Source organism: Lacerta agilis, chromosome 2 (genome assembly GCF_009819535.1).
Source record: "Lacerta agilis isolate rLacAgi1 chromosome 2, rLacAgi1.pri, whole genome shotgun sequence".
NCBI classification, from domain to species: Eukaryota; Metazoa; Chordata; class Lepidosauria; order Squamata; family Lacertidae; genus Lacerta; species Lacerta agilis.
The window spans coordinates 101,119,209-101,260,108 of record NC_046313.1 but is presented as its reverse complement, the minus strand read 5'-3'; the positions used below and the strand labels follow the sequence as shown (position 1 = coordinate 101,260,108).

At 48.6% G+C, this 140,900-nt stretch overlaps 3 protein-coding genes across 16 annotated transcripts; all 3 read left to right on the top strand.

Annotated features, from left to right (window-relative positions):
- The first annotated feature begins 431 nt into the window (after window positions 1–431).
- Window positions 432–51,960, top strand: LAMB2 (laminin subunit beta 2). The gene is made up of 33 exons (XM_033141388.1): window positions 432–651; window positions 7,931–8,100; window positions 9,374–9,509; window positions 12,463–12,536; window positions 14,398–14,586; window positions 15,665–15,728; window positions 18,139–18,341; window positions 20,279–20,399; window positions 21,725–21,913; window positions 23,052–23,231; window positions 25,196–25,308; window positions 25,405–25,484; window positions 26,494–26,629; window positions 27,144–27,302; window positions 28,101–28,228; window positions 29,323–29,443; window positions 29,545–29,737; window positions 31,151–31,294; window positions 32,532–32,763; window positions 32,959–33,122; window positions 33,387–33,611; window positions 34,484–34,701; window positions 35,467–35,563; window positions 37,654–38,026; window positions 39,158–39,342; window positions 40,943–41,184; window positions 42,250–42,453; window positions 42,699–42,843; window positions 43,482–43,689; window positions 45,491–45,632; window positions 46,709–46,885; window positions 48,946–49,105; window positions 51,353–51,960. Exons 1-33 carry the CDS (start codon window positions 624–626, stop codon window positions 51,487–51,489), a joined length of 5,337 nt encoding a protein of 1,778 aa, XP_032997279.1. The 5' UTR covers window positions 432–623; the 3' UTR covers window positions 51,490–51,960.
- A 4,918-nt stretch (window positions 51,961–56,878) lies between these two features.
- Window positions 56,879–99,251, top strand: USP19 (ubiquitin specific peptidase 19). Of its 12 annotated transcripts, none has more exons than XM_033141376.1 (27): window positions 56,879–56,903; window positions 62,253–62,529; window positions 68,112–68,168; window positions 69,708–69,836; window positions 71,542–71,675; window positions 73,178–73,552; window positions 76,134–76,386; window positions 77,680–77,836; window positions 77,973–78,044; window positions 78,759–78,892; window positions 79,328–79,542; window positions 81,058–81,256; window positions 81,373–81,506; window positions 82,627–82,785; window positions 82,923–83,033; window positions 83,398–83,508; window positions 83,923–84,024; window positions 85,655–85,795; window positions 85,967–86,085; window positions 86,216–86,353; window positions 86,537–86,943; window positions 87,486–87,596; window positions 88,825–89,041; window positions 89,665–89,817; window positions 90,565–90,728; window positions 92,535–92,719; window positions 94,579–96,249. In XM_033141376.1, the coding sequence occupies exons 2-27, from the start codon at window positions 62,388–62,390 to the stop codon at window positions 94,795–94,797; spliced, it is 4,338 nt and encodes a 1,445-aa protein (XP_032997267.1). In that variant the 5' UTR covers window positions 56,879–56,903; window positions 62,253–62,387; the 3' UTR covers window positions 94,798–96,249. The 12 variants fall into 12 exon arrangements, with proteins under 12 accessions (XP_032997267.1, XP_032997275.1, XP_032997271.1 ...); XM_033141384.1 differs by lacking the exons at window positions 56,879–56,903; window positions 94,579–96,249 and adding exons at window positions 57,071–57,139; window positions 98,135–99,251; XM_033141380.1 differs by lacking the exon at window positions 56,879–56,903 and adding an exon at window positions 57,071–57,139 and having other exon boundaries at window positions 78,759–78,874; window positions 79,334–79,542.
- A 4,765-nt stretch (window positions 99,252–104,016) lies between these two features.
- LOC117041973 (sodium- and chloride-dependent creatine transporter 1-like) lies at window positions 104,017–130,844 on the top strand. 3 transcript variants are annotated; one of them, XM_033141373.1, is made up of 14 exons: window positions 104,017–104,355; window positions 108,705–108,953; window positions 112,870–113,001; window positions 116,034–116,295; window positions 117,261–117,393; window positions 119,789–119,923; window positions 120,139–120,242; window positions 123,331–123,455; window positions 124,182–124,294; window positions 124,871–125,008; window positions 125,919–126,021; window positions 126,231–126,331; window positions 128,311–128,481; window positions 130,631–130,843. In XM_033141373.1, the coding sequence occupies exons 1-14, from the start codon at window positions 104,325–104,327 to the stop codon at window positions 130,775–130,777; spliced, it is 1,944 nt and encodes a 647-aa protein (XP_032997264.1). In that variant the 5' UTR covers window positions 104,017–104,324; the 3' UTR covers window positions 130,778–130,843. The 3 variants fall into 3 exon arrangements, with proteins under 3 accessions (XP_032997264.1, XP_032997265.1, XP_032997263.1); XM_033141374.1 differs by lacking the exon at window positions 104,017–104,355 and adding an exon at window positions 106,514–106,538 and having other exon boundaries at window positions 130,631–130,844; XM_033141372.1 differs by lacking the exon at window positions 104,017–104,355 and adding an exon at window positions 107,398–107,449 and having other exon boundaries at window positions 130,631–130,844.
- Window positions 130,845–140,900: the final 10,056 nt, after the last annotated feature.

Here is a 140,900-nt window from a genome sequence, read left to right as displayed (position 1 = left end):
ATAGAGAGGACAGGATTCTAAACAAATAAATCCTTGCATGTTAAGGCTTTAGTTTTGTTTAATTTGCTGCAAGACCTGGCACTGAACCTCAGCTAAAAATGCACACCCACCCACCTCCTAAATAAACACCGGCCACCTCATTTATTTTTATTTTTAAAAGAGAGAAAAGTCCACCCTTTCTGGATGTGCATATGTTTCTGGCTGCCTGCTGGCTTTACGCAGCAGCACCAGATCCCGGCGGAATCCGCCCCGCGCTTTCCCTCTGGCCTTTTCGCTGCTAACTTTTTCCAACTAAGTTTAGCTTTTGGATCAAGCCGAGGAGCAGCGCGAGCCGACTTATTTTTTCTTTCTTTCTTTTCCTAAGGGGAGGACGGGGGCGAGGAGGCCGGGTTTTCTCGGGACGGAGGCGCCGGGGCTCGGGTTAGGAAAGGCGCAGAGGCTTCCCGCGGAGAGGAGGCGGTGGCGGAGGCGGGAACGACCTGCATTGGAAAGGGGTCCTCCCCATCCGGAGCGACCCACAGCAGGCCGCCCACGCCGCCGGGGTCCTCTTCACCATCCCTTTGGCTTTGCCTCCAGGTCAGCAGAAGAAGAGCCTCCCGGTGCGCGGCATCCACGGATCTGCGATGAGGCTGTGGGGTTTCCTGCTCGCAGGTGAGTCTCCGCCAAGGATCGGGGTCGCGGCACCTGCCTGTCAAAATCCTGCCAGGATGGCCAGGAAGGAGGGAGGCAGAGAATAGGGAGCCTCATGCTGAAATGAGGGAGAACTTCACTTTTGAAATTGTTGTATGTGTGTGTGAGTGTCTACTAACATAGTGACTTTTAAAATTATTTTTTAATCGACGAGGGCTTGAGGGCTTCTTAAATCTTTTCTAGGGACTGGATCTCAAGACCACTGCCTCTGTGCCACCCTTGCCCTTCCCTCAGGGCAGGGGGGGGCTTCTTAACAGCCCAAGCCAGAGAAATCTCCTTTTCTTCTCACACAAAAGTCCTGATGGTTGTCCTCGGTACGGCCGCTCATCCTGGTGGGGCACTGCCAGGCTTCTTCTTGGCCTGATGTAGCTCTGGAGGGGTGAATGCCCTGTTTGAGGGTTGGGAGGGTTGGGAGACTCCCCAAAGGACAGGCTTCAAGGTGGTATAAATAGCATCTGGTGGTCTTCTTCGCAGGGCGTATATTCTAAACTCCTACTTTCTACTTGAGGCATACGGTGGTCTAGATTATATTGGCTAAAGTGGGTGCTGATATTGGGGTCCTATCTGCCCCATTCTAGAATGCCTCACTGCTTGAGGGTTGCCAGCAATTGCTGGATGGTAGGCAGAGGCTGAACGGGTGCCGCCCCCCCCCCCAGCAACAGGATGCTATGGTGGAGAAAGCTGCACCTGTTGATTTGCCACTTACCAGCCCTACCTCCGCTTCTCTCAGACAAGCGGCCCAATCCTATGCAAGTCTGCACAGAATAAATAAACTTTCAGAGGTTGCAGAGGAACCCCCTGTGAGCAGCAGCTGCATAGGATTGCACCTTAGATGTGTCTCATACGGAGGCTAAGGATGTGGGTGATGCCTGGATGGTCCTTTTGCTGTCATCGGACACCTGTTTTCGCCTCGTTCACAAGGTCACACCAACATACTCTTGTGCTAAGTAATCGGAAGTCAGTGCCTTCCGTTTGCACGTTTGCACGCTCGAAGATCGCTTATGCAGGTTGAAACCTCCACTTTGCCGACAGGTATGTAATGGAAAAACCTGATTCTGGGTGTGCAACCACAAGACGCCGAGGAGTCGCTAATTGCATCAAGTGTTCTTGAGTGCGTACCCTGAGAGCTGATGTAACAAGTTAAACATTAGTAGAGTAAAGAGCCTAGGCTTCGGCTGGAACCAACCTTATGGGGTCGTGGCAATAAGCAAAGACAAAATTAGAAGGAGTGTAAAAATACGTGTTTGTGTAAGTGAATAATATCTGTGTGTGGAAGAGAGGCATCCCTATGTTTGGCTTTGGCGAAGTGTTTCGGCCTCTGAGAAGTCGCTGCGTCTCCCTTCCCCTTGGTTCTTATCAGCAGCAGGCTGATAATTTAATTCTGGGTTAAGTTGTTTGGGATAATTATTATTGCCCCCCAGATCAGCTTTCACCAGCCTGGTGCCCTCTGGATGTTTTGGAAGACAATGCTGGTGGGACGGACGGACAGTGTCATAGGGACATAATCAAAAACATCTGGAGGGCACCGGGTTGGCAAAAGCGGCCCTCAATTCATTCTTACCATCACTAACTCCCATTTCACTTGGTAGTATAGCTGTGTATTGAAAGAATAGCAGCCACCTTTGGCTCCGTTCTCAGGGCTACTTTGATGCTTGGCACGCTGCAGTCGCCTCATCATTTTAGCAACTAGGGTGGCTGAAGTCTATATATAAGCGATGCCTCTTCCTGCCCTTTCAGGGCGCGCGTAATGAGTTGGGTTGGAATCCTAAACCGTGCTTGCAAACACCAATCTGCCCGCTATTCCAGTTACAGGTGGGTAGCCGTGTTGGTCTGCCATAGTCGAAACAAAATAGAAAATTCTTTCCAGTAGCACCTTAGAGACCAACTGAGTTTGTTCTTGGTATGAGCTTTCGTGTGCATGCACACTTGTTTCAGTGTATCTGAAGAAGTGTGCATGCACACGAAAGCTCATACCAAGAACAAACTCAGTTGGTCTCTAAGGTGCTACTGGAAAGAATTTTCTATTTTGTTCCCGCTATTCCAGTTTGTTCAACTTAAAACAGTGCGGTAGTCTATATGTGGGGTAAGGAATTTTAAACGTGCATCTTCGGTGGCAGCTTTGCATCAACCCCACCTGCTTCGTTTTGTCTCTCCGTGCCCCTTTCCTGCCTCCAGAGTAGGGTGGGTGCCTGGTCTGCCTACTCCCACCTCCCACCCCCCATTCCCACCCAACCTTGGGTTGGGGGAAGCTGCACACCCATCCCCACCAGCTGGAGTCTTTGTCCCTGGCTCCCTTTGAAGCTCTGGCCCCAGGGGATTTGAGGCTCAGAGAGCTGGCATGGAGCCTGGGAGCAGCCTTGCTATGTGAGAAGGCTTGGATGTGCGGGGGGGGGGCCACTAACAGGAAGGACCCACACTTGCCCCACCTCAGCAGCTGTAGAGCGGAGTACCGGGTGCTGCAGTGTTGGGAATGTGCTGGCAAAGGAAGGAATGGTCCTTGAAGTTTTCTTCAGCTGCAGGGCCATCATCTCTCTCCCCCCCCCCGCCCCATGTTTCCCTTGCCAGTTTGCAGTGAAGTGGAGGGGGGGCAGGTTTGTGTGTAAAGGCCGCTTGGCATCCAGAGGGACCCAAACTTATCCGAGCTGCGATCGCAGCTTGGTGCTGTGCCACTGCCTCCCTCTTTTTAGCAGCCTCTGCGATGGACGTGAGCTCTTATAAAGCCATCGTTTCACGGCTTTCGGGCCCCCAGCCCCCACGTTCCTTGGCGCGGGGCCAAGCTGGCCGGACAACAGAGCCAGTCCCTTCCACGGTTATTTCTGGCAGGCCTGCGGCTTCCGCTCCCAGGCCCCATGCAGTTGCTGAGGGCAGAGGAGGCAACCAGAGGCATTTCATGCCCCCCACCCCAGCCGCACCCTTGAAGGGTGAGCAGCAGAAACAGGTGGAAGCGTCTGGTGGTGGGTGTCTGCGGGGTGGAAGCCCGGCTGCATGTGAAAGGAGATGTCTGCACTGGGCTTGGGATTGTTGCACTGTCAAGTCCTGGGTGTGTGGCCAGATCAAAATGGCAAAAAGACCCATCGTACTGGGGTCTCCCCTTTAATCTGAATAGGGTTGGGCAACCTTCATTGTCTTTATGGTGAACTGACTAGATAGGTTGCTGCTATTCCTGCTTTCTCAAGGAGGAATGGAAGCAATAGAGAGAGCAGGATCCGAACCCACGCTTTAACAACTCTGGATGATTACTGAAATATACTCGGAGTCGTGTAGTCATTTCATGCTCTTTATTGCAGCTCGTAGAACAGAAGTTGAATTCCCCCCCCCCCCCAAAAAAACCTCAGGTTTTATATACATCAGGGGTTAGCAACTTTGTGGTGGGCCGGACTATTTTTTGGGTGTGTGTGTGAATGAATTCCTATGCCCCACAAATAACCCAGAGATGCATTTTAAATAAAAGCACACATTCTACTCATGTAAAAACACCAGGCAGGCCCCACAAATAACCCAGAGATGCATTTTAAATAAAAGCACACATTCTACTCATGTAAAAACACCAGGCAGGCCCCACAAATAACCCAGAGATGCATTTTAAATAAAAGGACACATTCTACTCATGTAAAAACCCGTGTGAGGCTACACGTGAGGCATCGGCTTCAACAATCCCCACAAACAGCAACCGGGTTTTCCGCGGATATTGCCATTTGCTTCGATTCAGCAGTAAAATGTGAATTTTCCTGGGGGGGAAGTGCCAGGACAAAACGAACAACGAAAAAAAACAACAACAAAAAACCGTGCTCAGACACAGACTTAGAAATTCCAGACCTGTGCCTAGAGAACATGGAACAAATGTTAAGTGTGGATGAGCCCTAAGTGTGACACAAGAGCTCTGCAAATAGGAATAGCTTTCAAAAGATTTAATAGTCGCCATCTGGACTGGGTGGCTTCAGCTGGAATAACGGGAGTTGGTAGCGCCCATTTGCCCCACAGGGGGGAAAAAATACAGGTACTGGTATGCTTTTATGAATTTCGCATCAAAAGGGGCAGTGATGCAAAAAAGCCGCTATACAGTGGTACCTTGGTTCTCAAACTTAATCCGTCCCGGAAGTCCGTTCCAAAACAAAAGCGTTCCAAAACCAAGGCGCGCTTTCCCATAGAAAGTAATGCAAAATGGATTGATCCGTTCCAGGCTTTTTAAAACAACCCCTAAAACAGCAATTTAACATGAATTTTACTATCTAACGAGACCATTGATCCACAAAATGATAGCAATAAACAATGTACTGCAGTCCCACAATCAATCAATCCATCCGTAGCTGAACTGGGTTCTTCCACACAGTCACAAAAACAAAACAAAAAGAGCCGCAAAAAACAAAAACACAAAATAAATAGCAAAAACAGACAGACCTCAGCGTAACACTCAAAACAGAAGTGTGGCACTCGGATTGGAAGCACAGCACTCAAAACGGAGCACGTTCGGCTTCCAAAAAAAGTTCGCAAACCGGAACACTTACTTCCGGGTTTGCAGTGTTTGGGTATCTAGTTGTTTGAGTACCAAGGCGTTTGAGATCCAAGGTACCGCTGTAATTCAGGATGCTTTACAGACTGCTGCTGTTTTCGGGTGGAATTCAATCACATATCGGCAATTTCAGGTTGCACCGTTATGTTTGACTGGGAGGTCTTGTGAAACAAACCCAATTTCCCCATAGGCTCAGATTTTTTGTGATAAGGAAAGTGGCTGGGAATTGTCGGAAGACACTCGCTTGGCATTGTCTGACCTCCCCATGAACAAATCAGAATGAATGCTCAGTAAGTAGCTGGTGTCTTTCTAATCTCCGTGCAAACAGATCAAGACGACTGCCCAGTAAACAGGTCATCTGGAAGCAACCTTGGTGTGTTGACTCATAAACCGAAGAACAAAAAAATAATATTTTGGTGCCAAAGAAACCCAGATTTTCTGTTCAAAACAAATGATGCAGGGAAGCAACACTATAACAGAGTTGGTTAAATCTGAACAAATGTTCGAGCTTTGCAGCTGGCTAAAGAGTGCGGGATGTGGGTGGTGCAGAGCCTAGGGCTTGCTGATCAGTAGGTCGGCGGTTTGAATCCCCATGACGGGGTGAGCTCCTGTTGCTCGGTCCCAGCTCCTGCCAACCTAGCAGTTTGAAAGCACACCGGTGGAAGTAGATAAATAGGTACTGCTCCGGCGGGAAGGTAAACGGCGTTTCCATGCGCTGCTCTGGTTTGCCAGAACCGGCTTTGTCATGCTGGCCACACGACCCGGAAGCTGTACGCCAGCTCCCTTGGCCAGCAACGCATGATGAGCGCCGCAACCCCTGAGTTGGACACGACTGGACCTAATGGTCAGGGATCCCTTTACCTTTTTAAAGAGTGCAAGTTGTCCCTTTCCCCTCTCTGGATGTAAAAGTTTGTTTTGGGGAGGAAAAGTAAATAGTGATGGTCAGGGTAAGCGGCGGTGTCTGTGAACGGATGTGCATGAAGGGGCTTGACTGGAGGCCAAGTGAAACGAGCAAGAGCCCTGGAATGCACAAGAGTTTGGTGTGTTTGCCAATCACTGCCTTTATATTGTCAAGAAAAAGAAATTAAGACGGTCAAAGCAGCAGATCAAATGGGAACACCCATAAACTGCTCTTAACAGGAAAACCTTTATTGTAAAAAATCGGATATAGTTTTGCATAAACTGTATCCTCAGGAATCTGGAGGGTGGGGGAAAAATCCAGTTCTTAATCAGAGTGCCTTGATGACATCGTTTCATTAAATTTGGGCATTATCCAGCCAAATTAAGCTCTCAGGAGCGCTCCTGATTTCAGTGGCAGTGATGTGGGCTTATTTCTGAGTAAACATGCATAAGACTCGGCTGTATATCTCTCTCCATGAAATTAGTGGGACTTTAAAAGTGCTCACCAGTGAGTGGACTGTGCCCTTTGATTCCAAGCTGTCTGCTTGTTTTCAAAGATATCTCATGATAGCTCGAACCTTGGTTTTTTAAAAGGGGCGAAAGCTGGGATTGTCAATAATCTACATTATATGTCCTCTTCTTATTGGCACCATCTTTCTCTCTGTTATGACCTCAGAGGCTGACGTTATATCTTTCTAAAGTTTGGAAGTCCTATCATAACCCTTTGGGCTGTGGAGTTTCATTGTCTTGCCTTTCTATGGATACTAAATCTTCTGCCACCCAACTGCTGACAGCAGTGTAGCTAGTGGGTCTGATTTGCACTTGAACTCCAGTCAATGCATAAGTACCACAGAGCCTAGGGCTTGCTGATCAGAAGGTCAGCGGTTCGAATCCCCGCGACGGAGTGAGCTCCCATTGCTCGGTCCCTGCTCCTGCCAACCTAGCAGTTCGAAAACACGTCAAAGTGCAAGTAGATAAATAGGTACGACTCTGGCAGGAAGGTAAACGGCGTTTACGTGCGCTGCTCTGGGTCACCAGAAGCGGCTTAGTCATGCTGGCTACGTGACCTGGAAGCTGTACGCCGGCTCCCTCAGCCAGTAATGCAAGATGAGTGCCGCAACCCCAGAGTCGGACATGACTGGACATAATGGTCAGGGGTCCCTTTACCATCCCTCTACCATGCCAAGTTGAAGGAACTCTTCCAGAAGACTTTTTTTTTATTCAGTATTCATCCGGATTTGCTTGCGCAAACTTCACCCTTGGGTTGGACTATGCCTGGTCTTTATTGAGCATTCGTTCTGATTTGTTTACAAGGTGGCTATATCACAAGGGACATTCGTCCAGAGGTCGCCAACGTGGTGCTCTGCAGATGTTGCCGGACTCCAACTCCCATCAGCCCCAGCTATCATGATCAGTGGTCAGGGATCATGGGAGTTGTAGTCTAACAACACCTGTATGTCACCCTGTTGGCTTACGGGCTGTTTGCATGTCTTTCAGTTAACCCTTTAGTCACCCCACACGATCTGAGACAGTTCCTCTCCACTTTCCAAACTGGAAAAAGTCAGGTTTGCTTATTTCTTTAAAGGGGTGGATTTGTTGTACTAGGACGATGGAGTACTTTTATCTATTTAAAGTTTCGGTATGTGCTGGGATCCCACCCTGGCAGTCTGGAATCAGTCAAAAACTCTATTACAAAATCTATTACATTTAAGCATTTAAAAGCGTAATTGCATCCGCCGCCCATATGATGGGCCCAACCTGGTGAACCCAGCCACAGTGTCCCTTGTTCTGTACTCTCTGCTCCTCTCTCTGCCTTCCCTGTCTCCACAGTGCTGGGGGGAGCTCTGTGCCAGGAGCCTGAGCCCGCCCACGGCTGCTCCCAAGGCAGCTGCTACCCAAACACGGGAGACCTGCTGGTTGGACGGGCCGACCGCCTCTTCGCCACCTCCACCTGCGGCCTGCGGCGTCCCCAGACCTACTGCATTGTCAGCCATTTGCAGGTGAGTATTGCAGTGCAGAGGTCGGAATGGGCAAATTGCCTGGTGCTCAGAGGACCTCTAACTCCGAGCCCGAGAGACTCGATAAGGGAAAAAAGCAAACGCTAGAAAACTGAGCGCCCACTGAACTGGCAACTGATGCTTACTTCAGCAAGCAGCAGGTTAGCTTAGGGAGCATAGACCAGGTCTGTTTCTTGCTAGCCTTGGGAGAACTGTGAACAGGAAGACCCCAATTCAACTTTGGGTTGGTCACACCCTCCCTCAGCCTAACTCATCTTGCAGGATGAGGTATCTGAAGAAGTGTGCATCTGAAGAAATGTGCATGCACACGAAAGCTCATAGCAAGCACAAACTTAGTTGGTCTCTAAGGTGCTACTGGAAGGAATTTTTTTATTTTTTATTTTGTTTCATCTTGCAGGAGGCAGGGATAACCACGCATGCCACTCTTGAGTTCCTCAGAGAAAAGACTGGATTATTTTTTAAGTAAATAAATAACTAAAAACAAATACAGTGGTACCTCGAGTTACAAACGCTTCAGGTTACAAACTCCGCTAACCTGGAAGAATTACCTCGAGTTGAGAACTTTGCCCCAGAATGAGAACGGAAATCGTGTGCCGGCGGCGCAGTGGCAGCAAGAGGCCCCATTAGCGAAAGCACGCCTCTAGTTAAGAACAGTTTCAGATTAAGAACGGACCTCCGGAACGAATTAAGTTCGTAACTAGAGGTACCACTGTAACAACCAACTTTTTAAAGAGGGCAGGGTCCAACCCAATGGACTTAAATGATGAGAAAGGGAGTTTTAACTGCACATTAGGAAGACACTATTGACAGCGCCCACTGTTTGATAGTGGAACAAGACTAACTTAGGAACTGCCGGACTCTCCTTCCTTAAGAGGTTATTGATCAGAGTGTGAACGGCTCTTGAGTCAGGTATGCTATAACAGCAGATCTCCTTCGTCACAGGTGGTTGGGCTAGATGGCTTTTGAGGTCCCTTCCTGCTCTTTGATTCTATGGAAGTTTGCGTGCGCACACAAACACGCAGATCATTGGCATCCTGTATCACTAGCTTCTGAGATTTCACCCGGCTCTGCTCACATGTACTCAAAGCTTTTCCTTGCAACCATAATGGCTAAAGAAGAGAGAGAGAGAGAGAGAGAGAGAGATGAAAGTTGAGTTTCTTTGGATGCTGTTTTCTGTACCAAACTCCTCCTTCGCCTGAGGAGTGTGGCGCATGTGGCGCATGCACAGCTCTGCTTATGGGTGTCTCTTTTGCAGGACGAGAAAAAGTGCTTCATGTGCGACTCACGCCGGCCCTATCAGGCCTTGTCCAATCCTAACAGCCACCGCATCGAGAACGTGATCACCGCCTTTGCACTCAACCGCAAGAAGGCCTGGTGGCAGTCGGAGAATGGTAAGGAGTGGGGGGGGGGGTTTTCATCTCTGTGAGGTAGCCACATGATCTGATTCTTACAAAGTGTGTGTTTACTTGCGTACGTGTATATATATATATATTTGCTTACTTGCATAGCAGGTTCTTTCAGCTACTTTTAAAAACCTTTTCGATCTGAGCCACAAGGGCTAAAAACTTGGACTCGGGTCCAAAGGTTCTCTTCCTCCACCAGAAAGCCAGTGTGGTGTAGTGGTTAAGAGCGATAGACTTGTAATCTCGTGAACCGGGTTCGCATCTCCGCTCCTCCACATGCAGCTGCTGGGTGACCTTGGGCTAGTCACACTTCTCTGAAGTCTCTCAGCCCCACTCACCTCACAGAGTGTTTGTTGTGGGGGAGGAAGGGAAAGGAGAAGGTTAGCCGCTTTGAGACTCCTTCGGGTAGTGATAAAGCGGGATATCAAATCCAAACTCTTCTTCTCCTCTGTTGGAAGAAGGGCACCTTTGAGTCCGACGTTTTTTTCAGAAATGAGAAAAAAATTGATTCTTGACATCACGCACGGGACTCCACCATGTTGGAAACAGAAGTCCACAATTTTGGCTGTGAGGGTGTTTCCTATTCCTTCCTCTACATTTGCTCCGTTTCTCATCAAAGTCTGCACATCCCACCCTGTATGGTACATGTGTTTCATGCCAGGGACATTAAATGCCATGTTACATCAGGCAATCCTTCTTTGGAGGGAACTGTGTGTGTGTGTGTGTGTCCCCTTTCCTGCTCTAGGGGTTGTGTGTTGCCCTGTGACAAGCCTTGTCGCCTCACAGCTGGGTGAACTCGCTGTGCCCCGGTTACGTGAGCCTGCAGAGAGTGCTCTTTGTCTGGGACATGGCACGGCTGAGAGAGTGTCCCCAGAGCCCTGTTCCTTTCCTTTCTCTCCTACGCAGAGGAAATGCTGAATCATACCCAACAGAGTCCCTTCTTTCCTGGACCCGGGCCAGGCGGGGGCGGGAGACAACAGAGGAGGGGCCTGCTACTTGCAGGAACTCGGTGCTGCTGGCAGTTGTGGGAGCCTTGGCTCTATCTGGCAGCCGGACCGTTTCTGTCCTGGGTCATCAGCATGGCACCCCCTCCTTAAAATCTGGTACCACCTGCACAAGAATTTCTGCATTAATCTAGAACAGTCTTCAGCAACCTGGTGCTCTCCAGACGTTGTTGGGCTGCAACCACCAGCAGCCCCAAACCAGCGATATATACTTTTTGGCGTGAAGTTGTCACCCGTATCCGTTTCGCATTGGCAAAATCCTTGATATTTGCAGATATTAAGTATAGGCACTCGTCCATGTTTCCACTTGCCCCAGGCCTGGAAAGCATGAATCCGAGCAGATTTGCCCTTGTCCCCGCTGCTCTTTAGTGCTAAATCGGAACAAATGGCAATCCACAAAAAACCTGATTGCAGTTTGTCCCGATTCAGCACTAAACTGTGGGTTTCCCCAGGGGGAAATTGGCAGGCTGAATGGAGGTTTGGGTGATCCACACGTCTCTTAGTGTAAGTCTCTGAGCTTGCAGTGGGCTTGCAAATTCTGTTGCCCTGCTGTGAATCTTCATGCTACATAAATATTATGTAATTAACTATATCACTGTTAGTACAAGGATTCACAGCGGGACAACAGAAGTGGATTTTGAGATCCCTTTGCGAGCGATCAATTCGTGCCTGGAAGGATAAATAACCACCATCTATTATGGGACGGTCTGAGGACCTGACTGCCCTGGTTGTATTTGAACACACTTTACATAGACATCAATTTCTTGTGGAACCTATTTGGAGGGCTTATATCAATGTTTATGTTTAGCTTAAGGTGGGTCTATCGATAGTTATTTCACCCTCAGTGTGAGTTCATGGTGGTACTGTTGTTGTTATTAATAACAGTAATACTCATTCCAGTAGCACCTTCAGATACCAGTCTGAATACCTATCTGAGGAAGTGTGCATGCACACAAAAGCTCATACCAAGAACAAACTTAGTTGGTCTCTAAGGTGCTACTGGAAAGAATTTTTTTTTAAATTTTGTTTTGACTATGGCAGACTCAACATGGCTACCTACCTGTAACTGGTAATATTCATATATTACTTTTTCTTCGGTTTATGTATCATAAATATTCCCCCCTTTGTTAGATTTGCAAATAAAATAATGAGTGAGTGAGTGAGTGAGTGAATGAATGAATAAAGAATCTTGAGTAGGGTGCAGTGTGGGTGGCTGGCCTGGGAGAGGGGGTGTGGTCTGGGGAGAGGCCTGGAGGGCCACATTTTGGCCCTGGGCCTGAGGTTCCCCACCCCTGTCCTGTAGCATTGTGGGCAATTAAAGTGGAGGTTCCCAGAGCTGAGTCCTATTGGATTGGCGAGGCCTGAAGCTGCCACATACTTACACTGGGCCTAACAGGGTGCTGGTTGGACTTCTTGGGTTTCCCCCGTTTTCCTGCATGAGCCAAGCTTTCTCCCTAGACATGCACCCAACACATGCTGCATAGTGAGATCAGCAGCGGTGAGCAAGCTTGCGCCCCGTCGGCTGAGAAACAAGCCCCTGAGAAGCACCTGAGAAACTCCTGAGCACGGTTTGAAAACTGCTTCCTCGTGGAATGGAGTTTTGCTGGGGCCTCTAGCACCGACCCCTCTCCCTATGTGTCTGTCTCTCCATTTATTTATTTTTACAAAATTGTATTAATTTTTCCAATTATTTTTAACAATCTCTATCACATGTAATTAACTAAAAAAGAAAAAAAAGACAGATACAAGATTCCCTTGTACCCTTAGAGCTCCCTCCACCCTTCCATGGTTTCCATATTTAACATTTCTTGCTGCATATTTTATAGCCTCCATTCTACTTAACGTTCATATGCTAAGTCTCTGTTATCTTACAAGTGTCATTTAAGTCCTGTTAAAAGAGCTCAACTGTTTACAGTGGTCTGTGTCTGTCTCTCCAGGTGTGGAGCAGGTGAGCATCCGCCTGGACCTGGAGGCCGAGTTCCACTTCACTCACCTCATCATGACTTTCAAGGTACATCCCTGTTGGGAACAGGTGGGCTTCTTCTCCAGTGGAGGGATCCACGCTTCCTCAAGGACATCAGAAGAACCATGTTGGGTCGGACCAAAGGACCGTGAAGTCCAGCATTGCGTTCTCGCGGAGATGCCGACGAGAAGCCCACAAGCGGGACATGAGAGCTGTAACGCCCTCTTGCCCGTGATCCTCAGCAACCGTAATAGTGCCTCTGATCATGGAGCCATTATAGCGGGTCAGCATCCTGAACATTAGCCATCACCCCCCATGAAGCACGAGATCCTCGGGATGCACAAGTGACCGCCTGTTTCTGTGCTCCTCTGCCATCCTGTTCATTTCCTAACAGGGGGAAGGAGCCGCATAGCTCAGCGGTGGAGCACATCCTTTGCAAGGAAGCAGATGGCATCGTAGGGCTACACCACTCGCCCAATTTCTGTCTGGCTGAGTCTCTGCAGCACATGGGGATGGAGAGCGGGGGACAAGCACAGCAAGGCTGCCTCGGTGCAAACACCCTAGCAGGAGCACTGGACTGTGTTTGCACCACACCAGCCTCGCCACCGCCACATCCCTCCTGGTCTGCTGCAGCAACTTAGCCAGGCGGAGGTCAGGTGAGCGGCAAAGCCCCACCATGCTGCTGGGTTTGCAGGCAGAAGGTCTCAGGTTTAATTCCCGGCCCCTTCAGGTGAAAGGATCGGGTAGAAGGAGATGGAAAAGGTCCTCTGCCTGAGACCTGTAAGAGCTAGTGGTAGTCAGAGTGAGCATCAGCGGGCTAGGTGGATCGCTGCTCTGACTCTATATATTTTTATGTTCACGTCAGAGAACATCTGCTGCCCTTGTTAGGTTCAGGCCAGATACGACATTAGTCATGTGGTTTGTCCTTGCATGGGCAATTAAAAAGAAGCGTATGCACATAGCCAACGTCGGGGTGTGTCTTGCTGGGTCCGTTTGCAGCTGTGGTGTGGGAAGAAGGGTCTTTAACCTTTTCCCCTTGCCGCAGTCCCAGTTGGAATTCCAGCCCCCACCAGCACCACATGGCTGCTGTTTGCAATGGAAAGAGAAGCTGCGGAGGAATGGGGGCAGACTTTTATGTTCAATTATTTCCTATTTCCTGAGAAAATCAGAGGACGTTGTTGTGAAACTTTTTTCCCCCAGCGGAAATGAGTTGTGTTTAAATCAAACGAGGGGATGATTAAACCGGCATCTCCAAGAATATGCTCGTAAACGCTTTGCCGTGTAACAAGTGATTTTTAATTTCGACTTCACACGCAGCTGCGACTTCGTATTGCGTGGGATTATTGCTCTCATTTGTCCTCGCTTAAAAGGTACAGAGTGGTAGCCAACCACTGCGTCCTGTTGGCATGAGGAGGAATGCTTGTGCAATGGGGTCCCTGCTCCTGCCTGCGCCCTCCAAAAATCTGCACCAGGTGGTTGGGGACCCTTCCCTATGCTATTGGAATCCACCCAGTCCCATGGATGGATTCCTTGGAGTTTTTTCAGCAGAGAAGGGATGGCCATCTGTCATTGATGCTTTAGCTGAGTTCCCTGCATTGCATTGCAGGGGGTTAGACTAGATGACTCCGGGGTCCCTTTCCACTTTCTATAATTCTATGAGCCCCAGCCAGCAAGGCCGTTGGTCAGAGATGATGGGAGATGTAGTCCAACCCACAGCATTTGGAGGGCCACAGAGTTCCCAGCCTTGGTTTAGGGCCCATGTCCGCTCATCACTTGGCAACTGGTGCATCAAGTGATGACGTCCACGTACGAACGGGTTGCGTCATAGCTCTATCCTATTCCACCCCGACTTACTAGGTGATAGTTCTGGACGCATGCAGGGATTCCCATTTTCCTCCACCCCTTGCAGACCTTCCGGCCGGCAGCCATGTTGGTGGAGCGTTCGGCAGATTTTGGCCGCACCTGGCAGGTGTACCGCTACTTTGCCTACGACTGCGCCGCCTCCTTCCCGTCTGCCTCCCGGGGACCCTTGCGGCGTGTGGACGATGTTGTCTGTGAATCACGCTACTCGGACATTGAGCCCTCTACCGAGGGGGAGGTGAGTAAAAAAAGCAGGGCGTCTGGAGCAGTAGGATTACCTGTGGGGGTGTCAGGGATGGGCTAGATGACGAGGAGTGGTGAGAGGCAGCAGTCTGGCAACCCCCAAGTTGAAGCCCCAGAGGAGGAAGGCTCAGAGCCTGGGAATTGGTGGTGGGACACTGGGGAGAGGTAAGGGGGAGAGAGGAATGGTTGGATGCTGAAGAAGCAACAGGCTTTAGTGAGCGATGAGAGCCTGTGACAGGGAGCAGCTCAGACACAGAGGCTAAAACAGAGGAGGGAGGGCAAGCCGCTGGTGGAGAATCCCAGGAATTTGTGTCTCCTACTGCAACACGTGGCGCTGTGGTCTAAACCACAGAGCCCTAGGGTTTGCCGATCAGAAGGTTGGTGGTTCGAATCCCCATGACGGGGTGAGCTCCTGTTGCTCGGTCCCTCCTTCTGCCAACCTAGCAGTTCAAAAGCACACCAAAAAGTGCAAGTAGATAAATAGGTACCGCTCCGGCAGGAAGGTAAAGGGCTTTTCTGTGCGCTGCTCTGGTTCGCCAGAAGCAGCTTAGTCATGCTGGCCAATAAAGCGAGATGAGCGCCGCAACCCCAGAGTCGTCCACGACTGGACCTAACGGTCAGGGGTCCCTTTACCTTTACTGCAACAAGCTCCCCTCTCCTTGACTCCAAGGACACCCAGGGCAATGCGTAGGGCAGAACACAGATATTACAGGTGCCCTGTAGTTTGAGGCTGCTTGGGCAACATCCAGCAGAGAAGGAGACCCCCAATCCTGGAAACTTCCCATATAGAGGCAAAAACTGTCGGGATGTGTTGCTGAGCAGTATGCCGTTTCTTGAATTAAAAACAAACTATATTGCCAAACTTTGCATCTTGTGTGATGACCCAGCTCTTATGGGAGATGTTGGGGGATTTGGTGTAGAGAGATGGGTTCAACACCAAACACACCATGTATGTTAGGTCTTCGCGGATTGCCTCCTCCTTGTTGTAGAGGCCCAGGCCAAAGGCTGCAGGATTATGCTCTCGTAAACTGGTTGTTGCCCCTTGACCCTCTGCTGTTTCTTCCTCGCTCCAGGTAATCTACAGAGTGCTGGATCCAGCTATCCACATCCGCGACCCCTACAGCCCCAAAATCCAGAGTGAGTCTCTCTCTCTGTGAGAGGTGGTCCTGAGTGAGTCTCTCTGCGGGAGGGAGCCAGAGGAGGGAGGAGCTGGCTTAGGGCAGGGAGAGAGGCTGGGCGTACCGTGTATTCCTCCCCCCTCCCCCCGAGGAGTTGGATTCCCGGTGGACAAACGAGATTCTGACCTCCGAATGAGAGCAGAATCTTGGAACGTTTCTGCTGCACTAAATGTTTCCATCTTAATATAACTATAAATAAATACAATATACCGGTGTATATATAATACGGAGGCAGGACCCAGGTCCCGAAATTGCAGCAGTAACGCGTCACAACATTGCTTGCACAAACCGAGCAAGATACTTGCACACCCATGTTTATTAGGCCATGTGATCGACTGTCGTAAAAGCGGCACTACAGGTGTGCACCCTGGGCTATTTGGCCCATTCCAGGAGCTGCAGCCTTCCTCCTCTGCCATGAGTGCACCCACGACCCTCCTTCTGGTCTGGAGGTCTTCCTACCACCTGAGATGCGGTGGGTGTGGGGCAGGTGCCTTGGAGAAGGCCTTTTTGGTTGTGGCGCCCAGGATTTGGAACGGCTTCCTGGGCAAAGCATGCCTGACCCCCATCACTGTTTCCTGGCAGGCGACGGAAACCCTTTTGTCGAGGTGGATATTTTTCTCATTTCAATGAGAACTTTTCTGCCTTTTTTATGGAGTTGTGGTGCTGTTCTATCGTTCTGCTCTTCTTTTGTACTGTGCAAAAGGCTGCAAGCTACCTTAATGTATCTTAGCAGACAGGTGAGATACAGTGTAGTGGACTCATTTGGGAAATGGCAGCTCATTGAGAGCCAGTGTGGTGTTGAGAGCCAGTGTGGTGTAGTGGTTAAGAGCGGTAGACTCGTAATCTGGGGAACCGGGTTCGCGTCTCCACTCCTCCACGTGCAGCTGCTGGGTGACCTTGGGCTAGTCACACTTCTCTGGAGTCTCTCAGCCCCACTCACCTCGCAGAGTGTTTGTTGTGGGGGAGGAAGGGAAAGGAGAATGTTAGCCGCTTTGGGACTCCTTCGGGTAGTGAAAAGCGGGATATCAAATCCAAACTCTTCTTCTTCTTCTTCTTCTTCTTCATTAGCGAATTGTAGTTTTAAATACAAGCGAACACACAATAAGGAATTCTTCCTAATTACATTTATATCTATCATGGAATCAAGTGTGTTTCCCAGGCCAGGTCTCCAGTCCATGTAGAAACATAGGATGCTGCCTTATACTGATCCAGATGGTTGGTCCATCTAGTTCAGTATTGTCTACACTGACTGGCAGCAGCTCTTCAGGGTTTCATGCAGGAATCTTTTCCAGTCCTACCTGGAGATGCTGGGGATTGAACCCGGGACCCTCTGCTTGCAAGGCGATTGCTCTGCTATTGAGCTATGGCCCAAAGCTGTTTTAAGTTTAGCAAGGCTGTGTCTCACGGACCTTCTGACCATACATTGGGAATTAAGGAGAACGTTCCTCCTGAAAAGGTATTTTGTCCTGTTCACCAGATCCGAATTGCTGAGCAAATCTTTTCTCATCACAAACAATGGATCCTTGTCTTTGGAGACTTGGCATCCCCAACTTTTTTTTTTTTTTGCCTGGGGCACATTAGGAGATATTAATAAACAATTGTGGACATGGCAAAACATGGATTTCACAGAAGGAAAACTGGCAAAGCTCAGAATGCTGGTCTACGACCGTAATAAAGATTTCATTTCAAGCTGGCCCCCACCAAACTTGAAAAACACCTACATCCCTCCTAAGCAATTGAAACACAAGGCATCGACAGGCCAACAATTCCCTGAACCAAACCAACAAACAAAGAAGCAAAAATCAACAACCCCTGACTTTAAAAAATAATAATTGGTGGTGGACACTAAAGGGATGTTTGATGTTGTCACACAGATGCCACAATGGGGACCACAAATCTAGACAAACATAACCAACAAAGATTCCCAGTCCCTAAGAAAGAGAAATGCACATGCAAATAGCTAGCTAGCAGACAGTTCCCTGGGATCCTAGTGTGGACGGCAGCTGGCCCTGCCTTTAGTTCTATTTGGGGGCTGGTTAAATTTGGCCCTAGACAGATTTCTGCTTTGGCTGCTGCTAGATTTAGCTGCCGTCTCTCTCTGTCTCTGTCTCTTTTTCTCTTTCTCTCTCTGTGTGTCTGGGAATCTGTTCCCGCTCCCCTCTCCCCTCGTCGTGGTGGGCATACTTCTGACTGGTCCTGGCCGATAGCTTGCGGGGGGGGGGGGGAGGGAGTAGACAACTCTGATATTTATCGCCCACCAAGTAGCCCAACTTTTGAACCCACAGCCCCAGCCGGGAAAGCTGTTTCCCAGTGGGGACGCTTCTCTCTCTCTCTGCCTTCTCACCCACTCCAACCTGTCTGCCCGCCAGATCTCCTGAAGGTCACCAACTTGCGGGTGAACTTGACCAAACTGCACACCTTGGGAGACGACCTTCTGGATTCGCGGCGGGAGATCAAGGAAAAGTACTACTACGCCGTGTACGAGATGGTGCTGCGCGGGAACTGCTTCTGCTACGGACACGCCTCGGAGTGCGCCCCCCTCGCCCGTAGCCCTGCTGACGTGGAGGGCATGGTAAGCACACCGCACTTGGTTAGGTGTGCAGACCCCCCCCCCCTCACAACTTATTTGTTTTGGTTTATTTGGTTTCTGTATCGCCCTCCATCAAAAGACCTCAGGGCGGTTCGCAAGATAAAAATACCAAGATAAAAGCACAAAGAGAAGTTGCTGAACTGCAACTTATTACCAAACTTAAAACCATGGAGGGACCTGGTCTGAATAGAGACATTGGATTCCTATCTCATTATACATGACAAAGCTATCTTTAGCCATCTCATCCCTTGCTTTTTCCTGTAAGACCAATTGCAGTCATTGACAGTCGTCAACAGGTTTTCCACACCCATCAGCCAATCCCCCATTCCCACCAACCTTCTGAGTAATACCCCTCCCCACCCTCTCACTGGTGACTTCTGTTTCAGTGTATCTGAAGGGTCTGGTGACTTCTGTTTCAGTGTATCTGAAGAAGTGTGCATGCACACGAAAGCTCATACCAATAACAAACTTAGTTGGTCTCTAAGGTGCTACTGGAAGGAATTTTTTTAATTTTTTATTTTGTTTCCACTACGGCAGACCAACACGGCTACCTACCTGTAACTAGCACAAATAAATAATTGAAACAGAATTAACTAAAAAATAACCCCCTTCCCACAAACACATTTGAAAGGCTGTAGGATATTAATCAGCTGAAGGGATGATTAATTGGTTGAAGAGGAATGTTTTCACCTTGTGCCTAAAGATATGTAATGAAGGCGGCAGACGAGCCTCTCTGGGGAGAGCATTCCAGAAGCAAGGGAGCCACTGCAGAAAAGGCCCGCTCATCTCTTTTCAAAGGCTGCGAAGAGAAGGTGCCAGGCTTACCTCAGTGGCAAGGGCGTTCCGCATTCTTGGGGCTGTCACTGAGAAGGCCCTCTCATGAGCCACTGCCTCCTGAATTTCCGAGAGCGGCAAAGCCATTGGGAGGGCCTTCTCCGCTGATCTTAATTCCCAGGCTGGTCTGTAGAGAAGGGTGGTGCTGTGGTCTAAACCACTGAGCCTCTTGGGCTTGCCGATCCAGGATGATGGGAGTTGGAGTCCAGCAAGGGTACCAGGTTAAGGAAGGCCGTTTTAGCAGTTCTCCTTCTGCTAGCTAAAGGCAGAGATGAGGAGCTGTGCAGAGCTCTGAGGTTTTACTCTTTGACCGCTGGAACATATCCATAATTTCCCCCAGCCTTTAGGGATCCTGTGAAGCACATGCATTTTCAAGTTTATTTTGAGGACTAGACTATTTATTGGGGCACCAGCTTAGTGCAAAATATTACATAGCCAACATGGCCTTTGTCCCCTATGTGGGGTGCAAGCATAACTTCTGTGGATGCATACCTGGGAAGGGTGTGTTAGCAAGAGTGTCCTACTCTCGTGTAGGACCCTGTCAGAGACACATGCCCAGCTGGCATGTTCTCTCCCTCCTGGTTGGTCGTTCAGGAGCTTCAAAAGCTTTCTTCTGCCCGAACATCACAGCGACTAATGCCAAAAAGCACCAGCACACTTAGAGATCCGCAGAGTCTTCGCAGCATGCATAAACAGACCTCAGCAACTCAGCATTTTGGCTGATCTACTTTTTTTACCTATAAACACACATGGAGCATGCAACATGGCTCCCTCTCTCTCTAGCATCAGACAGCAAAGAGAGAAAGAACAAAGGACAACAGTCCCACTTCACGGAACACAGTAACACAAACATCCTGTCTCCGTCACTTCCCACTCTGTGGAATGAAAACATACACCGTCTTGTGGTAGACAACAATCCCATGACTGCAGACACGGGGAATGAATCTCCAACAGGGTGCGGCATGCCCATGATGATGTAGGGTAGGGATGTCATTTGCAGTCTGAACGCAGGAGAGCAGGCAAAGACCCGCCCTCTTCCATTCATCGTGGGCATAGCCTGGCTCTCCCCCTTTCTCCACCCGCAGGTGCACGGCCGCTGCGTCTGCAAGCACAACACCAACGGGCTGAACTGTGAGCAGTGCGACAACTTCTACCACGAGCTGCCCTGGCGCCCAGCTGAGGGGCGGCGCACCAACGCATGCAAGAGTGAGTATCCAAGGAGGGAACAGGGAAGCCAGGAGGAGGGTTGATGCCTCCACAGGCAAAGCTGGAGTGAAGGGTTACCGTGTGTGAGGGCAATCGTGGTTGGGAATGAGAGCCACCCTCCCGACAAACCCATGAGGCGGAGTTTTTCTACCGCAAGTCCCAATAGAAGGCGTCGCTTGAAAGACTGTACACCACCATATATTGGTGGAATTGCTGCTGCTACAGGTGCCACATAATGCCCGTTCCACATTTGTAAGAGCTCAGTTGTTTAGTGTGGCAGCACCTATACTTTGGAACTCCCTGCCTATTGAGGTCATTGCAGGGGGTTGGACTAGATGACCCTTGGGTCCCTTCAAACTCTTAAATTCTATGGTTCTATGATTAAGCAGGCGCCTCCACTGTACCCTTTTTGGCCCTGCTAGAAACATTATTGTTTAGACAAGCCTACCCAGATGCTTAGAAAGTTGAAGTAATTTTAACCTTATTATTATTATTATTATTATTAAAATGATGGTGATCATCATCATAGTGGTTAAGAGCAGTAGTTCCGTAATCTGGTGAACTAGGTTCACTTCCCCGCTCCTCCACATGCAGCTGCTGGGTGACTTTGGGCTAGTCATACTTCTCTGAAGTCTCTCAGCTTCACTCACCTCACAGAGTGTTTGTTGTGGGGGAGGAAGGGAAAGGAGAATGTTAGCCACTTTGAGACTCCTTCGGGTAGTGATAAAGTGGGATATCAAATCCAAACTCTTCTTAATAATAATAATAATTTATATACCACCTGCCGTCCAAAGATCACAGGGCAGTTTACAATATGAAAACACAAAAATACATAACACAAACAAAATAATACCAACCCCCAGTTTAAAGGGCACAGATTGTTTGAATTAGCCAAAGGCCTGGGAGAAGATTAATGTTTTTGCTTGTTCCCTAAAGATCTATGTAACAAAGGGGCCAGGCGAGCCTCCCTGGGGAGAGCATTCCACAGGCAGGGAGCCACCACAGAGAAGGCCTGCTCATCTCTTCAGTTTTGAAAGGCTGGAAAGAGATGGTACTAGGCTTACATCCATGGCAAGGGAGTTCCGCATTCTTGGGGCCATCACTGAGAAGAAGGCCCTCTCATGAGCCACTGCCCCATGATTTTCTAACGAGTTGAAGCCATTAGGAGGGTCTTCTCCGCTGAACTTAATTCCCAGGCTGGTCTGTAGGGAAGGAGATGCTGTTTCAGATACCTGGGGCTGAGGTCATTTAGGGATTCACATGGGTTCAGGTGACGGGGGGTTGGCGAAGCCAGGGCTTTGGATGTGATTGCCGCCTCTCGACAGAGTGCAACTGCAACGAGCACTCCCACAAGTGCCACTTCGACATGGCCGTGTACCTGGCCACGGGCAACAGCAGCGGCGGGGTCTGCGACGACTGTCAGCACAACACCATGGGCCGCCACTGCCAGCTCTGCAAGCCCTTCTACTACAAGGACCCCACCAAAGACATCCGGGACCCCAGCGTTTGCCGCGGTGAGAGCCTGCCGACTGTATTGGGGCGGGTGGCTGGGGTCTGCATGTTTGCAGGGACGAAGGACCTTCCTTGTGGAAAGGCTCCCTCTTTGAGTGCTAGAGGAAAGTAGCCATGTGTGTTTCAGAGGGTGAGGGTGCTTGGATCGGCTGAAGGCATCTCTGAGGCTGTCCTGGCTCCCCATTGAAGGAGGAGCCTTCCTGAGGGCTTTAAATGTTTAGGTTGCTGCGATGCATAATTTTAAAAATTCAGTTTCTTGTATATAGCCAAAGGCATTCACAATGAATAACAGAGGGCCTAAGCATGGCGTTCCTCTAAAATCAGACAACGTAAGGCTATAGAGATGACAGCATAATTTTTTTTTAATTACAATGCTGGAGCGAAGCTGTCAGAGCAAATTTGGCTACCTGGGATGCAATCTGTAGGTATTTATCGGCTAAGAGTTCAGCTCTCACTTCCTGGGGGATATACAGATTGCTGACTTAAGACGCAACAGGCAATATGAATAATCATTCCGAAGCTTTAGGTGTTGATCTAAGACTGACCACCCTTACTTTTTACCCCAAATATAGGAATGGGGTGGGCTCAGCTTAGTGCAGGAAGCGTTTCTGCTCCTTAGCAAGCAATCTTGCTTGCTAGGTGGAATCGCTTAGTAGGTGGGGTCACCTGTCCTCTCCTCCTTTGGCACCTCCTGAATCTCAGTGATGGGCGTATTCGTGCCTCTTCTTGCTTCCTTGGAAGGAGAGGCTTCTGCGTCGCAACCCCTGACTTCCGTGTGGCTGCACTGTAGCCTAGTGTCTTAAGGACAGGAGTCACACATCCTTTGCCCTGTGCATCACTGGCATGTGGCTCTTGGGAGGCTGCCCACTAAGGAATGCGGCCCTTGGGTTGATAAAGGTTCCTCACTCCGTGCCTTCATCTCCTTACCTGGGCACATTTGAGCCAGACCCCTTCACTCTACTTAACTGCTTAACTATGCCCTCTGCCTAATTCCCGCAGCTTCCAAAGAATATTGGCACGTGGGTTTTGCTAGCAGAGCCTTTAAAAAAAACAAAAACCTGTGCCTGGCCTTGGGTAGGGTTTAGCAGCTTCTCTTTGTGCCTTTAATTGTGGAGTTTGCTCTGCGCTTGCCCTTGACAGCCTGCGACTGCGACCCCGACGGCACCCTCGACGGTGGCGTCTGTGACACCCATGACGACCCGGCGCTGGGGCTGATTGCCGGGCAGTGTCGCTGCAAGGAGCACGTGCAGGGAGTCCGCTGCGACAAGTGCAAGACTGGCTTCTTTGGACTCAACGCGGAGAACCCCCAAGGCTGTCAGCGTAGGTATCCCCAATGGGGTTTCCTTGGGCATATCTAGCTCCTTTTCTGAGCCATTTAGATGTGGTTGTGGGTGGGCTGCTAAGCCAGTGCAGTGCACCACACAGACCGGTGGTTCTCAAAGGGTGTGGAGCGCCACACTGGTCAAAGAAACATTTCAGTGTAGCGTAATATAGTATTTTTTAGTTTGCAGGATATTTTATTTGTTATATTGTCCTGTATTGTGTTGTGTTTGTCAGTATTTTTAAATTATGTGGAGTGCCTTATTTGAGTTGATATAGTAACCGAGGAATTTTGTTGTTTCCTGCAAGGGGACAATGACAATAAAGATTTTTCTTTTCTATTCTATTCTATTCTATTCTATTCTATTCTATTCTTATTCTTATTCTTATTCTTATTCTATTCTATTTATTCTTCCATTTAATTTTTTGAATTTATATACCGCTCTATGCCCGGAGGTCTCAGGGCGGTTCACAGAATAAAATCAAAAATATAAAACCACAAAATACATAAATCAAAATAAAAGCAACCCAATAGCCCCTTCCCCAAATATATATAGTTCTGAGATCACCAATAATAGTTTGTCGTCTTTGGGGTTAATTATAAGGGCTAAATGTTTTTCATTGTTGTTTTTTTAAATTCCTTCCAGTAGCACCTTAGAGACCAACTAAGTTTGTTCTTGGTATGAGCTTTTGTGTGCATGCACACTTCTTCAGATACACTGAAATAGAAGTCACCAGACCCTTATATATAGTGAGAAGGTGGGGAGGGGTATTACTCAGAAGGGTGGTAGGACTTTTTTATTTTTTGTTTTGTTTTATTTTTTATTTTGTTTTGACTATGGCAGACCAACACGGCTAAATACCTGTAAAAAAAACCAGATATGACATTCCAGTATTCCTGAAAGAAATGTCCTCTATAATGTATAATGTATTTCTTCAAAACCTTGTGATAATTCATTATTACCACAAGACAAAGCTACCTGCTGAATATCTAACTGTTGAATATCTCAGTAGAGCAATCCTTGTGTTTTCACTGGCAATCAGTATAGCACAATGATTGTCTGGCCATCAAATGTAAAATGAGGACCTGCAATTTTTTTCGAAACAACAGCAAGAGCATCAAGTGATACTGAGGACGATCCCAGGACAATGCTAGGAGTTGTTTCTTTTCATTTTCCAATGTATTTCTTATCAATAAAAAATTTGGTGTGACGCGAGCAAGTTTTTATTCTTAAAGTGTGGCCCAGAGAACCGCGGGCATAGAGTGCAAGGCAGGCTAACCACAGGCTGGTTAGACTTCAGCTCCCAGCATCTTTGACTCTTGGAAAGGCTCGCTGGGGCCGATGGGCCCAAAAATCTGGAAGGCACCAATTTAGGGAAAGCTGGCACAAGACTTTGACTGGGGAGACCTGTGCTCAAATCCCTGCACATTTCTGTAGCTCGCTCTCAGGACAGAAATCGATAAAAGTGTTAATGGTGTGGTCTCATTTTATCTGTTGGTTGTGGGCAACCCTGATCTTGTTTGAAGGAGGCAAGGGATGAAACCAGTGCTATTTTTCCGGGAAAAAGAGTTGCTGGAACTCACCATGAACTCTTGTTCTCTTATCATGGCAATGGCACCCACCTAGAGGTCTCGGAACTGAAATTCAGTGAGTTCCAGCTGGGGGGAAAGCCCTGGGTGTAACAAATCTGAGTGAGTGCATAAGTAATTCTGCAGATTGATGTTTGTTCCAGTTCAGCAGTAAACAGCAGGATTTCTCTGATCTGTGGCTAGAAATGACGGGACAAGTGTGGATGAGCCCAGAGTCAACTGGATCACCTCTCTCTCTCTCTTTGCTGGCTGGCACTTTCAACTCTTAATAGGTTCATGAGAGAAGGCTTGTCCTTGCAGAAGCCATGCTGGCGCTGCTTCAGCAAGGCTTGTCCTTCTGTGCACTTGGTTATTTATGTCTTTAACCCACCAGGCTGCCAGTGCGACCCCCGGGGCACAGTGCAGGATGGGCCCCAATGCGACGCCATCGCAGGCGACTGCTTCTGCAAACGTTTGGTGACCGGGCGCAGCTGCAACCAGTGCCTGGTGAGCAATATGCTGCCTTGCTCCTCACCCCCCTTGCCTTTGCTTGTGTCTCTCCCCCCAGACTGGCTGATACATACTTGTGTCTCTTTTTTTCAGCCGGAACACTGGGCTCTGAGCCCTGACATTCATGGCTGCCGGCCTTGCGACTGTGACGTAGGGGGTGCCCACGACAACCAGTAAGGGGGCTCTGGAGAGAACTTCCTGGGTGGTGGGGGAGGCTGAGGAAGGTAGGATTGGGAGCACGGTCCCAACAAGGGGCCCTTGAGGAGGGAAGGTGGGATAGAAACCCAATAAGCAATACCACAGACCAAAATCAAAACAAAATAAAAAATAAAAAAAATTCCTTCCAGTAGCACCTTAGAGACCAACTAAGTTTGCTCTTGGTATGAGCTTTCGTGTGCATGCATGCACACGAAAGCTCATACCAAGAACAAACTTAGTTGGTCTCTAAGGTGCTACTGGAAGGATTTTTTTTATTTTTTATGTTTTGACTATGGCAGACCAACACGGCTACCTACCTGTAACATAGACCAAAATGTGGGCTTTGCAAATCAGCTGAGGAGCAATCTCTTTATTGAATTTCTACCTCCGCCTCTTTGCTGGAGAACTCAAGGCAGCAAGCAGTGGGGTTCCTAGGCAGCCCACCATATAGACACTGGCCCGAACTGAACTTGCTTAGCTTAACTTAGCAAGGAAGTAGCCCCCAGCGCCTTCCATGCAGGACCCTTTCGCTTGGTACCAGAGGAGATGGGGGGAATAATTTGGGGCTGTATTTTGAGGCGGTCCTACTAAATTTGCACTTTCCAAAACAACAGCGGACTGAAACGCAGGCACTTTTCAAAATTTGCGTTTCTCCAAACTCTGCACCGCAGTTCTCCGAGCGAGTAATGTATGTAAAAACGCGCATGCTGGGGGGGGGGGGGGGATTATGCCTAATGAACACATTCAAGGAGGGGGAAAATTTGTTTTTTTAAAAAATGTGTCTATTGGCCAAAATTGTACGTTGGGAGAAATTCATCAATGAATTTTCACGAGGACTTGAAAAAAGCCGATTTGGAAACGTGGAGAACGGAACTTAAGTGAAATAGAAAGATTTGCCCGTCCCTGTGCAGGAGGCGGGTGAGCATGCTCTCATGTGCTAGAACCGCCTTCCCCGTTTGAGCCTCCCGCGCTGCCTTGCTGCAGGTGTGCCATGGAGACGGGGCAGTGCCGCTGCCGCAGCCACATGGTGGGCAGGCAATGCAGCCAGGTGCAGACCGGCTACTACCGCACCGCGTTGGACCATTATACATATGAAGCGGAAGAGGCACGGCTTCTCCAGGTGAGGACGTGGGCCTGCAGTTGCTTAAATGTAGGGTTGTAGGAAAGTGTTCTCTGCTGAGTACCGACAGTAGTGTCTACCCTGACCGGCAGCGGCTCTCCAGGGTTTCGTAGAGTTGGAAGGGGACCCCGAGGGTCATCTAGTGCGGTGTAGTGGTTAAGAGTGGTAGTCTCGTAATATGGTGAACAGGGTTCGCGTCCCTGCTCCTCCACATGCAGCTGCTGGGTGACCTTGGGCTAGTCACACTTCTTTGAAATCTCTCAGCCGCACTCACCTCACAGAGTGTTTGTTGTGGGGGAGGAAGGGAAAGGAGAATGTTAGCTGCTTTGAGACTCCTTTGGGTAGTGATAAAGCGGGATATCAAATCTAAACTCTTCTTCTTCTAGTCCAACCCTGCCTGGATGGCTGGGGCTGATGGGAGTTGTAGTTCAACAGCATTAGCACCAGATTAGCAACAACTAACAACTAAGTAACTAAGAGAAGCACAAAGTCTTACGGATCTTTCTCTTGGCAGGGAGCTGAAGTAATGGAGCGTGTGCACCTGACGGGCCACCCAGCTACGTGGACAGGGCTGGGATTTGCCCGGGTGCTGGAGGGCGCTGTGGTGGAGTTCCAGGTCAACAATGTGCCCTTCTCCATGGAGTATGACATTCTACTGCGCTATGAGCCTCAGGTGCCTCTGCTATTGCCTACCGCCCTACTATTCCTCTGCTCCATTCATAAACAAACGGGGGGGGGGGAGGTGCAGTTTGGGCTTCCGATCTTCACATATATAAATCCAGATATCAAACTCTTTAACGAAGCATTCAGAGCTTTACGTGAAGTTCAGAGCAAGTATTTCTCAGGGGAAGTGCATGTTTGCAATTTGGTCTCTGGTTCCTCTGCCCCTTTGAAATCCAGCTTGCACTTCTGGGAGTACTCGGTCCACATACTGCTTAAGCCTGCCTTGTAGAATTTTAAACATAACTTTGCTAGTGTGTGCAGTTGTGCGGTAGTTGGAGCATTCTTTGGCGCTGCCTTTCTTTGGGATTGGGATGTAGACTGATCTTCTCCAATCCTCTGGCCATTGCTGAGTTTTCCAAACTTGCTGGCATATTGAGTGTAGCACCTTAACAGCATCATCTTTTTAAAAAATTTAATAGTTCAGCTGGAATATCATCACTTCCACTGGTCTTGTTATTAGCAGTGCTTTTAAGGCCCATTTGACTTCACTCTCCAGGATGTCTGGCTCAAGGTCAGCAACCACACTACATGGGGTGTACGAGACCTCCATATCTTTCTGGTATAATTCCTCCGTGTATTCTTGCCACCTCTTCTTGATGTCTTCTGCTTCTGTTAGGTCCTTTCCACTTTTGTCCTTTATGGTAATCTTTGCACGAAATGTTCCTTTCATATCTCCAATTTTCTTGAACAGATTTCTGGTTTTTCTCATTCTGTAAATCCCATGCTGTAAGTCCTCCTTTTTCCTCAGCTACCAGGAAAGTGGGAAGAGGTGAAAGTGTCTGTGGTCCGGCCTGGACCCATCCCCACCAGCAGCCCCTGTGGAAACACCATCCCTACGGACGATGTCATGACGACGGCTCTGCCACCCTCATCCCGGTGAGTGATGAAAAACAGACAATGCTCCTCTCTCCCCACCTCTCTTTTTCCCAACCTTATACCGTATACAACATTCATGTCTCGTATTGAACATAACTGATCTGTAGAAATGACTTTATAATCTGAAAACAGAGACGATGTACAGTGGTACCTCGGTTCTCGAACGCAATCCATTCCGGAAGACTGTCCGAGTTACGAAACGTTCAAAAACCGAGGTGCAAAGGACGGTCTACAAATTTCATTGAGAAAATTGAGAAGCACACAGAAGAATCATAGAGTTGGAAGAGACCACAAGGGCCATCCATTCCAACCCCCTGCCAAGCAGGAAACAAGAAGCCGTTCGACTTCTGCCAAGAAGCCGTTCGACTTCTAGGGCGGTTTCAAAAATGGAAGCATTTAGTTCTGGGTTTTTGGCGTTCGAGTTCCGAAACACTCATCAGCAGAAACGTTTGAGAACCGAGGTACCACTTGTATGTTCTTTTGTAAACCCAAGAAAATCTTTAATAAAAGCAATTTTAAAAACCAACCAGGAGTTAGTGGTCTCACCCTGGGAGAACTTCCCTTCCCTGCCTCTCGCACAGGCTCCTTCCAGAGCTGTACTGAAGTCAGCAGCACCTTCCCATCCGTCGCAGGGGACAAAGCAGGCTGCCTAGATGTGCCAGTCAGTGGGGAGCGAGCAAGCCAGTCACTGGGGCAGGGGGTTCCTTCCCATCCTTGGCATTCAGGAAGACGCCATAGGATCATCACACACAGCAAAATATTAATAATAATAATATTAATAATGCCGGGCCCTCCGCTCCCCACTGAGCCACTGTGGTGTAGTGGTTAAGAGCGGTAGACTCGTAATCTGGTGAACCGGGTTCGCGTCTCCGCTCCTCCACCTGCAGCTGCTGGGTGACCTTGAGCTAGTCACGCTTCTTTGAAGTCTCTCAGCCCCACTCACCTCACAGAGTGTTTGTTGTGGGGGGAGGAAGGGAAAGGAGAATGTTAGCCGCTTTGAGACTTCTTCGGGTTGTGATAAAGAGGGATATCAAATCCAAACTCTTCTTCTTCTCTTCTTCTTTGCTGTAAACGGGCCCTTTCTTGTTTTGTAGGTTTGTGGTGCTGGCCCAGCCAGTCTGTCTGGAGCAAGGGCTCAGCTACACAATCCGGGTAGAGTTCACCCGCTACGGAGGACGTGACCATTTGCACGGGGCTGCGGTGCTGCTGGACTCTGTAAGTACTGATATTCCTGTTGCATCTTACGTAGGGGGAACCGTGGCCTGCTGCAAATAACACCTCCTCTCTGCCTCCCTCTCGCTCCCCTCCCTGCTCAGCTGGTCCTGATGCCGCGCTACTCCTCCCTGGAGATGTTCATCGCCGGGGACGCCGCATCCATCGCCCGCAAGGAGACCTTTGAGCGCTACCGCTGCGCCCAGCAGGCTCGGCCCGTGGTCAAGGCGCCGACACCGGAGCCTTGCGCCACCTTGCTTACAAGCATGTCAGCCATCATCCACCAGGGGGCGCTGCGTGAGTGTTATAAACAAGCAACTACAGTGGTACCTTGGTTTACAAACGTAATCCGTTCCGGAAGTCCGTCCTTAAACCAAAGCGTCCTTAAAACAAAGCGTGCTTTCCCATAGCAGCGGGGGACTCAATTTACAAATGGAACACACTCAACAGGAACCAGAACATGTTCTGATTCCAAGGCACAGTTCACAAACCAAAACACCTACTTCTGGGTTTGCAGCGTTCTTAATCCAAGTTGTTCATAAACTAAGCTGTTCTTAACCCACTGTACCACCAACTCACCATGCAATACATCCTCACTGCACAGGTAGACCAGGAAGGGGGTACCTGTGGCCCTCCAGACTCAAACTCCCATCAGCCCCAGCCAGTGTGGGCAGTGGCCAGGGGTAAAGATAAAGGTAAAGGGACCCCTGACCATTAGGTCCAGTCGCGGACAACTCTGTGGTTGTGGCGCTCATCTCACTTTATTGGCCGAGGGAGCTGGCGTACAGCTTCCAGGTCATGTGGCCAGCATGACTAAGCGGCTTCTGGCGAACCAGAACAGCGCACGGAAATGCCGTTTACCTTCCCGCTAGAGTGGTACCTATTTATCTACTTGCAGGAGCCGGGACCGAGCAACGGGAGCTCACCCCGTCGCGGGGATTCGAACCGCCAACCTTCTGATCAGCAAGCCCTAGGCTCTGTGGTTTAACCCACAGCGCCACCCAGGGGAGCTATAGTCCACAGGTTGCAGTAGAGGCTTTCGCTCGCCCTAGCAAGCAATGGAAATGTTTCCAAGTGCTACAGTGGCTTCAGGGTGAGCTGAGGGAGGTGGTACCCAAAAGGCCCACACTAAGAGGGAGCAATGCTGCTCCACATCCTTGCTAGGTTGCATTCATGGGTGGGGCTGCCTGTGCCACATAGATAGTGCTTCTCAGCATCTGATACTGGAGTGGGCAAGCTGGGGACGCGTAGGCAGCTGCCTTTGGCCAAACCAGATGGCTGGTCTTTCTCGTTCGTGGAACTGTAGAGTTGGAAGGGACCACGAGGGTCGTCTAGCCCAACCACCTGCAACGCTGGAATCTTTTGCCCAGCATGGGGCTCAAACTCATGACCCTGAAATCAAGAGTCTTATACTCTACCACCTGAGCCATGTAGGACTTTGGTTTTGCCTATACTGACTTGCAGCAGCTCTCCAGGGTTTTGGGCAAGATACACTCGCAGCCCTGCCTGGAGATTCCAGGGATCGAACCAGCAACCTTCTGCACGCAAAGCAGAGGCTCTGCTGCTGAGCTATGGCCGTTGCAACCTCTCTCAATTGTCTTTCACAGACCCTTTTATATATATATCAGAGGAAGAGAGGCTCCTGCTGGCTTGTAGCAGAAGGGCGCCTCTTTCCTTTCATTCTCCTACTCACTCTCCCTTTGCCCCCAGCCTGCCTGTGCAGCCCCCAGGGATCGCTGAGCTCCGAGTGCCATCCGGATGGGGGGCAGTGCCAGTGCAAGCCTCACGTAGTGGGCCGCCGCTGCGAACGTTGCTCCCCCGGCACCTATGGCTTTGGGCCTGGTGGCTGCAAAGGTGAGTATAAATCAGCTTCCGGCCTTTTCACCCCAAACCCTTTCGTCTTTCCTTTTGAAAGCATGGGCCAGTCCTCACTGGGCTCCTGCATTTCAGTCAGTGCTGATGTAAACAGTCTGCTAGGGCGGAACCGCTGGGAACAGAGAGCTGTCCGGTCTCCTCTTGCTCCTGCCGCCGCACCAAAGTGCAAACCCGCATTTGAAACTCCTCCTTGGGCTGCAGAAGAGGAGCTGCTTGCAGAGTTAGGGATGGAGGAGCCATATGGGGGGAGGAAATGATAACATGCCCCCTGCCTCCCTCTTGCTCCTCCACTCACTATTAATCCCTGACAAGGCAGGGGTGCTTACCTGACCTCCTGTCACCTGAGTCATCACGACTCACCCAGAAGGGGACAGGTAAAGCAGCGGTGAGGTCAGCGCAGTGCAAGCGCACCAATGGAGCCAACCCCGCACTTACACCATGCTGACCTCCCTACCACCTCGCCTCTCCCTCCCAGTACGTTGCAGTGGTGCAGGTGGCAGGAGGTCAGGTAAAGTGCTCCTGCCCTGCCAACTGCTACTAGGAGGGCAGAGGAACAAGAGGAGACTGGACGGGACAAACCATGAACCCAGGTTTGGTCAGCATGCTAAGCCAAACCATAGTTTAGCTCACAACAACCCAGCTGCCACGGGACCAGAGAAAAAGCACTCAATCTCCCCACCTCATGTTCGCACCTTCGCAGAATTCGCGGTTTGTCTTAGTGTTACGTGCAAACGAGCTCACTCTGCTTTTTGCTTTCCTCAAGACAGCGCCTCTATTACAGATATTGTAGCACTTGCACTCAAACTACAGGGTTCGGTGTTTTTTTTTGTTTTTCTTTACAAAACTGGAGCAGCTGTGCATTTCTGTAGATGCTCTCTTTATTTTTCTCTGTGTCCTTTTGATGTACCTTTTCGTCCTGCCATTAGCTGACGGAGGCTGCAAAAATCTTAAATGATCGGGTTCAGGAAATGATTGTGTGAGTGCATTAATTTTAATGCAAAGCAAGCACGTTTCCATTCTGTGATTTGCATAATTGGATGTTGAAACTTCTCGGCACAGACTGCGAAGCACCCTAGCAGACACGGGTGAAGGGGGTTTGCATATATGGGGGGGCACATGATGAGCAGGGCAGGAGGCGTCCACGGATCGTTACCTCGTGTGTCGGGAGGAGCAGCAGCAGGGAGTGTGTGTGTGACTTCTCCCCCCCCCCTTGCAGTGTGCCAGTGCAACAGTGAAGGCTCTTTGAGCGGTTTCTGCGACAACTTCAACGGGCAGTGCCCGTGCCGGCCTGGTGCCTTTGGGCCGCGCTGTGACCACTGCCAGCCCGGCCACTGGGGCTTCCCCAGCTGCCGCCCATGCCACTGCAACGGGCGCTCGGAGGAATGCGACCCACGGACGGGCAGCTGTTTGCATTGCCGGGGCCACACAGAAGGAGATCGATGCCAAAGGTGAGCATCCTTGGATGGCCTCCGGTGGAAGAAGGGGGTGCACACAAGCTGGTGTCCCAGGTGTATGAAGTCCAGAGGGAAAGGCCTCCTGGCGAGGCCTAACTTCCAAAGGACCAAACCACAATCTGCAAATAGCCCCCACACCAGTGGCAACAAATATGTTCATCAAACCCTTTTTGTTCCCCCAAATTGCAGTTGCGTGTCCGGATTCTATGGGAACCCATCGCTGGCCTCAGGGGGCCACTGCCGGCCCTGCCCCTGCCCTGAGGCACCTGGCTCTGGACGCCATTTTGCCGCTGCTTGCCGCCAAGATGGCCGCTCTGGGACAGTGGTTTGTAGCTGCCTCCCAGGCTATACAGGCAAGTCCAACTTTCTAGCGCCCTGTAGCCCTAGGATTGGGAGCTTGAAACGAGATGAGGAAGGGGGTGCAACAGAGACAGAAGCCCAACCTTGTGACCTCCTTGTCAAGTCATGCTTTTCTGGGATTGTGCCCAAGAAAATTAGTGGGTTGATAGACCTGTGGTCGCTGTTTGCATGTGTGCTGCAGTGGAGATGGGGATCAGGCGCCTTTTACCTCACATGGCGCCTTTTACCTCACAAACGGCGCCTTTTACCTCACGCAGGCCCGCGCTGTGACGAGTGCGCTCCTGGTTACTACGGCAACCCTTGGCAGGCCAGGGGGAGGTGCCAGCCCTGCGCATGCAACAGCAACATTGATGTGGCGGATCCGGGATCTTGTGACCGGCGCACAGGCCGCTGCCTCCGCTGCCTCTACCACACCGAGGGAGACCAGTGCCAACACTGCCAGGGAGGCTATTATGGGGATGCCACACGACGCACCTGCCGCCGTGAGTGTCTCTTGTGGAGAGAGCTGTGTTTTCCATCCGGCTCATGTTCCTCCCGTTGCTACCTGCCTAACCTTGACTCTTGGTGGTCCTTCAGTAAACTAAAGAGGATCAGGCCTCAGGCCTGTTAATTTTGTGGGGGAAGGAGATCAGGGCTTATGGTCCGGGGCCAGCTGCACCTTAAATCTTAACCACATATCATTTTGTTACTCCCAAGTTCGGATCTGAACAAAATCGTTAACCGCGAATGAAACCCCCTAAGGCACCCACGTCCCCTTCCTGTAAGTAACGCCACTTATGTTGAGACCCAAGAGGAAAGCTTGTCTTCAAAATGCTGTGAGGAACTTGGTGTTCTAATTCAGTATCTGGCATATTTCAGAGGACCAAGAATGTAAGCTTCTTGTTTCTTTTTTTTTAAAAAAAAGGAAAAGGGGGGAAAACGAAACACAAAAATCCGGTTTCTAGTCCTCAGGATTGCTAATAAATGGGACTGGTAATGTTGCTGGGGCTAAGGTGCTGTGATAAGAAGGAAGGCTTCTTTGCCTTCCACACAGAACAAAGATGGCTGCTTTATCACATACAAATGCTTGTGGGGAACGATTTAGGAGTCTGATTCTCTGCAATGCCTCTTCGTGCCCCATATCCCCCCCCACACACACACACTGCACCACTTTGCTGAAGTGTAAAAGCTGCCTAGGTTTCTTATGCCCAAATGAGGCATGGTTCCTTTTTAAATCTACATGACTGCATATTTCATGTTCGTGCCGATCCATTGCTTTGCCCTCCAAGCGGAGCCACTTTCTTCGACCTGCCGTTTTGAAAGCACCAGTGTTTCTCTTGTGTGTAGTGTTCCTGTGCCTTTTACCTCCCTGCAGGTTGCTCCTGTAACTTCCTGGGAACGGTTCGGAGCCAGTGCCCGTCGCAGGACCAGTGCCAATGCGAGCGGTACAGCGGGCAATGCCAGTGCCTGCCCAACGTCCAAGGGCAGAACTGCGACCGCTGTGCTCCCAACTTCTGGAACCTGGCCAGCGGTCAAGGCTGCCAGGCCTGCGACTGCCACCCGCAGTACTCCCTGAGCTCGGCTTGCAATCAGGTTAGGATGGGAAGCTGTGTGCCAGGCGAGTCTGGAAGCCTCTAGGGCAGGAGGGGGAGGGAAGCATTTTCTTCTGAGGGCCACATGTCAGGGATCAGCAGAAACGAAGGTGGCTGAAACCATGAAAGCAAATATGTGCCTTTGCAGGCTGGTTTCTACACTCCCATCGCTCCCATCCTCCATTCAGGCAAGCAAGAGGCACGAGCAGAGTTCCTGCACTGCAGGGGGTGGGCTAGATGACTCTTTGAGACCCTTCCAACGCTACAATTCAAAGATGCATTGGGGGGGCAAATGAGGGCCGGTAACAGGAGTGGCTTGGGGAGGTAGAGAGGTCTGGAGGGCCTCATTTTCACACCCCTGATCTGGGGCAAAGCTGTGTTAGAAATGAGGGGAGTGGAGAGCATAGGAACACAGGAAGCTGCCTTACCCTGAGCCAGCCCATTGGTCCATCCAGCTCAGTAGCGTCTACACTGGCTGGCAGCAGCACTGCAGGGCTTCAGACAGGGGATGTTGCCAGCCCTTCCTGGAAATGCCAGAGATTGAACCTGGGACTTTACGCCTGCTTAGCTCATACTCCACGGCCCTTCCTTAGACCCAGCTGAGAGGTAGTGTGAAGCAGTGGTTAGGGTGCCTGATTAGGATCCAGATCTTTGCTTTTGTACCCTGGCAACACCTTCTGTGTCTCATTTTTCCATGGGGCAGGGTACAAAGGGTTCGCTTTGGGGAGTTCTTGAAGTTGTAATGCAAACTGAGCCTGCCTTGTAGTTTACAGGGCAATGCCAATGTCGGCCAGGTTTCGGGGGCCGCACCTGCTCGGAATGCCAGGAGAACCACTGGGGGGAGCCCAGCCAGCAGTGTAGAGGTGAGTGCTGCGTATTCTGAAATCCCGCCGTTGCGCTGGGCCGCGCAGGGATCCTGAAAATGTCAGCTTTGTTTTTATTTCATTTAAGCGAGTTTCTGGTGTTGATGCCCGTGAAGGTGATGGTTTGGATTCCGAGAACTATGAATTAAATTATGTTTGCTCAAAGGGGTCTACCCCTATTTCACATTTCAGCCCCATTCACCTCTTCTCCCCCAAAACGACACTTCCTAAGGGTCAAGAGATGCTCCAGAATTGGGTTCCTTCTGCTTGCACAGAAGGAACTCTTGAGTCCAAGCCGTTGTTTGAGAAAGGGGAATCCCCCTACTTCATTGAGAGTCTTCTTGTAAATTACAATGCACTGGAGACTTTTGTAATACTTATTTGATCATGTACAAGGAGAGCCTACTGGAAGCAAACTGGCTCCTGAAGCAGGCAGCACAACCAATTAATCCAGCATTAGATTCTCAAAGGCTGACATTTGCATCCCAGTTTCGGCCAACTCGCCGGCTAAACATCCAGCACTTCATCTTACTCTCACTTCCTGCCCAAATTGACGTTTTTCTGCCTAGTCCACACGCTGGAGGACACGACTCACTAAAAGGCTGGGTGCCCAATCTCATAACAATATGCTTGAAAGTGCGAGGGTAATCAAGATGAGGGGGATCTTAGAAGCCAGTTATTATTTCAAGCAACAACGATTGAGATCAACTCAGCTTCTTGATTCTGTTATGAAGCCATTTGGAGTGGGTGATTGAATACTAGATAGCACTCTACTAGCACACATGGTGAAATAATAGGAACAGCATTTAAATAGGCAGAGCTAGGAGAATGTGTGATTCGGAGACCCTGGGTTCAAACTATTAAGGGATTTGTTTCTTCAGCCATGCTTTCTGGACTTAGGCACCTCCAAGAGGTGCCTGGAAAGCTGTGAGGGTGTATCCCTAGTTGGCAAAGAAGGGGGGTTGTTGGTTGGACACATGGAGCACATTGTTGTAGGAGAACTCTGCTAGAGGAAGGAGGGACACCCAGTTGTCGTGCTGGTAGCTGACATAACGGCACAAATATTGCTGTAAAGTCTTGTCAGTTTTCTCCAACTCGGCATTCATAGCAGGATGGCGGGTGGACGAAATGCACAGTTCCACTCCCAGCATCTGCATGAACTGGGCTGTGAACTGGGTACCTTTGTCGGAGACAATCCCCTGTGGTAGTCCATGCAGCTTGAAAATGTGGTCTACAAAGAGCTGGGTGGTTTCCTTGGAGGTGGGGGAGCCCTTTGTAATAAAAAAAAATTAAGGTCACACACACACACACACACACACATATATATATATATATATATATATATATATATATATATATACTGTTCATAAATGTACCAAGCAAACACGTACATAAATATATAAACCACATGTCTGAAGCAGCACAGGAAGACAGTCCTGAAACCATTTTGACTCCCAAACTGACCAAATGTTTCTATGCGAGGAGGGAGGGGGTGAGGGAACCTTCCCATTGTCTCAGGAATTAAGTGATTACCATCTCAAAGGAATGGCCAGACTACCAGGAAAGGCAATCAGATATGACATTATCAAACAACATGGCAGACAGGAGATAAACAACGCACTCAGATTTCTGTTGTAGACCGCCTTTTCTGTGATGTAGGTATGATGTATCTGGGGGGTGGTCTTGGGCTACACCCCTTCTGTGATGTAGTATGTATGATGTTTCTGGGGGGTGGTCTTGGACTCCAGGGTGGGCAATTTAAATGTCTATATAAGGGCAGGCACACCTTTGTTCGAGGTCCTCCTCCTCTCTCCTGCATGTGAGGGGAGCACCCTGTTGCAGCAGCTTTAATAAAGACCAGGCTTACTAGCTGCTTTGCTTCTCAATATTCTCTGGTTGGCCTCTGTTATTTTATCCTACCAATGGAGAACCTACAAAGGACTCTATAAGGGGTCTTGTGTACCCCATAAGGGAATAAGGGCAGATTTTGTTTTACAACACCTTTACGCGGGATGAAGCGCTTGGAAGATGCCTCGTGCGAAGGAAAAACTCTCTCTCTCTCTCCTTTATGGTGTTTTGTTTGCGGGCAGCCTGTGACTGTGACCCGCGTGGGATCGAGAAGCCGCAATGCGACCGCATCTCTGGGCACTGCTCCTGCCTCCCGGGGGTCTCGGGCGTGCGCTGCGACCAGTGCTCCCGAGGTTTTGCCGGCGAGTTCCCCGCCTGCCAGCCGTGCCACCAGTGCTTTGGAGACTGGGACCGCATTGTGCAGGATTTGGCCGCACGCACCCGCAGCCTGGCGCAGCGAGCCCGACAGCTTCAGCAGACGGGCCTCACCGGGGCGTTTGAGGGCACCTTCCGCCGACTCCAGGACAAGCTGAGTGCGGTCCAAGCCATCGTCAATGCCCGCAACGCCACCACCAGTGCAATCACCAACCTCTTGCAGAATATGGATTCGCTGCGGTGAGTGAAGGGTGGCCTTGGTACCTGTACACGTGCAGAGGAAATGGGCTTGGCTGCAGCCTAGGAGCAGTGGGTAGGCAGGGTAAGAACTGAGCTGCTGCATTCAATTTTTGTTTTTTGTTTGGCTTCGCCCAAAGAATCCCAGGTACCATAGTTTGTTTTGGGAGCTGGGTTTCTCCGTCTCCCTCTCCCCTCTCTCTACATTCTTTTATTTGCAAGTTTCTCAGATTAAAACTTCGCATTCACATATCGAACGTACAACATAGACACAAGATTCCAAAGAATCTCTAGGACTTCCCTCCTCCCCCTTGTGGGTCCTACTGTTAATCATTTCCTCCTATCACAAGAGACCAGGGCCCTGCGGGATTTGGCATCTTTCCGCAGGGCCTGCAAGACGGAGCTGTTCCACCTGGCCTTTGGGTTGGTTTCTGTTTGATACTTATGCTTCATTCTTTTATTGGTGGGCTATTTGAAAATGAGACTGCAGTTTTTAATTTTTGAATTTTGAATTTGTATTTTAATCTGTATTTTAAATTGATTGTTTTTATGTTTTTGCTGTGATTTTAATTAGTGTAAGCCGCCCTGAGCCCGGTTTTTGGCTGGGAAGGGCGGGGTATAAATAAAAATTTATTATTATATGATGATGATGATGATCCAAATCTTTTACATCTCCATTGTTTCCAAAACTCGCCATTAAACGACAAGTGCTATTCCAATCCTACTAACGATTTTAACTGTTTATACAATGGTTTTTAAGACAGGTTATAAATCTCCCCCATTCCTTATTAAAATTTTGGTCTTCCCGATTTCTGATTCTTCTGGGTCTTTAGCCATTTCGGCATAATCCATCAACTTGATCTGCCATTCTTCTCTGGTATGGGCTTTATCTTCTTCCTATCTCTGGGCCAATAACATCCGTGCAGCTGTGGCTGCGTACATAGTTTTTTTTCTGCTCCCTTGGGATTTCGGCACCTCGAATTCCTAAAAGAAAGGCTTCAGGTTTGGTTTTGTTTTTTAAAGAAAATGTTATTTATTTCATTTCTCTGAAGGGGAGCAGTGGGTGGTTCAGTCAGTCCTGAGTGGCAGTGCACCTCCCACCCTCCCGCTTCTCACTTAACGTCCTCTCACCAGGCAGGAGATTGCCCATGTCACGGAAACGCTGACCAGCCTGGAAGCATTGCTGACGGCCACCCAGGACAGGAACTTCAACGCCAACCATGCTCTAGGCACGCTGGAACGCGGCGCTCGGGCCCTGAACCTCAGCCTGGCAGACCTTGCGCGCCAGCTGGAGGCACTCAAGAATGCCAATGTGCTGGGTAAGTGCCTGTCCAATGTGACCCAAGGAACATACTCCCCCCCCCTATATTTTTACCCAGCCCTTTTGTCAAATGTAGAATTGCAGTTCTTCTCCCCCTGGCCCCACAACCTTTTGACTTGCTGCCTCTGGTCATGAGCAAGAGTGGAGGCCAGGCTTGTTCTTTCCAGTCAGGTCCTGCTCCCAAATTTCTCCTGTGCGTTTAGCTCTATGATTCTATTGCTGCTCCAGAGAAGCGGACACGGGGCAATGGATTCAAACTACAAGAAAGAAGATTCCACCTAAACAGCCATCTGTCAGGAATGCTTTGATGGTGTTTCCTGCTTGGCAGGGGGTTGGACTGGATGGCCCTTGTGGTCTCTTCCAACTCTATGATTCTAAGAGAAAGTAAATGAGGCTTCACCTGTTTTCAAACCAGAAGCTGTATTTGTAGTGGGGAAACACAAGTGCATTCCTTTCCAGTCTTCTGCATTGCCTTGTTAACTCTGCTCCCATACACCAGGCTCCTGTTTGTTTGTTTGTTTGTTTTTTCAAATCACTTTTACTGGTTTTCATGTAAATACAAGAACAACCTACAGTCGTACCTTGGTTGGCGAACGCCTTGCAAGTTGAACGTTTGGGCTCCCGAACACCACAAGCCCGGAAGCGAGTGTTCCAGTTTGCGAACGTTCTTTGGAACCCGAACATCCTGCGCGGCTTCCGATTGGCTGCAGGGGCTTCCTGCAGCCAATTGGAAGCCGTGCCTTGGTTCCCAAACATTTTGGAAGACCGACGGACAGACTTCCGGAACAGATTCCGTTCGGCTTCCAAGGTACGACTGTATTACCACAGCAACTTGTCCAGTGGTACATTAAGTTTAACATGCAGTACACAGTACACAAGCAATATGCTTACTTACAGGTGAAACTCGAAAAATTAGAATATCGTGGAATGGTTCATTTCTTTCAGTAATTCAACTTAAAAGGTGAAACTAATATATGAGATAGACTCATGACATGCAAAGCAAAATATGTCAGCTGATGAGAACCCCAAATTAACAATCTCAACTTTGGAGTTTTCATCAGCTGTATGTCATAATCATCACAATTATAACAAGCAAAGGCTTGACATATCTCACTTTGCATGTCATATTTTAAACTCCAGTAGCTGATGAAAACAATTGCTTACATAAATGGACTTTTCCACGATATTCTAATTTTTCGAGTTTCACCTGTATGCATTATCAATTCAAGTATCCTCTCCACAGAGATTCTTGAGGCTCCTGTTTGTTTGACAAGGGGGCTGTTTTGGAGCACGTTGGACCTCTATTGTGAGGGGCTTCTCAGTAGTGGCTCCCCTGTGGAACACCCTCCCGTCAAATATCAAAGACGTAAACAACTATAGGACTTTTAGAAGACACCTGAAGGCAGCTGCCCTATATAGGAAAGTTTTTAATGTTTCATGCCATTTTTATATTTCACTGGAAGCCGCCCAGAGTGGCTGGGCAACCGAGTCAGATGGCCGACATACAAATTTTTATTATGGGGGTTTCCCATAGGTCTAGCAGAAGAAATGCCCAGCAAGGTCCTGTTCTTTAATCCCACCCCCACTTCCCCCTGCAGGTGCCTATGACAGCGTCCGCCAGTCCTTTGTCCAATCGCGGGAAGCTGAGCACCGGGCCAACGCTTCCACGGTGGGTTTCTCCAGCCCCGTCGGCCAATCGGCCGCATCCCGGCGACGCACGGAGCACCTGATGGCAGCCCGGAGAGACGCTTTCAATCGGCAGAATGCAGCCAACCGGCGAGCCCTGACCGATCTGTCGACACGCGTCCGAGGGCTGAGCCTGCATCAGATCAATGAGAAGGTGAGTGGGGAAGCTGGGAAGGAAATCACGAAAAAGTAAAGTGCATGAGAGCCAGAGATGGGGAACCAGAGGCCTCCCAAATACTGCCAGACTTCCAGGTCTCATCGACTCCGGCCAGGTGGGACTAGTGACACGGTGGGTTACAGTCTCCCCACACCCCTGAGGTAACCAGTCAAGTCTTGGTTGAGGGGAAAGGCTAGCTCACGAACTTTTCAGACTGCGCTGCTAAGTTTCTGCTTAATGTTCTGTTGGTATTTTACTGTGAAATGTTATTCTGTGGTACTTCGATGTGCACGTCTTCTCTGTGAACCGCACGGAGCAAAGGCGAGGAACCTTTTCCCGCCTCTTGAGGGCCACATTCTCTTCTGGGCAAGCACCTGAAGGCCACATGCCAGTGGTTGGGCAGAACCAGAGGCGAAAGTGGCCGGAGCGAGGAAGGCATTTTGACAGCAGGCGAGTGTCAGGGACTGGTTGGATGCAGAGGAATGGTGAGGGGGGAACCGGCTGGGGAACCCCCAAGGGAAGAAGACTCAGAGCCCAGGGACTGGTGGTGAGATGACAATGAGTGGTCAGAGGGAGGAGACTGGGAGGAGGTTTTCAGAAGCTGAAGAGGTAACAGGGTTCAGCGAGTGGAGGGAGTCTGTGGCAGAGAGAAGTCCAGAACCAGAGGCAGAAGTGGGAGCAGGACTGTGGGATGAGGGAGGCGGAGAGGAGTCTGGCTGGTGAAGAGGCACGGGTACCTCTCCTTCCTGCTGCGACAAGCTCCCCTAAACTCCTGGTCTCCCAGTACCAGGAGAGGCATGAAGAGGGTGGAGGATAAATCAGCATCACATAGCCACACAAGCGCAGTCTCAGATTGCTTGGGGGGAACCCTGGAGGACTTAGGCAGCTGTGGGGAGGCAGGGCCCTTCATCTGCTCCATAGGGGCAAGACCTACTGAAGAAGAGCTGCTGCGCTCATTGGGCCACACACTCCTGTATCAATCCTGTTTTGTTTTTAAACTTATTTCATGTGATTTACTGCTGGCGAGTCTCTTCATGCTTCCTCCAGCGCTCTCTCCTCTAGGTGTGCGGAGCTCCAGGGGACGCCCCCTGCTCCAGCAGCCCCTGCGGAGGGGCTGGTTGCCGTGACGAAGACGGCAGGCGCCACTGCGGGGGCCTCAACTGCAACGGGGCTGTGGCCACGGCCGACAACGCGCTGGATCGAGCCCGCCACGCCGAAGGGGAGCTTCGCCGCGCTGTGGCTGACGTGGACGTCCTGCTGCGTCAGGTAAGCCATCAGAGGGGGAAACCGCAGAGCTCAGTGTTACAGGCAAGGTAACCCATGAGAGCCTTTCTGTTTTGCACATATTTTGTTTCATCGGAAAGACCAGCAGCAGGAAGGCCTGGACGTGGTTCTCAAGGCAGCAAACAGAGTTAGCTCTGGCTTTATTCCTGGAACGCAATGCTCCCTGCATCCCTAGGCCTCTGCTTCCCCCTTCTGGCTGACTAGGGGACCTGGTGTGTCCTTTGCAGGTGGCCGAGGCAAAGGCAAGGGCAGGTGAGGCAAAGCAGAGGGCACAGGCCGCGCTGGACAACGCCAATGCCACCAAAGCCCGGCTGGAGCGCTCCAACAAGGAACTGCGGGACCTCATCCAGCAAATCAAGGGGTTCCTGAATCGTAAGTGCAGGATATCAGGCTGCCCCCTACGCCAGTCCCTTATTTTATTTTGTTCGATGCCTATCTCAGAAAGGCAGCTCATGTAACATACGTGCCATTTAAGCCCTCCAATAAAATGCCACTTTTAAATGGCTTCCCCCCACCCAAATAATTCTGGGAAGCTATAGTTTGTTAAGGCTTCTGAGAGCCACGATTCACCCTCACAGAGCAACAATTCCTAAAGTGGTTGGACAGTCAATCCCTCCTCACAAGGAGTTCTCGCAAAGAATAAACACACAAATGGGGGGGGGGGAATTAAAAATCGGAACACGATCTTAACGTCGTGAAAAATAAAATAAAAGCCAATTACATTCATGTTCCTGCCAAAAAGGGAAAGGCAAATTTCCACCCAAAAAAAGTTAAGAATGCCACAGCACCTCCTTATACAAGTCCCAGGCAGGGTCGTGGGGGAAAGCAGGTGGTCATATTTACCCCTTGATGGTTCCAGCAGTGTGTGTGTGTGTGTGTGTGTGTGTGTCAGTCAGTGTCAGGGGGTATTCAGTAAGGGGATGAAAAAAGGCAGGGCAGAGCGGAAATTTGTGAGAAGCAGGAGCCTGTTGTCCGTCTGTAGCGCTGACTGACTCCCATCCCTCACACAGTTGATAGTGCCGACCCTGACAGCATTGCTCTGGTGGCCTCCCGTGTGCTGGAACTCTCCATCCCAGCGTCCCCCGCACAGATCCACCACCTCGCTGAGGAGATCAAGGAGCGCGTCAGCAGCCTGGCCAACGTGGACGCCATCTTGGACCAAACGGCGGGAGACGTGCGTGTGGCGGGGCAGCTGCTGCAAGACGCACGGCGCGCCAAGTGAGTGTGCGAGGGCCGGAGAGGGCGTGTGATGGAGGCTGCTCCCCCTTAGTCATCCTCCCTTCATGAGCAGCAACTAGTTATTCAGCAAAGGGAAAGGAAGTTGGGGGAGCGTAGGAGTTTGTGGTGCGGGACCAGCACCCTGTCAGGAGTCTCCACAGCTGCTGTTAAAACCTGAACTGGTAAAGGTAAAGGGACCCCTGACCGTAAGGTGCAGTCGCGGACGACTCTGGGGTTGCGGCGCTCATCTCGCTTTATTGGCCAAGGGAGCCGGCGTACAGCTTCCAGGTCATGTGGCCAGCATGACTAAGCCACTTCTGGCAAACCAGAGCAGCGCACGGAAACGCCATTTACCTTCCCACCGGAGCGGTCCCTATTTATCTACTTGCACTTTGACGTGCTTTCAAACTGCTAAGTGGGCGGGAGCAGGGACCTTCTGATTGGCAAGCCCTAGGCTCTGTGGTTTAACCCACAGCGCCACCCGCGTCCCTGAACTGATGGTGGGCTTATTATTAGGTCTGAACATGGGTTCAAATCCCCCCCCCCTCCATGAAGCTCACCATTGGGCCTTGGGCTGAGAGAAAATAACCTCCTTTGTTAGGTGTATTGCGAAGGTAAATGAGGAGTATTGTGAAGCACTGTGCATGTCAGATACTGGTAGAAACATGACTGTAGGGTGATGGGAGGCCCTTCTACAGTACTGCCCTTTCGTGTGGCTGTGTTACAGGAGCTGAGCAGAGTACAAGGGTGGGCCAGTCCCTGTTTGGGCTTGTTTGCCATCTAGGCTCAAATACAGGAATGGTTTAGATGCAAGGAGGGCCCAACATTCACTGATGTGGGGAAACATGGAGGCAGCTGTACAATTAGCCATTCAAAAGCGGCGTAGTACAAAACAAATTAACTATGCAGAGCTAAAAACCGAACAGCAGGTCGATGTGGCAGAACTGACCAGAAAGCTCGTAAACCAAGAAGACCAAAACTTGTGGCCACCACTTGTGGCCAGTGTGGTGTAGTGGTTAAGAGCGGTAGACTCGTAATCTGGTGAACCGGGTTCGTGTCTCCGCTCCTCCACCTGCAGCTGCTGGGTGACCTTGGGCTAGTCACACTTCTCTGAAGTCTTTCAGCCCCACTCAGCTCACAGAGTGTTTGTTGTGGGGGAGGAAGGGAAAGGAGAATGTTAGCCGCTTTGAGACTCCTTCGGGTAGTGATAAAGCGGGATATCAAATCCAAACTCTTCTTTAATAAAGAACGGGAAAAATTTACAATTTACTTCTGTAAGCAGATGAAAACATTAGCAGGGTTGTAATAACACTTGTAATGTAGAAATTACTATGGACAAAATGGAGAGACGTAAAATTTGGATGATGAAATAATATGCATTTGAAAAGGTTGATAATAGGACCCATGGAGGGTAAGGTGGGAAGTCTTGGGATATGCAGAAATCTCTAAATATGGGTATGTATTTGGCAACGGTATAATTCTACACTTGTAAAATAAAAATAAAAAAATTATTTCAAAGATAAAAAATAAAAACCAAACAGTGGGGAACACAAATGGTCAGCATGAAAACGTTCAAGGAGAAGCTAAGTCAACCAGATTTGTTTTCAGGGCTCTGTTTCATCCAGAGAGAGGGCTTGGCACAGATCTTAGAGGAGGGGAGGGAAGTAAACTACACCTGGCAAATGGCTGCCCATAAATCTTTTACTCCCATGGATTTGTCATCCTGGCCATCGCAGCAGTGGGGACGCTAGTGCACATAGGCTCTGGGCTCACACTTGCCACACGTCCTTTCCGTCTCCAGCGCTCGAGCAGAGAGCGTAAAGACTGCAGCCGAAGCAGTGAAGAAGGCTCTGGACGACGCCAAACGGGCTCAAAGCGCCGCCGAGAAAGCCATCCGCAACGCAGCCAGCGACATCTACAACACCGAGAATGTCGTTAATAGGGTAAGCCCTGTTGCTGTGCGCAGCCCTGCCCTGAAAGTGTACCATAATCAAACATTGAGAAGGACTTGGGACGTAATTAGCGGCCCTTATACCCAGTCAGACCCTGGACAGTTTTAGTATCAAGCTCTGCCATCTCACTGCCCACCCCTCATTCTGGATCGCTTATGAGCCAAGTTGAAAAGCACAGGTCCCTATAGTGACCTACTTCCTACTTCTCTCCATTTGGAGAACTGCCCTTTTAATTCTTACTCTTTGCTTCCTGCAACTTAACCAATTCCTGATCCACAAGAGGACCTCTCCTCTTATTCCTTGACTGCCACGCTTACTCAGGAGTCTTTGGTGAGGTACTTTGCCGAAAGCTTTTGGAAAAACGCAAGTCCAAAGAAGCAAGGCGAGTAGCACCCTGGATAGCTCCAAGAAGCAACAAGGCTGAGTGCTTATCTACACTTCCACTGGTCTAGAAAGCATGGGTCTGAGTGCTTTTTCCACCCACTTTTTCTAGGCATGGAACCAAGCAGTTTTGCCTTTGCCCCACTACACCCCCCACCCCGGAAAACCTGCTCTTTAGTGCTAAATCTGAACAAATAGCAATCCGCAAAAACACACACACCAGTTGTTTGTTCCAATCCAGTGCTAACAATTGAGTTGCCTTGGGGGGAAGCAGAGGCGCAAATGGAGATGTGGTCGAACCCTCAGCCTTAATTAGGCCTACAGCATCCTTGGAGCAGTAAGCCCCACCCCCAAGTAATGGAGCTTTTACTTTTAAAGGGGAGGTGTCAATTTAATGAGTTGATACAGGGGAGGCCACGGTTCTGTTACGGCCTATGAGCTGGAGCCCCCCCCCCCCCCCGGTGCCTCAAAATGGCATTGGCATTGAGGGCACCTCTGGCAGTAGAACTTCCAAAGATGGAGGGGCACCAGAGGCTGGTCCAAGATGCCCTCTAAATCCCCTGAGTTGTAACATCACCTCGGTGAGGTCGGTGCTCCTGTGTAGGCTGGGGAAAACCCTCCCACAATGGTGAGGTGCAGCAGACCTTCCTGGTTATTCTCCACCTTCCCACCTTGCCTCCCTTCAGATCCAGCAGCAGACCGCAAGCGCCGAAGGTCAGCTGGCTGAAGCCATGGAGCGCGTGGGTCACCTCGACAAGCAGGTGGATGCGCTCAAGATGAAACGGGCCAACAACAGCCTGGCGGCCACACGAGCTGAAGAAACAGCCAGCGCTGCCAGGGACCGAGCTGGCGAAGCCGAACAGGTACATGAGGCTGGGCTTGAGGAGGTCCAGGAGTCTGGCAAAGACAGATAAGTAGCTGTCTCTTGGGTTAAGATTGAGAGGACAGTTGAAGGAAGGAGCCTTGCTGCATTGTGTACACACAGGGTGTGATTGGGTGGCTGCCTACACAGCAGTATAAGTTTGAGTTTCATTTTATTTTTATTTTGGAAGGTTTTTTACCATGTTTCGTCACACAAGCTCCAGGCAGCTTGCAGTGAATAACGCAAAACAAGTATTTCTGGTGCAAATCAGTACTTTGAAATGCTTTACGTTCTTTAGCTGGTACTTCGTGTATCCTCTTCGCCTTATAATTTTGGTGACGCTGCTGCCCACTCCATTTGCTTTTTCATTCATTTGGCTCCAGGAATTCAGCCTTGCCAGTTTCATCCTAATGTCTTATAGGTTATTAGAAACTACCAAGTGCGCCAACTAACTCCCGTTGCTATAATACTGAGCTACAGCGCACAACTGAAATGTGTTTCCTCCAATGAGCTCATCCTCACCCGCGGAATATCTTCTCCCCGCTTCACCTAACAGGGTTGTTAGGAGGGATAGCTAAGGCTGAGAGATGGTGACTGGCTGTCAGTTTCTCTGGGTGTTTGTGATTCCTGCTAAATTACTCAAAGGGTGAAATTGACTGACAAAAAACAAATGAAGATGGCGTGGGAGATGCTCCTTCACCCAAATGCTCTGCCAACCACCATGGCCAAGAGGCAGCTGTGCCTTAAGAGGGACTTCAGCCCACTTTTCGAGACTGCAGACATGTTACATAAAACAGGTGGAAAATAATCCTTACCTGTCAGAAAAGCATCAGAGGAGATTTTGCTGATGTTTCTCCCGTCGCTTCTATCTTTTGGTATATTGGCAGTTTGTTTATTTTGATTGTTAAGATATCAATTAAAATATTATTATTATTTTTAAACAAGAAGAATAGAAAATAAACAGTGGGATTCAGCTCACCAGTCCCACCAACAGGAGCCCTACACAAGGCTTGTGCAACAGGGTTCCAACCCCCCCCCCACGCCCCTCTAATAGGCTTTTGGGGGCGGGTGCTCGGAGAGCCCCTGGAACAGCCTGTGGGGCGGGGGGGGGATCTTTCCATCTGACAAGCTGAAATGCTTGCCCTGATGGGACGATCACCTTAGTGCAACATTGATTGCCTCCCAAGGTTGTGTGGCTAGGTACCCACTGAAGCCTCTGGCAGATAGACAGAGATAGCCTCCTGCCTTCGTTCAGCCACCAGCCCCTGCCAGTTTCACCTCTCCATGCGTTCCTTTGGAATCAGGAAGTTGGGAGGCACTTAAAAGGCCAACGCCAAAGTCCGAGAACTAGGGCTCACCATCCCTCAATTCCTATTTCAGATCCATCCATGCATCCTAGCCCCGTAATGTGCCACAAGCAGAGGCATGGGACCTCGAGAGAAAATAGCTGCTGCTGATTCCAGGAATTACAATGAAAACAATTGGGGGGGGGGAGAGAGAGCATGTCACCCTGTTTCTTACAGTGGTCAACCAGATGCCATAAACAGGAGCTGAGGGCACAACTCTCGGGAGATAGTGAAAAGCAACAACTCCACCATCACTGGCCGCTCTCATCTATGATGGCATTCCTTCCTGGCCTCATTTACAGGATTTTAGCATTCTTTAGGATTTTTGTCCCCTTGCGCCCTAATACACATTGATGTTGCTGTTGAATGAATGAATGAATGAATGAATGAAAATTGGGCTCAGCAAGATGATTGGCGTGAACAAAAGTAATCCACTAAGTCGGGGATTAGCCTGTCCAGATATTGTTTGAACTCCAATACCCTATTAGCCCCAGTGAGCATGGCCAACGGTCAGGGGTGGTGGGGGTTGTAGTCTGACAACATCTGGAGGGCCACACAGATTCCCCCCACCCCTGCACTAAAGTCAATCCAGAGGAGGCCCATTTCCTGCCATCTTCCTTGCAACGCTCCAGAGATGGTGGGAAGCATAACGCTGCTGCACCGAGGCCTGCAGTTCCTGCTCACTGCTTGCACCTTATTTCCTGCTGCATCTCAGTTGCTGGACGGGACACTGGGTGACCAGTACCGCACCATGAAGGACCTAGTGGAACGCAAGGCCCAGCACGTGGTCCGGGCCCGGCAGAAAGCAGAGCGCCTACGGGACGAGGCCAAGGGCCTGCTGCGCGATGCTCATGACAAGCTGCAGCGGCTGAGCGGTAAGTGCCTAGGAGAAGGGGGAAAATATATTCTCTGGGGTGGGGTGTGACATTTCTGCCCCCCCCAATAAACTGGGTTTCACACAATTCTGTGCCTTCTGGACTCTCAGTAAACTGTGCACATTAAATAATAATAATAATAATAATAATAATAATAATGATGATGATGATTATGATGTGACAAAACATCAAACATTTAAAGCTTCCCTAAACAGGGCTGCCTTCAGATGTTTTCTAAAAGTCAGATAGTTATTTATTTCCTTGACATTTGATGGCAGGGCGTCCCACAGGGCGGGCACCGCTACCAAGAATGCCCTCTGCCTGGTTCCCTGTAGCTTTGCTTCTCGCAGTGAGGGAACTGCCAGAAAGCCCTCAGAGCTGGACCTGAGTGTCCGGGCAGAACGGTGGGGGTGGAGACGCTCCTTCAGGTATACTGGGCCAAGGCCACATGAACTTGTTGCATTTGGTTTGTATGCCACTTACACAATCCAGATTTCCAAAGATTCTCTCCAGCCACCATCACACACAAATAGATGGAGGTGGTGGAACCAGGGAAAGGAAGACCATAAATTTTGAGAGTAGGCAGGAGAAGGACAGGGAGCTTCATGAGATGCCGAAACTGCTCTTTGATTGTGGGAAGCCCTGCCCACCCCTGCCTTTCAGTGTCTTCAGTTTGCTTATTTACTTATTTTATGTATGCATAAATTTCCATACTGCTAAACCAAGAAGGGGGCGGAGAGATCTTCTCAAAGCAGTGTGCATAAAATCAAAATTAAAAACCTTTAAAAAAAAGCTCGGAATAACATAAAACCGAGTCACGTGGCAGGGTAAGTTTAGGTAAATTAAAATGTTCTAAACCAGAATCTGAAAACTAAACACTGAAGCTGCCTGCCTAATATACAGAGAATTCCACAATACAAGTGGAATTTCATTAGGCTGCCCACGCGTTTCCATTTCCATGTCTCTTGTTGTGTTGTGGAAGATAAAACCTTAAAGAGCCATTTCCGTTTAGAAAGCTGATAAATCCCGCAAAGATCCCATTTAGTGTGACACAGGACACACTTGGGTAGAAAACCTGCGAACAGGCAGAATGCGGCAAGCCCTGGATGTTGCAGGAGAGAGGAGATATGGGAAAGCAGGAAGCAGAGGGGGACTGCTGAGGAAGAACAGGAGTCTAGACCAGAGGTCTCCAAACTGTGGCCCGCGGGACTCATTTATCTGGCCCTCGGCAACCTCCGCCGCCCACTCTTACTGACGAAGCGCGGCGCAGCTGCCCACTTCTGGGTCGGAGGAGCACCGGAAATAGCTTGTGCGCATGCACAAGCATTTTTTCCGGTGCACAGCCGGGTCGGAGGAGGCCCATGCACATGCGCACAAGCTATTTCGGTGCTCCTCTGACCCAGAAGTGTGCCGGAAATAGTGTGTGTACACACGTTCCCCTGCCCGCCACACAATCGGCACTGGAGACACCAGCCCAAGGCACGGTTAAGTTTGCTGACCCCTGGTCTAGACTCTTGTGGTAAGCAGGGCCCTTCCCATAGAAATAAGATACAGTATTAGGAAGGGGAGGGCAGAGCTGTGGGCAATCTCCATGTCAGACTCAAGCATCTTGTGCAGGATTCAGCATCCTGGGAATCTCAGCACTGCAAGGGGACTTGGAATTGTTGCTTTTCTCTTCCTAAAACAGTAGCATGTACCCTGCCCTAGCTCATGCTACTTTCTTGACAAATGCCATCCTCCGGCAAAGCCAGGCAGCTTGCCCGGGATCTATAGATCACTGCAGCCAAGCCTCAGACCCAGCACACACACTCCGCATTCCACCCTCTCCATGGCTCTCTGGGCACTTTTGAGTTTCCAGTGGGGAGGCTGACACAAACATTCTCAATGGAGGGGTTGGCGGGGAATCCTCTTGCCCAAAGGGGCACATGCCTCTACTGCGTCTACATGCCTCTACTAATTGTATCGCCCTCTCTGCATAAAGGGTTTCCACTTGCGCAACAGAACTTTCTCTACCCTTCCCTCCCAAATCTGTTCTGGGGTTCTGGAGAGGATTTGGTGTGGGGGGGAGGGGGCACACAAGGAGAGGCTGGCTGTGACCTCCTTGTCTGGAACTGCGACAGGGACACCAACGTGGAACTGTCCCTTCAGAGGCAGGTATCAGGGAGGGGACGGTTTTAGCAGCCCATCTTTTCCTTAACTTTTCTCCGTTTTGTTGCTGCAATTCTCCTCCTCCCCGTCCCTATTCAGCGCTGGAAGAAACGTATGAAGAAAACGAGAGGCTGCTGCAAGAGAAAGCGGCCCAACTGGACGGGCTTGAGGCCAAGATGAGGGTCATCTTGGGAGACATCAATCAGCAGATCCAAATCTACAACACCTGCCAGTGATGTGCTGTGGTGTGTTCTCTCTCTCTCTCTCTCTCTCCCTTACCCACTCCCATTTTGTAAGTCCTATTCACTGCCCCCAGTCATGTGTTTGAATAAGTCCTGGCTACCCCTGCCTAGACCTAGCTTAGTGCCAGGAGCACCGCTTCCTATGGCTGTCCCTTGCCACCATTGCTTGACTCTCACACCAGCCTTTGGGGAAGCACACCACTGCGTGCATCAAGGCCTTCTTAGGAAAATCCCTTCCCTGCCAACGTCCAGCACGTAAGGAAGCACTTAAGATGCCATAGCGGAATATTCCCGTTCTGATTTTCTGCTGGTCTCTTGCTCAGAGCGATAACGGGACAGAGGAGGGGTTGCCTAAAAGGAAGGTCAGGTGAGGCAGCTCCATCGCCATGCCTGTGTGTGATCTGCCCCAACCAAGGTGGCTTACACCTGTGTGTGAATAAAGGCCCAAAGGCTATTGCTCTCCGTGCCATGCTGTCTTATTTATTTCTCTGCTCAAATCCTGGCTTGCCTTTCCTAACTCACCCCAGAGTGTGTCTACACTTCTGTTTTGAACTGTAGCTGGTCCCTGGTGAAACTGATTTAGCATGATGTGAAATGGTGCTGGAGGAGACTCTTGAGAGTCCCATGGACTGCAAGATCAAACCTATCCATTCTCAAAGAAATCAGCCCTGAGTGCTCACTAGAAGGACAGATCCTGAAGTTGAGGCTCCAGTACTTTGGCCAGCTCATGAGAAGAGAAGACTCCCTGGAAAAGACCCTGATGTTGGGAAAGATGGAGGGCACAAGGAGAAGGGGACGACAGAGGATGAGATGGTTGGACAGTGTTCTCGAAGCTACTAACATGAGTTTGGCCAAACTGCGAGAGGCAGTGAAGGATAGGCGTGCCTGGCGTGCTCTGGTCCATGGGGTCACAAAGAGTCGGACACGACTGAACGACTGAACAACAACAACAACGAAATGTATATAGCAGGGATGGGGAACCTGGGTAAGGAACGTGTGGCCTTGGACTTCTAACACCCAGCATTTACTGTGGGTTGTAGTTCATTCGCATCTGAAGGGCTATAGGTCACACGTGCACACTAGAACTTTGCTGCAGCAATAATAATAATAATAATAATAATAATAATAATAATAATAATTTTATTTATACCCTGCCCATCTGGCTGGGCCTCCCCAGCCACTCTGGGCGGCTTCCAATACAATATTAAAATACAATAATTCATCAGATATTAAAAGCTTCCCTAAACACTCACTAAAAATGCTGCCTGTTTACAAAAAAACAAACAAACACAGAATCATAGAGATGGAGGGAACCTCAAAGGGAACCTAATTCAATACGCTGCTGATGCACAAAATCCACTACTACAACACCCTTGGGATATGTGGCCGGCCAATGTGGTGTTTTGAGTGATGGTGTTCATAATACTTCAACTGTAATTTCATAATAGATTCCATGTGTTCATTACATTGACCCTCACATTGAAGGGCATGGAGAAGAAGCCTGCCTGAACAGGAGCTTCATGTGTACATTGGGGCTTTGCAAAAAGCAACAACTCCTCCTTTGAAAAAAGGAAGTGGTACTGCAAGACATTGCCAACCATTACCATCCCATGCTGGCGTTAATAGGCCCTAATTCAGCTGCTTACCCATCTGCTGCTGGATGTACAAAGGCATAGTATGTCTCACGCAACAGTTCTGGTGCTCAGGTATTTAAATGTGAAGTTGTTGTTCATCACAGCTCTTCATATCTCATGCCAAGGAGAAACTAGGAATCTTTTGAGCTGCTGACTTAACACGGGTCAGGTGACACGGTACAGAAGAAGAAAAATATTGAACACCCATCCAGATTAGGAGCCACAGAACATCAGTTGTCCAGCCCAACAGAAAAAGCAGTGGAGTAGCCACAGAGTACAGAGAATGTGGCTGTCAATTCCTTTCCCTTTGTAGGCACTGGATCCATTCGGATGTGAACCAATTTAGTGGCAACGTTGTGCCTCACTCGAAGCAACACAATTTAATAATTTAAAAAGAATAGGAATGCTGTCACAGTCACAGATAGGATATATACCTAGTATGCGTTGGCAGGCTGTCAGTAGTGTTGCTGTGGTGTCGGGCAAGTTATCACCAGTTAATAATAAAATAGTGCTTATGAGGGTAGTAATTAGCCCCAACCAGCATGGTCAGGGATGATGATGGGTGATGTAGTTCAATATCTGGAGAACACCATGTTGACTATCCCTGGGCCTCCAATATTCGAGGTAAAACAGTCTCAAGTCTCCCATGGCATTTTTGGCAGGTTTTCGGTCTCTGTGTCACTTCTCGGGTTTCTTCACTGTTGACGGGGCATTGGTGCTAATGGTACAGTACCAGCTCATTTCAATCCTGTTGCCATAGTGCTAATGGCACATAATACCAGGACTGTCAGTGATTGGCATCTATTTGGTTGCCATGGCAGCACCGTGGTTGCTATGGTACCGATCTAGGTGTTAGCATCCTAGCTATTTTGCAACTGTCTTAAGAATGTAGAGACTGTTGTGATAGAAGCAGATGCAAGATTGCTAAACATGGACTAGTTCTGTCTATAACCACCATCGGCTAATCTGTTGATCCCACAATCATGGTGATTTATAAAAGTAGGGCTTTTTTCACGCAAGTTATTAGGTAAACAGGAAAATGTGTACAGAAGGTGGTTTTCGTTTTACTGAGTAGCCAGTAACACAATTATCCTTAGACAAGACATTCTCTGAACATTTTGCTAAACTTTCCTCCTTTTCTTTTCTGAACAGGATGCAGTGAGCACACAGGCCTAGAATCAGTTTTTGCACCTTGCCAATTTAAAATGTACTAGATACTATGCCTTGTTTGGAACCAAGAAAGTTCACAATGCCTGGAAGAATTCCGCATACAATGAAATAATTGGTGGAAGCAAAATGGGGCAGTGGGAGTAGAATTGACAGTGCAAAATGTGTGTATGTGAGGGGAAACTTGTTTTTCAAATATTGCTTAGAGAGAAAACCATTTATGAAGCCCAAAACTTTAGTCCATCTGCTGTGTATTATATACCAACATTTCCTTCCTCTCACCTGCTGTCAGGTACTATATCATAATTGGCCATCTCTCTTTTTTGGTAATGTTTCTGACCACCATCGACAAATTGGCCTTTCAGCAATAATGTATGTGGCTACATGAAGATGTATGTACCCATTTAACTTCACACAAGGTAGATGAGGTGCAAATCCACGAGTAACTATAATAATTTTAACATGATGCAAACTACATAGGAAAACAATATTATTAGTGACAACTACAGGTGACTCTCAACTTATCCCCAGGTTACATTCCAAGGATAATGCATAAAGCCAAATTCACATATAGTCAAAACACACTAGGTTCAATTGCAGGTGGGATTGCCATAGTCTTATTTTCATGGACACCCATCCCCTTCACCACCTATTATTATTATTATTAGTAGTAGTAGTAGTAGTAGTATTAGCCAAGTGCATAAAGCTGAGTGTGTGCAGGTTAAATGTGTGCAAGTTGCAAGTTACCTGTACAGAGAAAAATATGCAAAAGCTAGTACAGTCTAAAATGGTACATATGCTCAAATAGGCTTACAGGCTATGTTTATTACCTCAGCGAAAGTTTGTTTTTATTTCCAGCAAATAGGAAAAGGCTGAAATATAGGGGAAATAATAATTATCCAAAGTGACTACTACAGCTTCCTATCAATACACAACTACTGTATTGCTTAGTAATTGGGTGCATCAGATAGTGCAATGAGGATGAATTCTGACAACAAACTACTTTCCAGATATAAAGCTTCCCTGACACGTTATGAGTTGGGTCCACATGACACCCAAGTTCAGTGCTATCTTGTAATGGGGTTCACACAGCCCACCCTCACTGCTTACCAGCCCTCCACATTAGCCTCCCATGCACAAAAACATCCTGCCTTTTATCAAGGGAAGAAGTGGGAACTGGCATTTGCTAGAGACAAGAGAGGCCTGCTTCTAGGCTTTATCTTCAAGTGGAAATAAAGCTGCTTATCTCTGTTAACGTGTAAATCCTTGTCATCCAGGAACAGAAGTAAAGTACATGGTAGGTAGGTAGGTAGGTAAGCAGGCCCTAGCGCTATACCCAGGTAGGGTAACCAAATCCAAAAGAGGGCAAAGCCCCTGCACCTGCTACATTTTCATCCATTTTTTTCTACCTAGCCTTATTTTGTTAGAAATTAAGCTTTCGCCGATAACATCAAAATATATCTGCAAATCTCGAGACTATTTTGCACGGGTTGCATGTTAATGCCCTTTTAAGTAATGTCACCCACATAAATTTTGTTCATGATGAAAGCACACACTGCACACCATCTGAAAATAGATAATTGTAAATACACATGCATTTCCACACCATCTTCTGTGCATAGAATAAAATTGGGATGCATGTATCTGCAAGGAACCGTATTAGTCTTAATAGGCAAACTGGTGGGGTAGTGAAAAGCATTACTAGAGATCCAACTGATTATTATTCAGGGTCTGTAAGCAGGCAAAATATGCAAACTGTGTTTCAATACTTAGTACATCAAAGGGAAGCGCCCTGTCAGTAGATAGGGCAAAACCTTGGGATCTGTTTTATTCACAAGCAATTTCTTTTTTTCATTTTGCACCGTTTGGGGACATACTAGCAAACCTGTAAATGCCCCCCCCCCGAGCCATTAGACAAAAAGGGGGCACCGGGGTGGTTATAGCCCTAAATATCAACACTGGCAGGATGCAAAAAAACCGGTTCCAGGTCTGTTCCTCTGACTGCGTCCGGGCTAAAAAAACCCGACCAAAACAAGGGGGGAGGGAGGGATGCAGCGAAGTTTTGCTTTTATGTCAGCCTTGCTGTTTACTAAGCCAACTGAGGGAAAACTCGTCTTAAAGCAGGAAGAAAAACAAAACCCTTACAAATCGCTGAAATTAGAAAGCAAGGGGTGAAATATTAAATTAGACGTGAAACACGACTGCAGCTTCGGAAACAACGGGGTTTGTTGCGTACGCCCACGCTTCACCCCGAGACTAGCCACCCCAGACCTCGCCAAGCAGCGCAAGACGGCCCGCCGTTGCTACCCGGTCTACTTATAGCCCGGTTGCCATGGGCGCGTCCTGTGACGCCACGAGAACTGGGGCAGATTCCTCCGCGCGCTCCCCACCCACCAGAGCGCGCGTGCGTGCGCGGAGAGAACGTTTTCCCCTCGCCACGTGACACCGCCCACTTATTTATTTATTTATTTATTTATCGGCTCGCGCTCTCCGCACGCCTCCTTCCCTCCTTCAGCCGAGCAGCCTTGTGCCCCGCGCGCCGCGCCGCCTCCTCCTCCTCCTCCTCCTCGTCGTCACGTGGCCCTGAGCGACGCCGGCTTTCCGGAAGTACGTCACGAGAGCTCGGGCCTGGCTCCTCCTGAGTTCTCCCCTTCCCACCCCCACCCCCACGCAGCTCGGAACTTCGGCTCGAAACAAAACAAACCGCGGGGGTGGGAGAGTCGCTGCCGCGGCCCCTCGTGTGTGTGCGCGCGCGCGCGCGCGTGCTGCGGGCTGGGTGGGGGAGGGGGCCTGCGAGTGACTGTTGGGGCGGAGAAGGTGAAGAGCCGCGGCGGCGGGCGAAGGTGCGCAAGGGCGGGGCCCGTCAGCGGGAGGGCGGCGGAGTGGTGAGCCCTGAGGGAGGGGGAGGGACCTCCGTCGAGGTGCGGGGGGGGAGAGTCACTGAGGGGGGAGGGGGTGTATCCGTGTATTTGTGTGTGTGTGTGTGTGTGTGTTGAGGGGCTGGGTCGTGTCGCGTCTCTTGGTCGCGGGGAGAGCCCACACACACCTTGGCCTCCCTCAGGTGTGACCCTTTTCGGCTGGGGGTGGGATCCACGAGCTGTCACTGTGCAGGTGGGTCCCCTTTTGCCCCTTCTGGTCTTTCCCCTACAACAGGGGGACCGAAGAAGTGGCTGCAAAAAAGGGCCCGTGGTCTTGGGCCTGGCGGTGCTCCGGGCTGCAGCCTTGTTTCCGTTGCGTTGCACGTTGCTGCAGGTGCTGTGTGTGCAACCTCAGAGGCTGAGAGCTTGTGGCAGCCCCTGTTTCCTGTCGTGTAGGAAGCTGTCAGGTGCCAAAAAAGCAGGTGGGCGGAGGCACCTGTATTCAGCAGGGTCCCTAAGTGCGCAAGTTGCACCCCCCACCCCAGACTTTTTCAGACACGTGGAAATAAGGGGTGTATTGTGGGGGGGCTGAAGGATATGGCTTTCTAGGCCATGGGCTGACTCTGTGAAAGAAGCTCGGGAGGCGTTGCAGGAGGGTGTGTGTGTGTGTGTTGCGCGATACAAAACCCGAGGAGTTGCCTTTGCTCTTCTTTCCAAATAAAGGCTCCTAGAAGCAGGCGGTGGGGATTATTGCGGCATGTGGTTCATGCCAACTGGCGAGAAGTAGGGAGAGGTCCGAAAGTGTGGGAAAAGAAAGTGGCTTGGTTAGGTCAGTGCAGTGAAAATAGCGTAGCTGCTTTGTTGCTGGTGTCATGAGATGAACAGCTCTCGCAGCCAACCAGATGCCCAGAGGCAATGTTATAGCAACCAACTGTGCCACAACAACTTAGATGAGACCTCAACTTCAGCTGGTGAGCTGATGGGTTCAGAAAAGATAGTTATTTTAGGAGTACATTACCACTTTCAGGGTTGTATTTTTTTTTGGGGGGGGTGTACCATTGTAAATACAAGGTTTATTGGTGCCAAAGTTAACCATGTAGTAGCAATTAACAGGTGTTTAATGTACTGTATTTTCTGGGTGCTTAAAACACTATTTACATCTACTAGATTGTGAGCCTGAGAGCAGGAGCCATCTTCTCATTGATATTTGTAAAGTACTATGAGAGCCTTTTTGGCTGAAGACTAGAATAAAAATACAACAAATCTGTAAAGCAATGTAGCCTTCTGCGTCAGACCTACCTGAATCTAGCCTTCTACGGGTCAACATGGGCCTTGAGAAATCCTTTTTTCCATGGGCTGTAAAAATGTTTTATCTGCCACTGATCTGAGCAAAATTGCAAACAAACATGAGAAATTTGAACCAAAATGCTGATGAATTTTCATGAAGATTTTTTAAAATAAAAAAAATTAGCAAATGGATATGGTAATGTGGATAAATGAATTTAAGGTTGGAAACGTTACAGGTGGGTAGCCGTGTTGGTATCTGAAGAAGTGTGCATGCACACGAAAGCTCATACCAGGAACAAACCCAGTTGGTCTCTAAGGTGCTACTAGAAAGAATTTTCGATTTTGTTTTGACTAAGGTTGGAAACATTAGGAATGGAAATACAAAATCAACATATATGGCTATCCTTGTTTTTAGGCAGGATTTATGAAGGCTCTAAATTTTGTTCTACTGCTTTGGGGATGGATCAGTTAAGAAGGCTTGTTCTTTTGCAGTTCCTCCTTTGCTGCTTTCCAAATTTGTTTCTGTTGTGTGTGTGTCTGAATAAGTGCTGTTTGTTCCTAATAAAATTTGCTTTTGAAAGACTCAGTAGCTGAGTTACAGGTAGGTAGCCGTGTTGGTCTGCCATAGTCAAAACAAAACAAAAATAAATAAATAATTCACTCCAGTAGCACCTTAGAGACCAACTAAGTTTGTTCTTGGTATGAGCTTTCGTGTGCATGCTTGTTCACAGCCTATGCACACTGTGGTCTGGATCTATGGGACAGTCCTGCTTTGTTAACTGCGAAAGATTTTCATATTATGTAAACATGATTTTATGTGGAGAGGGAAATGGGTGTGGAAGAGATTTTTTGAAGATGAAATGGGAGTTTATTGGTTATGTTCTGGTGTATTCCAGAAGCTGGACGTTTCTGAGAAGAAATAATTATTCGCAGTGCATAGTTAACTGGAATTTGCCACCACAAGATGTAGTGATAGCTGACAATTTGGATTTTTAACAGTGGTCTGCTAGGAATCTCAGCAATTTTTAAATAGTCTCGGGGGGGGGGGAGAGTTTGGGAACCACTGGTCTAAAGACTATGTCCTCTGAGGGGTGGAAACCAGAATCCAGCTGCACTGACTTTGCAACAACTGGATCCTATGAGAGTAGCTTCTACAGGTTAGAATGTTCTGTGCCTGCTGATGACTGGCTCTCCCAGTAGAAGAGATAAATCCTGGATGAAACTCCAGGCCTTCTTTCCTCTCCACCCATTTCAAAGCAGTTGCTGTTCCTTACACTCAGAACAGATCAGCATTCACATTTAAGAGCCAGATGCTAGTTCTTGGTTCCTTTTGTAGTGATGCAGCCCTGTGCAGTGTGTTTTCAAGAAGGCACCACAGTTTGGGATATGCCCAGCTGTGGCATGTAGTGCCCTTTGTTGCTCAGACTTGGAGAGCTTTTCACACTTCTCCTATTCTCCTTCATCATAGCTACTGCCTTAGAGGCTATTATTTTATCTCAGGCTTACGCCTGAGTCATGGACTCCTGGTTGGGAGTGGTTTGGGTGTCTTTTAAGTTTAATGGGAAGTGAGCTCTGGCTCATGGAGTGTTCTGTCTTGTTCATACTTGGCTATTGGGAGGATTGAATTGCGCTTGGAGTTGATAGCTTAGAATTCTTAGTGAAGAAGAGCCCTTTGAAATTCTCAAGCATTTCTGAAAGGCTATGAGTCTATATTTTTATATAAAGTTTATATAAGGTTAATCATGGGCAGTAGTATACTGTCTGGCAGAAAACACATGGAAAGGCAAACTCTTTGAGTATGGCTGGGTCTTTTGTAACTGGTAGAAAAGTTTTAGAGTAGTAGTTTTCCATCTAAGTTGTGTGCCAGTTTTCACCTGGCGTCTTGGGCCATTTGCCAGGCGTACATTGATGTGTGCCCTGGACCCTCCTTTAAACACACACACACAACACACACACACACACAAAACTGGCTTATTTGGGCAGCTGGGTCTAGAGACTATTTTAATTTCCCAGAATTGGGAATGTTAGAGGAAATCAAAATGGTGTCTAGATCCAGCAACTCAGTTGTAAATCAAGCAGACCCATCCATGGAGGAAGAGTGCCACAGAGGACCACTTTGCCCAGGGCCCCCTAAATCTGGAGGTGTCCATGTTCCTACCCATCTCTAAGGTCTGCCACTTGGGACTGTCACTGTTACTGCGTACCTCAGTCTTGACTGCTATGTTTCCTAGTAATACTTCACATTCAGAGTGTAATCCAATTTGCTGAGGCCTGTGAATGGTGGGGAGTACTAAGCTCACCAGGAGCAACAAAATATAGCACGATTATACTGGTGACAGAAGGGCAAAGTAGTGGCTTGGTGAGCTCATTGGAGATTCAGGGGACCTGGTGTTGCGTATGAAGGCTGCCAGTTGTGGACTATTTGTTGTCCCTTTGTGCTCCAGGGTATTTGAAGCAATTGCCTGGTTACATCTTCAAAAATGTTGTTTCCTGGGTGGGAATTTGTGTGCTTCTTGCAAGGAAAGTCCTGTCTGGTCTGTATATTTGATGCTCAAGTCATGCTTCTCTTGAGGTACATACGTAATCTGGCCTTTGTGCAGGCAGTTATCCTTGAAATTTAACTTATTGAACCTAGGTGGTATTTCCAAGTAAGATTTCCTAGGCTTCACCTTCACTGTACTGTGCTCAGGAGGCAATAAGTGGGGAAGAGCATGTTAAGGCTCTCTATAACTGAATTGACAGGTGATGAATCTGAAAAAGTAAAGCATTCAATTTTGGCTTCCTTCTGACAGCTTAACCTCCTGTTTGTTCATGGCAGGTGCTGGAGAGTGAAACTGGTATTTGACAGCTTAGGTCAGGCATAGGCAAACTCCGGCCCTCCAGATGTTTGGGACTACAATTCCCATCAGCCCAGACCACTGGTCCTGTTAGCTAGGGATGATGGGAATTGTAGTCCCAAACATCTGGAGGGCCGGAGTTTGCCTGTGCCTGGCTTAGGTCTCTGAGCTGGCTAACCTGATAGTGGTGGGCAGGCTAGCAGGGAAAGGGAATTGGCCAGTAGCTGCATGGAGTGCAGTGGGAAGCCTGTATTGCTCACCCTGGCTGGCAGTAACAAGCAGGGGTGTCTCTGATTACCTCTTCAGAGAGCTACCTTTACTGTATTGCTGTAACGATGTGATGAATATTTAAGTTGTAACTGGCCTCTTAGATGCAAGGCACTCTAATGGACAAGCAAATGGAGGGGTGTTGGTAGATTTTGGAAAGCCCCAGGAACTCCGTAACTTTAAAGGAAATTTTACTGGCTTTTGCGCCCATTCAGAGAATCATGTTCGTTCTGAAGCAGCAGCAACCTGTGTGGAAATCAACAGTCTTGTGCTCAGCTGTTTCTATTGCACCCAGTAATGGAAAGGGATCAGATAACAGCACTCTGGCTTTGACAGACTACTGAGCCGCCCATTTGTTCTGGTAGAACTAGATCCTCACCAGGATGACTTTTTGTCTTACGGAAATATTGCCTGGTACATCTTGACTGTGGTCATGCAATGTAAAATAAAATCCTCATCTCAAAGTGCGTGTAGATAAGACTGTGCCTAATGGCACTACCTTCAATGGGCAGCGCTTCCCATTCCGATCAGTAGTACTGTTTTCGTTTTTCAAAGCAAAGACATTTGTGCTGGCTTTCCCTGTCGTGTGTGTGTGTGTGTGTGTGTGTACATACACAAAGCACTTCAGTAAGGCTTCTGACAGCACAAGTATTTGCCGTTCCTCTGCTACCACCCATACCCATTGTGTTCCTCCATGTGCCCCCCAGGCATTTGTTCCTTGCCAGAGAGATTGACCACAAAGAATCGCCAAGATAGCTGGCTCGGGAAGAAAACGTCGCACCCCTGACCCAGACTCTGTCACCGACCCCGGCGGGCCGTTTGTCTCATCCAAACGGCTGAAAATGTCCAACAGTGCCAGCATCCCTGGCCAGAGAAGAGCAGCACGGGGCGTGGAAGATGCAACCAGTAAGAAGAAGCAGAAGGACCGAGCCAATCAGGAGAATAAGGAAGGCGAGAGGCCAGTTGGCAGTGACTCAAAGAAAGGTATGGTTTTTTGCTATAGGTACCTATTGTTCTTCAGTCGTTCAGTCGTGTCCGACTCTTCATGACCCCATGGACCAGAGCACGCCAGGCACCCCTATCCTCCACTGCCCCCCCCCCCGCAGTTTGGCCAAACTCATGCCAGTCACTTCGAGAACACTGTCCAACCATCTCATCCTCTGTCGCCCCCTTCTCCTTGTGCCCTCCATCTTTCCCAACATCAGGGACTTTTCCAGGGAGTCTTCTCTTCTCATGAGGTGGCCAAAGTACTAGAGCCTCAACTACCTATTACTCTATGTTTAAATCCAGTATAAATACTATGTTTATATAAGTATGCTGGATCAATTGAAAGGTTGAAAACTATGTACATAAGGCTGATTACTGTAGAGCAAATGGAGGGAGTACCTTAAGTTAAGGCTCAAAAGGACTCAGGACACCTAGTGACCAGGGCTGGAAAAATACTAGTAAAGTTCCTCAATATCACTGTTACATACTTTTTGTTCAGTGCACAAAGTACGCTAAACTTGCCAGAAAGTGCTACACAGAACCCAGCTGTGACACCATCTCTACGCAAAATGTTTACAGTCGAATTATGCTCACAAGACCATAACTTTACTGTTGATCAATTAGTCAGGAGTCATTGCCATCTGCCAGTTGCCAAAGTCACACCCATTATTATTATTTGTACCCCACCCATCTGGCTGAGTTTCCTCAGCCACTCTGGGCGGCTCCCAATCGAGTGTTAAAACAATACATACATTTAAAACACATAGCTTTCCCCAAATAATTGTGGGAACTATTATTTATTAAGGGTAGTGGATGGTATACAAATTTAATTAAGTTAATAATAGTAGTAGTAGTAGTAGTAGTAGTTATAGCTCTGTACGGGGTAAGTACAGTTCCCAGGATTCCTTGGGGGAAGAATGTGCTTCAAAGGTGTGTTGTGGATGTCATGGCCACGGTTGTAATAAATTTGAATCCCCACTCTACCTATCACTCACATTGAGGGAATTAAGTCACCCTGCAGCCACTCTTAACAAGCATAATTTTAAGAGTTGCTTAACGAAGTGAGAAGGACAAAGTGTTCCATGTTGTGTGATTTTTTTAATATACAGCCCAAGTATGATAGGCTGCACTAAATGTGGAAGCAGAGCAAACAGATGGCATGGAGGTGTTGTGTATGAGTGTTGATATTGTCCAAGAAAGACCTTCCTGAAAAGGTGAGAATGGAAGAGAGCTCTAAAAGGTGGGCTCAGTGGGTTTGGCAAATGCAGAAGGGAAAATTGCTCCAGGAATAGAAAGGATCACAGCACAAGAGACACGGGTATAAATCAGGAGTAGGCAAACTGTTTGCTTCCAACAGCTACATTTGGGGCAACCCAGTCAGATGGGTGGGGTACGGACAAACAAATAGTAATAATAATTCATTGGGGATGGGCAGTGGATGAGGGGGCATACACTTTCACATGCACACGCACAAATGCACACAGAGCTCCAAAGGAGGCAAGCAAGAGGATCACAGCGATCCCATTGTGGTTCTCCTATTCCTTGTGTCCAGGAAAAGCTCTTTGGCTTTTACCAACAGCAATCGGCTGCTGGGGGTGGGGGACGGACAGGCATGTTGTGGGCAGTGATTCCATTGGGCCACTCCCTACACCCCAGCTGAGAGGAGCTGACAACCTGTTTGGTGGACTGAAGGGAGCACAGCTGCAATGAGAGAGAAGGCACACCTAGAGAGCCATCCTAGTGCACCTTTCTCATGCAAATCATGCTCTGTGCAGCCTGCCAAATTTGATTGGTGTGCTGAGTGTGAAGGTGTCTAAGCAACTTTCAAGTTGCTCACAGCAATGTGAGGTGGAAAATTTTTTGAAAGCAGAAATTGTCCATTGCTTGTTTTTTCTATTGGAAAGTATCCATTTCACAAGTTCATTACCAACAATGTATGGGTGCCAGTTTCAAAGGCAATATTAGCCAAGCTTGACAGTTCTGAAATTGTACTTTATGTCTTTTGGGACATTATCCCTAGCAAACTATGCAAGTCAGCATATCATGCTCAGTTGTTCGGGTTGCTAGATTGTGTTGTGAGTCAACAGTTTTCAGAATCTTTGTTTTTTTCTTAAATTTAAACAACATAAAGGAAGTGCCTGCTAATGACTTTATTTTTTAAAGAAATATTCCAATTTAAAAATCTATGTTTTCTACACAATATGCATGTATTGATCAGAATAATTTCTGATGCAAAATCACCTTATGCAAATTTGAGGTTTCCGATTCAAAATTTTATGGGAAATCCACATCACTAGTTGCCCACCTGTGGTTTCAGTAGATGAAGGGAGCAAAGATTAAAGATGACTCGTAAAGGGTGAGTATGTCTGGGAGACGGAGGAGAAGAAACGATGAAGAGCCTTGTGCTATGGTCAACTGCTATAAATTAAGCTAGAAAGGGGCAGGGAGCCAACGCAGAGAGAGAAAGTCAAGCTCTTAACAGTGTTGCTCAAGGCAGTTTCTTTTGAAGGATATAATATGACTCAGGCTTTGCCATGCACTGTTCCAGAACCAGCTGCCTGCTTCTGTGCCCTGAGCTCAATGCACAGTTGCAGCCTTAAGGGCTGTTTTTCTTGCTTAATGCTCTCTTGCATACCCAAGTGTTTTGCAAATTGTGGAAGTCTTGGACACTGGCAGCTTGCAAAACGAGTACACACCTTTCCGTTCACTATCTCCTCCACTCTCTCCAAATATTTATAAGAGAAAGCACTCTCTCTCTCTCTCTCTCTCTCTCTCTCTCCCTGCTCCACCTTTGTTCCTTTGTTCCTTGTGATCATGGACAGGTGTCACCGGTGACCATATACACCAGGGGTCAGCAAACTTTTTCAGCAGGGCGCCAGTCCACTGTCCCTCAGACCTTGTGGGTGGCCGGACTATATTTTTTTTTGGGGGGGGGAACAAATTCCTATGCTCCACAAAGAACCCAGAGATGCATTTTAAATAAAAGCACACATTCTACTCATGTAAAAACACCAGTCTGGCCCCACAAATAACCCAGAGATTAATTTTAAATAAAAAGACACATTCCAGTCATGTAAAAACACACTGATTGCCAGACTGTCGGCGGGCCAGATTTAGAAGGCGATTGGGCTGAATTTGGCCCCCGGGCCTTAGTTTGCCTACCCATGATGTACACAATTTCAGTAAATTTAATTATGGATTAATCGTCATTTGATGTACAACAGTTAACATTTCAAGTAATACTGCTGGTGATACTTGGAGGTGCTGTTTTTGAGGAGGCTGTCCCTTAAAGGAGAGGCAGCTTGCCACTAATTGTGGTTGATTGTGTCTGACATTATTCTCTTATCTCTCATGGTGCAACATGCAGCGCACCAACTTATTACTGCTGCTAATTATTGTCCTTCTGTGGTGGAAAGAACAGGTCTTGAGGCTGACAGTTGCCTTTCTTTGGTCTAGATAAAAGCTACCTTACAGCACCACTGTTCTAATAATAAGTTCAGTTAGGGGAAGAGCAGATTAGAACTCATAGCAATGAATCATCAACTCCTCTTGCTGTAAATCTTCTTACTGGGTTATTACGGCAATTGGATGTTCAGCCAGCTTAGGCTGGTTTAGTGATTTCCATCTTAAATTATTAGTTCGGTTTGCATCGCTGTTTATATGTAGCTCTCTCTTCCATAAAGAAACAAGCTAGAGTGTTCATTTTTCATGATAAGTGATTAAAAATTAAGTATTTAGAATATAGATAATAGTACCAATGCTGGTTTTGGATGAATATGAAAAAAAATATTTGGTGCAATGAAATCCTTCATTGAGTCAACTTGTGTTGAAGTGTGCAGAGCAGACTCTTACACAGAATTTTTCACAACGTAGAATATACAACTGCAAATTACCAAATGGAAGAATTGAGGAGCTTGAAAGCTGGCACATTTATTTCACCAGCAGTGGCTTTGTGCAGTGATTCCCACTATAACCTCCACCTGCAAATTAGTTCTGTAGAAAGTGACATAGTTTAGAAAGGTTCATATGGTAAAACTTCCAAGGGTTTGTCTTTAGTGGCTGAGTTCAGACTTTTTTGGCCTCTCAAATACCTTTCCTCTCTGCACAGAATCCTACCACACCTAATTCAGTGAATCAAGGCTGAACTTAAGGTGGAAGGCACAATGGCCAACTTGCTGTGAAGAAAGGCCTAAGAATTGCCTGTCTCTTTTTAAATATGGCAATATATCAAGCACGTTCATCTATCTTCCCCACTTACTTAGCAGCCTCCCTCTCGTGTTTCAAGCCTTCTCCAGCTATGCAGATTTGGTTGTCAGCCAGAAGTAAATAGGGAACCTTTCCCTGTTTTCGCCACTTCCACTTTCCTGGATTGCTGAAATTGCCAGGGAATTTCCACGCACAGAGGCATGTCCTAAGTGTTTAAACTCTGCCTCTGTAGATATGTGCCTCTTCTCACAGGCTCATGCTTGACGGAAGATCCACCTCCAGTCAGCCTCTGCCCTGGTTCTATAGGGTTAAAAATGAGGACTATTCCCCATGAGTATGTATTTATCATTTGCCGAACATCATGGGGATGTTGCACTTCACATTCACCTTCCAAAATTCCACACAAGCTGAAGCACTAAATTCTGCAAGGTCATGTCCTTGGAATAAAATCATTAGGCCAGTGGAATCTAGGCTAACAACATTGTTTAGTCTCGAAAAAAGTCTCCACAGTGAGTCAGGCCGAGACCATAATAAGGCATTTTTTTTATTTGCAAACTATTAAAATAGTCTATAAGGAAAGGGACTTGTGGGGAAGAAACGGGGCCTTTATGAAGTTTCTGGGGGGAGAGTGAGTGCACCCAATCCGTGCAGTTCCAGAGGGGGTGGTCTGTTGTTGGTTGTTGTTTTTTGGTAGAAAATGCATTTACTTTTTTAAGCTTATACCTGCAGTTTTGAAGCCCAGAATATCCTTTTGAAAGTGAAAGCTGGGATTCTCAATAATCTAATGCAGCAATTGCTGGTGAGGGAAGCCTTGCTATTTGTCTGTAGAGAACCGGGGTGGGGAACCTCTGATCCACAGAACTAATTGGGCCTGCCAAACCTCCCCATTTGGTCCGCAAGTCCACTTCAGTCAACCCACACCCACTTGCGCTACATCCGATTTCATACAGCATGTCAGGTGTGGGGCAGGTGAAGAACTGACCTGAGCCAAAGGGGAGGGCTTCAGGGGATGCCACCCTGAAAATCCTTGTGCAAATGTTACACAAACTTCTTTCCTGCATGCATTGACCAAGAGGTGACATGGGACCTGTTGCTGCAGGCCAGGGAACCACAACAATTGACAATTTCATAAGCCTTATTTGACTTGTTACCATCCTCTGCGTGTTGCTGCCGTTGCCTTCCTCTTGGTTGTGTGCGAGTTCCTTATCCAGGCAGCAGGACTGTGGTGATTAAAAAAAACCCAAGAAGTAAGCTTTAACCTGTGGAGGACCTATTCCAAAGTGAGGAGCAGCAGAGAGGTACATTGTGCATATGCAGTGAGCAGCTGCTCATGGCGAAGCAACACACCTCTTCTATGTTTCTTTGATCACTAGAGCCTTTCCCTGGCCTGGCGCCGGTAGAGCCCAATTGGCAGAGGGAGTCGGAGGAGGGTAAGTCGCAGGGGTGCATGACTTCAGGGGGCACAAGTACTGAGCCGCCTTATTTATCCTTGATGCGCCTGTCTGCACTGTGTGGCTGCCCCACTCCTTTTCAGGCCTGAGGGTTGCTTCCTTAACAAGCGATCTTAACAAAGCTGTGTAAATCTAACAGCCTAACAAGCTGTGGGACCTTGACTGCCGTAAAGAACAAAAGGAGGGAACGACCTTGATGCTGGCCCATTTGAGGCATGAGAAGCACATGGTAAGACCAGCCCTTCGCCAGCAGAGGGCATGGCAGTTATGTCACAGGAGAGCATCAGCTACTGCTTCCTCAAGCATGTCTGTGTCTTTCTGTTCCCATGGAAATGATGGGTGTTCAGCCATATTCCTCTCCGCTTTTGAGTGGGGCGTGCAGGAGAGTTCAAGAATTGCCAGACAGGGTCATGCCAGTGAGCCTGCCAGCTCAGCACCATGTCATCCTGAGAACCATCACGGACATTCGCAAGGGAAGAGGGCACCCGCATCTCACAAACATGCCCCAAGTGTGGATTCTTGGAAGAGAACAGACTCTCCTCCAAGGAGGATGTTGCTCCTCAAGACACCCAGAACCGGCATGGATAATCAGGCCTAAGGGGAGGGAGTCTGGTCCTTAGTTCAAGGCCTATGTGTGAAAGCCCATCCCTGCTGAGACAACTTTATTGAAACTCATTTATAGGCCACCTCTCCCCATGTGAACAACCTTGAGGACTTTTTGTTTAAAAGTGGTATAAATAAATAATAACTGACAGTTGCTATAGGGTAGGTTGCAGTCAGGGCAGATTACAAATGGGGCATACTGGTGATAATCCATCTCATTAATTTCCAGCATCTCATACTCACGTACATGAAATATATATATAGTACTTTAGAGTGTTCAAAGTGATTCACATACATGTTTTCCATAACCCTCATAACCGTCCTGCACGGTGTTAGCCAGTATTGCTTTTCCTGTGCTACAGACCTGAAGTTGAGAGATAATGGCACCTAGGACCATAGCTGTCAACTTTTCCCTTTTCTTGCGAGGAATCCTATTCAGAATAAGGGAATTTCCCTTTAAAAAAGGGAAAAGTTGACAGCTATGCCTAGGACCACCTGGTCACTTCATGGCTGAGGTGAACTGTGAACAGCTTTTGACTCACAGCTTATGCTTAAGTTACTGTATTCCACCAGCTCCTAATACAGTTCTGTAACACACTGTTTTTAAATACTGAGAATGTACCTTTGGCTGCAATGGCTTGTTGCCACTGTTGAATATCCTCCACATTTTTATGTGATCCGTTTAAGAAGAGTTTTCGTAGCTGTCTTCCTACCATCCTGTGTGGCAACGATTTCTGTGTTGGTTATGATGCCGTAGGAGTGCTGCAAACTTACACTCTGTTACTAACTCTGCTTCAAGTCCTGGACTCTCACATTCATGAGCTAACAGGTCACTCTGGCACTTTGCACTTCTGGATCAGCAAGTGAGAGACTGACATCCTGTGTTTACCCTCCACCCACCCTTTTGTTTCCTAGACCTGCTGCTGGACTGGAAGCAGAATGCTCATGAAATTATTGTGAAGCTGAACTTGGGCGGCGGAGTCCTGAAGGGAGAGGAAGTGGATACATCTTTCACAGACACCAGTTGCATTGTCAAGTTACCTGGTGTGTGATGCAGACATTCTTTCTTTTTCCTTTAGCTCTTAGTTGGCTGGGCATCTCTCTCTCTCTCTCTTTCTGTTTGCTCCTTTTCTTTTGCTCTTGGTGAACAGTAGCAGCAGTTGCCCTCTTTAAAGCAAAACTCCAAGCTGTGCCAAGCTGGGAAGGGAAGAATCAACGAACAAGAATAGCAGCCTACTTGTCCTTAGTCTATGCATGCAGGGGCTTGAGGTTTCAGCCCTACCAGGAGTCAGAAGACCATAGCCTCTGTTTATGGGTAAAGAGTGACTGAAAATTGGGCTCTGAGGAATCCTGAGGTTAACAAGCAAGCAATCTGCCAAGAGAACCATTTGAGCACCTCCAGGAAAGGGACATTGGGTCCTTCTCTTGGGGGACATTATCTGGTTCATAGCTTGATGGTGAGTGAAGGTAACTGGTGCCTAGAATAATGTATCCTTCCTGCAGGGTAGTTCATGATGAAGGAACTGAGGAAGGAACCCTGCATGTGGCTAGAAGGACTGCTTCTTTGCAGGGTGGGGTCAAAGGGAACAGTTTAGGGATTTTTTTTGTTTTTTGTAATGCTTTGGGCTTCATTTAGCATCTGCTTCAGCACTGAATGCCACAGTTTTAAAACCCCTAGCCCCCAAGCTTGAGGGCTTCTTAGTGGAATAACTGTTCATGATAGCAAATTAAGGGGAAAGAGTCTTACTCCCACAGAGGCCCAAGAAGTGGTAGATAAAGATTCAACAGGTAACATGTGTTCTGATTGTGCAGTGAAGAGCAAAATGTGGCATTTATTGTTGGATCCAGCAGTTTGTATAGGATCCTGAGAGACTTGTGTTTTCATTTTTAGAAATCTTTATGTCCCAGAGCTGCAGAAACAGGTCTGAGAACATGTTGTTAAGTATTTTTGGTGTGTGTATTTTTTAAATGCTCAACACACAGCAAGCAGTAAAAGTCTGGGTCGAGATGCCAGCTCTCAGGGAATAGATTTCACTTGGCATAGTTATTTGCTATTCTCTATGGCTCTCAGCTCGCTTCTTCAGGCTTGACCATGAGTCCCAGCCCTTCTTTTTCAATCCCTTGCAAAAAAAGTACAACATAAGTCTTTTTAAAAAAACGTTACTGTATGAAACATTATTCACCCCAATGCAAAATGTTGTAGAACTGTAAATATTTAAAAAAAGAAAAAACAAAAAGCCCTTTTCTCATGAGACAAGCGCAACACTATTCTGGTTAAGTCAGCACAGGTGTGCTTCTGTTTTCATCCAGTTGTGGCTTGGCAAAAACATTGTGAACATACAAAGTTGCCTTACACTACATCAGACCATCTAGCCCAGGCATAGGCAAACTCCAGCCCTCCAGATGTTTGGAACTACAATTCCCATCATCCCTAGCTAACAGGACCAGTGGTCAGGGATGATGGGAATTGTAGTCCCAAACATCTGGAGGGCCGGAGTTTGCCTATGCCTGATCTAGCCCAATACTATCTTGTAATGACTAGCAGTGGGTTTCCAAGGTTTTGGACAGAGGTCATTCCTGGTCTCTTGAGGGGCATTCACTAGAGAAGTCAGAGGTTGCACCTAGAACCTTTTTGCCTTCAATGCACTATTCGCTGTTGCCTCTCTGTTGTCTTATTGGCGGGGGGAGTGGGGAGTGAAATGCAGCCGAAAGACTGTTGTATGTGCCGTATCTCTCCCCCCCCCCTTAGATGGCCGTGAGTGGAGCTGCCAGTTATTTGAGGAGATTGAGAGCTCCTGCAGCAAAGTCCAGTACAAGAAGGGCAATATCCTACAGCTGGTGCTACAAAAGAAGATCCCGTTGCACACTTGGGCTTCACTTTTGGTAAGATTCAGCCTTATTCTGAACGTGCAGGTGGGGTTTTGTTCCGTAGCTCAGCCTTTTCTGAAACCAGCAAGGATAGGTAGAATGAGAGCCGGACTACCCTTTTGTAGAATCTTAGAGTTGGAAGGGACCCCTGAGGGTTGGTTCGGCAGTGATACACTGCAGGGAGCTGCAACAGCTGCTGTGACTCTGGGCAAACAGTCCCCAACCCATGGGTACATGGCCAGCCTAAATCTGTTTCCTGTAAGCAAAGGGGCCACATTTATTATTTTCTTCATTACTTACTAAACACATTTATTACCTGCCCTTTACCAAAGGGTTCTAGGTGGCTTACGTCGTAATACAACAGTAAGATACATACATAAATTTGTTGTTGTTCAGTCGTTCAGTCGTGTCCGACTCTTCGTGACCCCATGGACCAGAGTACGCCAGGCACGCCTATCCTTCACTGCCTCTCGCAGTTTGGCCAAACTCATAAATAATGTATCACTAAAACAGTAGTACAACTGGTAAAATCCTTAACAGCAATCAAACGTTTGCGAAAGTGTGGCCGAAATTTTTTGCCTTTGTGTGTCGTCTTAATACCTGCAAAGCTGGGGCTAGGTGTGCATCCAGAGGCAGGGAGTTCCACAGTCACGTGTCAGTTCCCGTGGCACCAAGCAGGGGATCCTCATTGCCACCCCCTGGACATGCCTCTGTAGGTAGAAGTGGAACCACTCCAACACAGTGCCTTCAGCTCCTGACCCTCGGAGTCAGTCCTAAAGAATACCGTGGTCAAAAGAGACCAAGCGGTAAAGAAAAATTAACAGAGTTGCACCCGCACCCTCAACACTTTTCTAACAACCAGGGTGACTAATGCTGTTTCAGTCCCAATCCCGGGCCTGAAACCAGATTGAAATGGCTACTGGTAACCCATTTCTCCCAAGCATGCCTGCAGTTGAATCTCCCCACCCCTTTTGAGCAACTGGCCCCCAAAGGGGATATTTTCAACTGGGCAATAGTTATTCAATACTTAAGGAACTGGGGAGCTCCCTTAAAAGTGGCAGTGGTATACCTCCTCCTTAAGGGCAACGGACGCATCCAGGCATTCCTCCTTGGCTAGCTTTTATAAGCCATTACAGGGAAGGTGGAGAGAATAGCAGATCACCCAAACCCTTACAAGCACCCTGCCTCCACCACTGGGCTACAATAATTGAAATTGATCTGATACAATTGGACCAGGCAATGCTCAGGACACCACCTCAGTATTTGCTCTGTGGTGTCCTGTTCCGTTCAAATCTGAGTGATGTTATCCTTTTCAGAAATGTCACAGCAGGCTTCCAATAACTCAAAACAACGGATTCACTACAAGCCCCCCCCCCCCAATTAATGGAATTGATCCAGCATGCAAAAAGCAGATCAAGTGTATGTCTGGCTGCATCCATTAAGTTCAGTCTGAAAGGAGCCTGCTCCTCTCCCTAACTCAATATAGTCATTTTTACCCTTTTAAAAAATTGTTCCAGAAACGCTGCAAGGATGGCTCAAGGGAGCAGACGAAGAGGCCTGCGTGTAAGGAGAATGGCAAAGAAAAAAACCCTTCTGTGGTGGAGGTGCCTGAGGAGCCCCAGCCTGACAGCACAGCGGAGCCATCCAGGGGCAAACGGGAGCCCTCTAACCCAAAGCGAGGCTCTGGGAGGAACGAGGCTGCAGGAGGGAAGAGCCCAGCCAGTCCGGGACTGCCAGCTGGCCCTAGTGCCAAAAGGGCAGTGGGTGTCAAAGCTAGCCTGTCCGAGGAGGAAGGAAACAGCTGCAGCTTGGGAAGCACAGGACTCGGTGGGAAAGCTGGCAACCCGAAAAATGACAAGGGAGCCCAAGGCGATGCCCTGCCGGACCTAAAGGTGAGAAGCACGGGGAGAGGGGTGTGCATGGCTCAAGGCTGGGAGCTGCTGTTTTTTTTCCGTTGAGCCCTATGGCAAAGGAAATAGTAGGCAGCATCCTTCCTCCCATCAGTCAAAGAAAGGGCAGGCTTGGCTTTGTGGTCTGTCCCTGTGGAGAGGAGACTCTGGGATGCTTATCAGAAAAGCAGGTGTGCCATCCTTGCTTCCACTTGTAGACACATTACTGGAATTCTTCCTCGATTATTGCCAAAGGCCTTGTTCTAAAATTCACAGCACAGTCTAAACATAGATGCAGGTGCACATGTCTGGAGTTCAGAACATAGAACTCCAAGATACAAGGTGTTTTGTCAACGCATGATATGTCCCCTTGGCTCTTCCTTTGTGGGCACTGTTGGTGTAGCCAATGTCGTGTCCCTGGAAAACAGGGGCAGGGTCGGCGCGACCTGCTCACTGTCCAACCTAGATTCAGACACCTCCCCTGGAGTAGGGAAGCACTAGCTGAAGGCAGAGTGGAGGCAGAATCAGATGGGCCATCCAATGGCATTGGGGTGGTGCTTCTTCCCCAGCAAACCACTTGGCACCTCTCCCCACCATGCAGCTGAATACTCTCAAGACTGCTTGGCCCCCTCTCCAGTGTCAGGCTCCACACCCTCTTCCCATTCTTCCCCCCCTCAGACCAGTCCTGCCAAGATGTCTCCATGGAGTTCGTGACACTTGGCCCCAGTTTTGTGGCTTGCTATCCTTTTCGCTTTTGAGAACAGGGATTTCACTTGAGCCTTCCAAGTTTTAACTGCTTTCCCACCCAAGAGGCTCACATGTCCTGTTGCTGAAGGGACTTGAAATGACCAAGTTTGACTGTAGGTAAACTGAGCTGGCGCTCTTTCTTTCTTGCCCTTTCTGATTGCTACGATTACTGAATTAAGATGCCATAGTGCAAGAGCTGTGGTGCAGCAATGGTTACGAGTACTGAACTGCATCCTACGGTGCAGAAAGTCTTTTCCAGGTGTTTAATGAAGCAAAAGGGCAGAAAATGAATAAATGCATTCATTCCTAGTATCATTATTATTATTACTATTACTATTACTATTACTATTATTACCCTATTGGCCCGAATATAAGCAGCACTTTTTTCCAAATTCCGATCTGGAAAAGTTAAAGTGTGGCTTATATTCATGACCTTATGATATGGCTGCAGAAACACCTGCCCAGGAGGGCCATCAGGAACGCAGGACAACGGCGCGCCGCCCGCCCATGACTCCCAAGCCTCCCCCAAGCTGTCCAGCCTTCCCCAAGGAAGCAGCCTGGGAGCGTGGGGCAATGGCACACAGCCTGCCCGCCACTCCCAAGCCTCCCCTGGCACTGGCTTGGTGAGGTAGTGCCAGGAGGCAGAAGTGTCAGAGGCAGGTGTGCATTGCGCTCAGAACTGGGCACCACCCGCCCCTTGTTCAGGGCGATAGAGCCAGGAGGCGGGCCACACCCACAAATACCCTACCTGCCCACGGACTGTCTCGCCAGAGTGTTGCATCCTCTAGTTATCTCCCGCTTGGACTACTGCAATGTGCTCTATGTGGGGCTACCTTTGAAGGTGACCCAGAAACTGCAATCCAGAATGTGAAAGCTAGACTGGTGACTGGGAGTGGCCGCCGGCACCACATAACACCAGCCCTGAGAGATCTGCATTGGCTCCCAGTACATTTCCGAGCACAATTCAAAGTGTTGGTGCTGACCTTTAAAGCCCTAAACAGCCTCGGTCCTGTATACCTGAAGGAGCGTCTCCACCCCCATCGTTCACCACAGACACTGAGATCCAGCGCCGAGGGCCTTCTGGTGGTTCCCTCATTGCGAGAAGTGAGGTTACAGGGAACCAGTCAGAGGGCCTGCTCAGTAGTGGCGCCCACCCTGTAGAACACCCTCCCATCAGATGTCAAGGAAATAAGCAGCTATCCTATTTTTAAAAGACACCTGAAGGCAGCCCTGTTTAGTGAAGTTTTTAATATTTAATGCTGAATTGTTTTTAACACTCGATTGGGAGCTGCCCAGAGTGGCTGGGGAAACTCAGCCAGATGGGCGGGGTATAAATAATAAATTTATTATTATAAATAAGCCTTGAATTTTAAAGGTGTGTATTATATTTGGACCAATACGGTACTATTTTATACCTCTGACGGGATTCAAATGAGAGTTAAGGCATGGCTATGCCCCAGGAATGGCAGTCTTCACTAAAAGCAGTGTCCATTTCCTTGAATTTGTTTAGTTCTTCTGTGCTACTTGCCTCATCACTGCTTTTGGTGGTAATAAGAGTCTCCCAGTTCAACTGTATCTCGTGTTCCTTAGCATGTTGCATAGGTGTCCTGGGCACCTCCCTTAAGCATTGCAGTCCACCCCTCAGGTGCCTGTTGCACACTGGTGATATTGACCCATAGAGGCCCCATGGACTACAGCTGCAATCTTTGTTCTTTTCTATTAGTCATACGTCACATAATTTTATAGGAGAAGGTCCCTGTGGCATGCCTCAGATTACATGTTTTGTAGTGGCTGTCGCTGCATCTGATGGTGCCTTCTCTTCTCCCTACCTTGTTAGGCTGACAGCTTGGAGAGGGTGTCAGTGCCCGTGGAAAAGCAGCTGCCTACAGTCTCTGCAGACTCATTGCCCCCCCAACTTCGGCCCTGCCCAGAGAAGAGGGCTCCACAGCCAGCCAGTTCCTCTGAGACTCCACAGGGGCCAGAAGTTGCTTCTGCCTTCAGCGAAGGCCTCTCCTCCTCTCCGCCATCCAGGGACACTGAGAAAAGAGGCTGGTCCGAAGACAACGATGCCCTTGAGGCTGTTGCTAATGGTGAGGAAGGGGGTGGGGGTCCTGCATGCTCACCCTTTTAAGAAATAGTTTGAATTGGTTTATGAAATAGCAGTGGGACCTACCTTCTGTAGAGTGGCTGGGGAAACCTAGCCAGATGGGCAGACTATAAATAATAAAATTGTTGTTGTTATTATTAGGCAAGAACTAGGTGTGAACAGGGACACGGGTGGCGCTGTGGGTTAAACCACAGAGCCTAGAGCTTGCTGATCAGAAGGTTGGTGGTTTGAATCCCCGCGATGGGGTGAGCTCCCGTTGCTCGGTCCCAGCTCCTGCCCACCTAGCAGTTCGAAAGCACGTCAAAGTGCAAGTAGATAAATAGGTACCGCTCCGGCGGGAAGGTAAACAGCGTTTCTATGCACTGCTCTGGTTCACCAGAAGCGGCTTAGTCATGCTGGCCACATGACCCGGAAGCTGTACGCCGGCTCCCTTGACCAGTAACGCAAGATGAGCGCCGCAACCCCAGAGTCGGACACGACTGGACCTAATGGTCAGGGGTCCCTTTACGTTTAGGTGTGAACAAGGGCTATATATTTATATATATAATTTTTATTGGTTTTCTTTTTTCTCATAACAAATATCCAATGTCAATAGCATTTGACAAGGGCTATGTTTTGAGCTGTTCACAAGAAGTACTACATCAGAATTGGGTGGAGAATTCAGCATCCTGAAAAGCTCTGTTTTTATTTTTAAAACAAGTTGTTAGCCTAGGCTTGAAATTGTTCAGGCAGCAAGAAAGGCCATGGCTGTGAAAGCCTCTGCCTGAGATTTGCTGTTGGTCACAGTGGACAGTACCAGCCTAGATGGACTTGTAATCCAGCTTGGTATATGATCTGTCCACTGGGCGTTATGTAGCCAATCTCAGAAATTGATATAGGAGTGGAACAGTGTAATTGTTCGCAATGGCATGGGAGACGTGGGTCTTGTGCTCTGCATAGCTCTTTGCTGCAATTTGTGATTGGCAGAAGCCTAAACAATTTATGTAAATTTGCGTAAGATATATAAGTTGCATAATTTAATTTTTGGACACTGAATTTTAACGTTTCAAGTGCACGCCACTCCGGTGCATTCTGCAGACTAATGTCTGGTTGATCTATTTCCAACTCCTCCTACCTGACCCCAAGAGACAAACCCTATTTGAGAATTTAGGTCACATGCTGCGCTCTCTAGCTCCTCGGACACATTTCTCTGGCTTGCTGTTGCTAAGGATGGTGCAGAGGCGCTATTCAGAGCACCTCTATTACTGTCATTGCCTTTGCTTTCCCCCCCTCACAGAACCAGAGCCCACAGTGAATCTGACGTTTGTGAAGAACGACTCGTATGAGAAAGGGAACGATTCTATGGTGGTGCACGTTTATGTGAAGGAGATTCACAAGGAGATGTCCAGGGTGCTCTTTCGGGAGCAGGACTTCACACTGTTGTTCCAGACGAGGTATGGCAACTCCTGGTGCAGAGGCCAAGTGCTTTTCCTTCCCAGAACTGGACTTTGCCAGTAAGATGGGATTGACAGTGGGGAGGGGATGGCTCCTGTCTGTCTCTTTTGCCTGAGCTTCTTTCTCTCTTTGCAGTGATGTCAACTTCCTGCGACTGCATCCAGATTGTGGCTCTCATACAGTATTCAGGTGGCAAGTGAAACTCAGGTATAAGACTTTCCTTCTCTGCGCTAATAGTATAGACAGTGTTTCTGTTGCTCCTCCCCACCTGCACATCCAGCACCAATCTGACACAGCTCTTCTCCCTTCTGAATTAAAGTCTGTGAATTAGTATATTAGAAATCAATGTATATTACTTTACACTGGGGGCCCAGGCCTGGGACACTGGACAGAAGAGCTGCTCAGATAGCTCTTCCCTTCATAGTGATGATATTGTAGATTTTTTTAAATGGGGTTCTTTGTCGTCTTTTGCTATGGCTTTTGTTTTGCTAATACACACCAGCAATCAGACATAACACAGCCTAGCTGTCCCTGCATCGTAATCTGAATAAGCCTCCTACCCACTTTTCTGTTCTGTGGCACAAGAAGCAGCCTTCGTATTGATCACACACTACCAGACAGCCCAGTCTAAAGCGTGTGAACTTGTGCAAGCTGGATTGCTACTTCCCAGTTTTACTTCTGCGCTGGAGAAGTGGGTGCACTCTCCTGTTCCCTCTTTCCTTACTGTGCCAGAAATTGTAATAAGGTGGGCAACCTTTAGCATGGGGATCCCTTTTGGAGAAGGTTTTTCCCCCTCCCACCTTCCTATGTAATGGGATGAGTGGGTGTTACGCTCTTCTTTGATGCCCAGACATCCTTAATGCTACGTTAGGTCTACGCCTCCTGTTCTCTGATCCCTGGTTGGGTTGCCTTGTTTTGCAGGAACCTCATAGAGCCAGACCAGTGTACGTACAACTTCACCCCCGCTCGCATCGACATCTGCTTGAAGAAGCGGCACAGTCAGCGCTGGGGGGGCCTCGAGGCTCCTGCCGCACGAGGTCTGCACCTTGACTTTTGTGAGCTCGCCTTGTTGGGATTCTTGAGGTTTGGCAAGGATGCTGGGGCTTCAGCGTCAGATACTCTTTATTAGTATGGCTACTTGTTACTATTTGTGAACTGCCTTGTGATTGTAAACCACCCTCTATGATCCTCTGGTGAAGGGAGTTATAGAAATGGTATGAAATGAATGCTGTTGTTGGCTGGGGATGTTGAGATCAGCATTTACTTGGGGAAAGGACCAGCTCTAGATTGAGGGTGTGAAAGAGGATTGATGCTGTGGTGTCTGCTTGGAATCCAGAACAGGTTCCCCACCGTTTCTTTTTTAAGCAAGGAAGGGCAGCAGGGCTCACTGCACAGCAACCGTCCTGGCGCTGGCGCAATGAGAAGCACGCCGCTCACCTCTCGGTGCACATGTGCTGCTAACCGCAAGCCTACTTTTCCCCCTTTTTAAGGTGCAGTGGGTGGTGCGAAGGTTGCCATGCCAACAGGCCCTACTCCCCTGGATAAAAGCCAACCTGGAAGTAACCAGCACCCGCTGTCCACTAAGGAGGAGGCACGAGTGGTAGAGAAGGAGAAGCCGCGAGCAGAGGAGAGCAGCCTGGATGGCGTAGCCGCTCGGACAGTGACGGAGCATGTGCCAGTGAAGCAAGAACCACTCGTCCCCTCGGTGAGAACTTCTGGCCTGTGCGGCTCAGGCAGACACGCTATCGGGGGAGGTGGTGGGCTGAAGGCAGGAACTACTTGGATTATAATGGGTTTGAACCTTGCGCGGGTTATTACAACGGCCAATGAGTTAGGAGTGAGGAGTTGCAACAAAATGTTGCTTGTGGGTGGGACAATGTGTTTCTGCTGTTTGGATGGAAATAGCCCAATGGCTGTTTTTCTATTTGGTGCCTGAAGGTGGAGATCTGGCTGGCTGTTAGCCAGCTGAAACTGCACCTTCCAGACCTTCTCCTTTCCAGCATAAGGGGAGCCATTCAGGCAAGGACCGTTTCCTGCACTGCCTCTGAACCAGGGGGAGTGCAAGGAAATTTCCTGACCTTGCGTCAAGTTGAGGCAGGGAGCTTGTCACCAGCAAGGGACACACTATTACACACACACACACACACACACACACACACCTCTTCCTCTTCCTAGCCAGGAGGGATATGGGAAAAGTCAAACTTCTGAAGATGGAGGCAGGGAGGCAGTGTCTGTAGCTAAGGCTGTTAATAACTTCCTTGGACATGTGAATGTACACGTGAGCAATCATGGGGGTGGGCAGGGGTGGAAGGAACATTGCCATCAAGTTAAAAGCACTCTCTGCGCTTCTGTAAATCTCAGGGCGCCTTCACGCTTTGCATGGTTGTTGCTGTTTGGATACATAAGGATCGGCATTCAGAGAATGTGTTTGCTTTTAGCATATAGCAGGGGTGTCCAACCAGTAGATTGTGGTAGATCCCCAGCTGATCCTGGTAGATTATGGGATCTTTATCATGTATAAAAAGTTAGGGGGGGGAGCTAAAAAAACATCTGTGCAATCCTTCCCAAAAAATGTCAACAACTCTGGGCAATCCACCCACCCCATGCACGCTCCTCCTCCCTCCAATGACAATGGGTAGATCACTGCCAGTTTTTTTAATACTGGGAGTAGATCAGTCTGTTGGGAGTTGGATATGCCTGGCATATAGGAAGTGCACTGGTTTACATAAGTTAAAGGAAAATCAAAAGTAATGCAGAGTATGAATTCAGTAATTTCTGGGCTGAGTCCAGCATTTTATCTCAGCAGTTGTGTTCTGACAGTGGGCAGGTAAATTCCATTGGGGAAGTTTCTACAGAGAAACGAGGGCGGTACCTCCAGCACCAGGTAATTGGGGGGTATGCAACTGATAAGGCTGAACTCTCCACATATAGGTGTGATTCTTGCTGTCCATGCCAGTGAACAAAGAGCATATATGCGATTTTCTAATTAGGGTGGATTAGCCATTTTGGGGAATTGCTCTGTGTATGAATAATAAATGAATTTTTAAAAAAGTTAAATGTGAGCAAGGCCTGGGTTTCTGTGCCGGAGAGAGGAGGGGGAAATTGGGGTGGTGACCATAGAAATCCAGCGTGCAGAGCCTATAGAAACTCTGGGCAAGGCAGAGAGCCTTGCAACCAATGGAAGCTGCCTCCTTGACTGTGCTAGCATCTTCCCCTCCAGCCCAAGCCAACATGCATGGTCCCACCCATGACTCACAGCCCCGTCAGCAGCGAAAGCGTGGAGGAGGAGGAGGAAGAGGAGGACAAGAAGGTGTGCCTGCCAGGTTTCACGGGGCTGGTGAACCTGGGCAACACCTGCTTCATGAACAGTGTTATTCAGTCTCTCTCCAACACCCGGGAGTTGCGGGACTTCTTTCATGGTAAGCTGTATCTCAGAGTGGGACCGGGGCTGGACCTGTCTCTGTGGGTACCATGGTTGGCCTTCACCTTACACCTTCCATCACCTTTTCTCTCTCTTTTGCTTACACTCCTGTAGATCACTCCTTCGAGTCCGAAATCAACTACAACAATCCCCTGGGAACTGGGGGGCGCCTGGCTATCGGCTTTGCAGTGCTGCTGAGGGCACTTTGGAAAGGCACACACCACGCCTTCCAGCCCTCCAAGCTGAAGGTGAGGTATCCCTGCAGAAGCATATATAGGCTGAGAGGATGAGCGTGTGTTTGTTTGTGTGTTTCCACGCATGCCTATGTAGTTTTGCTGTGCAGAGGCAGGTTCCTAGTGCTTGTGACCAAGAAGCTGCTTAGGGTTGCGCTGTGCAGTTTGTAGCAAGCTTGATTCTCTGGGAGCTGCTGGGGGTCATTAGGGGGCAGGGAACAGCTTTAATAGTTTCCACTAGAGCGTCACTTGCTTTCTTCCATGTGTATTTATAATTACTATATGCTCCGAGTAAACTGCTGTTCTGGGGAGCACTGTTGGCAGTGAAAGCAAAATTTATCTGCTCTCCTTGCTACAGGGTGGGCCAGTGCTCCCCAGGGGGGATCCTTCATGGGTCGCAGTGTATAAAAACTACACACACACCCCTGTGTGTTGGAATAAAGGGCATTTTATTACTTGGGAACTTAATAATGATAAATTAAGCAAGCACAAACCATTTTTGTGCCTTCTGGCTGGAAATTATTTTGGATCGTTGGATGCCACCAGCAACCATTTAGATTCTCAAGCAGGAGGAATAATAATAATAATAATTTATTTGTACCCCGCCCATCTGGGTGGGTTTCCCCAGCCACTCTGGACAGCTTCCAACAGAGATTAAAATACATGGAAGCCTCTGGGCTTTAGGAAACCTTAATCCGGACTCTGCACACTTCTGAAGCTACTTGTCCTGGTAGTTATTGTTTTTCCATATAGCTCTTGAGCCCATTCACATCTCACTTGGCACTTGCCCCTCTTTCCAGTCCTGAGAGAACAAGGGGAGCACCATTTGCTGAGAACTGCAAGTGGGGAGAGTTCCGCCGTCCTCAGGTTTTGCTTGTGGGCTTCCCTTGGGCACCTGGTTGGCCACTGTGAGAAGAGGAGATTGTATCCGATGCTAGTAGACCCATTGAAGTCAATAGACATGACTGCCTGACTTAGGTTCATTAATTTTACTGGGTCTGTTCTGAGCAGAGCTTAGCTGGATACAACCCAGGATGCTGGACTAGATGGCCATTTGCCCTGATCCAGCAGAACATTCCTTCCAGTCATGCCGTACAGGTGTCTGGCTGTTCATGACACTGCTTTCTTCCTGCAGGCGATTGTGGCCAGCAAGGCCAGCCAGTTTACAGGCTATGCTCAACACGATGCCCAGGAATTCATGGCTTTTCTGCTGGATGGGCTCCATGAGGACCTGAACCGAATTCATAGCAAGCCCTACACTGAAACGGTAGATTCAGATGGACGACCTGATGAGGCAAGTATATATATATATATAATATATACGATGGCCCAGTGTAAGTTGGGAGGCCTTGGCTAGGCTTGAGGCTGAAGGACCTTGGCTCACCCCTGCTTTTGTTCACTCACTGCTATTTACTTATTTTTGACTGCTAGATTGTTGCTGAAGAGGCCTGGAAACGGCACAAGATGAGGAACGACTCCTTCATCGTGGACCTGTTCCAGGGCCAGTACAAGTCCAAGCTAGTGTGCCCTGTGTGTTCAAAGGTAGTGTGCCAACTCGTTGGGTTTCCTGGTTGCTTTGCAGCTTTGAGCATTCTGCGGGGCAACATGGCCTGCATCTAAAGTTGCTTTTCCTCCACTAGCTTGGCGGGAGGTGGTTTTTGCTCATTTTACGGCAATTATTCGCTAGCTTGGACCATATCCTCTGCTCCACGGTCCATGTAGCCTGCCATCAAGGACTTTGGTGATCCTTTGCTACTGACACCTTTACCAGGCTGCCTCCTTCCTTGGTTGCTGCCCTCTGGCCCCGGACTCGCCATTTCTGTATCTCTGGGGTTTGCCAGTGCCTCCAGCACAGTGCATTATGTCCAGGGGGCGCTGATTGACTGCCAAATCCTATTGCTTGCAGGTGTCCATCACGTTTGATCCCTTCCTCTATTTGCCAGTCCCCCTACCCCAAAAGCAGAAAGTGCTGACGGTTTATTACTTTGCGAGGGAACCGCACAAGAAACCTGTTAAGGTAAGAGCAGCAGCATCCCAGCTGCCCAGGATGAATCTCTCTATCTTGTGCTCTAAAGGCCTTCAGAATAGTGTCTGTGTTACGAGCGGCCTTGAGCTTTAGAGATTTCTGAAACATAGTGGGACATACCAGCGGAAATAACATCTGCTTCGAGAGGCAAAGCAATATGTGTCGGGGGCAGGTTTCACGTGCTTCAACTCAAAATATGTCTAAATTGCATAGAGAGCATGTGAAAGTAGGCACACCATGGGTACAGCTTTGATTGGTTGGCTAATCCAATGAGGTAAGCCTGGTGCAGTTCAGGAATTACTTTGTCAATGGAGTAAATGTTAATGAGACCAGGGAGTGGGAGGGAAGACTGGCAGGGATACACACCCTGATATACACACCCCAACACATGTTTTCTCCCAACAGTTCCTGGTGAGCATCAGCAAGGAGAATTCCACTGCCATGGAGGTGCTAGACTCTGTGTCCCATAGCGTGCGAGTGACTCCTGATAACCTGCGCTTGGCTGAGGTGAGGCATGGCCCAGCTGATTTCTTGTGTCTGAATGCTGCTGAAGTTGTGGTTCTAAGGATCCTTGGCAGCAGTGAGGCTTGTTCACTGAATGGAAGCTTCTTTGCATTCAGATCACCTCTGGAGCTTTTTCTTTCTGTGGATGCAGTGTCCTTTTCACAACACAAGGCAAGGCCAGGTACCAGAGAGCCATTATGTATACAGGAGACCTAGTGACCTGGCAGCCCAAGGTTTTTGGCAGGAAATTTCCAATCAATATGCAAAATTTGGCTCCTTTCCTTTGCTCTCGCGTCTGGACACCTCATTGGGATCCCTTACCTATAACCTCCAGAATTATGCTTGAGTGTCATCAACACAGAGCCCTACCTTTCACCAGGCTGTGCATGATTATTACAAACACACACACACACACCACCTCCTAAGTAGCCGTGGCATGCATTACACTGGGACTGCACACATATTTTTTGCTTAAAAATAAATGAGCAAATGGCGCTGCACTCAAGACTTAATCTGTACTAGGCGACACCAGGAATAAACTCTGGAGTGTCTAACAAGACCTGGACCAAAATCTTGTTTGTTGGATGGGGCAAGGGGGGGTGGGGGTGGAATTGTCATGAGTTTATGGAGGGTGCCTATGGAGACAATGACCGTCTATCCACTCCTCATTCCTCCCGTATGTTTACACTTAGGGAGTTAGTCTAAACTGGATCCTTGCAGCATATGTATCTACCGTTGCATGAACCTGAGCTGCAAATACCTCCTGCTTCTTAGAAAAGTGCCGCAAATTCATCTCCTTTTTCCTCCTCCTCTTCCTCCCACCAGCAAGTTCTCAATTCTCCCTACTCACCAAATCTAAGACTGTATTATTGTTCCAGGCTAAGCTAGGACTCTAAAGACTCAACCCAGAGAGTCCCTCCTATTCTGTTCATGCACAAAAGGATCTCGTTCCTTCCCCACCACCTCCCTTTTTTGCAGCTCTATGTCTGTCTGTCTGTCTCCTCACCCCACCCCGTCCTCATCCTGACACAGTGCTGTTTTAATGAGGCTTTACTGCCACTAGCACAAACCTATACAGTAATAATGAACATTTTCCAAGTGGATCCTTGTGTAGCGAAAACAGCACCATATGTGTGTGTGAGAGTAGAAACATGTGCATGGTATCAGCAGTTGGAGGAATTTTGCTGAAATGGGGAGGGGAGGACTTTAGGGCATGCGTGCAGAACTGCTCTGAGGATTTGGCATTCCCGGTGGGCATGGCAAGGCTGTTCAGCTGTTGGGGGGGGGGGGAGGAAACTGGAGAAAGAAGAGAAAATTGAGTACAGGTGCACAATTCACCGCAACCTTTTGTTGCAGCATTTGTTGCATACCCTGCTTGTTCAGTATTTGATTTATTTATTGGATCCAGGCCAAGCTTATCGTTCCATCTTGGACAGTCCACATGCCCCTGGGAAGCTCAGAAGCAGAGCAAGTTGCTTCCCCCCCGGTTAGCTCTCTGCACCACACCCCAGCCCAGCACCTGGTGGTCAGAAGTACATTGTACCTGAACCTGAAGTTTGCCTTTATGTGTGAGGGAGGGAGGAAAGGGCATCTTTTGGGTAGGACTTCACCTCCCTTTTTTCCCTTTGGTTAGGTAATCAAGAACCGCTTCCACCGCATGTTCTTGCCTTCGCAGTCGTTGGACACGGTCTCCCCCACGGACCTCCTGCTGTGCTTTGAAGTGCTTTCTCCAGACCTGGCCAAGGAGCGTGTGGTGGAGCTGCAGGTCCAACAGGTAGGTGCCAGGAGCTGCCAATACACCCTCCACACTGGTGTGTGAGAAGGAGATGGAAAGAAAGCTCTTAGGCTTTCAAGGTGGAACCTACACATTCTGTCCTGCCAGCTTCCCTGTCCAGGTGCCCACCACTTCCAAATCACCCTAAGCGGGCAATTTCTCTCCCCTAAGCGTCCTCAGGTGCCCAGCGTGCCCATCACCAAATGTGCCGCCTGTCAGAAGAAGCAGCAGTCAGAAGAGGAGAAACTGAAGCGCTGCACTCGGTGCTACCGTGTCGGCTATTGCAACGTGTAAGTCGCCCCTTCTTCTTTTTTCACCCTCTCCGTAGCCGAGAGCTGTCTCTTGCTCCCAGGCCGGGTGGGGTGACTGCGTCGAGCCCCTGCGGCCCTCTGCATGAGAGTGTTTTCGTGTGTGTTTCAGAGTGTGCCAGAAAACACACTGGCCCGACCACAAAGCTTTGTGCCTCCCTGAGAACATTGGCTTTCCCTTCCTCATCAGCGTGCCGGAGTCACGCCTCACCTATGCACGGCTGGCCCAGCTTCTGGAAGGTTACGCGAGGTAAGGTAGCCGGAGTATTGGCAGCGCACTTGGCCAGCCGCCACTGTTTGGCTCATTTTGTAGGCTTTGGCCGAGGCAGCAAGGAAGCTTCCATTTCCTTCCTCAGTGCCAGCAGCACATTCCCTCTTCAGACACCGCGGGGCTGTGACCTCTTAGTGGACTGCTTTTCCTCTCCCTGCTCAGGTACTCTGTCAGCGTGTTCCAGCCGCCATTCCAGGTGGGCAGGATGTCGCCAGAGCAAGGCCTGCAGCACCAGCCTCCCGAGAAGCCAGAGGCACTTGCCCGGAGCAGCAGCGCTACGGTCGCGTCTGCCGCCGCAGCGGCTTCTGCTGCCGATGACACCTCCACCGCCATGGAGTCGGGAGACGGGGCCAGGGCCCCACACCTGCCGCAGGAACTCCAGCCGTCTCTCTCGGCCCCTGAGCTGCAGCCGGAACTGGGGGACGCCAGCGCTGTGAGAAGCAAGGTCCCCGCAGGAAGAGGCTCTGGGCTGAGCTTGGATTCGGGCTTCTCTGAGCCCTCCTTGGACACACGGGCTGACAGCTTTGTGGAAAGGGAGGGGCCCTTTGAGAGACTCCCCAAGCCGGAAGGTAGGCAAATCTGAATGGGCCTTATTCAAGGCCCCACCCTACACCGGCTGCTGTTTTGGGCGTCTGCCTTCCCAAGGGGTTTCTCACCACTTTTCGGTATGGCTGTTATGTCAGCGCTCTGTAGGCAGCAGGGAAATTTCCCAACAGCCTCTGCTCTCAGATACCAGAAGCCAAATAACAAGGAGAATCAAAATAATAAAATCAAGCAACTTTATTAAATAATAGTTTTTGTCCCTGTTATTCCCCAAAAGCCAAAAGTGGGGTTAGGAAAACAATTTATTCCACATGCCTCATGTTGTGTAGGGTGGAGGCTTCTAAGCAGCAGAACGTAACACAGCTGACAAGAAGCAAATATTAATAGCCTGAAGCAGGGCCGTTTCCTGTGTTTTGTGCGATTCCTGAAGACCCCAGCCATCTCCATGGCTTTGTAGATGAAATGCTGTCCCAGCTGTGGAAAGGGGGATAGGGTAGCTGAGCAGAGGAAAGAAGGGGCTGCCGGCTGAGCTGCTGCAACTCACTATCCCTCCCTTACTTGCCTACAGCTGCCATCCCAGGTTACCAGCATCCAGCTGAGGGGCTCAGTTCCCATGCTACCCAGTTCTACATCAACAAAATTGATGCCGCTAACAAAGAGCAGAAGCTGGAGGACAAAGGTGAGGGTTAAAATCTCAGGGTTCTGAAAGCAGTGCCATCTTGGAACATTTGGCTGGACGTTTTGAGAGGGCCCCACCCTTGCTAAGGGAGATCTTCTGGATCTAATCTGTTTAGCCAATGCAAGGGGCTGTTGAGCCCCTAAAGGAATGCATGTATACTACTGATCAGCTCTAGCTGGGGCTGTCTCCCCTGGGCTAAAGTTATGCATACTCTGCACAAAAGGTTGAAGTCTGCTATCTGTGTGAATTATACAGACCTGTATTTATTATTCCACATCTTTCTGGTAGCTATGGGGAATGGATAAGGAGCTTTGCAAGGCACTTAAGAACCTGGCTGCTGGAAATCTTAGTTGGGTGTCTTGTCCCATAGGTGACTTCTCTTAGAATTCAGTGACCCTTGCCAGTCCCCAATTCTCAGGATGCTGATTTAAGGTCCCCACTCCAACAATTTGTGTGGGATACAAGCAACCCACCCGAAGGAGTCCCAAACGAGCACAAGTTCTGGGGAGGAAAGCACAGTCCTTGGAGCTGGAATTCCTGGCTTTTGCTCCTCCAACATAGTTGACGTTGCCCTATGCGACACAGTTGCAAAAACAGACAATGGGGCCTGCAGTTGTTCCTTTTCTGCTTTGTCTTGGATATCTATCCCCACACTCCTACACCCAGTCTTTCATTTTAAGCGGCCTTGGTGGCTTTCCCATCCGTTACTTGGAGGGCCAGCATGCGATCTAGTGGAATGTTTGGCTGCAAGCTCTGCTTGGGTGACTTTAGAGTGGAGTAATCTCCTTGGCCTGACCCCAATTCCATCCGTGTGAAATTTGGGCTTAGTAGCAACTTGCTTTGCAGGATCACGGTGAGCTACGAACAAGCCTGCAAATCTTCCTGCTCACTAAGGATTGAAACTAGCTTTGATAAGGAATTGCCTCCCTCATCTCTCACGTTTCTTGCTCCACACACCCTTTCTCTGTTCTTAAGCAGGAAAAAGGTGGACTGCCCCTAGTTTGGTGGTAGCCAATATGACCACCCTCTAGAAGTTATGGTGTATAGCTTCCCTAATTCCAGGCCATCGACCTTGCGGGGCTGGAGCTGATTATGGTTTTAGTCCACAACTGCTGGAGGCCCCACTACATTGGCTACCCCTGCTCTGGTTCTTATTTCTTGGGTGTTGGTTTTTGGCCTCGTGTGTTTAGATGGGTAGCACCATCTGTAAACTTCCGTATCCTTGCAGGAGATGCCCCTCTTGACCTGACAGATGATTGTTCTCTGGCCCTGGTTTGGAAGAACAACGAGAGGATGAAGGAGTTTGTTCTGGTCGAGTCCAAGGAGCTGGAGTGCGTAGAGGATCCCGGCTCTGCGAGTGAGGCAGCCAGGGCAGGACACTTCACCCTTGAGCAGTGCCTCAACCTCTTCACCAAGCCAGAGGTGTTAGCCCCAGAGGAGGCCTGGTAAGAAAGGGTTCTCTGTGAGCAGGGACAACCCCATACTCGGGGTCCAAAAGTGTGTGCGTAAACGTATATACTGCGCGGCTAGTTTTTGGGTTCAGATATGCGGCTTTTGTAGGCTGGGAAATGGTTACTGCTTCCAAACACCGAAGTGATCATAGGACCATAGATTCCTGGAGTTGGAGGGGACCACCAAGGGTCAAATGATCCAGCCCTCTGCAATGCAGGAATCTCGGCTAAAGCATCCAAGGCAGATGGCCGTCAAGTGCTGCACAGTAGGGACTGTTGGGAGTTTGTGGAGGGCCTGAAGAGGACTGAGAGATCTGTTAAATTCCTGGGCTCCTCAGGCACACTTCAGCATGTCCCACATACAGTCACATTCTTCTCTGAAACCACGTCATGTGGAAGCCCCCTTCTTCCAATTAAAGAGCTCGCATTCTCCCATCAGCTGAATACTGCATACTGCAGTTGTGATCAAAGCCTGTTTCTAAACCCTTTGATCTCAGAAACACAAACAGGATGCCTTGGTCTTCCGTAGTGCAGCAAAACAGGGGTTGGTAAAGAACAGAGCTGGCAGCAGGGGAAGCTAACAGACCCACACCCCCACACCCCTTTTCCCCGCACAGGTACTGCCCGAAATGTAAGCAGCACCGTGAGGCATCCAAGCAGCTCATGCTGTGGCGCCTGCCCAACGTCCTCATCATACAGCTCAAGCGCTTCTCCTTCCGCAGCTTTATTTGGAGAGACAAGATCAACGACATGGTGGATTTCCCAGTCCGGTGAGGAGATGCTGCTGTGCTTTGTGTTCCTTTGCTCCCGCTTGGACTTTGCACAGGAAAGTCCAAGGAAAGCATCTCCCTCCACTCCAGGCCTGGATCAGACGTGGCTGCAGTGCCGGGCCCTGTCTTAGCACCAAGGGTGTTTAGCGCTCTGTATGCTCAGGCTATCCTTGTGAACCCTTTTGCCTGCATTTACGTCCAGTGTGGCAAGGAGGCAGCCTAATTGGCTGCCCCGTTGTCTGGAAGGGAGGGCGGAACTGAAGTTGGGCTAAATCTTTTGGGAGGTGCAGGAAACATAGGCTGGTGGTGCCTTCATGTTGAGGCCGCAGCACATTCCTCTTTCACAGGTGAGAGCCTGCTTCATCCGATGCATGTGGTAGTCAAGTGTGCATCCTTAGGCCCTCAGTTGTGGTGCATGTATATCCACCATGTGTCTTGATGAAAGTAAGCTCACGCTGCTGCTAAGTAAACTTGATCCATCTTCAAAGTGCCACAAATTTTTCTTCCTTCTTGCTGCAACCAATTCTAGCGGCTGCTCTTCTGAAATCTGACCGTTTTGAACAGAGCAAGCTAGGCTTAGCATCCTCTGAACCCCTCGCCCCCAGTCTTTGGGATTGTTAGGATAGGGAGCTCAGCCTACCCCTCAGCGCAATCTGCAGACTTCTTGTATTGCCTGCCTTGAAGCACTCACGTATAGATAGGACAAGTTAAGACAGCTGTGTACCTTATTCCTATCTCTGTCCCCAGGAGCTTGGACCTGAGCAAGTTCTGCATTGGCCAGAAGGATGAGCAGCAGCTGCCCATGTATGACCTGTATGCAGTTATCAACCACTACGGGGGCATGATTGGCGGACACTACACAGCCTATGCGCGGCTGCCCAGTGACAAGAACAGCCAACGCAGTGATGTGGGTGAGTTGCCCGGGGGAGGGGGGCTTTGTGTGGTCTGGTTGCCATCAATTGTCTAGCCAAGTTCCAGCCATTGAGGTAGAGTCTTCTCAGAGACCTACACAAGGTGAAAGATCTTGGCTAGGGCACTCATTGCTGCTTTGATAAGGCATTGATGAGGAAGTAGCAGGGTCTTCCTCCATAGTCGGTGCTGAATGTTTCAGGTGCAAGGAAGGAGAAGGCTTCACATTTTAATAAAAAAATTCATTCCAGTAGCACCCTAGAGACCTAAGTTTGTTACTGGTATGAGCTTTCGTGTGCATGCACACTTCTTCAGATACCTTCAGATACTTCACATTTTAAGTAGGATTTAGAGCAAGAAAAGGCTTTCTCCTCAGCACAGCTTGGTCTCCACCACTCATTTGCAAAGAAATATCACTGCCCTTCCTCCTTTATGATGGGAGAGGTCTTGATGCAGTGGTCATATGCACTGTCAAAAACAGCTAGACCCCTCTGTACTAGTAAGTTCCAGGGAGATTGTTCTAAATACTTGTTATCACTTCCTCAGCCTTTCAGGATTGAATTTAGAGACAGGTCCTCCTCACACGGTAGGATTTTTGAAGACTCTGGGAAGCAGGTCTGCTTTGAGTGTTTTAAGGATATACAGTGGTACCTTGGAAGTCAAACAGAATCCGTTCTGGAAGTCCGTTTGACTTCCAAAACATTCGGAAACAAAGGCGCGGCTTTCAATTGGCTGCAGGAAGCTCCTGCAGCCAGTCGGAAGCATCGTCGGGCGTTCAGGTTCCAAAGAACATTCACAGACCAGAACACTCACTTCCGGGTTTATGGCATTCAGGAGCCAAAACATTCAACTTGCAAGGCATTTGGGATTCAAGGTACTACTGTGTTGCTTATTTTATTTTGAGTAACATTATATAGAAGTGTGCATGCACACGAAAGCTCATACCAAGAACAAACTTAATTGGTCTCTAAGGTGCTACTGGAAGGATTTTTTTGATTTTTTATTTTGTTTTGACTATGGCAGACCAACACGGCTACCTACCTGTAACTATTATATGGAATTGTTTTCTAAGCAGAATCTTTTTCTTCTTCTCTGTTCTGCATTTGAGCAACCCTGACCAGTCGGGTTGGTAGCTGGTTACTTTTTACTTCAAGAAATGAGATACCGTTGTAGCACTCCTGGCTTGTAGACATTGTGGGCCAACGACCTTGTCATTCATGGGAATAGGACTGCCATGCCCTGCACTCCCTTCTTCCTCCTAACTTCCAATCTGTTTGTTCTTCCCATTGCTTGGGAATTTGCTGGCAGTGGGATTTGGTGGGGGGGGGGGAATCTGATGAATCCCCAATACATGCTGCCCTCGACAATTAAATACACCGAAGAATAAATAGTCGTTTTAGGACTTGTGACTATGACAGTAGTATTAGAGAGTTTCCATATAGGTGGGGGGAAATTTCATAGATTCACATAGTGACAGGATCCCACTTGCTGGCTTCATCGCCCTCAGTTAATTCTGGGTGTCCTGGCATCTTTTCAAAATCCCCCACAAGTCTGCTAACCTCTGCCAGGGAAGCAGCACCCATGAATGCACATTGGACAGCAAGGCAACGCTGTAAGAGCTACCGCGTCGGTAGGTTGCGGGCTAAATTCAGGTGAGTGCACTGGGTAGCTCTTTCTGGATGCATGGGAGACCTGGACTGTGTTTGTCTTCCTGCAAGAGTGAAGAACAGGTGAGGATCAGGCAGTGTTGCCTCATCAGTGGGTCACAGAGCTTGGTGTGCTTATCCCTTGCCTGTCCCCTTTCACAGGATGGCGGCTCTTCGATGACAGCACTGTCACCACAGTGGATGAAAGCCAGGTGGTGACGCGATACGCCTACGTGCTCTTCTACCGCCGACGAAACTCTCCAGTGGAGAGACCCCTGCGGGGGCCACCGCATCCCTCAGACCCTCGGGCCGACATGGCCCCATCTGCCGAGTCAGCAGCCAATCAGGTGAGGGCTTTGGGGGGAGCTGCCTGTCTTGCCCGCCTCAATGCGTTGCCTTGGCCTGCTAACGGGCCTCGCTACTGCTGATAGAGGAGCCAAGGGACTGCTGACTCCCCTTCACGGCTCTGGCTGGGCTGTGGGCCTCCTTCCAACAGTTGTGTCCTGGAAAAAGGACGGCTATCAGGGGAAGGTCTTGAGAGAAACAGAGAGGTCCTTCTCAAGGCTACCCTGAGACGGAAGGTGCCTGCGGGTGGGTGGGGAATTGGCTGGGGGAAAAGATCCCCTCAATATGGAGGGGGCCGGCTTCAGAGTTGTGGGTGACAGCAGCAAGTTCCGTGCAAAATAAGCTGCTGAGGGAAAGGTGCCAGAGAAACGGCGATGCCATGGTTCCTGAGCGGCCAAGGTGTCGTACTTTAAGGGGCCCGATTCCAGCACTGTGGACTGCTGTGCACTCGGCGCTGCTGTTGGCTTGGGAGCCTCTCCTTTCTCTTTCCCCTCCACTCTGTGCCCAGCCATTAACATGGTAGGGACCGGGGAAACGTAAGGCCAGCACTGTGCTTTCTGAGGCAATGCCAGCCACCCTGGCATAGTCTCGGACGAGAGCCTCCAATGTGCACTTGGGTTGGGGGCACTGGCGTCTCCTGGGGTTCTGCCATGTGTGGTGGCATCCTGCCCAGGACAGCTTCCTGGGCAGGGGTTAAGCTCCGAGGCTGTGCTGCAGGGCAGGCCGCATTGTTCTTGCCCTTTCTTGCTGGAGCTGGGCGGTGTGTTTTGCCCCTGGCCACCTGCCCAGCGAGCCAAGACCGATTGGAACCACATGGCCTACTCAGGAGGAGAGGATGCAGGCAGATCCGTTCAGAGAAGCTGCCATAGGGGCCTGTATGCTTTGTGCCTGTGGACTCTGGCAGCTGACCCCTGCAGCGAGACTGGCGCCTCAAACCAGCTATAAAACATCACACTCCCCAACCAGCTTTAGACTATGGGAGGTCTGGAAGCAGCAGGAACCCCCTGTGCACAAATCCCAAGGGATGGAGTGGGGAAGATAAGATTGATTCTGCCCGCCTTTAAACCTCTATCTAGAAAATCACAGTGATTGGCTGACTGGTCTGAATGATCTTTCTGTACGTGGAAGAGCTGGTCTGTGACTGGTTACTCTGCAACTAACTCCTCCTGTGCAACTGTGTCGTTGTTACTGTTGTGTTTAAAAAAAAGAAAGAAAGAAAAAAAGAGTGATTATGATTGGCTGCCATCTCTGAATGTTCCTCATGGTTTTTTCACTTGCCAAAGCTGAGCTGTTGATTAGCTGTCATCCTTACGAAAGATCCTCATGTTCCCACCTGCAAGCGCTTGGATGTGACTGCCTGCCATCAGATCCTCATGTTGTCACCAGCAAAAGCTCAACTGCGATTGGCTGTTTATGAATGATCCTCGTGTTCTCACCCAGTGTGGCTGAATGGTCAAGTGCATTTGCGCACACAAGGAAGTCTGGGCTGTGATGACTTTGGTGACTGGGTCTTTTGAAAGGATTGAGCTGGCGCTGGCGCTTGCAGACGGGGGGGAAAGAACTCCGACCCGAGCCAGCCAGCATGGATGCCTCACTCTGACAAGCAGGGGCTTGCTTGCCCTCCATCCTTCTGTGGCTTGTGCTGCTCACTCTGTCCCTGGGAGGCCCCCGAATCTGAACTGCTGGAGCTGTATAGCGAGGGGGGGGCAGAAAATCTGTGGGGCTGTGGCAGAGAGATCTGACATGGGAAAGGTGCGCTTGGAGGCAGGCTGTTCCGGGCAGGGGCAGGGCAGCGTGTGGGTGACTGAGGGGTTTGCCGCTGTGTTCCCAACTAGTGCTGACGCAGGTTTCCACATCGCAGGCTTCTCTGCTCTGGCAGGAACTGGAGGCTGAAGAGGAAGCTGCCAGGAGGCTGATGAGGAGCCCTTGGAGGTCTTGCAGCCGAAGAACAAGGCACCTCGCCCCAGATTGTCCCGATGAAGGCCGTGTCCGATACTTTGTCCTGGGCACCATGGCAGCCATTGTGGCGCTCTTCCTGAATGTTTTCTACCCACTCATCTATCAGACCCGCTGGAGGTAGTAGTCACAGCAGAAACGGCACCCAGAAGGAGGGTAGCTCACTCGCCTCGGCCTTGGCTCTCCTCCTATTACACACCTTTGTGACGAAGGCCTTGGATGCTCCTTGCCAGGGTGGGTACAAGAAGAAGCCCTAGTGCCAATGCCTCCTCATCAAGAAGCCCTCAAGTCTAGGACCTGCTCTCTCCTGCTTGGCTGGTTTCCCACATGGATTGGCAACTGGGAAAAGGCCCTTTATAGCGTTGCGGCCTTGTAAGACTTTGGCCCATGCAAATCAAATCTGTGAACTCCAGCAGAGGCTGCAGAGCTACAAAAATTAGTCTCTCTAACTGGATGGGAATCTGTTGGTCTTGGCCACTCCCTGCCTTGGGACTGCTCCTTCTGTATTGGGTCAACAGCTGCCCCCTGCCCTATGTGCCTAGTAGTTAAAGATTGTGACCTCTTACCCAGTTGGGCATCAGCACCGTGCTTGGAGGCGGGGTGGAAAAGAAGTCTCTGGGCATCTGTTCCCTCTTTGTTTGAGGGAGTGAGAATGTATTGCTGACTCTTCCGAATATTGATGAATTAAGTTCCCTCACCAGGATAGTATTGGCTTGCAGCCAACTGCATCATCATTTTTGTTTTGTTTTATGGCATCTTACAAATCTTTCTATCGCGGCACGAGACGACAGTTGAGCGGTGAAGTCTCCAGCCAAGCTTGCATTACGCTAAATATTCTTTAGCGCAGGGCCCCAGCTAAAGAGAAGGCAGTACTTCGACTTGCATCACAGCTCCTGTACCTGTTTAGGCAATGTCTGAGTGCACACAAGGGAGCAGAAGTGTGTCTCTGGCATCAGAGTCGTGTGGCCTTGTGTTCTTCTGATCTGGCCCTGCAGGCTGTGTGGCTTTTCCAGTGCAGTGCAGGATCCCTCTGGTGCCTCTTTGACCACAGGTTCAATCCTGAGTACCCCGATCTAGGCTCTTGGCTGTGGCCAGATAAGTAAGAGCCGCCATGAGAGCTTGTGATCCTAGAGCCCAGGTCTTACTCTTCGCGACACCTCTTCCTTGGTTTGTGTATCATTATTGTTTGTTGTTAATATTATACTCATAAACATTGCGCAACTCTAACATCATCTTGCACATTCTTCCCAGCACTTTTCAGAGAGGCTTCCCCACCCACCCACCTGATCCCTTTCGTTGCAGGGAGAGAAAGGGATATGGCCTTGTCTCCAGTGCCCATTTTTCAGGTTGTCTGGTGCTGGTATTCCTGCTGTGCCCCAGGAAGTGGGCAGTCTCTAGCCGCACCAGTGCCAAAGAGCACAGCCTGATCCATGTGCAATTCTGGTGAGGACGTCCCGGCCCTAAGGAAGTCATCCTCTGCCAGCTGGGTGGATAAAGGCATTGCATTGTGCTGTGGGAAAGCTTTCACTGTGTATTTATTTATTGTATTTAATAAACCTAAGCTGTTCTAAAGAGATATGGATGGGCTCCTTTCTTTCCCCAGCTGCTCCTTTCTTTCAGCACCTGCTTTCTAAATTTAACTGGGGTTCTGCGCGTCCACACATATATCTTCCCACTGGCTCCCGAGCCTGTCCAGTCTTAGCTGCTGTTGCTACTGGTTCACAAGGGGAACCAAGGAATTGGTTGGGCCGCTCGTTGAATTGTAGTGAAATAGTACTGGATAAATTCTTTTGGTGGTGATAACTCCGTAGCTCTGTGTGTTCTGTAGTTTGGTGCAAAGCTCACTTTGCTGTTTGAGAGTTTCAGTGTGTGTGCAAAATAAGAAACAAGTTATTAGCCTGGATATCTTCAAAGAAATCTGTAGAAGAGAAGCTCAGTGGGATTTTGAGTCACTGGTTTGGGTAGCTTTTTTGCCCTTCCCCATTACTTGCAGAAGCAGAATGCACTAGCTACATGCCCTTTTGCAAACTGTTTATTATTATTATTATTATTATTATTATTATTATTATTATTATTATTATTATATCACAGTGTAGGTTACCTTGGCACATGATTCTTGGGGTGGTGGGGCAGTTTTGTGGCTCTAGGAGGATAGCTGACTCTTCAAGCCTGGAGCAGGAGAGAATTATGAGTAAGGCTTTGTATGTATTACACTCAGAAATACTGATTTCTTCCTAAAATTTCCTAAGATTTGGCTGTTCAATAACACCGGTTCGTATTTCGGTGCCTGCCTACCAGACACCATGATTATTTGTGCCACTTAATTGAACAATACACTGATGAGACTAGTGTAACTGCTCACACTGAAGGGACTGATCTGGCTTGCATTACTGAAACTTGGGTGAGTGAGCTGGATGGGCCCCTCTGGTTAATAGTACTGCACCAGGCTAGACTGGGGGCATCGAGGGTGGGAGTGGTTTTACTGTCCATAAAAGCACCATCTCCTTTGCCGTAAAACTTACTGGTGTTGGGAAAGGTTTAGAGGGTTTACTCCCAGTGTTGGGCTGCTGCTGGTCTATAGAAACGCGCCCCCCCCCCCCAATTCCCTGCAGTGTCCCTGATCAGGCTGGTTGAGGTGTTGGAATGACTACAATATCCATGCAGAGGCTGCTGCTGCTGCTGAGCTGACTCAAGACTTCATGACCTCTGACAGCCATGGCTCTCTTCTCTCACATGGTCATTGGCCCAACACATCAGGCAGGGCACACTCTTGATGTAACAGTCTTTGCTCTGAGTGATGATAAGAGGGATGGACCAAGGAGGTGGGCAATGATGCATTCCCTTGTCATGGTCGGATCATTTATCTATTAACAGGTGCCACATAGCACTCGTTCCGCATTTGTAACAAATCAATCTTGTAGTGCGGCAGCAGCCACACTTTGGAACTCCCTGCCTATTGACATCAGTCATGTACCTTCACCGTACTCTTTCTGGGGCCTGCCAAAAACATTCCTTTTTTTTTTTTTTTGCAAAATAGTTTATTTATAAACTGTTCAACAAAGCTGCCAAAAACATTCCTGTTTAGGCAAGCCTATCCAGACATGTGGAAATCTGACATGCTTTTTCAACTGGTCTTTACCTTATTTTATATTTTGATTATTTTTTAATGCTTTAAACAGCTGTCTGGTAACCATTTTTAAAAAACTGATAATTTTAACGTTTTGCTTTCGTAAACTGCTCTGAGGTTTTTGTTGCAATCAGGCAGAATATAAAACTCGTGAATGAAGCCAGTGAATAAGGTTTATATTTATATGAACTCTTTCTCCGAAATCTGTTTCCGGACCTTCAAACAATGTGTATGTAGAGATTTCATATTGGGAAACGGACAATAAGCTTCTTCCACGTCAGGGAGACGTTTGCACCCTTTGCGGCTGCTCTCTAATGCTTTGTTCTATTTGCAGGGAATTAGCTCACCACCCTTTGGAACCAGCCTGGCCCCTGAAGTTGCTCCCGCACTGGCACCAGAGGGGGTCGCAGAGCACCCCGCACCATCCTACAGCAACATGGAGGAAGTTGACTAAGTCGTTCTGCACTGGGGGTGGGTGGCGGGTGGGGTGTACATAAGAAGGCTTTGTTTTGTGGCTTCCCGCCCTACCCCACCCCGGCGTCCCCCCCCCCTGCAGTGGGAAGGAGGAGGAGCTGCTGTGACCTTTTCTCAAGCACACAAGCACTTTCTGCTCCACCCCCTCCCTCCTCCCCTGCAAGCTGGAAAGGTTTCCTTTCGTGTCCCCCCTACCTAGAGGCTGCCCTGTGCCAGGGGAAACCCACTGAGTGCCCCCCGGTGTGGCAGTTGCTCCTGCATCTCCTGCCCCAAAGGTTCTGGTTTGGTCTCCTCGCACAGAGGCAGGGGAGCTGTGGCGAGCCCTGCACTCCTAGTCTTGCATACCCAGCCTGTTCTACTGGGGGTGGCGGGTGGGGGTGGGGGTCATTGGTGTCTGCCCCTAAGGGGCCTTCTCCCGATTTGCCATACCATGGGTGCCTGCTTCACAATATTCCACAGCCCCGCCCCCTTTTTTGCCTGCCCTTTCACTTTCCCATCTGCTCCTCCTTGGTATCACGAGCTCAGGACCACCATGGCTGCAAAATGGGCCTTCACGACAGAAGTATGCATCTCCCAGTTTCCTTGATTTCTGCACCCACCCACCCCTTTCACCAGCATTGCTTAGTTTGGCAGTTTGGGTAAAGAAGGCTGTTGGGAGGCACCTGCTGCTATGCCTTCTCATCCTACTTGGAAGGCATGGAACTGCGGTTTGGCCTACTACTTGGCTACCTGCCCCAGAGTCATTTTGCATTTCTTGGCCCCTTGTGACACTTCCTTGGGGTGAGAAACCACTGCCAGTACCATCTCCTATTTAAATGTTTGGCTCCCTGTTCCCTTTTATCCATGCTTGGAATTGCTGTAACCAAATGAGGCTGTCCTGGGCCCATTCCCAGGGAGGCCTCAGTCTTGCTCTGTCTTTGTATAAAGTTGGTGTTTGTCTTGGGTCCCGAGTCATTAAATTCTACTCAACGCCGCTTGTCCCTGTGTCTGTGTGCTATTCTGTCTGCTGCCATGCCACACTGGCATGGGCTCTCAGCCTGGGCAACACTGTAGAGATAAAAATTGCAACCTAAATTAGAACCTTCATTCTTTTTGCCTCCTTGGCAAATACGTTCTGGGAGCTGGGAAAGAAAGGAATGGTGGCACGATTTAAACTTCTGTAGAAAATGACTGTTTAATGTATAGGAAAGGGCCTGTAGATCAGGAATTCTTAGAACTATGTTATGCTCCATGTGCATCCTTACGTTCAGATACTAGGAATTTAGCTTTTCCTTTTCCCTGTGGTTAGCGGAAGGAGTCTTAAACAATGCAGAGTCCTTAACGTAACAAAAATAACTATAACCAAATGAAGTCATCGCAAGAGTATATATGTAGTGCTAAATGTAACAGACAACTGACTGATTTCTCATGTCTCTAATTGAAATGATAAGTCTGCACGTGATGATAAAGCCTTCCGTATGAGAAACTCAGAAGTTGCCATGTCAGATAAAATATTCTGCAAATGAGCATTTCTTCTGATGTGGTAATGAATAAGCTCTCATACAGAGAGGCTGTTGGTAGGAAAAAGACCGCATTATCCTTACAGCTGGGATGGGAAGGGCGCTAGACTGTGTGCAGGAATTTCCACTTGAAAAACAAGATGACTCAAGAACAGTTCAAAAGGGGAGATAGCGTAAGTAGCAATGGTCATGGTTGCATTGTGTTTTTTAAAAAAGAAAACACACAGAAGCTTCTAGAGCGGGAGGTGGCCTATCAGACGCTGTTGGATTTCAATCCCCATCTGTCCACCGATCGTGACCCCCCAATGGCCAGAGATGCAATAGTAGCTGTAGCCTGGCAACAGGCGGGGGCTGCGGGTTCCCTACCCCTGCCGTAGAGCTCTGAATATTTGTCAGAATAAAAATCCATTGGTTTCCTGAAATGTTTTCACTTCCTGCACTAAAATTATGCCCCTCCTGCCAATTTGCCTCCTAGTGAACTCCTCTAGATTCTAATGCACGTGAGTCACAGAAATGTTGAGGCTGTACATTGGAAGTGGCTTTGCTTCAGAGTGAATGAAAGCGGTGCTATATAGCCCAAAAGGAGAACATATTTAATATCGGGAGCACACAACAATTTGAAGAAAAGGGTGGGGCAGGACCTGGAAAGTAGCAGAGATCCAGCTGTTAGTAACCACTGCCAGGTTAATGTAAAAAGAACTGGGAATATACAAGAATGAACCAATGGACCAACTTTTTGAGAGATACAAAGCTGATAGTAAAATAGGATTTGAGAAAGAATCCTTTAAATTCCAATTGGAAGTGGTAAATTCCAAAACAAAAACCCTTTCAAAAGCGTATAGGATATTGTTGGACTGGACGGTTATGGAAGAACAAATTAAATCTACAATGACACACTGGGCACAGGACATAGGACATAACATCATGTTAACTAGATGGGAAAATCTATGGAGAGTGAATTGGAGTTTCACCACTTGCAACTCGATTAGAGAAAATATGATAAAAATGTTTTATAGGTGGCACATCACCCCTCACAAACTTTCGAAAATGTATAGGAATGTAAGCAATACCTGCTGGAGATGCGAAGAAGTGGGGAGTTGGTACCACGTCTGGTGGGAATGTAATATGATAGAGTCTTTCTGGAATGAGATCCACTCAGAAATAGAAATAATATGTGACACCAAATTCCCAAAAACACCAGAAGCCTACCTTATAGGTATAACAACACCAGAAATACCAAAAAGGATGAGAATTTTTTTTCTTATACGCCTCAACAGCGGCGAAAATTTTAATAGGATCAAAGTGGAAAAGTGCAATAGTACCCAGTAAAAAGGACTGGATTAACAAAACGCTAGAATTTATAGAGCTGGCATATCTTTCAGATATGAAATGAGATGAAATGGTCGGATCGGAAACTTAGCACAAAAAGGGGCATATGGCTGAGGAGAATCAAATCCCCTCTGCCGGCTTCTTTCCCCCACGTAGCCTCAATCCACAAATGCCCTTTGCCCTAGCTGCCTCAGGGAAGGGAGCCCGGCAGAAGAGCAAAGCACCTTGGGGAGGGTGAACAGATGAGGGAAGTGAACCATGTGGGGATGGGAGTCGTTTTGCTTTTAAAAACCACCTCCCCCCTTGTGCTTCTGTACATAATTGGACAAATGGACTTGTCACCTCTGTGAATAGTTTATTCTAGATTTCCTGCACCATAACTTTTCCCAGAATAGTCTGTGCAAGAGGAGGTTCCTCCGCAGGGAAGCCGTTTTTTGGTGTGTGTGTGTTTTTTTTAAGGTTCTCTGCAGCCAGGAGGTTTCAAAACTGCTGGACCATGCTGTCTCCTCGGTGGTGTGAAGCCCTTCGGCCTTGCGTTTGATTCTCACACTTTCCTATCTGGCCCAGCGAAGATACAATGTGCTTCCTATTGGGGAGGAGGCCTAGAAATATCCTTGGCCTCTTTTCACTTCACAAAGGGAGCAGCAGGCGGAGGCTGTGCCTCAGCCTATTTTTCTAAGGCATTAACCCTCCTTGGCTTGAGAAAAGGGGCCTCCCGTGTATGTGTGTTTGCCCTGTGAGCCTGGTTGCTGCCTGCTATATAGGGAGACTTAGCCATGCCATGGAATTGTTTGCTCACCGGGCGCCATGGCAACCGGGCAAGCCGTCCATGGGAATGTGCTCCCAGTGCCGATTCTCATGGGCGGCTTGGGGGTGGGGTGGGGTGGGAGGAAGTGTTAACCGGGCAGGCGAGAAAAGGAGGGAAGAAATGGGCATTATCTCCTACGGGCAGGAAGCTATAATAATCTCCGTTCTGCACATAGCGCTTCCCCGCTTCAAATGTTCAAAATGCTCTGCGTCGCCGTTTCCTGAGTCATCTTTGGGGCTGCCTGAAGACATTTTTGCTGCTTGAGGCACAGCAGCAAATAGCACCTCACTCCCATCCAGCAAATAAACTTATTTTGTCCTCTGAGGTGGTCTAAACGCCTTTCCCCTGCTCCTTGGCAGCGGGAAGGGGTTTGTTTTGTTTTTGTCTGAACTATTTATTTTGTGTTTTTATCCTGTATTTTTATCTTGCGAACTGCCTTGAGATCTTTGGATTGAGGGTGGTATATAAATAAAGAAATAATAAATACAGTAACGATAACCAACAGCTTCCGGTCTTTGCCTCACAGCAAAAATAGCTGCCTGAGGTGGCACCGGCTGCCTCACTCTCCCCAATGGCTGAGCCGGCCTTGCTTGGAGGGTAGGCCCATATTCTCTCAATGTAACAAGAGTGAAGGAGAGGCAAAGCTGAGCAACAATGGCTTCTCCAAGTCCGCCCAGAGACGTGCAGCTCACACACCAGGCCTCCCAGAGAAGGCTTTTTGGTTCATTCTCACTTTCAAATTCTTCCTGCCCCAGCTTATGTGTTCTTAGGAAGACCACCTTCCTTCTCCACCCTGAGGCTGCATATGTTTTGCACAACATGGAGCAATCTTTTGAGAAACGCAGCTTCCCATTAACAAAACGCCAAGTTTCTCAACCTCAGGAAGAAGTTTGACACAGCCTGGTACAATAAACAATGCAGACACCGCTTGGGCTAGTGGGTAGTACATTTAAAACTTTTGACTCCAGATGAAAACTTGTTTTGGTAATCTTAATATTTTTATCCATTTTTTTTTAAATATCCAGGCAGTATCATATCTTCCTTATGAGATGTACGTCCACAGTATTCTGCTTTCTCCTCTAGAGGCATTAATTTTATCCTCAGTGGAGCCATACATATAGAGCCTAGGGCTTGTCGATCAGAAGGTCGGCGGTTCAAATCCCCGCGACGGGGTGAGCTCCCGTTGCTCGGTCCCTGCTCCTGCCAACCTAGCAGTTCGAAAACATGTCAAAGTGCAAGTAGATAAATAGGTACCGCTCTGGCGGGAAGGTAAACAGCGTTTCCGTGCACTACTCTGGTTCGCCAGAAGTGGCTTATTCATGCTGGCCACATGAGCCAGAAGCTGTCTGTGGACAAACGCCAGCTCCCTCGGACAGTAAAGCGAGATGAGCGCCGCAACCCCAGAGTCGTCCACAACTGGACTTAACTGTCAGGGGTCCTTTACCAACCCTATTTCCAAATACCCCACTGTACAGCGTTGGCTGCATGGCAAGGCTCATCTGCCTTTCTGCTGGCCTGTGGGCTTCTCTTACATGGCCGTCTGAAACCTTAACATTGTCCGCTTCGTTTTAAGCAAAAGCGGATTTTAGCCACAGGAAGGTAGATTTAGGTAAACAAACTCCCTTGCCCGCAAAGCTAAGATGATGCTTGCGAAAATGCCGGGGTGGGGTGGGAGGAGAGGAAGGTCTTCCCCAGAAAGTTTAGGCAGAAATCTACCCGGGAGGAGCCCGTGTAGTTGCACAAACTATTCTGCCCCCCACAAGGAAAGGGGTTGCAACAAATGGTTGATTGAGCGAGTCTTGTTTTCGCTTCCTGCTTAGCAACTCGGATCCCAGGCTAGGAAGCGGAACCAAACCTCTGCGCCTGCTTTGTGCGCCTTTTGCTCCTCCTGCGCTTGCAGAATCCAGTCTCTGCTCTCTCTCTCTCTCTGGCTCCACCCTGCCCACTGGTACACCTGCTCGCCCCTCCATCACCTCCCAGCATTTCCATGGTACCCAAGCGCCACCCCGGACTCCATCTCCCGGCATGCAAGCGGCAGGCCTGATGCCAGCAGCGCCGGGCCAATGAGGCGCGAGCGGGGCGGGGGCCAAACCGGAGTCGCCGCCGCTGCCTTTCTCTGCTGCGCCTCTGCTGCGAAGAGCCAGAAGCCTCGCTGCCGGAGCTGAGCGATGGAGCGTCGTCTCAGCGCTGCCCGCGCCGCCTGGTTCTGAGCTCCAGGCCCTGCCCAGACCCTCGCCCGCCCCAGCCCGTTTCCCTGGTGTAAATCCCCATCAATGAGGTTCTTCCGTCTCACCTTCAAGTGCTTTGTGGATTGCTTCTGAGACCGCGCCGAGATCCCCTCCCAAGACCCGGAGCCAGCTTTCCCGACACCCGACACCCGTCTCAGCCTCCTGCCCCGCTAGCCCAGTGTGCCAATGGCTCCAGTGCCCACCGAGACCTGCTCAGGTAAAGCGCCGGCTTGGCATCGCCGAGTGAAGTAGGGCCGGGTTGCATTCCGGTCTGTGGGGTTTCAGGGAGTCCTCGTTTCTCCTACCTTGCTTCCTGCTGCTGTGGATGGGCTCAGGTAACCGGCGGCGGCGTGCCACCTGCGAAGCATCACTGGCCATCAGTGGACCCAAGTGAACAGAGCAGTGCCCTGTCTTGGCTCGGGTGGGAGACTTAAGTACAATAGCCCTCCCCATTATGCTTTCAAATGCTGCCATCACCGAGCCTCCTGAGATGGATGGGTCCAAGCAGCTGGGCTGTATCTGCCTTTTGCCCCGCCGGCATCTCTCCCCCCGCCTTGTGCCAGAAGTACGTCCTGTCTCTGCCAAGGTGTTCCTGCTCATTGCCTCTCTCCTCTCTCTGCCAGGATGCCCTGTGCTTTGCGGCTTTCCATGCTGTGCCCAGGGCACATACTTTATGTACTTTATGACTCTCTCTCGCTTTAGCCGCATCCATTATTTCCCCCTCTCCTTTTGAAGGCAGGAGTGGTGGCAGGAGGTTTAATCAGAGTTAGGGATTCTTTTGGATACAGAACCGGGAGGGTGAGTATTCTAGGGGAACTCCTGTGGAGTCAGTGGGCTGTGAACTCACGGTGTGCAGTCTAAGGCAGCAACAGCAACGTGCTTTTGGAGACCGATTGCTTACTGTTATTTATCTTTATACCGCATATTTCTGTGGTGGTGGAGCTGGCTGTCCTGTGACCCACCTTTAAACACCAGTGCACTACAGTGGCCATTTGGCACTGAATGCACACGTGTCCGAAGCAGTTATCCTGCTTGCGGGTTCCCCATAAGGGGAGTCTGGTTGGCCCCTGGGAAAACAGGGCGCTGGGCTAGATGGGCCACTGGCCCTGATCCAGAAGGATTCTTCTTAGGTTCGTGTAAGCTGGTTCTCCAAGTCTACGGCAGCTGGCAAAAAAAGAAGAACTTGGAGGTTTCTGTGCATCAGCCCCTTATAAGGCAACAACTCAGCTTGAGCAGAAGGTGTGTGTGTGTGTACATTTGTGTGAGAGAAAACAATATTGTTTTGTGTGCAACCATCAACCTCCATTCACCTCCTCACTGCCCTCATTCCTTTTTATTGAGAAAGCATGTGCTTTTCATAGCATTGCCCAAGAGAATGCCCGTGAGCGGTGCCAACAAAGTGGCTGATCTGTACCCAGGCGAGGGGGGGAGGTAGGCAAAGGTGTCCGGCAGCCTCAGCCCCACAAGTGGGGAGGATTAGCTCCGTCACATGCCAGGGCCTTGGATGCACGTTGGCTGTGGGGGGAGGGAAGCCAGACGACGAGGAAAAGGGGCTTTGTGTCTGGGCTGCTGTTCGCTGCTCTGCTCTGCTCACAACTCTTGTCTCTTCCGGGGGGGGGGCTTGTTTGTTGTTGCTGTTGAAAACGGGTCATTCCCACCCTCCACCCTGGTTTTGCAGAGGCTGCTCAACACAAAAGGAGATTTTCAGGGCTTTCCCCAGGGCGAGGTTGTTTTCTTTGAGGAATTTGGGTTGTCCGTTTTGAGCGGGGCTGGCGACAGCGACAGGCAGGGCTCTCAGGTTCCGCTGTGAGTTACGATGGTGCTGGAAAACACCCTTTCCAGTGCAGAGCCCCACGTTTCTCCTATGAGCTTTGTCTCTGGCATGGCACTTCTTTGCTGGCTAGTAGGAAGGGGAGAGGAGCCGGCTAACTCTCTCTTCGGCTGCGTACACACACCACACACTCAAAGCGCATTCCTCCAAAATCCTGGGAACTGCAGTGGGCCCTGGGAATTACAGGTATATGCCCACCAAGAGGTAAACTGCGGTTCCCACAATTATTTGAGGTGAAATAGTGTGCTTTAAATGTGCTTCGCGTGTATGGAGCGTACGCAGCCTTTTATTTCAGCGGCTTCAGAAAGAAAGAAGGAAGAAAAAAGGGATCCCACCCATCCCGCAGCTCATTGGGGGAGGTTGGGGAAATGGAAACCACCATGTGCAACAGCCCAGTACGCACTTCAGTGTGTGTGCGTGTGTGCAAACCCATTGTGCGATTCCTGATGTGCGGGTTCCTGTGACTCCCTCTGCATGTGTATGAATGTGTGGATTCAGCATCGCTGCCTAGTGGGTGACTCACCACCCTGCATTGTGACGTCGAAACTAGGACTCCAGAATGAGAGAGGGTGGGTTTGTGTATGTGTGTGTGTGTAAGGGTTTTGCTCATTATATAAAAGGTAGGCCTGGAAAATTCCTGCCTTCGTTAAGCTGCCTAAGTGTTTCTGAAGTACTTGGCGCTCGAAGAAACGAGAAAGCAGAGATGGGCCTCAAAGGGCAGGCAGTGATGCCAAGCTAGCTCCTTGGCACAGGATGAGGCTTTGATTTTCGACCTGGGAAACGAGTGCCACTCCTGCCCTGGCCACAGAAGCAATAGGCTCCAGAGCAAAGCCATAGCATTAGGGGGAGTCATATATTACCCACTGCTGGAACCCGCAGGAGAAGGTGGGAGCTCTTGTGCTCTGGTCCTGCTTGCAGGTTTCCCACAGGTACCTGGTTGGCCACTGTGACAACTATTAACTGTGGCAACTATTAACACTGGTTAGAATCCTTACATCACCTGTAATGCAATATGAAAAGGATTGGGGCAGGGGTTAGGGGGTGCGCTACCCAGGTGATGCTGCAGCACCCTGGTGTTCTAAGGCAGCAGCTAGAGGCACCAAAATGTCACAAGCTGTAGACTCAGATGAGACCTCAGAGATCGCCTAGTTCAGCCCTCTCTGCTCCACGAGGGACCTGCAATACCTGGATGCGACCACTGCATCCCTAACAGGTGGGTGGTCCAGCCTCTGCTTCATTGCCTCCAGAGGACGAGAGCCCACCCACCTCCCAAGGTGGACTGTTCCATTGTTGAACAGCTTTCGCCAGTTCGTTGTTCCTAACCCTTTTAGCTGAATTCTGCTTCCTGGCAATTAACACTGGTTGGTTCTGGTCCTGCCCTCCGGAGCGACAGAGAGCAAATTCCTTCCATCTTCTGTGGGGCAGCCTTTTAGATATTCGAAGATGGCCATCATGTCTTGTGGAGTCTTCTCTTCACCAGGTTATAAACTTACCCAACTTTTTTTTCAGTCTTTCTTCTTTGTTTCCAGGACCCCTTGTATTTTTCTTGGTCACCCTTTCAACAGATCAATGTCTGTCTTACAATGTGGCACCCAGAACTGTATTTTAGGCACAGTCGGACAAGTAGAACTGTTGCTCCTCATGATCTGTTAATGCAGCCTATGTGACTGCATTCACTTTTTACGCTGCTGTGTCTCATGCTTAGCTCACAATAATCTAAGATGCTTAAATCCTTTCCAGCTGCATTGATACAAAGCTAGGTCTCTTTTCTCAAACCCACCAACCTCACCCAGCCCCAATCCTGTATTTTTGCTTAGTGATTCTGAGTACTGGTACCTATTTCTGTTGAATTTCTATTGCATTTCATCTTGTTGGATTTGGCCCGGCGTTCCAGCCTGTTGAGGTCTTTTTAAGACTTGGTTCTGACTTTTGTGGCATTAGCTTCTCCTCCGTGCTTTGTGCCATACGCTGATTTGATAAGCTACTCCTTCGCCCAAGCCATTTATAAAGATGTTTAGCAGCACAGGACCTTAAGACGGAGAGCTGTGTGGCACTCAAGACCTTGCTCCAGGCTGATGCAGTGGCGTCCATGATCAACTCGCTGGGTATGGCTGAAGGTTGCTAAGGTATAACTAACCCATAGTAATTGATCTTGCAAATGACACTCAGGAAAGGGTGAGCTTCCGTGGATCATTAGGTTTCCTCCCTAAAGTATCTCTCCCATGGTAAAAGCAAGCGCGGCTGTCCATTTGTATAATTAATAAAAACTAGGCAATTTATAGCCTGTGAAGAAAATAACTACTAAACAAGGACAAGCCACAAAAATGTTTACTTTCTTCGATACTACATTTTGACCAATGCTCATGTCTTTTGTTTCTTTGTCATGTGTTGCGCACTGTTTTACTGGTAAATTTGTATGCCGAAAATGAAACAATGCATTTTTGGAAAAGAAAAAGTGGAGGAGTAAATTCTTTCAGGCGGCTCCTGAACATTCCAGGTTCTGTTTCTTGCTGAAATTTAAGTTTCTAGTCCTGCTGGTGGCAGAGATAAATGTGAAAGTTGGGTGGCAAAAAGTAGAAGACCGGAATTAAAGAGACACGCTCAAAAGGAGGAAGCCCCGGCTCATTATCCTTTTCAGTTCTCGTGCAGCCATAGATCGAGATTGTTCAAAAGCTGGCTTGATCCCTCGCACCTATTGACTGATTTGACTTATCCTTTGTTCTTTGCCTCGACAGAGGGCAGTGGGTGCTCAGAGCTGGCTGAGGCAGAGGGTGCCGAGCTGACTGGTGGCACAGCAGAGTCCACCCATGAAGGGAGAGCCATCACTGCCCCTCTGGTGGTACCCATGGGCCCCGGGAAGCTGCCCGTTCCTGAGCGGGAGACCTGGACCCGGCAGATGGATTTCATCATGTCCTGTGTTGGCTTTGCTGTGGGGCTGGGCAACGTCTGGCGCTTCCCATACCTCTGCTACAAGAATGGAGGAGGTGAGGAGGTGGCCGCGGGGGGGGGGGTGGACCAGGTTTGGTGGGTGAGAGCAGGTGTCTAAACTGAGTGCGAGAAGACTCCTCTCTGAAAACGGACACTCTTTTTTTGGAGGAAGTAAAGAATTTGAACTTGGAGCTGATCTGGGAAGAGGTAGCTTCTATTGACTTGCAAGGAGCAAAATCATCCTGGTGCCTTGTAGTACCTAACCCATTTTTTGTTGTTCCTATGGCTATAACATCAGCTTCCCAAATCCGTGTCCTGACACATTGTGGGTAGCTTCTTCTGTTCACTTCTGGTTAGCCAGGGTCAATGCAGATGAGAATTTTTTTTTCATCCCTAAGTGGTAGAAGACCACCGCGAGTATGCAAATATGTGTGGGGTCTGTTGGTAGCAAGTGGTGTATGGGATTTTGCCATGTGCTTGAACTTGACACAGAAGCAGCGTAGAATCGTAGAGCTATAGAGTTGGAAGCGACTCCAGGGGTCCTCCAGTCCAACCCCCAGCAATGCAGGAATCTCAGCCAAAGCATCCGTCTAACCTCTGCTTAAAACCCTCCAAGTAAGGAGAGCCCCCCACCTCCTGAGGGAGATTGCGAGGAGCACGACAACATTCTCTCTGCTGCCTGTGAATATGCTCACAGCCTAACTAGTCCCATGCACCGTTAGCGGTATGGTAAGTTACCACTTGGTAAATAATCATGGGGTCTATATCCAGCCAAGTTCCGTTCAGAGTAGACCTGTTTAAATTAACGAACCGAAGTTTGTTAACTTCATTGGATCTACCCTGGGTAGGATGAGCATCGGCTGCAGCCCCACCTGCCCAGTCAACATATACCTTCAGATTGTGACTTTTGCAGCTGCAAAATTTTGCACCATCCCTGAAACGTGCCTAATCCCTGACCATGCATTATTTCTAATTGGGACATGGGTGGCGCTGTGGGTTAAACCACAGAGCCTAGGGTTTGCTGATCAGAAGGTCGGCGACAGGGTGAGCTCCTGTTGCTTGGTCCCTGCTCCTGCCAATCTAGCAGTTTGAAAGCACGTCAAAGTGCAAGTAGATAAATAGGTACCGCTCCAGCGGGAAGGTAAACGGCGTTTCCGTGCACTGCTCTGGTTCGCCAGAAGCGGCTTAGTCATGCTGGCCACAGGACCCGGAAGCTGTACGCCGGCTCCCTCGGCCATTAACGTGAGATGAGCGCCGCAACCCCAGAGTCGGCCACGTCTGGACCTAATGGTCAGGGGTCCCTTTACCTTTACCTAAGTAAGTAAGGCTGGAGACAAACAGTCATTTTTAAGAGGTAAGAAAGTGACTCAATTTTCTTTGTCCCACTGTCAGATTTGGAAACTTTTTTTTTTAACCCACTCTACAGAATCCATTTATCAGAGAAGAAAAAAGTGAGACACATGCATATACTTTTGAGCAAAACTCTTTCTTTCAAATTGCTTCTAACTCTCCAAGGATTGCCAGGCTCTGGCCCAGGGATGGGAAACCTCTGCCTCTCCAGTTGTTACTGGACTCAAGCAGCCCTGACCAGCATGACCAGTAGTCCAAGATGATGGGAGCAGTAGTGATTCCTCTAGCCTGACATCCCTCTTTTTCCTGAGAACCTTAGTTTTAATTCCATGTAGAAATGGAAAAGTGGGATAACTCTGCACATGCTCGGAGACATCATTCTGTATTGTTGCTCTGCTTCTCTTAGACGCAGTGCTGAAATCAGATTCCTTAGCTGAGCCTTCTGATTCAGTCCTGGATTCTGAACTGCGGTGCTGCTGCTCCTTTCTGCTCTTATTCCTCCATGTGGGACCTTAATGGCTTTCCTTCTGCCCTGTACTCATCTCTCGTGGCCACTGGGAAAAGCATAACCCACATACCCAGCTGAGAAAGTGTGTGTGCAGCATCACATGATGTTCCAGAGGGTGGGAAGGAGGGGGGAGCGAAGGAGCTGCTGTGGGCACTTTGCTCATTGGTTTCTCAAACCTTAGCAGGGTCGGAAGATTAGTCTCGGTTCAATGAGACCAGATGAGTGAACCTGAATCCTCTGACCAGCATCGGCAGATTTTGCAAGCGGATTCTGTGCTGCCGAGCCAAACGGTTTGGGATGCTTTTCTTTCAAAGGGTTTTGTAACACAAGAAAAAGCCGGGGAAACACGCTCCATCTCCGGCATTGTCTGAAAGTACAGCAGGCATCCCTACCCACAGATGCAAAACTGCTATGGAAATCATCAGATGAATCATTCTGTGCCCCCGCTGATTTATTCGATCCACATAGTGAGCAACACAATTCAAACTGGGTTTATGTATAACCTGCATCTCAAATAGCCAATGGGGGGGGGGAACACAGAGGAGATTAAATCAAGGCCATGTGACTACAGAACTAGCAGAGTGAAACAAACCACCTTTAAAGGCCATTGGGTCCATGGATGTTAGCCATGGGGGAATTCACTTGAAAACAGAGCAGTATAAATACTGGGTCCCAGGCCTCGTCCATTGGTTTGTGTCCATAGGATTCAGTTTCTAGGGCACAGCAGCAGATGCTCAAAAAAGCACCTGCACCGCATGCCAGGAAATGCCTTCAGTGTAGTGGATGGGGGGCTAGAAGCTCACATGCAAACAGGGCTCCTCCTGTCCTGATTTTGCTTGCGGAAAGCTTACCTGGAGGTGGTTAGATGATGTCTGGTCCTTACTGAGACTTTGTTCTGGTGGGTTGATTGATTTGAAGTATTTGTAACACGCTCTTCGTTGAATATTTTCAATCCCAGAGCAGGGAAGAAGCAAAAAACAACAAGTAAGGATATACAGTGGGGAAATAACAATATACAAAATTACATATATATTTTTAAGAATTCTTGACTTTGTTTGTAGAATTGGTAGAGCAGGTTTTACTGTTGTTGTTGTTGTTGTTGTTGTTGTTGTTGTTGTTGTTGTTGTTGTTGCTGTTATTTTATTATTATTTGTACCCCGCCCATCTGGCTAGGTCCCCCAGAAATGATTTCTTTATTTTCAGAACCCGAGTTTGTGTCTCTTGTATACTGCTTCTGATGGCTTCGTGCTATGAAACTGAGCCTCACTTAGCTTGAGGGCAGGGAATCTGCTTTGCCTGCAGGTCTCAGGTTCAATCATTTGTGTATCCTCGTAGGACATTTTCCTTTAGTCTGGAATGCTGGAGAACTGCTGCCAATTAGTGTTGACAGTGCTGGGCTAGAGGTTCGATACATGCTTCTAAATGTACAAGAACCCATTGCAGAAGTAAACAGGAGCTAGGGATCAACATCCCCACCCCACCCTGAATAGCAGGTTGGTGAACAACAAGGGAGAGAAAGCCGCGATTCCTGCATTACCGGGGTTGGACTAGATGACCCTTGGGGTACCTCCCAACCCTATAATTGTATGAAAATGGGAAGATTCTCAGGATCTGACTCCTTTGGGTCCACATTTCTCCAACATCCATATGAAACTGCTGAGCCAGGCCAACTACTTTTTATTTAATTTATTCATTTAATTGGGTTGTTTCCCTTCACTGTTCTGTACAATTTATACTCAAACCACTTCACCAAAAATAAACCCTCTAAAAATATCTTAACAATGAGATGATTTAAAAGCGGGGTGGGTGGGGGTGGCACAGTTTATGTGCAATTAAGATGACAGCAGCACAGAGCGAAAGATTCAAAACAGAGCAGAAGACTAACCATGTCTACTCGGAAGGAGGCTTACTCCTAGGTAAGTGGGGTTAGGAGTATAGTCTAAGCCGGCATCAAATGCTTGCTTAAACACACCCAAAAAGAGAGTGAGGATGACAGAACTCTCCTGGGAGGGGTTTCCAGAGTCTTAAGGGGTCACCACTGAAAAGGCCCTGTGTCTCATACCCCTCTGCAGTGCTTCTAACAGCAACAGGGCTGACTCCCGATTTCTGCACAGGTGTGTTCCTGATTCCGTATCTACTAATCGTCTTTGTCGGGGGGATCCCCGTCTTCTTCCTGGAGGTGGCCCTGGGGCAGTTTATGAAGCAAGGTGGGATCTCTGCCTGGAATATCGCCCCACTCTTCAAAGGTAAAAGGCTTGGAATGTGAACCGCATAATAAGCAGGCTATGCTTAGGAGCCACAGGAGTTGCTGCCAGGGAAAAGGCATATTCTCAGGGCCGGCTTTGGGCTTTTGAGTGCACTAGGCCCAAAAGATACCTGCAGTGTGCCTACCTCCTCACATCTGGGCCCATTCCATACAGCCCCCCAGAGGGAGAGAGCCTGTGGGAAGCTGTGGGGCCCCTTGAAGTGGTGTGGGTCTCTGCAGGGGCCCAACACTGGCCTTAGGTAGCTCAAGAGAGTCTCCTAGCAGAACAGAGGTTTTCCATTTGTGTTCTGTGGGTCCCCAGCGTGACATAGAGGCGTATTAGGGGTTCAGTAACAATAGACATGTTTGCTTGAAATAATGTCGTCCTTCCTGACCAACTTACCCCCTCCCCTAAAAAAACATTCAGATTTAGGAAAACGTCAAGGGCTCTAAGAATGCGCTCTCATGTAACCTGGGGCAGGGCTTGAATTATATAGGGGCTGGGTGGAAGGCTGCCCCCTTTTGTGGCTGCCCGCCCCTCAGCCAGGCCCATGCAGAGTGTGGGGCGCTCCAGGTCTTAGAGGGCTAAGCTGGCCGAGGGACTCCAGCAGGGACCAGCTACTTTTTTGAGTTTATAACAAGACTCCCACGCCGGGCCTCAGTCAAGCTCCTGTCTTTCAAAGGTTATGAGGCAGTTACAGTCTGCAGAGGGAGTCTGTGAAGTGTGGATTTTAGCAAGCCTTCCTGTGCATCATTTGAAACCTGCTGAGCAGCTCAAACAAGGCTTGCCCTTCAGGGAAGAAGACCCCACGTCGACTTGTCTGCCAAGGAACCTTGCACAGGGATTCCATGGTGGATGCCTGGCCGGGGGTGGGGGGTCGTTGAAACTCTTCCCTGGAAGGCCTGACAATCATTTCGACAGACCAAGGATAAGGAAACACCAGTGGCGCTCCAAATGTTGCGCTGCACCTCCCTCCCAACTCTGAACATCGGCCGTCGGCTGGCTAGGGCTGGAGTGCAACCAGACTACCTCCATCCTTGCTGTGGAAGAACTTGCACAGCCCTGAAAAGGATTAGCAGAGAGGGCTCCCTGAGGCCCTTTGCTAAGCAGCTGCTTTGAGGATGAGGACATGGACTCCTCCCTTTGAGTTAATGGTGTGGGTGGGGGGGGGTGCGCATGTAGACACAAGGCTGAGTCTGCCTTTGAGCGGAGAATATCCTTCCGCTACCACCGATTTCGAACACTTCTCAATACCAGCCACCAGCGATCCCCCACCCCTCCAACGCTCTCCTTCTAACAGAGCTGGGCCTACATCAGCAAGCGAGGCAGCTTCCCAGGCATATGGATAAGGCTACACTAGCACATCGGGTTGGGGGGGGGCGGCGGGAGGCGGACATGGCAGATGAGGCGAAAGGGCTGGCAGCAACGGCCGTGCAATCGGTAAATGCGTTTTGACGTACGGCCTGAAATGCCTCCTATCCACCCCCCCTACGTACATTAGCAGTCAGGGCTAATGTGGGGCTACCGCAGGGCTGTGAGGATTCTGCCAACACGTTGAATAATGTATCGGGTGAAGAATTCAGAGCAAGTTTTTAAGTCCTTAAGGTTATTTCAGGACGTGGTGCCGGGAAGCTTGAAAGCGTGTGGGCCATGTCTCTTGCGACAGCTCAGAATTTGGACTGGGGGGCTGAATGAGGAGGCGGGGCTTCCCCTTGCCTTGCAGATTAGGTAAACGGATGCTTCATTTGTACAGGTGAAACTCAAAAAATTAGAATAGCGTGGAAAGGTTCACTTCTTTCAGTAATTCAACTTAAAAGGTGAAAACTAATATATGAGATAGACTCATGACATGCAAAGCGAGCTATGTCGAGCCTTTATTTGTTATAATTGTGATGATTATGGCGTACAGCTGATGAGAACCCCAAATTCACAATGTCAACTTTGGGGTTTTCATCAGCTGCATGCCATAATCATCACAATTGTAACAACCAAAGGCTTGACGTATCTCGCTTTGCATGTCATGAGTCTATCTCATATATTAAACTCCAGTAGCTAATGAAAACAATTGCTTACATAAATGGACTTTTCCACGATATTCTAATTTTTCGAGTTTCACCTGTATATGAAGACACACCTCTTTGCCCTGGCTTCTGACACGAGATAATTTATTTTCAGGACCCACCTTATTTCTGTGACCAATAGAAAGTTGCTTTAAGCTGTTTTTAAAAGTTGTGTTTTAATTGTAGCAACACCCTGGGACCTTAGCGCGAAGGGCAGGCAATGAATAATAGCAACAGCAACATGTAGGCTATAGAATTGAGCTTCCCATGATGCGGAATCTAGGTTTCTCTTGCGCAGCTTCCCCCCTCTGCTCCCCAGTAGAGTCTATGCCGCCTTCGCTATCAGCTATGCAGCTCAGACGGAAAGTTGTCATGGAAGAAGAAGGTGGAGTTGGGCAGGGCTTAGGCCTAGTCTGAGCATGCAGCACAGTGAGGTTGTGGGGTGTTGGAAGTGCCAGAACGGACTGTAGCTCAGTGGCACCCAAAAGGTGCCAGGCTAAATCCCTGACGTATCCAAGTATGATACCTGGGGATGTGGCCTGCCTGAAATTCTGGAGAGCTGCTGCCAGTCAGTGTAGACAGTACTGAGGTAGATGGACCAATGATCTGAATTTGGTGTAAGGCAGCTTTCAGTGGATCTCAGGCTGTCAGTGAGGGGCCACCCCGCTTCCTTATTTTTTTAAACAAAAAAAACAAAAAAACCAGGAGATGGAAAACAGTGCTTATTTTCTATTTGCAGGGAGGTCTTCCCTTTCCTTTCACGTAAGGGAGCATTCAAGATATGATCTCTCACCTGGAAGGTAAAGTGGTACATTCTGCTCTACCACGCTGGGACTCTACCACTTCATTCTCACTGCATGCCCAGGCCAGGCCTTGGTGGGAATTGAACATGCTGCCCTTCCCTCAGGAAGAACCGCATGTCTCATCCGCTTTCCCCCGAGCCAGCCTCTTGACCATCTTGTTTCTCCCTAGGCCTGGGCCTGGCCTCTATGGTCATTGTCTTCTTCTGCAACTCTTACTACATCATGATTCTCGTCTGGGCCCTTTTCTACCTGGTGCACTCGCTGACGGAAACCCTGCCCTGGGCCACCTGCGGCCACTCCTGGAACACCCCCCAGTGCACTGAGCTCTTTGGCCTGGGCGGCTGCAACAACGACAGCACCACAACCAACAGCACTGCCAGAAACTGCAGCAACCTGGCTGACCAGCGTTCGCCCATCATAGAGTTCTGGGAGTGAGTGGGTGCTAGTTCCCTAGAGGGATACCTGGATGTCGGTCTCTTGGGGGGGGTGGCGGTATGGGGCCTGCAGGAAAGGTTCCTGAATTCACATGGTCAGGTGGGGAAGAATGAGGGGAGACCGGAAAGTGAGGGAGAGAAATGGTTCAGACAAGAAGGGGGTACTACACATTTTGGCGCCTGAGGTAGAAAATTCAAAGGGTGCTTTCCATGGTGATAAAAAAGACAGTATGTAATTTATATACATTAATTATTTACATTAATAATAATATTAATAACAAATTATTATTTGTACCCCGGCCAACTGGCTGGGTCTCCCCAGCCACTCTGGGCGGCTTCCATCAAATATTAAAATACATTTAAAATATCACAGATTAAAAACTTCCCTAAACAGGGCTGCCTTCAGGTATTTTTTGAATGTCAGGTAGTTGTTTATTCCCTTGACCTCTGATGGGAGGGCGTTCCACAGGGCGGGCGCCACTACCGAGAAGGCCCTCTGCCTGGTTCCCTGTAGCTTTGCTTCTCGCAGTGAGGGAACCGACAGAAGGCCCTCGGCGCTGGATCTCAGTGTCCGGGCTGAATGTACAAAATATAATAAAAAAACAGTGTTAAAAATAGCCCAGAAAATAACAGTGGATAAATTTAAAAACAACACAAAGGAGACATCCATTGCAGAGACCCTTTTTAAAATATTGTATCAATTATATTTACAAAAATTATTGACCATTTGCTGCCTTTTAATCGTACCCAAAATCTGTCATCTGAAGTGAGGCGCTTCATTTAGTTAGTTGTTTAAATCATTTATAACTCACTTAATATTTTGAATATCCCTTAAAGCAATGCCTAATGGTAGAGTCAGCGCTAGGTAAGGACAGAGGCAAATGGTTTTTCTTCTTGTCCTCCTCATGCTCAAGCTGCAGCCCCTGCTAATTTCCCTCTCCACTTCCTCACCCACCTCTTAGGAACAAGGTGCTGCGGATTTCAGGGGATCTGGCTGAACCAGGAGAGCTCAGCTGGCAGCTGATCCTCTGCCTGCTCACGACTTGGGTCATTGTCTATTTCTGCATCTGGAAGGGGGTCAAGTCAACTGGGAAGGTAACGGCTCTTCCTTTAAAAGTGTGTGTGCGTGTTACTGCGGGGGGAAGCTTATGAGGAAGTATTTTAAAAAGTCAGTTATGGCACCAGGGCAGGACTTTAGGGTAGATGCTCAGAGACTATGCTCATCAGGACAGCCCCCCAAATGTAGCAGGGCTGCAATAACACATTTTGAAGTAAACAATACACAATACCACCTAAAGCAGCCCCCAGGTGGGGAACCTCAGGCACCTGGGGGGGCTGAACGTGGCCATCCAGGCATCTCAATCTGACCATCAAGACTCACCAGCCATGCAGTCTGCCCTCTGTGAGTGCTTTCGGCTGCCTAGATTATGCCCTTGAATAGTGCTAATGCCTCTTTGGGTTTTGTTTTGTTTTTAAATAAGATTTCATTACAGTTTTTTCATTATACAATAAGATAAAAGAAAATAATATAAACAAAAACAAAAACAGAGAAAAAGAAAATAAAACACCAAAGGAACCCCCCCAAAAAAAAGAATAAAAGAAAAGGGGGGGAGAGGGAAATACTTCCAATTTTCCACCTGTCAGTTACATAAAAGAAAATTATTCAAAATATCCACTCTAAAATAACATCCAGCAAGTCTACTTTCTGTTAGGCAATATTTTCCCAATCTTCCCAGCCAAATGTCTCAGACCAATCCATTTTCCTTTTACACAAAAAAGTCCAAAGGGACTTCTCTAACTATTCATTAATAATTTCAGCAATAGCTTTTCTCTAACCAAACCTATCAACTTTGTCTCCAATAATTTCAACTACCATTCCTCCATATTAAGCAATAATATGACGAGAAAACGCCTCTTGTTTGATGGATAGAGAGATGTCTGACATTTGCGGGGCTGCCATGTATGCAGCCGTTGCCCCGCCCACTTTCCCCTCTGGCTCCACCCACCACTGGCATGTGGCCCCCCCTAAAGGTTCCCCATGAGGCCATGTAGACCTCAAGCTGAAAACGGGTTCCCCCACCTCTTAAATAGCAAGAACCCTTTCTCTCCCTAACCCATAAGAAGTCCAAAGCCTAAAATTACGTAACTGCTCCACTGATGACAAGTGTAATATTGGCAATAATAACATACAGGGAGCGCAATATGGTCACTAATGATGGATCCATCGGCATCTTAATGCTGGAATTTGTTCTTTGTAGTTCAGAAACTGTAAGGGAAAAAAACTCCCAGCGAAGATAGAATCTGAGAACACGCTGTCACTTCCTCCTTCTGATGTAGCACTCAGACCTGTAATAATTTTCTGACGGTGGTTGCACCGCTGGTGTTTGCTGAAAGGCCAACCCCCGACCAGCCACACACGACGTCAGCTAGTAACTGTCATTATACAATTGCTGTGGTGAATGGAAAAAAAACGTTGCGTAAGCAGTGGTAAGAAAATACCATAATCGCCGTTAAATACAAGCAAATGCAATAGGTGTCCTATCACATTTGGCGTTAATTCTTTATGTGGACGGGAGTGAGAGGTTATACGGCCAGTGCTCTTGTATTAGGTGACAACACAGTTGCCCTAATTTCTCCTTTGGGTGTGTGTGTGTGTTGCTTTTTGGGGGTGGGCGTTCTGAGCATCACAAGTGTTTCTTCTGTGAAATGTGCATTTTTGTGGTGCCCAACAAATAATTTCCTAGTGTGTGTCTGAGCCAAAAAGCCACATTTTTAAAAAATAAGTAAAATACTTATACTTTTCAAATATATACATTTCACTGATTTTACATTCATTTTGACATTTTAAAACTTGACTTCCTTCCCCCTCTTTCTGCGGTTCCTTAAATTTATTATCTTCTGCATATCCAGATTAACCTAACTTGCTCATTTATTTATCTTCTTTATACACACACTCTTACATAGCTGCAGGTTATTACAATAATCCTGCCAGTGTTTTTAACTGTTTACAATGTATCTGTAAATATTCAATAAACCATTTCCATTCTTTCACAGTATTAAAAAAAGGTTTGTTCTCTTGATTTCTTATGCTTCCAGTAAGTTTCGCCATTTCTGCATATTCCATAAGTTTTTTGTATCCATTCTTCCTTTGCTGGGACTTCTGCTTCTTTCCACTTTGGGGCAAGTAACATTCTTGCCGCTGTAGTCACGCACATAAATAAATTTCTATACAATTTAGGTAGTTCTATCCCTATAATTCACAGAAGAAAGGCTTCTGGTCCCCCACCCCCCCGGTTATTTTAAACACCCTTTCATTTCATTATATATCATTTCCCAGTAAAAAAAAAAAGACACATTTTTTAACATGAGCCCCATCCCTTCCTCCTACAGACCAGGCACCCACAGATTGCAACCCACCAATCTGAATGCAACCACTCAGCACCCACCAGTGTGGTGCTGGCGATGTCCTAATAATATCCTTGCTTGGCAGGTGGTCTATTTCACTGCACTCTTCCCCTATGTGGTTCTCATCCTGCTGCTCTTGCATGGCGTGACGTTGCCCGGTGCACTTGATGGCATCATCTACTACCTGAAACCGGACTGGACCAAGCTTGCTGTCGCTCAGGTAAGAACTGGGATGGCACATTCACTGAGAGAGGGAACGTGGAAAGTTTCAAACAGGGAAGCAGCTGGGGAAACTGAGGCCATGACCAATATCTGTGTGCAGGGAGGCAGGCCTTTGCATCTAACTGAGCCTTTGCGGTCAGGCCTGGTCATGCAAACAAGAGTTCTGCCCCCCAATCGGTGGGGTTTATACCACGGCTGTTCCCCTCACCCCAGGTATGGATTGATGCTGGTACCCAGATCTTCTTCTCATATGCTATCGGGCTGGGAGCCCTGACCGCACTTGGCAGCTACAACCGCTTCCACAACAACTGCTACAGGTGAGGCCCCACAACGCATACGGGTAGTCTTAAAAAGGTATCTGCATGGCTTTCAGTCCCCAAGTGTAGAATCTGCTGGCTTTGTCTGAATCCTGATAGAGATATTGCTTTTATTTAAACAAGACAAAATAAAATAAAAAAATTCTTTCCAGTAGCACCTTAGAGACCAACTAAGTTTGTTCTTGGTATGAGCTTTCGTGTGCATGCACACTTCTTCAGATACACTGAAACGGATACACTGAAATCTGAAGAAGTGTGCATGCACACGAAAGCTCATACCAAGAAAAAACTTAGTTGGTCTCTAAGGTGCTACTGGAAAGAATTTTTTATTTTATTTTGTTTTGACTATGGCAGACCAACATGGCTACCCACCTGTAATTTAAACAAGAGTTTGTTTCTAGCCCTTGTGGTCTTGAATAAAAGCCTTGAAAATGCTACTAGGACTTCTTCAAATAGTGGCATCTATACCCTTCTTCACCCACTAGGTCCTCATCTCTTAGCCTGTCCCCAACCACACCCCATTCCGCAACCTGCATGCCATCTTCCAACATATTTACTTCTCCCCCTTTTTCTGTGTTTTGCTATTCTGCACAAGTACAGAATTTGGTGCAGTACAGAGAATTCAGCAGCCTGGCCTATCTCCATTCCCTCTCTCCCTCCTCTTTAAAAGCAAGTTTACAGCTAAGGCGACAGATACAGGGCTGAAATTGTGTGGGCAATGCTTGGTGAAACATCAGAAACTGTGTGTGTGCGTGTGTGTGCTTGCAGTGTGTACTGAGTTGGGGGGGGGGAATACAGTCATTTTTATGACTAGCAGAAGATGAATGAATTGTGCAAGACGAAAATGTCTGCAAATGTGCTTGATTTGATCATTTATGTTGGTCACAGAATTCAGCTGTTTTTGGTGCAGATTTTAGGTTGCGTTTAGCATAGAAGTCTGAGTTGCTGTTTGTTTGTTCTTTAAGTGCAGAGTATGCACAGATATGTATATTTCCTTCCATGAAACTTCTCTGTTTTCTCTTATGTTGAGCGAACCCATGGGCTAGATGCCACCCTCACCCTTGTCATCAGTATTATTAATTCACCACATTTTTCGCTCCATAAGACACACTTTTTTCCTCCTAAAAAAGAGATATCTGTGTGTCTTATGGAGCGAATGGTGGACCCTGGAGCCAAATTGCCCAGGGGCCAAAAGCAGATCGTGCTTTTTTTTTTTTTACAAAGAGAAAAGGGTGTGTGGAAAGAACCCCCCTCAGCAGCTGATCAGCAAGAGATCGGGAGAGAGATAAGAGTCCTGGCTCCCTTTTGGCCCCGCCCCCTTGCCCAGGCATCCATTGTTGAATGTGCTGCAGAGGGAGGTTGTTTGTTTCCCCAGCGACATGTGACTGGCTGATTAGATTATCTGTCTGGAAACTAGAAACGGCTCCCTTTCCTTAAGATTTTTCAGAAATGTGAGTTGAACCCCATAAAAATAGGGCCTTTCCTCTTTGCTTCTCCCCCTTTGCAAAAGGAGCTTTGCTTTTCCCCCTTTGCAAAAAAGCTGCAAAACTTTTAGCTGATCCTCAAAAAAACAGGGCTTTTCCCTTTGCAAAAAAAGCTGCAAAACTTTTAGCTGATCCTCAAAAAAAAAAAAACAACCCAGGGCTTTTCCCTTTGCAAAAAAAGCTGCAAAACTTTTAGCTGATCCTCAAAAAACAGGGCTTTTAGAGGAGGAAAACCAGGAAAATATTTTTTTCTTGTTTCCTCTAAAAACGAGGTGCGCCCTATGGTCCAGTGCACCCTATGGAGGAAAAAATACAGTATATACTACTTATGTGCCAAAATGTCTTCTAAGCAGCTTACAACTTCAATACATAGTGAAAATACTCAAAACGATTCCATTAGAATCACTAGTTCAGTTCAGCGGAGAGCTTGCCTGAACAAGTGTGCCTTCAGGAGCCGGCAGAATACCAGCACTTATGGAGACCCTCACATTTCAGCAGGGAGGGCATTCTGCAGCACTGATGCCACGAGTGAAAAAGCCTCCCTCCCTCTGCGTTACCACAAGCTGATAACCATCAGGCCATGATAAAACTGGCCATGTTCCATTTGCAGATCGTAGTACCAGGCGCCAGATGGCAATATGGTTTTCCATGTCATGTGTGGTCTGCTAGTTACTTCCATGGTTTTCCCCAACTAATTTGCTGCTACACACACACACAGACTAAACCCTGGCAACGTCAGCTGCCAGGAAGCAGGAAATGGCAGGGGGGAAAACCAGAGCCGCTGTTTGCATGTGTCCCTCAAGATCAAACAGGTTGCCAAGTCCTGCTCTATGACATCTTCCACACTCATACAAAATCTGGATAAAATAAGGAAATTAATAATTTAAATGGAGACACCATTTGTCTCGAACGCAACATTCAAGGAAGTGTGTGGAGTTGGGGAGTTAATATGGGAGTGGGGTGCAGCAAAAGCTTCTACCCCACACACCTTGAAGCCTTTGATGCACCACCACTGTCCTAAGATGCCCTTTATGCAGGGGGTTGGACTAGATGACCCTCAGGGGTCCCTTAGAGCTCTACAATTCTATTATTCTAACTTCATGGTGACAGCAGCAAGAGGTTAGCACAGTACAGCTGAGCTTCAGGAGGGAGTTTCCTTCCAGCAGAAGATTGGATAGTGCCTATATTGTGCACTGCTTGATGCAGCTGCTTGCTGCCATCTGCAATGCAAAAACTTACCCATGCTGGGGGGGGGGGCCAACCCCCCCCCCCGGGAAAAAACCCTTTACCATCTAATGCTCGCCAACTCTGGTTTAATTTGAACCCCATAACCTATACTTAGTGGTGAGATTCAGTCCTAGAACATGTGACAAGAGTACATTTGAACATGTGCAGAGTGTCTTTCTGTCGTTGCAGGGGGCAATTGGGTTTATTAGAGGGAGGGAAGGGTGATTTCCAGGCAGGCTGGTGTCCTGGGCACCTCTAACATGGTACAAGCATTGTAACCTCTTGTAAGGGAGGTGAACTGAGAGGGCACTGGGCACCCAGTGGGTCCAAGTGGAGGGTGGGCTTGTGGCTATTGACTTGCCTGATCCTCCCTACAGGGATGCCTACGTCTTGGCTGTGATCAACAGCTCAACCAGCTTCTTTGCTGGCTTTGTGGTGTTTTCAGTCCTGGGCTTCATGGCATCGGAGCAGGGCGTGGACATCTCCCAGGTGGCAGAGTCAGGTGAGCGCCAGCTGTGGGGGTTTCCTCCGATTCCCACCTCACCAGCCCATTTCCCCCTTTCCCTATGAAAAGGCAGGTTCTTCGGGGTGCAGCACATGGGTGCAAAATAGCTGGGAGGCAGAGCACAAAGCCTACCTGGCAGCTCCAGGTAGCGCCAGGAAATAGCTCTTGCTTGAAGCCCTGGATAGCCAGCGTAGACAGTACTGAACTAGATGGAGCTATGATCTGATTTGGAAGAAAGCAGCTCCCCTGTGTCCCTGTGCTGAAGGCGCCAGGCTCAATGGCATCTCCATTGAAAAGAACCTCAAGCAGCAGCGCAGGAGAGAACTTTGACTCTTAGACCATGGAGAACTGCAGCCAATCAGAATAGATAGAACACGACTGGCTGGGCCAATGGTGTGTTCTTGCATACTAAGTTTAGGTAACTCCTTAGAATTTTGGGAGAATGCAAGAAGGGCCTGTTAGATCTGGCCAATGGCCCGCCTTCATGCAGCGTCCTATTGGAAGCCTGCAAGCTGGACATGAGCACAGCACCACCCTGCCCACCTGTGCTTCCCAGTAACTGGTATTGAGAGGCATAATGCCTGTGGCAGTGGAGGTAGAACAGAGCCACAGGTGCGGCTAGTAGGACATGGGTAGCCTCGTCCTCCCTGAATCCGTTCGATCCCCAAGCTGGTGGCTATCACTGCAGCCGGCACCCCTCTTAACTCACGTTGTCTCTTGCAGGTCCAGGCCTGGCCTTCATTGCTTACCCCAAAGCTGTGACGCTCATGCCGCTCTCCCCGCTCTGGGCGACACTTTTTTTCTTCATGCTTCTGGTCCTGGGGCTGGACAGCCAGGTAAGCCACGCACATGGGGAGCGTGTGTTTATTTAGCAGAGCAGCAGGCCGGGGGGGGGGGGGCACGATGTAGAAGTGGCGTAGAGGGAAAATGGCTTCCTTTACTTGCAGAAACCAGCAGGCGGTGTTTGTGCTACGGTTTGCTAACATAGGTGCTGCTGCCGGAAGCATGGGAGGAGGAGGAGGTGTTTAAGAAGTTGGCAGCCGCGAGGGAGGGAGAGGATACCATCCGAAGCAAGGATGATAGGGAGCAGGTTACAGTGGCATGATGGAAATGGGAGCGTAACACTGTGCCCACAGGGCAAGTAAAGAGGAACCCAAAAGACTGAACCAGCACTTGCCAGTTCACCTGAGTGCAAACGGAGCTCGTGTTTGCACTGCTGAGGGGGCACAGGACGTGTGCAGAGTGCAAAGCAGGGCCAGAGAGAGCCCCAGGGGCCAGGTTGAGAGGCCTGGAGGGCCACATCTTGACCTCATTCCTGAGGTTCCACACCTCTGTGTTAAGCAGTGTAGACCAGCACCTCGTGCCAAGTTTACCTCTCTCTCTCTCTCTCATATGTTATTTCATCCTGCCAGTTTGTGGGAGTGGAGGGTTTCATCACTGGCATCCTAGACCTGTTTCCGCAGCCAGCAGCAGGCTCCCCGCGCAGAGAGATCACCGCTGCGATTTGCTGCCTTGTCTGCTGTATCATTGACCTCTCCATGGTGACTCAGGTGAGGCCGATGTGTGGGAGAAACCCTTTTCTATACGAAATGTGAGTGCTACATGGGCTTGCCTGGGAGGGACTGGCAAGGGCAGAGCTCGTCTTCTGTGCTCCTGGGCACAGTCCAAACTCCTGGGTAATAAGAATTACTCGGAAGGTGTAGTCAGTTAAAAATGCCTCTCCGCGCCACCAGCACCCATGGCTTCATGAGCCATAGCCTCCCTATGTCTTCCCAAAGAGAAAAGCCATCACGCTGCATGCATGAGATGCTCTGGCTAGGACTCCAGCCAACCTTCAGGCCAGCGTGTTTCTCAAACATGGGTCTCCCATTGTTGTCGGACTACGACTCCCATCACCCCTGACCACTGGTTCTGCTAGCTAGGGATGATGGGAGTTGTAGTCCATCAACAGTGGGAGACCCATGTTTGAGAATTACTGTTCCAGGGGAGGGGAATTTCATTGACATGACACGTTGTCACCTTCTCCAGGTCCCCTCACAATCTTTAGGATCAACCCGTCGAAAGAAGTATCCATGTATCAGGTTCCAACCATAAATGCAGCCATTAATGCTTAGGACCATTTCAGTTCCTTGGCAAGTCCCATCCTGAATGGCCAGAGCTAGAAGCTCAAGGCTTGCCCATTTGGCTGTGCTTGGGACATGCTGTTTGCAGAGAGAGGCCAGTCTCTCTCTCTCTCTCTCTCTCTCTCTCTCTCTCTCTCTCTCTCTCTGTGTGTGTGTGTGTGTGTGTGTGTGTGACGTGTCTCTGTATGATACACTGTCTACACAAGTCCCTGTGGCCCTGTCTCCATAGCCCAACTCCTCAACATGGCTGGCATTTCTCTACTTGGAATAATAATAAGCAACACAGATAATGCGCGTATTCGGTAATCGGTTCTTTTCCTGTGCCATGTGACCCTAGGGCGGCATGTACGTCTTTCAGCTGTTTGACAATTATTCGGCCAGCGGGATCACGCTTCTGTGGCAGGCCTTCTGGGAGTGTGTGGTGATTGCCTGGGTCTATGGTAAGTGGCAAGGGAGACACAGGGGCAAGGAGATTTCAGGAAAAGCAAAAACTTTCCCTCCCTGCACAGTCCTCTGCTTGGCTCTTGCTTTGGCTCCCCCCACCCAAGGCTGCGGGAGATCTGGGCGCTGTGAATGGGGCCCTTTTCAGGTTGGTGCGGGAGGGGACGGCCTGGCTTGAGGTTCAAAACTGATTTGCTCTTCCGTGCAGGAGCTGATCGCTTCATGGACGATGTTGCCCGTATGATTGGCTACCGACCGCTGCCCTACATGAAGTGGTGCTGGTCTTTCATCACCCCAGTGGTGTGTGTGGTGAGTTGAAAGCAGTGGGGCAGAAGGAGAAGGGCCGCCTTGTAAACCTGGGCTAACTCAGCCTGGCTTTTCACACATTTGTTTTGTCTCGTTGCCGGAATATTTTGACTGCTGTGACTATATTTGAGCGGCCCTGTACTGGTATATGTGTGGTGGTGCTGCTGGTGTTTTTAGATTACCTCATTCCCAGCCGAAAGAAACTTGCAGTTTGCCTTCATTTAAATACAGGTGGGTAGCTGTGTTGGTCTGCCATAGTCAAAACAAAATAGAAAATTCTTTCCAGTAGCACCTTAGAGACCAACTGAGTTTGTTCTTGGTATGAGCTTTCGTGTGCATGCACACTTCTTCAGATACACTGAAACAGAAGTCACCAGATCCTTAAATATAGTGAGCTGGTCCCAACAACATCAAACATACCATCTCAGGACTATTTAATTGCTCATCTTCCAACATTGTGTATGCAATCAAATGCCAACATTGCCCCTTCAGCTCTCTATATTGGACAAACAGGCCAAACCCTACGCCAAAGGATAAATGGACATAAATCTGATATCAGGAATCACAAGACAGAGAAACCAGTAGGAGAACACTTCAATCTCCCAGGACATTCTATAAAAGATCTCAAAGTAGCTGTCTTAATACAAAGAAATTTCAGAAATAGACTGGAAAGAGAAGTGGCTGAATTGCAACTAATCACCAAACTTAAAACCATGGAGAAACCTGGTCTGAACAAAGACATTGGATTCTTATCTCATTATACATAACAAAGCTATCTTTAGCCATCTCACCCCTTGCCTTTCCCTGCAAGACCAATTGCAGTCGTTAACAGTCGTCAACAGGTTTTCCACACCTATCAGCTGATCACCCATTCCCACCACCCTTCTGAGTAATACCCCTCCCCACTCCCTCACTATATTTAAGGATCTGGTGACTTCTGTTTCAGTGTATCTGAAGAAGTGTGCATGCACACGAAAGCTCATACCAAGAACAAACTCAGTTGGTCTCTAAGGTGCTACTGGAAAGAATTTTCTATTTTGTTTCATTTAAATAGTACAGCACATGCTAAGGAACACTTGGTCATTACTGCCTCTCCCCTGCGCTGTGCAAAATATCTGTCCGACTTTACTCAAATGTGACGGCACTTCTTCTTCACGCTGGATTTCTCTAACCTGTTTCAGGGGCAGGACTGCAGGGTTATCCCATTCTCCGTAGTTAGAATCGCAGAGTTGGGAAGGGACCCCAAGGGTCATTTAGTGCAACCCCCTGCAATGCAGGAATCTCAACTAAAGTATCTTTGACAGATCTCCTAGGAGTTCTCCTCAGTCTTGTAGCCAGGTGTACGGATATTTGAGAAGGTGTTTTGTTGAGCACAAGAGAGCTAGGACTGGGTTTTGGCTGCCACCTCCATTCCCCCTAGGTAAAGGTAAAGGGACCCGACAGTTAGGTCCAGTCGCGGACGACTCTGGGGTTGCGGCGCTCATCTCGCTTTATTGGCTGATGGAGCCGGCGTACAGCTTCCGGGTCATGTGGCCAGCATGACTAAGCCGCTTCTGGTGAACCAGAGCAGCGCACGGAAACGCCGTTTACCTTCCCGCCGGAGCGGTACTTATTTATCTACTTACACTTGGATGTGCTTTCGAACTGCTAGGTGGGCAGGATCTGAAACCGAGCAACGGAAGCTCACCCCAACGCGGGGATTTGAACCGCCGGTCTTCTGATCGGCAAGCCCTAGGCCAGGCATAGGGAACCTTCGGCTCTCCAGATGTTTTGGACTACAATTCCCATCATCCCTGACCACTGGTCCTGTTAGCTAGGGATCATGGGAGTTGTAGGCCAAAACATCTGGAGAGCCGAAGGTTCCCTATGCCTGCCCTAGGCTCTGTGGTTTAGGCCACAGCGCCACCTGTGTCCCCTATTCTCCCTACCCAAGGCTAATAAATAAATAAATTATCATCGCTGGTATCTCCCTTCATCACTAGGGCATCTTCCTGTTCCATGTGGTGAACTACCAACCACTGACTTACAACAAGACCTACATCTACCCATGGTGGGGTGAGGCTATTGGCTGGGCTCTGGCCCTTTCCTCCATGCTCTGCATCCCCTGCACCGTCGCTTACAAACTTCTGCGAAGCAAGGGCTCCTTCCAACAGGTGAGTAATCAGCCTCTCGTCTCTGCCCGTTAGGATGGCGTTGCCAAGCACCCTTGCTCTGCTAGCAAGCTGAGCCTGCCAAGTGTCCCACCTGGGCTTCCTGGCGATGGTGCCGTTCACTGTAGACCCGTCTAGGTGTTGCTGTGAGGCTGCAGTGGTGTCCCCACATCCACACGCCATACATTTACAGCACCGTGACAGCAATGGCTTTCCCCACAAAGAATCATGGGAACTGTAGTTTAAGGGTGCCAGCAGCTATTGATCTGTGATAGCCCAATATAAAATACACAAAACCGTGAAAGACACGGTTTTGTGTATTTTATATTGGTATTTTATACTGGGCTTTCATTACTGTGTTTGTCTGTTGGCTTTTGCACATTGATCTGTGATAAGCTACGGTTCCCAGGATTCTTTGGGGTGGGGTGGGGGCCATACGGTATAGGAGTGCTTTAAGTATACGGTGTGGGTGCTTATTCCAGCATAGTTATCCTTCCCCTGTTGCAGCATGTGGTCATTCAGTGTGACCTTATAGATGCCCTAAGGAATTTGCACAGCACAGACTTGACTCCAGGCTGGATGCCTCTGCTGATGAAGGTGGCTGTGAGAGGGGCCGGCCCTCTTGTTTTACAGATGAGACATGCAAGCCGCCTCTGCACACTGTGCAGCCAGCTATCAGGCACAGCCATGACTGCTGCGCTGAATTGCAGGCTGCTAGCCAGCCATGCTGCTAGACCTGTGGGGGTGGGGGTGGCTTTTTGGAGCTGCCTAAGCATCCGTATGATGTAATCTCCAGTCACCCAAATAAAAGCTCAGAAGCGGGTTCTGCAGTTGCTAAAGCAGCTGTTATATATACTTCCCTCTTTCCAGCCAAGCAGCTTGCGGTGGTGCTAAGGCTTTGACAGCGCAGGGAAGATGCAAGCATAGATTCGGGGAGGCAGGTGCCAAATGGGCTTCTGTGCCTATTTGAGATCCTGTTCCGAGGTTCTCAAGGATCTGGGGTTTTCCATGCCTCAGCTTCAGTGCCATTCTCCACTTTAGAATCACGGCGTAAGATTTGAGGGAGGCTTTTCTGCCACTGAAGCAGGAGGAACTTCCACTTCTCTCAACAAAGCCGTTCACGCTTCCAAGCAGACTGAATCTGGGGCCCATCCCACTGGTGGGTGGGAAGGAGGCCTCTGTAACAGGCTTTTTAATTTTGCGGCTCCCCATGTCTGGAAGCCTCTCCCTATGGATGCCCACTTGGCTCACTCTCTGCCACTTTTACGGAAAGGTGTAGAGACCTTCCCATTTACAGAGGCCTTTGAATCCTCAGAAGGGCTGTGTGTGATTGATTGATTTGCACATTTAAGTGATTTCTAGGCCATCCTTCAGCCACTGAGTACAGGGTACAACAAAATGCTAAGTATAAAAAAATTGCATGAAAACGTTTAAAAGCGCAGGACGAAATCACGACAGGTGCAATAAAACTCAGCAGAGCGGCAAAGCCAAAAACTATTGTTAAAACCAGTTTGTCCTCCATGCTGAAAATGCCTGGACAAATTGTTTTTTAATAATAATAATAATAATAATAATAATAATAATAATAATAATAATGTCTTCACAAGCCACCAGATTGATGTTGGTTGGTTGGTTGGTTTTGGTGTACCATTCATTTGGCCTTGGTTGTTGGTTTTAATGTATGCTAGGGCAGGGCTGTAGCTAGGGAGTGGTGAGCTGGGCCCCCCGGCAGGGGATGGAGTGCGCACACAAAATTGGCTAAAAATATGTCCATAAATATTTATTATTGTTTCATAATAAATGGTTTTAAATAGAGGGTGAATTGAATGGGTGGAGGGTTGGAGGAGAAGCAGAAAGAAAAGCTAATTTGTTTGTGGCGGGGGGGGGGGCGCAATGTGGACGGTTCTGCCAGGGGTGCAAGATCACCTAGCTACAGTTCTGCGCTAGGGTAACATTTTAAGCTTTTTCTTTAAAATCCCTCCATTGTACTGATGGCTAACGGATGTAAGCCACTTCAAGGACCCTGACTGCGCTAGTTTTTAAGTGAGATGTAAATAAACAAATAGTTTATGTAAATAAACAAATAGTGAACAAACGGACGCTCTTGTGCCTTGAGTTGCTCATTGACTCCTCTGCCTCGTTTCTCCCCCAGCGCTGGCAATTGCTTACCACCCCCGTCTGGGGCCACCACCACCTGGAATACATGACACCCGAAGCGGAGACAAAACTACTGCCACCGCCAGACAGCCTTACTGCAGCCCCCCTGGAGAAGGCTACGCTTTTTGAGACTGTGATTTGATTTCTTGTACTCTCTTCCTCTAGCAATAACACCGGACACAAAGGTCAGCTGTTTGTGGGTAGCAGGGAAAGTTGGCAGTATTGGAGGCTCAGCCCTTCGCATAGTGCGAGAAGTCAATAAAGACCCCTGGTGGCTGGTGGCAGTGGCTGCCGCAAGCTCTCCTCCGCTTTGTCGGCTGCCTCACTTGCCACCTTCCACCAGGGCCCTTGACATGACTCTGCTGCAGTGGGGCTTGGGGACGGGGGCTAATCCTGGCTCCCATGTGTGGTGGCCGACCGCCATCTTCAGACTATGGATCTGTGAAGTCGATGAATGCCACAGATCTTTGGGATGGGACATTGCATTCTAGGTCAAATGGCATGCGGCCACTCCAGATGGGAGCCGAGCTTGGCTCTCATTCAAAAGCAATCCTATCCCCCCCACCCCCTTAAAATGCATCTGGGGGTCATTGGGGGCAAGCAGTGCATGGCGGTGTGGGTCCTTCAGCCAATGCCTGACTCGGCCAACTGCCTGCACTGTACCTGCCTGCTTGCAATTTGGCTGTGTACCTTAGGTCTTCATACCATTAATGGGAAAGCTGTGAAATCAGGTTGGGTTGGTCTGACATCGGTAAGAGGGAGGCGCTGCTAGCAGCAGGGGACAAGGGCTCCATGCACACACATACCCATCCCAGCACATGCAGACTTCCACATTTCCTCCACATGGTACAAAGGCTAACTTCCTCTCCTCCAAGATCACCTCGTCCAATAGTTTCAGTATTAGCATTCAAACCTCAGGCAAGGAGGGCATTCACTTCCTCGTACCAGATAGGCTGGGCCACCCCAATTCCAGCCATCAGAGCAACTAGGACCGGATCCATCCCAGCTTTCATTACTATCCCCAGTACAGCAACTCAGTACAGCTCCACTAGGTCTCTTCCCCCAAACCCACCCAGCACTGCTGGACTCTAAACCTTCTGTGGGGTGCTTTTAATCCTCGGGGGAAAGTGCTGTTTGCCCAATCCCAATCCCCAGCCTGATCTTACCTGGTTAAGGTATACTAATGGCATCCTGTCTCTCAGGTTCTAATCCTTCCCCGACTCTGCAAGAGAAAGCAAAAAAAGACCGTCACATTACCAGTACTCTGTGTGGCCTATTCTCTTTTGTACCTTATTCCCCCAACCCACCTGCCACAAATCATGTCCCTTCCCACAATTTCGGTTGCACTTATGTGATCTTGATCATGTAGCAGTTGCCTTTTAATATCCCAGATAGCATTTCTTGCCCCCTGCCTTTATAAATGTACCTTATACACTCTGCTGCCTTCTCCACGCATTCCTCCCCCTGCCATCCATTTTTTGGCTCTTTCTAGTGGCTTCTTGGTAGGCTGTGACTGAGGCCACTCCAGCTGGAATTGGTGGACAGAACTCCTGAAACTTTCTCTCACTGGAGAGAGAAAAGGAACCTCTCCAAATTAATAAGAGAGAGGGGAACAGGAGTGCCAGAGAAATGGAGTGTGTGGATGTTGTCTTGAACAAGCAGACCACCAGCTGTCCCATTTCCCCTTTCACAAACAAGCATGGAGAAAACTCTTAGGGAACAGCACATCATTCACACACAGACACACACACCTTAATAGAGTTGGCAGCTTTATTTCTGTAGCTTTAACAACTGCCTGACAAGCATACATTCAAAAGATGCAGCCTGGAGGTGTCACATTGGAAACCACCATGATGATAAATTCTAGAGGAGTGCTAGTCTGTTGCAAGGAAGACAAAAACCAGCAAACAGTCTGGTGGCACCTCAAAGTCCAGCACATTTATAGAGGCCATGAAAAAGCTCATAATCAAAATAGATTTGTTTTGTCTTAAAGCTACCACTAGACTTTAATGGGCATTCATCTTGATTTGTTTGCAGGGAGCTTAGAGCAAGTGTTATCCCTCCACGTTTTCTATTGCATTTCCCCCGTCACTTTCCTTACTGCAAAAAGTCCGATCTTTTGCAGTAAGTGAGTTCGGTGTGCAAGACCCCCCAATCAAACGTAACTGCACAAGCTGCGTTTGCCGGTATGTGATTGAATCCCACCTGAAAATAGAGGCAGTCTGGAAACGTCCATAGTTGTTCACGATGAGAAAGGCTTTCACCGGCTGAATTTATTCCTGTCATACAGCTGCTGCAGCAATCCTGCTGCTGCTTCTTGCCCAGGTGTGCTCAGCCCCTTCTCCGCCTCCACATTGTAGCGCCCAGCCATGCTGCTGCATCTCCCCATTGTATGTATTTGTAATATATGAGTGTTTGTGCCAAATTGGGCTGAGCCCATTTTCCTCTGCACACCAAGCTGTAATCACTACCACCACCCCATGCTATCCTAATTCTCAGCTCCCTGTTTTTTTTTTGGTTTGGTTTTTTCCCTCTCTCTCTTGTTTTTGCAATCACCTACCCAATTGCGGTACAGATCCAACCTCTGACAATAAATATGGGAGAGATTCTGCCTGTGTCAATTGCATCTTTGTCAAAGCTGCCTCGCCTCCGGTCAGTCCATTTGGGCAAGTGGGGCACTGCCCCCCCCACCAACCTCAGTCTGCTGTCTGCCACCCCCTGCCTGCCTGCCTGCCTGCTTATAACCATTCCAGGGGGGTGGCACTGTCCGCTTCCTTCCCCTCCACAGTATCCATGTTGCCCCTGTACATCTCAGCAGGGAGGATGGGGTAAAAATTTGCATTAGTCTCCCCACCAATGGCTCTGGATCTACCTGCTCTTGGGGGTCCCTGCCTTCTGCCCCTCAAGTCCCAATGGGGCAGCAGCCACCACTGCTTCTGGTATGGCTCACTGATAATGGCGACAACGGGGTCCATCACTAACAAGGCAGTGATCGCTATCTAATCTTATGGCAATTGCATACATGCAAAAAAGCGGGGGGGGGGGGGTTTAAAGGGATTGAGGGGGAAGAAACACATTAAAAATGGCATACCACACAGCAGGGTGATAACAAGAAACGGGTTGCCAGGTAGTAGTAGTAGTAGTAGTAGTAGAAGAAGAAGAAGAAGAAGAAGAGTTTGGATTTGATATCCCGCTTTATCACTACCCGAAGGAGTCTCCAAGTGGCTAACATTCTCCTTTCCCCTCCTCCCCCACAACAAACACTCTGTGAGGTGAGTGGGGCTGAGAGACTTCAAAGAAGTGTGACTAGCCCAAGGTCACCCAGCAGCTACATGTGGAGGAGCGGAGACGCGAACCCGGTTCACCAGAGTACGAGTCTACCGCTCTTAACCACTACACCATGCAATCTGGGCCGTGTGTTGGAAAGCCAGGCAAAAGCAGGCCAGAAGAAAACTGACCAAGGTGAAAGAATTAAAAAGGGAAAAAAATGATCTGAGTTGGGAAATTGAGACAGGAGTGAGGGATGACAGCCCAGAGTTATTGATATGAGTCAGAGTGCTGTGGTGACCTACTTAGGAAGGAAATCTCCTCCCCCTCCCCCCCCCGCATTGGATTCTGGTGGCAGAAGTCCCATCCCTTCTGTCAAATAAAGGGAACAATTTTTTGTGTGTGTTGAATTTACGATGATTTGTGCTCATGATGGCGTCAGAGCAGTTATATGCAATTCTGCTTCCAGTACTATTTGTGCATGCCAATGTTTTTGGGGGGCAGACATAGGATCATAGAATCGCCCATCATGTTGGAAGAGAACACGAGAGTCATCTCGTCCAACCCCTTGCAATGCAGGAATCTTGCACCCATGAACCTGAGATTAAGGGTCTCACGCTCTACCAACTGAGGTATCTCAACGCTCAGCACGTATTGTTTTGTTCCCTATCAAGGCATGTCCTGCAGCTTCTGGTTGAAACCCTGTAACTTTTCACACCACAAATGCTCTAGGTGGGGTTAGGTTGGGTTTGCTTGGGGTTTTTGTTTGTTTGTTTGTTTGTTTGTTTCTGTCCCACATCTGTTGCTCTATAGTGCAAAAGTCCCTCTCCGGATGGCAGATTGAATCACACTGAGGGAAGCATTGCACAACAGCTGATGAAGCAGAATTATATGTTGGTGGTCAAGTATAATTCCACCACTAGTACAACTATTAAACACGTCAGTGGCATTTTTGCGGAATTCACACACACACAATGAAATCCGGAGGGATGCAGGACATGCCTTGATAGGAAACAATGCAGTGTATAGCATTCAAAATATTGCTCTCACAGAGCACGAGCACAAGGTGGCAGCAGAAATGCTGCATTCAAGCCTATAAAATATTATTGCAATCCCTTCCTTGCCGGGCAAAGGCATTGCTAGCTGAACTCTCCCAGCGGCATATCTTGGCACATTGCATTGCCATGAACAGGAGAAGCATCTTTATGAAAGGATGGCAACACTGGAAGCTGTCTTACACTGTGTCAGCCCATTGGTCCATCTAGTTCAGTATTGCCTACACTGACTGGCAGCAGCGCTCCAGGGTTTCAGACGGGGTCCCTCCCAGGCCTACCTGGAGATGCCAGGGATTGAACACCTACTTCTGCATACAAAGTAGGTGCTCTGCCACTGAGCTACAGCTCATAGGAAGCCGCCTGTCACTGGCCCATCTAGCTTAGTATTGTCTACACAGACTGGCAGCAGCCCTCCAGGGTTTCAAATGGGGACATTCCCAATTTTCAACGTTTTTAGTACCCTGTGTTGCATTCACTCCCCAAGCCTAGACCGCAGTGACTCGATGCCTACAAAGAATTGTAGAGTTGGAAGGGACCTTGAGGGACATCACGTCTAACCCCCTGCAATGCAGGAATCAGCTGTGAGCAAACCTATTTCCTGATTGGCTGAACCAGGTTCCCCGAGTCAGATTAACTACACACCACCACTGGGAAACTGTCCAACCCACTGCTCGTTTTGAGTTTATTTTATTTATTTTTTGAATCATTTTTATTAGTAAGAGTTGTGTCCAGTTAAGTCACGCTCAGGCTAACCCACTGAAATGAATGGACATGACTAATTAGTTAGGTACAACGCTAAGCCATGAACAATACCTAGAAATGGACATGAAACATAAACAAGAGATGTGTTAATTTACAGGTAGGTAGCCGTGTTGGTCTGCCATAGTCAAAACAAAATAAAATAAAAAATTCCTTCCAGTAGCACCTTAGAGACCAACTAAGTTTCCAGTAGCACCTTAGAGACCAACTAAAAAATTCCTTCCAGTAGCACCTTAGAGACCAACTTCAGGACCAACAGATCCTGAAGTTGAGGCTCCAGTACTTTGGCCACCTCATGAGAAGAGAAGACTCCCTAGAAAAGACCCTGATGTTGGGAAAGATGGAGGGCACAAGCAGAAGGGGACGACAGAGGATGAGATGGTTGGACAGTGTCCTCGAAGCTACTAACATGAGTTTGGCCAAACTGTGAGAGGCAGTGAAGGATAGGCGTGCCTGGCGTGCTCTGGTCCATGGGGTCACGAAGAGTCGGACACGACTGAACAACAAAGTTTGTTCTTGGTATGAGCTTTCGTGTGCATGCACACTTCTTCAGATACACTGAAACGGAAGTCACCACACCCTTAAATATAGTGAGGGAGTGGGGAGGAGTATTAACTCAGAAGGGTGGTGGGAATGGGTGATCAGCTGAGAGGTGTTAAGTCATTCTTCAGAGTGCCGTGCATGATTTACTCATCTTATTTACTAAATCTATATCCCACAGTCTTCTCCAAGAAGCTCAAGATGGTGTACATGGATCTCCCCTTTCTCATTTAATCCCCCCAACAACCTTGTGAGGTAGTCTAGGCTGAGAGGCAGTGACTGGCCCCATCCAGTGAGCCTCACCACCAAGTAGGGATTTGAACCCCTCTTCTCCCCAGGTCCTTGTCCAACTCTCTAGCCAGAAAACTACACCAGTTCTCAACATCTTGAAACAGTCTCAAGTTCTGCATGGGTATTTCTTTTCCCTTACCCATCCTGAGTTTGCTTGGGGGGGGGGGGGCTCACCTCTGCACAGTTCATGCCAGCAATGCACAGCTGGGTCATTACTCTTCAGGACTGGTAGCCAAGGCTATCCATAATAGTCTAGTCTTTCTTCCGCGGCCGGACAAAGGGTTGAGAAGGGAGTACAGCGCCAAAATGACCCAGGCACCAGCAGAGCTCTTGCTCCATTAATAACCATAGTGTCCTTCCAAGAGAGCTGCAGCCGGCAACATCTCCATTTGCTGCTGAGCAGTTCAACTAAGTAGGCAAAGCACATTGGGGCACCTTACTTGCTGCCGTCTTCAGCTTCACACAGGTCTGCCAAGGAGAGATGGCTTGACAGTGATGCATTACTTAGATTTGGGAGAGATCTAACTAATGACCCCTTCATAAGGATAGTAGTGAACAGGAGCGCAAATGCATTTCTGTTAACCTCTGTGCATATCCCTCTCCGTATTTTTATTTTTATTTTGCAAAGGAAGGTGTGTGAAGTGTTATCGTCACACACCCATTATTAATGCTCCTGGACTGACCAAGGGCCAAAACGATGTTAATTTGTCAGTACAATTAATGGGTGCTCCTTAAAAAATGCAAATAGGAGCCAAGGGAGCTTCTGAGCAGCTGCAGGACCATTTGTGGGCATGGGAGTCTAGCTATTTTACTCCCTTGCTACACTCAACCAAACTCCCCCCCGCCCCCTGAAGCTGCTATTTGCCTCTTCAAGTGAAGCCTCCAGTTGCACCTATGGGAGCTTCCCTTGCGATGCAAATAGCAGCTTCAGAGGGGGAACTGCCAGGATAGGTCTGAGAGATTTCGGTACCGACAGCAGCATCCACCGCGCCTGAAGGCAGCAAGCTAGCTCGGGGTGTGGGTGTGTATGCATGCATGCAAGGCAGGCTGTGTACCACACATAGCTCAGTCTTCCAGCATCTTTGCAGCCATTCCCTCCTGCCTCTCAGCACTTTTCAACATGAGGTGGCTGCCCCACTCTGCCTGACAATACGGCCAGCCCTGAGAATAGCTGCTATCACTACCGGTCCCCACCAGCCCGGTTCTGAAAAGGAGGTCACACCATTAATCCTCTGGCCTCCCACCACTTCTCTGATGCCACTTTCCAAGGAGATTTCACAGAACTGGCGGAATGTAAATGCTGCCAGTCCATATGTTTCCCAGTTCCAGGGCTTTGGAGAGGAACAAACAAGGGGTCCCCCTTGCCTGGCTCACAGCATCTTCCTCCGATGCTCCCTTGCTCTCTTGTTGATGGCAGGCGCCTCCATCTCCACTCTTTTGAGCTCCAGCGGTTCAGCAAAGGGTCTAAACCCCTTGAAGATATAGCCAGAAGGTTGCACAGTCAGCTCTGGCAAGTGAGCACAGGTCAGCCTTTGCTAACTCAGGACCCCACAGATGTTTTTGGCTGTGCTGGCTGGGGCTGATGGGAGCCCAAGTCCAAAACTACAGGGTACCAGGAATGTTGAAGGGTGGCACAGATGTTGGCGAAGTGGACAAAATCAGTGTGCTTCGCTTCTTCGTCTTGAAGAACTGTGGGCAAGACCTTGCCAGTTCCTTGCGGGCGTGTGTGTGTGTGTGGGGGGGGGGTGAGATAATATTCAAACCACTTTTTTCTCTCTAACATGCATAAGAACACAAAAGAAGCCCTGCAGGATCAGGCCCAAGGCCTGACCTATAAAGACTTAAACGCCTCAGGACTACAGTACAGTACCTCAAGAACCACCTCTATCCATATGAACTTTCCTGGACCCTGAGATCATCTTCTGAGGCCCTCCTTAAGAGGTACGGAGGGTGGCAACACGAGAAGGGGCCTTCTCTGCAGTGGCTCCCCATCTGTGGAATGCTCTCCCCAGTTCACCTGGCGCCTTCATTATACACCTTTAGGCGCCAGGCAAAAACATTACATTTTAACCAGGGGTTTGGCTGATCCAATTTACATCCTGTGCCCTTTTAAAATGTGTTTTTTTGGGGGGGGGGCTATTGGGTTGTAGTTTTTATTTTTATTAGGTATTTTGTGGTTTTATATCTTGATTTTATTCTGTGAACTGCTCTGAGACCCCTGGGTATATGGTGGTATATAAATAATAATAGTAGTAATAGTAACAGTAATCCAGCCTCTTGTTCTCACAGCAGGTGTCTGTGGGGAACCTGCAAGCAGGACCTGAGTGTAAGAGCACTCTCCACTTGTGTGGTTTCTAGCAACTGGTATTCAGAAGCATTGCTGCCTCCAAATGTGCAGGAGTGTGTGTGTGTGTGTGTGTGTGTGTGTGTAGGGGGCAGGAGCACCTCAAAAGTACAAAAAAAGAGGGAGCAAACTTGGTGCTCACTGAAGCAAGGTTCTTTATTATAGCTCTGCATGTTTCAGGGAAGAAGCAGAAGCTATAAATAGCTTCTTCAGGAGATGATAGATAGATAGATATAGATAGATAGACAACCTTTGTATCGTGATTCTTAAGAATATGACGTGATACACACACACACACACAGGTGAAACTCGAAAAATTTGAATATCGTGGAAAAGTCCATTTATGTAAGCAATTGTTTTCATTAGCTACTGGAGTTTAATAAATGAGATAGACTCATGACATGCAAAGCGAGATATGTCAAGCCTTTGCTTGTTATAATTGTGATGATTATGGCGTACAGCTGATGAAAACCCCAAAGTTGAAATTGTTAATTTGGGGTTCTCATCAGCTGTTATGCCATAATCATCACAATTATAACAAATAAAGGCTTGACGTATCTCACTTTGCATGTCATGAGTCTATCTCATATTAGTTTTACCTTTTAAGTTGAATTACTGAAAGAAATGAACCTTTCCACGATATTCTAATTTTTCGAGTTTCACCTGTGTGAAAAATTTCCATATATATTTCCACCATATATATATGGACTGCAAGATCAAACCTATCCATTCTGAAGGAAATCAGCCCTGAGTGCTCACTGGAAGGACAGATCCTGAAGCTGAGGCTCCAATACTTTGGCCACCTCATGAGAAGAGAAGACTCCCTAGAAAAGACCCTGATCTTGGGAAAGATGGAGGGCACAAGGAGAAGGGGACGACAGAGGATGAGATGGTTGGACAGTGTTCTCGAAGCTACTAACTTGAGTTTGACCAAATTGCGGGAGGCAGTGGAAGACAGGAGTGCCTGGCGTAATCTGGTCCATGGGGTCACGAAGAGTCGGACACGACTAAACAACACACACACACACACACACACACACACACACTGTCATGAGTTGGCTCCATAGAAAGTTCACATTGTCCAAAAATCTTTAGCTACTCTGAATGCTTAAGCCTATCATAGAATCTTTTTAAAGTTTATGGATTTTAAGAATCATGTCTGTTTTCTGCCAATAGCTCCTGAAGCAGGTGAGATTATTATCATTATTTGTTTTAATTTATTACCTGTCCTTCATCCTAATTTCCCAGGAGGAGGGTCGCAACCATTAAAGCAAAATGTTAAAACACAGAACATGCATGGTTTGAAACATAACATATTCCTTCATATCCATGCCAGCAAAAGAATTTCCTGTTTAATACCACCTGCAAGGCAGATGTTAAAGTCATAGAAGCTGCTTATATTTGCAAAGAAGCCTCTTATCTGTTTTTTTTTTTTTAAACCCTGAAACACGTAGAGCTATAATAAACAATCTGGCTTTACTGAGCACCAGTTTGCTCCCTCTTTATTGTCTATCCCTCTAAGACATTCCATATGCCAGATAACCCACCCAGCACCAGTATTCAGTGCTCAAGAAAATAGAGACAAAAGGCTGAAAACGCACCGCATGTTTAAAACAGGTGGCTTTCTCCAAGGAATCCTGGGAACTGTAGTTCACCTGTCACAGAACTACAGTCCCCAGCAACCTTAGCAAACTCAGTCCCCAGGATTCTTCTGGGGAAGCCAAGTGCTTTAAATGCACGTTAAATGCTTGGTTTGTGCGCAGCCCTAGTTGCATCTCTGAGACCCGAGTTCAAGGCTTGTTGCGTTGCTGCTAATCACCAGCAGCTCGCTCTCAGTGGCATGGAAAGGATATTAACTTTAGAGTCAATCAGGCAAAAATTAGCAAATCCAAAGGGATGGGAGATTAAACAAGATCTTGCTGGCCAAGAATTCTGATAACTTCATCAATCACTTTCTCTGCGACTTTTTAGTCGCTTCTAATAATGAAAAAAGAGGGTTTTATATTACT

Excerpts from the sequence above, each read along its gene's own strand:
- USP19 (XM_033141376.1), top strand. The coding sequence starts at position 62,388 with ATGTCCAACAGTGCCAGCATCCCTGGCCAGAGAAGAGCAGCACGGGGC. Across the intron at positions 73,553-76,133 it reads ATGCCCTGCCGGACCTAAAG|GCTGACAGCTTGGAGAGGGT; the intron begins GTGAGAAGCACG and ends CTACCTTGTTAG. Across the intron at positions 84,025-85,654 it reads ATAACCTGCGCTTGGCTGAG|GTAATCAAGAACCGCTTCCA; the intron begins GTGAGGCATGGC and ends CCCTTTGGTTAG.
- LOC117041973 (XM_033141372.1), top strand. The coding sequence starts at position 107,413 with ATGGCCATCATGTCTTGTGGAGTCTTCTCTTCACCAG. Across the intron at positions 113,002-116,033 it reads TATCGCCCCACTCTTCAAAG|GCCTGGGCCTGGCCTCTATG; the intron begins GTAAAAGGCTTG and ends GTTTCTCCCTAG. Across the intron at positions 128,482-130,630 it reads GCAAGGGCTCCTTCCAACAG|CGCTGGCAATTGCTTACCAC; the intron begins GTGAGTAATCAG and ends TTTCTCCCCCAG.
- LAMB2 (XM_033141388.1), top strand. The coding sequence starts at position 624 with ATGAGGCTGTGGGGTTTCCTGCTCGCAG. Across the intron at positions 39,343-40,942 it reads CAAGAATGCCAATGTGCTGG|GTGCCTATGACAGCGTCCGC; the intron begins GTAAGTGCCTGT and ends TTCCCCCTGCAG. Across the intron at positions 45,633-46,708 it reads CCGAGAATGTCGTTAATAGG|ATCCAGCAGCAGACCGCAAG; the intron begins GTAAGCCCTGTT and ends GCCTCCCTTCAG.